At 46.4% G+C, this 139728-nt stretch overlaps 37 non-coding genes across 37 annotated transcripts; all 37 read left to right on the plus strand.

Annotated features, from left to right (window-relative positions):
* Nucleotides 1–25310: 25310 nt before the first annotated feature.
* On the plus strand, nucleotides 25311–25392 carry trnal-aag (transfer RNA leucine (anticodon AAG)). The gene has a single exon. It is a non-coding gene; the product is annotated as a tRNA-Leu (tRNA).
* A 2639-nt stretch (nucleotides 25393–28031) lies between these two features.
* trnal-aag (transfer RNA leucine (anticodon AAG)) lies at nucleotides 28032–28113 on the plus strand. The gene has a single exon. It is a non-coding gene; the product is annotated as a tRNA-Leu (tRNA).
* Nucleotides 28114–33471: 5358 nt separating this feature from the next.
* trnaf-aaa (transfer RNA phenylalanine (anticodon AAA)) lies at nucleotides 33472–33553 on the plus strand. Its single transcript has one exon. It is a non-coding gene; the product is annotated as a tRNA-Phe (tRNA).
* Nucleotides 33554–37177: 3624 nt separating this feature from the next.
* trnav-aac (transfer RNA valine (anticodon AAC)) lies at nucleotides 37178–37250 on the plus strand. Its single transcript has one exon. It is a non-coding gene; the product is annotated as a tRNA-Val (tRNA).
* A 2647-nt stretch (nucleotides 37251–39897) lies between these two features.
* On the plus strand, nucleotides 39898–39970 carry trnav-aac (transfer RNA valine (anticodon AAC)). The gene has a single exon. It is a non-coding gene; the product is annotated as a tRNA-Val (tRNA).
* Nucleotides 39971–41645: 1675 nt separating this feature from the next.
* Nucleotides 41646–41727, plus strand: trnal-aag (transfer RNA leucine (anticodon AAG)). Its single transcript has one exon. It is a non-coding gene; the product is annotated as a tRNA-Leu (tRNA).
* Nucleotides 41728–42630: 903 nt separating this feature from the next.
* trnav-aac (transfer RNA valine (anticodon AAC)) lies at nucleotides 42631–42703 on the plus strand. The gene has a single exon. It is a non-coding gene; the product is annotated as a tRNA-Val (tRNA).
* A 2638-nt stretch (nucleotides 42704–45341) lies between these two features.
* Nucleotides 45342–45414, plus strand: trnav-aac (transfer RNA valine (anticodon AAC)). The gene has a single exon. It is a non-coding gene; the product is annotated as a tRNA-Val (tRNA).
* A 4360-nt stretch (nucleotides 45415–49774) lies between these two features.
* Nucleotides 49775–49856, plus strand: trnal-aag (transfer RNA leucine (anticodon AAG)). Its single transcript has one exon. It is a non-coding gene; the product is annotated as a tRNA-Leu (tRNA).
* Nucleotides 49857–50759: 903 nt separating this feature from the next.
* On the plus strand, nucleotides 50760–50832 carry trnav-aac (transfer RNA valine (anticodon AAC)). Its single transcript has one exon. It is a non-coding gene; the product is annotated as a tRNA-Val (tRNA).
* Nucleotides 50833–53469: 2637 nt separating this feature from the next.
* Nucleotides 53470–53542, plus strand: trnav-aac (transfer RNA valine (anticodon AAC)). The gene has a single exon. It is a non-coding gene; the product is annotated as a tRNA-Val (tRNA).
* Nucleotides 53543–55204: 1662 nt separating this feature from the next.
* On the plus strand, nucleotides 55205–55286 carry trnal-aag (transfer RNA leucine (anticodon AAG)). Its single transcript has one exon. It is a non-coding gene; the product is annotated as a tRNA-Leu (tRNA).
* Nucleotides 55287–56189: 903 nt separating this feature from the next.
* On the plus strand, nucleotides 56190–56262 carry trnav-aac (transfer RNA valine (anticodon AAC)). The gene has a single exon. It is a non-coding gene; the product is annotated as a tRNA-Val (tRNA).
* Nucleotides 56263–57924: 1662 nt separating this feature from the next.
* Nucleotides 57925–58006, plus strand: trnal-aag (transfer RNA leucine (anticodon AAG)). Its single transcript has one exon. It is a non-coding gene; the product is annotated as a tRNA-Leu (tRNA).
* Nucleotides 58007–60644: 2638 nt separating this feature from the next.
* Nucleotides 60645–60726, plus strand: trnal-aag (transfer RNA leucine (anticodon AAG)). The gene has a single exon. It is a non-coding gene; the product is annotated as a tRNA-Leu (tRNA).
* A 914-nt stretch (nucleotides 60727–61640) lies between these two features.
* trnav-aac (transfer RNA valine (anticodon AAC)) lies at nucleotides 61641–61713 on the plus strand. Its single transcript has one exon. It is a non-coding gene; the product is annotated as a tRNA-Val (tRNA).
* Nucleotides 61714–64371: 2658 nt separating this feature from the next.
* On the plus strand, nucleotides 64372–64444 carry trnav-aac (transfer RNA valine (anticodon AAC)). Its single transcript has one exon. It is a non-coding gene; the product is annotated as a tRNA-Val (tRNA).
* A 2658-nt stretch (nucleotides 64445–67102) lies between these two features.
* Nucleotides 67103–67175, plus strand: trnav-aac (transfer RNA valine (anticodon AAC)). The gene has a single exon. It is a non-coding gene; the product is annotated as a tRNA-Val (tRNA).
* A 2658-nt stretch (nucleotides 67176–69833) lies between these two features.
* Nucleotides 69834–69906, plus strand: trnav-aac (transfer RNA valine (anticodon AAC)). The gene has a single exon. It is a non-coding gene; the product is annotated as a tRNA-Val (tRNA).
* A 2658-nt stretch (nucleotides 69907–72564) lies between these two features.
* Nucleotides 72565–72637, plus strand: trnav-aac (transfer RNA valine (anticodon AAC)). Its single transcript has one exon. It is a non-coding gene; the product is annotated as a tRNA-Val (tRNA).
* Nucleotides 72638–75276: 2639 nt separating this feature from the next.
* trnav-aac (transfer RNA valine (anticodon AAC)) lies at nucleotides 75277–75349 on the plus strand. The gene has a single exon. It is a non-coding gene; the product is annotated as a tRNA-Val (tRNA).
* Nucleotides 75350–78007: 2658 nt separating this feature from the next.
* On the plus strand, nucleotides 78008–78080 carry trnav-aac (transfer RNA valine (anticodon AAC)). The gene has a single exon. It is a non-coding gene; the product is annotated as a tRNA-Val (tRNA).
* Nucleotides 78081–79742: 1662 nt separating this feature from the next.
* On the plus strand, nucleotides 79743–79824 carry trnal-aag (transfer RNA leucine (anticodon AAG)). Its single transcript has one exon. It is a non-coding gene; the product is annotated as a tRNA-Leu (tRNA).
* A 914-nt stretch (nucleotides 79825–80738) lies between these two features.
* trnav-aac (transfer RNA valine (anticodon AAC)) lies at nucleotides 80739–80811 on the plus strand. Its single transcript has one exon. It is a non-coding gene; the product is annotated as a tRNA-Val (tRNA).
* A 1662-nt stretch (nucleotides 80812–82473) lies between these two features.
* On the plus strand, nucleotides 82474–82555 carry trnal-aag (transfer RNA leucine (anticodon AAG)). The gene has a single exon. It is a non-coding gene; the product is annotated as a tRNA-Leu (tRNA).
* Nucleotides 82556–83469: 914 nt separating this feature from the next.
* trnav-aac (transfer RNA valine (anticodon AAC)) lies at nucleotides 83470–83542 on the plus strand. The gene has a single exon. It is a non-coding gene; the product is annotated as a tRNA-Val (tRNA).
* A 2658-nt stretch (nucleotides 83543–86200) lies between these two features.
* trnav-aac (transfer RNA valine (anticodon AAC)) lies at nucleotides 86201–86273 on the plus strand. Its single transcript has one exon. It is a non-coding gene; the product is annotated as a tRNA-Val (tRNA).
* Nucleotides 86274–88912: 2639 nt separating this feature from the next.
* On the plus strand, nucleotides 88913–88985 carry trnav-aac (transfer RNA valine (anticodon AAC)). Its single transcript has one exon. It is a non-coding gene; the product is annotated as a tRNA-Val (tRNA).
* Nucleotides 88986–91643: 2658 nt separating this feature from the next.
* Nucleotides 91644–91716, plus strand: trnav-aac (transfer RNA valine (anticodon AAC)). Its single transcript has one exon. It is a non-coding gene; the product is annotated as a tRNA-Val (tRNA).
* Nucleotides 91717–94374: 2658 nt separating this feature from the next.
* Nucleotides 94375–94447, plus strand: trnav-aac (transfer RNA valine (anticodon AAC)). Its single transcript has one exon. It is a non-coding gene; the product is annotated as a tRNA-Val (tRNA).
* A 2639-nt stretch (nucleotides 94448–97086) lies between these two features.
* trnav-aac (transfer RNA valine (anticodon AAC)) lies at nucleotides 97087–97159 on the plus strand. The gene has a single exon. It is a non-coding gene; the product is annotated as a tRNA-Val (tRNA).
* A 2658-nt stretch (nucleotides 97160–99817) lies between these two features.
* Nucleotides 99818–99890, plus strand: trnav-aac (transfer RNA valine (anticodon AAC)). Its single transcript has one exon. It is a non-coding gene; the product is annotated as a tRNA-Val (tRNA).
* A 2639-nt stretch (nucleotides 99891–102529) lies between these two features.
* Nucleotides 102530–102602, plus strand: trnav-aac (transfer RNA valine (anticodon AAC)). The gene has a single exon. It is a non-coding gene; the product is annotated as a tRNA-Val (tRNA).
* Nucleotides 102603–105260: 2658 nt separating this feature from the next.
* Nucleotides 105261–105333, plus strand: trnav-aac (transfer RNA valine (anticodon AAC)). The gene has a single exon. It is a non-coding gene; the product is annotated as a tRNA-Val (tRNA).
* Nucleotides 105334–106995: 1662 nt separating this feature from the next.
* On the plus strand, nucleotides 106996–107077 carry trnal-aag (transfer RNA leucine (anticodon AAG)). Its single transcript has one exon. It is a non-coding gene; the product is annotated as a tRNA-Leu (tRNA).
* Nucleotides 107078–107991: 914 nt separating this feature from the next.
* On the plus strand, nucleotides 107992–108064 carry trnav-aac (transfer RNA valine (anticodon AAC)). The gene has a single exon. It is a non-coding gene; the product is annotated as a tRNA-Val (tRNA).
* A 29763-nt stretch (nucleotides 108065–137827) lies between these two features.
* trnav-aac (transfer RNA valine (anticodon AAC)) lies at nucleotides 137828–137900 on the plus strand. Its single transcript has one exon. It is a non-coding gene; the product is annotated as a tRNA-Val (tRNA).
* Nucleotides 137901–139728: the final 1828 nt, after the last annotated feature.

The following is a 139728-nucleotide window of genomic DNA, read 5'->3' on the forward strand; positions in this document are numbered from 1 at the left end:
GAAAATGCATTTGGTTTTCCAGTTTTGTTTGTGTTCCGTGATAAATGCTTTCTGTTTTGCGATTCGCTCAATACATTACGAATTAACAGGGTTTCTGAGGTCACTTCCAGCTGCAAAAATCCTCAACTGAGAATCTGGGAAACTTTCACGGAGTATGGTCAGTCGGAGCAAAAGTAAGGATGTCGTTCGTTTCTGCAGTGTTTCACAATACTACCTTTCCCGTGAGCAGTCGAACAGACTAAATGATTTTGCCACAGACTGCGACGGTAAGCTCCGCAAAAACGTAATTCTTTAAAGCAGGTGTGAGCAACACAACGTTATTGGGGTACACCGCGTGGAAACAGATACTTCGGTGTATCATGTTCATGCTTAGCACATAGCCAAATTTAAACAAGTCCCCAATCAACAACGAGCTCATGGAAACAGAAAGGTGAAAGGTAGAATGGCTTCAGGTTTCAGTGCTGGATGCCACTGAGCCCCAGCAGGGACGGCAGAGGCCTGTTTCTGTAGTGTAGTGGTCATCACGTTCGCCTCACACGCGAAAGATCCCCAGATCGAAACGGGGCAGAAACTGCTTTGTTCTTTAACTGCAGAATTTTGCATGGACAAGAACGGAGCTTACTTGCTTGCTTTCCCATCTGCAAACCTGCCTTCGAGTTTGCTCAAACAAATCTGCTCTCGTCGTGAAATGCAATGCAGTTCCGTTTACTAACAGTGCAAAGCATTGTAAAGTTTTTCTCCAACCTGGTTCTGATCATAGGCCATTCTGTTTGAGAGTGTAGTTACCCCCTTCTGATCCTTCCACGAAAAGCATTTCCGCATTTGCATTCCTTGCGCAGGCGGCCCGGTTCAAAGACAGGGAAGAAGCCGATGCGCTGGTGTCACAATGCACCACGGATTCCTGAGCTAAGTCGTCTCTGAAGGACCTCATTTGGAAGGTGTCTGTCGTTATTCAACGTGCGAGAATTGGCACCAGAGATCCTGAATCATGTTTTGGAGCAGTTCGCACGTTAGTGGCTCATTCAATCAGCAACAGCAATGAAAGAAATTACACTCTCAGAGGAACCTCTGGACCTGTGCTTTCATAGCGTCGCTAGTATTAAGGTGCGCCCCGAGATCTAAGCCACGTTGGAACTGAAACGGAGGAATCGACAGAGAGACTACAGAATGACATCGCATCCATTTGGTTTTCTTTAAATCACTGACGAGCAGGAAAATGTAAACGGGAGGGCGACTGGGGAAGTGTGGCAGTTGCAGCTCTGGTGAAACTCCTTCTTTGTGATTCACTCAGCAACCAGACACGTGAAGGTGACTCAGGCGTGAGAGCTCTTCACATCGTGAACAAAAAGCAATCAAGGGCAGTTAGCACCTCTTCCGGAGTGGGGGTGGGGTGAGGTAATTACCTTTTGACTTGTGTTACTATGTTCAGAAAGTGCCTTTTAGATTGAGGCGAAAAGAAACTGCATTTCTAAAAAGCACCATGGAATTTGTTAAACTTTATTGAGTCGCTTCTCATCGATTCCCACACAGGTTTCCAACTCAGCTGGTATCCATGAGGCTCATGTCCAGGTGTGAACATCTCTGCAGCAAATTGCACGGTGAAGGTAAAAGGCAAGGAAAGTGGCATCTCGAACCGGCCCCGAGGTCAGACCTTCCTCACGATGCAATCTGTCGTTCTCGGCTTGGAATGCGACCTCCGGTTTTAGGGTGGAACTTTCTTTGGGAACCTTATTCTGCAAAACAGACACAGTGACTGAAACTATGCTGCACGGTATGATTTGGGACACGGCCTGCTCAGCTTTGTGCATTTTCCCTGTAGTCCGGTGTGTTTCATGTTCCGTGTAAACGTGAAAGTTGTCCTGTTTCGAGCAATGGGTGAAATCATTTAGCAAAGCAAGAATCCGAATTGCAGTCATGTCAAGCAGCTGATGGTAATTTGACCCAATCATAACCGATCATATATTCTCACGCACTCACAGATACATTTGTAGCTGAATCCAGTCTGAGAAGATAGACTCAGCTTACCAGTGAGTTTTGTCTGGATTGATGGGCTGTCATTATCTGCTGAGAAATTGATATTGTAGACGGGCACATCCGAGCAGCTGTGCGAGTCGGAGAGGGATCATCGAACACTTTTCACGTGAGTTTGCATCTGTTGTTATGCAGGAGCACAATTGGAAGTGCAAGAAAATGACCAGCTGGCGTGTTGGTCGTGTGGCCGAGCGGTCTAAGGCGCTGGATTCGGTTTTATGGCCAATGAAAAAATCGTTCCAATCTATTTCGATGTCACATGTTATTGAATTTCTCCCACTTTCTTCATTTCCGTCCTGGAGACATCGGAAGGGAAAGGTAATCTAATCGAGACTGCGATTGGTGAAATTCACTTTTTATGGCCCATTCTTATTATGTTCTTTCTTTGTCGCTTTGCAGCATTGTCTGGGAAGTGGTGCTGCACTCAGGCTCCAGTATGTTTGAAAGCGTAGTTTGGAATTGCCCTGTTGTTAGTTGAGTGATTACTTTATGGCTCATGCCCCCGGACTGTCTCACATTTAGCATTCCTGCTCGCTGTGTCTGAAAATGCATTTGGTTTTCCAGTTTTGTTTGTGTTCCGTGATAAATGCTTTCTGTTTTGCGATTCGCTCAATACATTACGAATTAACAGGGTTTCTGAGGTAACTTCCAGCTGCAAAAATCCTCAACTGAGAATCTGGGAAACTTTCACGGAGTATGGTCAGTCGGAGCAAAAGTAAGGATGTCGTTCGTTTCTGCAGTGTTTCACAATACTACCTTTCCCGTGAGCAGTCGAACAGACTAAATGATTTTGCCACAGACTGCGACGGTAAGCTCCGCAAAAACGTAATTCTTTAAAGCAGGTGTGAGCAACACAACGTTATTGGGGTACACCACGTGGAAACAGATACTTCGGTGTATCACGTCCATGCTCAGCACATAGCCAAATTTAAACAAGTCCCCAGTCAACAACGAGCTCATGGAAACAGAAAGGTGAAAGGTAGAATGGCTTCAGGTTTCAGTGCTGGATGCCACTGAGCCCCAGCAGGGATGGCAGAGGCCAGTTTCTGTAGTGTAGTGGTCATCACGTTCGCCTCACACGCGAAAGGTCCCCAGATCGAAACGGGGCAGAAACTGCTTTGTTCTTTAACTGCAGACTTTTGCATGGACAAGAACGGAGCCTACTTGCTTGCTTTCCCATCTGCAAACCTGCCTTCGAGTTTGCTCAAACAAATCTGCTCTCGTCGTGAAATGCAATGCAGTTCCGTTTACTAACAGTGCAAAGCATTGTAAAGTTTTTCTCCAACCTGGTTCTGATCATAGGCCATTCTGTTTGAGAGTGTCGTTACCCCCTTCTGATCCCTCCACGAAAAGCATTTCCGCATTTGCATTCCTTGCGCAGGCGGCCCGGTTCAAAGACAGGGAAGAAGCCGATGCGCTGGTGTCACAATGCACCACGGATTCCTGAGCTAAGTCGTCTCTGAAGGACCTCATTTGGAAGGTGTCTGTCGTTATTCAACGTGCGAGAATTGGCACCAGAGATCCTGAATCATGTTTTGGAGCAGTTCGCACGTTAGTGGCTCATTCAATCAGCAACAGCAATGAAAGAAATTACACTCTCAGAGGAACCTCTGGACCTGTGCTTTCATAGCGTCGCTAGTATTAAGGTGCGCCCCGAGATCTAAGCCACGTTGGAACTGAAACGGAGGAATCGACAGAGAGACTACAGAATGACATCGCATCCATTTGGTTTTCTTTAAATCACTGACGAGCAGGAAAATGTAAACGGGAGGGCGACTGGGGAAGTGTGGCAGTTGCAGCTCTGGTGAAACTCCTTCTTTGTGATTCACTCAGCAACCAGACACGTGAAGGTGACTCAGGCGTGAGAGCTCTTCACATCGTGAACAAAAAGCAATCAAGGGCAGTTAGCACCTCTTCCGGAGTGGGGGTGGGGTGAGGTAATTAACTTTTGACTTGTGTTACTATGTTCAGAAAGTGCCTTTTAGATTGAGGCGAAAAGAAACTGCATTTCTAAAAAGCACCATGGAATTTGTTAAACTTTATTGAGTCGCTTCTCATCGATTCCCACACAGGTTTCCAACTCAGCTGGTATCCATGAGGCTCATGTCCAGGTGTGAACATCTCTGCAGCAAATTGCACGGTGAAGGTAAAAGGCAAGGAAAGTGGCATCTCGAACCGGCCCCGAGGTCAGACCTTCCTCACGATGCAATCTGTCGTTCTCGGCTTGGAATGCGACCTCCGGTTTTAGGGTGGAACTTTCTTTGGGAACCTTATTCTGCAAAACAGACACAGTGACTGAAACTATGCTGCACGGTATGATTTGGGACACGGCCTGCTCAGCTTTGTGCATTTTCCCTGTAGTCCGGTGTGTTTCATGTTCCGTGTAAACGTGAAAGTTGTCCTGTTTCGAGCAATGGGTGAAATCATTTAGCAAAGCAAGAATCCGAATTGCTGTCATGTCAAGCAGCTGATGGTAATTTGACCCAATGATAACCGATCATATATTCTCACGCACTCACAGATACATTTGTAGCTGAATCCAGTCTGAGAAGATAGACTCAGCTTACCAGTGAGTTTTGTCTGGATTGATGGGCTGTCATTATCTGCTGAGAAATTGATATTGTAGACGGGCACATCCGAGCAGCTGTGCGAGTCGGAGAGGGATCATCGAACCCTTTTCACGTGAGTTTGCATCTGTTGTTATGCAGGAGCACAATTGGAAGTGGAAGAAAATGACCAGCCGGCGTGCTGGTCGTGTGGCCGAGCGGTCTAGGCCGCTGGATTTAGGCTCCAGTCGCGACAGAGGCGTGGGTTCGAGTCCCACCGCTGCCATTTCCTCTGAATAGCTCCATCGGCACAGCTTGCTAAAATGCTGTTTCGATCCCTGCTGCAGTTCTGTTTAAAATAGAAGAAAAATGGTTTTGTTTCCCTGGGAATTGACTGCGGTGTGGGAAAGTGGCGAATTTTCCCAAGTGCCAGTGCTGTCGTGATCGTGTTCGCCTCCCGCGCGGAAAATCGCAAGCATCTCTGCTGTTGCTTTCTGTTCCAGCCAAGTTCAGCTTTTACTGGAACCGAATGGAGACTGTTATTTCATCGCTGTTGCGAAACAGAGTCCTACGGTGACTCGACTCGCCGACATTCGGTTTTATGGCCAATGAAAAAATCGTTCCAATCTATTTCGATGTCACATGTTATTGAATTTCTCCCACTTTCTTCATTTCCGTCCTGGAGACATCGGAAGGGAAAGGTAATCTAATCGAGACTGCGATTGGTGAAATTCACTTTTTATGGCCCATTCTTATTATGTTCTTTCTTTGTCACTTTGCAGCATTGTCTGGGCAGTGGTGCTGCACTCAGGCTCCAGTATGTTTGAAAGCGTAGTTTGGAATTGCCCTGTTGTTAGTTGAGTGATTACTTTATGGCTCATGCCCCCGGACTGTCTCACATTTAGCATTCCTGCTCGCTGTGTCTGAAAATGCATTTGGTTTTCCAGTTTTGTTTGTGTTCCGTGATAAATGCTTTCTGTTTTGCGATTCGCTCAATACATTACGAATTAACAGGGTTTCTGAGGTCACTTCCAGCTGCAAAAATCCTCAACTGAGAATCTGGGAAACTTTCACGGAGTATGGTCAGTCGGAGCAAAAGAAAGGATGTCGTTCGTTTCTGCAGTGTTTCACAATACTACCTTTCCCGTGAGCAGTCGAACTGACTAAATGATTTTGCCACAGACTGCGACGGTAAGCTCCGCAAAAACGTAATTCTTTAAAGCAGGTGTGAGCAACACAACGTTATTGGGGTCACCGCGTGGAAACAGATACTTCGGTGTATCATGTTCATGCTCAGCACATAGCCAAATTTAAACAAGTCCCCAGTCAACAACGAGCTCATGGAAACAGAAAGGTGAAAGGTAGAATGGCTTCAGGTTTCAGTGCTGGATGCCACTGAGCCCCAGCAGGGACGGCAGAGGTCTGTTTCTGTAGTGTAGTGGTCATCACGTTCGCCTCACACGCGAAAGGTCCCCAGATCGAAACGGGGCAGAAACTGCTTTGTTCTTTAACTGCAGACTTTTGCATGGACAAGAACGGAGCTTACTTGCTTGTTTTCCCATCTGCAAACCTGCCTTCGAGTTTGCTCAAACAAATCTGCTCTCGTCGTGAAATGCAATGCAGTTCCGTTTACTAACAGTGCAAAGCATTGTAAAGTTTTTCTCCAACCTGGTTCTGATCATAGGCCATTCTGTTTGAGAGTGTCGTTACCCCCTTCTGATCCCTCCACGAAAAGCATTTCCGCATTTGCATTCCTTGCGCAGGCGGCCCGGTTCAAAGACAGGGAAGAAGCCGATGCGCTGGTGTCACAATGCACCACGGATTCCTGAGCTAAGTCGTCTCTGAAGGACCTCATTTGGAAGGTGTCTGTCGTTATTCAACGTGCGAGAATTGGCACCAGAGATCCTGAATCATGTTTTGGAGCAGTTCGCACGTTAGTGGCTCATTCAATCAGCAACAGCAATGAAAGAAATTACACTCTCAGAGGAACCTCTGGACCTGTGCTTTCATAGCGTCGCTAGTATTAAGGTGCGCCCCGAGATCTAAGCCACGTTGGAACTGAAACGGAGGAATCGACAGAGAGACTACAGAATGACATCGCATCCATTTGGTTTTCTTTAAATCACTGACGAGCAGGAAAATGTAAACGGGAGGGCGACTGGGGAAGTGTGGCAGTTGCAGCTCTGGTGAAACTCCTTCTTTGTGATTCACTCAGCAACCAGACACGTGAAGGTGACTCAGGCGTGAGAGCTCTTCACATCGTGAACAAAAAGCAATCAAGGGCAGTTAGCACCTCTTCCGGAGTGGGGGTGGGGTGAGGTAATTAACTTTTGACTTGTGTTACTATGTTCAGAAAGTGCCTTTTAGATTGAGGCGAAAAGAAACTGCATTTCTAAAAAGCACCATGGAATTTGTTAAACTTTATTGAGTCGCTTCTCATCGATTCCCACACAGGTTTCCAACTCAGCTGGTATCCATGAGGCTCATGTCCAGGTGTGAACATCTCTGCAGCAAATTGCACGGTGAAGGTAAAAGGCAAGGAAAGTGGCATCTCGAACCGGCCCCGAGGTCAGACCTTCCTCACGATGCAATCTGTCGTTCTCGGCTTGGAATGCGACCTCCGGTTTTAGGGTGGAACTTTCTTTGGGAACCTTATTCTGCAAAACAGACACAGTGACTGAAACTATGCTGCACGGTATGATTTGGGACACGGCCTGCTCAGCTTTGTGCATTTTCCCTGTAGTCCGGTGTGTTTCATGTTCCGTGTAAACGTGAAAGTTGTCCTGTTTCGAGCAATGGGTGAAATCATTTAGCAAAGCAAGAATCCGAATTGCTGTCATGTCAAGCAGCTGATGGTAATTTGACCCAATGATAACCGATCATATATTCTCACGCACTCACAGATACATTTGTAGCTGAATCCAGTCTGAGAAGATAGACTCAGCTTACCAGTGAGTTTTGTCTGGATTGATGGGCTGTCATTATCTGCTGAGAAATTGATATTGTAGACGGGCACATCCGAGCAGCTGTGCGAGTCGGAGAGGGATCATCGAACCCTTTTCACGTGAGTTTGCATCTGTTGTTATGCAGGAGCACAATTGGAAGTGGAAGAAAATGACCAGCCGGCGTGCTGGTCGTGTGGCCGAGCGGTCTAGGCCGCTGGATTTAGGCTCCAGTCGCGACAGAGGCGTGGGTTCGAGTCCCACCGCTGCCATTTCCTCTGAATAGCTCCATCGGCACAGCTTGCTAAAATGCTGTTTCGATCCCTGCTGCAGTTCTGTTTAAAATAGAAGAAAAATGGTTTTGTTTCCCTGGGAATTGACTGCGGTGTGGGAAAGTGGCGAATTTTCCCAAGTGCCAGTGCTGTCGTGATCGTGTTCGCCTCCCGCGCGGAAAATCGCAAGCATCTCTGCTGTTGCTTTCTGTTCCAGCCAAGTTCAGCTTTTACTGGAACCGAATGGAGACTGTTATTTCATCGCTGTTGCGAAACAGAGTCCTACGGTGACTCGACTCGCCGACATTCGGTTTTATGGCCAATGAAAAAATCGTTCCAATCTATTTCGATGTCACATGTTATTGAATTTCTCCCACTTTCTTCATTTCCGTCCTGGAGACATCGGAAGGGAAAGGTAATCTAATCGAGACTGCGATTGGTGAAATTCACTTTTTATGGCCCATTCTTATTATGTTCTTTCTTTGTCACTTTGCAGCATTGTCTGGGCAGTGGTGCTGCACTCAGGCTCCAGTATGTTTGAAAGCGTAGTTTGGAATTGCCCTGTTGTTAGTTGAGTGATTACTTTATGGCTCATGCCCCCGGACTGTCTCACATTTAGCATTCCTGCTCGCTGTGTCTGAAAATGCATTTGGTTTTCCAGTTTTGTTTGTGTTCCGTGATAAATGCTTTCTGTTTTGCGATTCGCTCAATACATTACGAATTAACAGGGTTTCTGAGGTAACTTCCAGCTGCAAAAATCCTCAACTGAGAATCTGGGAAACTTTCACGGAGTATGGTCAGTCGGAGCAAAAGAAAGGATGTCGTTCGTTTCTGCAGTGTTTCACAATACTACCTTTCCCGTGAGCAGTCGAACTGACTAAATGATTTTGCCACAGACTGCGACGGTAAGCTCCGCAAAAACGTAATTCTTTAAAGCAGGTGTGAGCAACACAACGTTATTGGGGTACACCGCGTGGAAACAGATACTTCGGTGTATCATGTTCATGCTCAGCACATAGCCAAATTTAAACAAGTCCCCAGTCAACAACGAGCTCATGGAAACAGAAAGGTGAAAGGTAGAATGGCTTCAGGTTTCAGTGCTGGATGCCACTGAGCCCCAGCAGGGACGGCAGAGGTCTGTTTCTGTAGTGTAGTGGTCATCACGTTCGCCTCACACGCGAAAGGTCCCCAGATCGAAACGGGGCAGAAACTGCTTTGTTCTTTAACTGCAGACTTTTGCATGGACAAGAACGGAGCTTACTTGCTTGTTTTCCCATCTGCAAACCTGCCTTCGAGTTTGCTCAAACAAATCTGCTCTCGTCGTGAAATGCAATGCAGTTCCGTTTACTAACAGTGCAAAGCATTGTAAAGTTTTTCTCCAACCTGGTTCTGATCATAGGCCATTCTGTTTGAGAGTGTAGTTACCCCCTTCTGATCCTTCCACGAAAAGCATTTCCGCATTTGCATTGCTTGCGCAGGCGGCCCGGTTCAAAGACAGGGAAGAAGCCGATGCGCTGGTGTCACAATGCACCACGGATTCCTGAGCTAAGTCGTCTCTGAAGGACCTCATTTGGAAGGTGTCTGTCGTTATTCAACGTGCGAGAACTGGCACCAGAGATCCTGAATCATGTTTTGGAGCAGTTCGCACGTTAGTGGCTCATTCAATCAGCAACAGCAATGAAAGAAATTACACTCTCAGAGGAACCTCTGGACCTGTGCTTTCATAGCGTCGCTAGTATTAAGGTGCGCCCCGAGATCTAAGCCACGTTGGAACTGAAACGGAGGAATCGACAGAGAGACTACAGAATGACATCGCATCCATTTGGTTTTCTTTAAATCACTGACGAGCAGGAAAATGTAAACGGGAGGGCGACTGGGGAAGTGTGGCAGTTGCAGCTCTGGTGAAACTCCTTCTTTGTGATTCACTCAGCAACCAGACACGTGAAGGTGACTCAGGCGTGAGAGCTCTTCACATCGTGAACAAAAAGCAATCAAGGGCAGTTAGCACCTCTTCCGGAGTGGGGGTGGGGTGAGGTAATTACCTTTTGACTTGTGTTACTATGTTCAGAAAGTGCCTTTTAGATTGAGGCGAAAAGAAACTGCATTTCTAAAAAGCACCATGGAATTTGTTAAACTTTATTGAGTCGCTTCTCATCGATTCCCACACAGGTTTCCAACTCAGCTGGTATCCATGAGGCTCATGTCCAGGTGTGAACATCTCTGCAGCAAATTGCACGGTGAAGGTAAAAGGCAAGGAAAGTGGCATCTCGAAGCGGCCCCGAGGTCAGACCTTCCTCACGATGCAATCTGTCGTTCTCGGCTTGGAATGCGACCTCCGGTTTTAGGGTGGAACTTTCTTTGGGAACCTTATTCTGCAAAACAGACACAGTGACTGAAACTATGCTGCACGGTATGATTTGGGACACGGCCTGCTCAGCTTTGTGCATTTTCCCTGTAGTCCGGTGTGTTTCATGTTCCGTGTAAACGTGAAAGTTGTCCTGTTTCGAGCAATGGGTGAAATCATTTAGCAAAGCAAGAATCCGAATTGCAGTCATGTCAAGCAGCTGATGGTAATTTGACCCAATCATAACCGATCATATATTCTCACGCACTCACAGATACATTTGTAGCTGAATCCAGTCTGAGAAGATAGACTCAGCTTACCAGTGAGTTTTGTCTGGATTGATGGGCTGTCATTATCTGCTGAGAAATTGATATTGTAGACGGGCACATCCGAGCAGCTGTGCGAGTCGGAGAGGGATCATCGAACCCTTTTCACGTGAGTTTGCATCTGTTGTTATGCAGGAGCACAATTGGAAGTGGAAGAAAATGACCAGCCGGCGTGCTGGTCGTGTGGCCGAGCGGTCTAAGCCGCTGGATTAAGGCTCCAGTCTCGACAGAGGCGTGGGTTCGAGTCCCACCGCTGCCATTTCCTCTGAATAGCTCCATCGGCACAGCTTGCTAAAATGCTGTTTCGATCCCTGCTGCAGTTCTGTTTAAAACAGAAGAAAAATGGTTTTGTTTCCCTGGGAATTGACTGCGGTGTGGGAAAGTGGCGAATTTTCCCAAGTGCCAGTGCTGTCGTGATCGTGTTCGCCTCCCGCGCGGAAAATCGCAAGCATCTCTGCTGTTGCTTTCTGTTCCAGGCAAGTTGAGCTTTTACTGGAACCGAATGGAGACTGTTATTTCATCGCTGTTGCGAAACAGAGTCCTACGGTGACTCGACTCGCCGACATTCGGTTTTATGGCCAATGAAAAAATCGTTCCAATCTATTTCGATGTCACATGTTATTGAATTTCTCCCACTTTCTTCATTTCCGTCCTGGAGACATCGGAAGGGAAAGGTAATGTAATCGAGACTGCGATTGGTGAAATTCACTTTTTATGGCCCATTCTTATTATGTTCTTTCTTTGTCGCTTTGCAGCATTGTCTGGGAAGTGGTGCTGCACTCAGGCTCCAGTATGTTTGAAAGCGTAGTTTGGAATTGCCCTGTTGTTAGTTGAGTGATTACTTTATGGCTCATGCCCCCGGACTGTCTCACATTTAGCATTCCTGCTCGCTGTGTCTGAAAATGCATTTGGTTTTCCAGTTTTGTTTGTGTTCCGTGATAAATGCTTTCTGTTTTGCGATTCGCTCAATACATTACGAATTAACAGGGTTTCTGAGGTAACTTCCAGCTGCAAAAATCCTCAACTGAGAATCTGGGAAACTTTCACGGAGTATGGTCAGTCGGAGCAAAAGTAAGGATGTCCTTCGTTTCTGCAGTGTTTCACAATACTACCTTTCCCGTGAGCAGTCGAACTGACTAAATGATTTTGCCACAGACTGCGACGGTAAGCTCCGCAAAAACGTAATTCTTTAAAGCAGGTGTGAGCAACACAACGTTATTGGGGTACACCGCGTGGAAACAGATACTTCGGTGTATCATGTTCATGCTCAGCACATAGCCAAATTTAAACAAGTCCCCAGTCAACAACGAGCTCATGGAAACAGAAAGGTGAAAGGTAGAATGGCTTCAGGTTTCAGTGCTGGATGCCACTGAGCCCCAGCAGGGACGGCAGAGGTCTGTTTCTGTAGTGTAGTGGTCATCACGTTCGCCTCACACGCGAAAGGTCCCCAGATCAAAACGGGGCAGAAACTGCTTTGTTCTTTAACTGCAGACTTTTGCATGGACAAGAACGGAGCTTACTTGCTTGTTTTCCCATCTGCAAACCTGCCTTCGAGTTTGCTCAAACAAATCTGCTCTCGTCGTGAAATGCAATGCAGTTCCGTTTACTAACAGTGCAAAGCATTGTAAAGTTTTTCTCCAACCTGGTTCTGATCATAGGCCATTCTGTTTGAGAGTGTAGTTACCCCCTTCTGATCCTTCCACGAAAAGCATTTCCGCATTTGCATTGCTTGCGCAGGCGGCCCGGTTCAAAGACAGGGAAGAAGCCGATGCGCTGGTGTCACAATGCACCACGGATTCCTGAGCTAAGTCGTCTCTGAAGGACCTCATTTGGAAGGTGTCTGTCGTTATTCAACGTGCGAGAATTGGCACCAGAGATCCTGAATCATGTTTTGGAGCAGTTCGCACGTTAGTGGCTCATTCAATCAGCAACAGCAATGAAAGAAATTACACTCTCAGAGGAACCTCTGGACCTGTGCTTTCACAGCGTCGCTAGTATTAAGGTGCGCCCCGAGATCTAAGCCACGTTGGAACTGAAACGGAGGAATCGACAGAGAGACTACAGAATGACATCGCATCCATTTGGTTTTCTTTAAATCACTGACGAGCAGGAAAATGTAAACGGGAGGGCGACTGGGGAAGTGTGGCAGTTGCAGCTCTGGTGAAACTCCTTCTTTGTGATTCACTCAGCAACCAGACACGTGAAGGTGACTCAGGCGTGAGAGCTCTTCACATCGTGAACAAAAAGCAATCAAGGGCAGTTAGCACCTCTTCCGGAGTGGGGGTGGGGTGAGGTAATTACCTTTTGACTTGTGTTACTATGTTCAGAAAGTGCCTTTTAGATTGAGGCGAAAAGAAACTGCATTTCTAAAAAGCACCATGGAATTTGTTAAACTTTATTGAGTCGCTTCTCATCGATTCCCACACAGGTTTCCAACTCAGCTGGTATCCATGAGGCTCATGTCCAGGTGTGAACATCTCTGCAGCAAATTGCACGGTGAAGGTAAAAGGCAAGGAAAGTGGCATCTCGAACCGGCCCCGAGGTCAGACCTTCCTCACGATGCAATCTGTCGTTCTCGGCTTGGAATGCGACCTCCGGTTTTAGGGTGGAACTTTCTTTGGGAACCTTATTCTGCAAAACAGACACAGTGACTGAAACTATGCTGCACGGTATGATTTGGGACACGGCCTGCTCAGCTTTGTGCATTTTACCTGTAGTCCGGTGTGTTTCATGTTCCGTGTAAACGTGAAAGTTGTCCTGTTTCGAGCAATGGGTGAAATCATTTAGCAAAGCAAGAATCCGAATTGCAGTCATGTCAAGCAGCTGATGGTAATTTGACCCAATCATAACCGATCATATATTCTCACGCACTCACAGATACATTTGTAGCTGAATCCAGTCTGAGAAGATAGACTCAGCTTACCAGTGAGTTTTGTCTGGATTGATGGGCTGTCATTATCTGCTGAGAAATTGATATTGTAGACGGGCACATCCGAGCAGCTGTGCGAGTCGGAGAGGGATCATCGAACCCTTTTCACGTGAGTTTGCATCTGTTGTTATGCAGGAGCACAATTGGAAGTGGAAGAAAATGACCAGCCGGCGTGCTGGTCGTGTGGCCGAGCGGTCTAAGCCGCTGGATTAAGGCTCCAGTCTCGACAGAGGCGTGGGTTCGAGTACCACCGCTGCCATTTCCTCTGAATAGCTCCATCGGCACAGCTTGCTAAAATGCTGTTTCGATCCCTGCTGCAGTTCTGTTTAAAACAGAAGAAAAATGGTTTTGTTTCCCTGGGAATTGACTGCGGTGTGGGAAAGTGGCGAATTTTCCCAAGTGCCAGTGCTGTCGTGATCGTGTTCGCCTCCCGCGCGGAAAATCGCAAGCATCTCTGCTGTTGCTTTCTGTTCCAGGCAAGTTGAGCTTTTACTGGAACCGAATGGAGACTGTTATTTCATCGCTGTTGCGAAACAGAGTCCTACGGTGACTCGACTCGCCGACATTCGGTTTTATGGCCAATGAAAAAATCGTTCCAATCTATTTCGATGTCACATGTTATTGAATTTCTCCCACTTTCTTCATTTCCGTCCTGGAGACATCGGAAGGGAAAGGTAATGTAATCGAGACTGCGATTGGTGAAATTCACTTTTTATGGCCCATTCTTATTATGTTCTTTCTTTGTCGCTTTGCAGCATTGTCTGGGAAGTGGTGCTGCACTCAGGCTCCAGTATGTTTGAAAGCGTAGTTTGGAATTGCCCTGTTGTTAGTTGAGTGATTACTTTATGGCTCATGCCCCCGGACTGTCTCACATTTAGCATTCCTGCTCGCTGTGTCTGAAAATGCATTTGGTTTTCCAGTTTTGTTTGTGTTCCGTGATAAATGCTTTCTGTTTTGCGATTCGCTCAATACATTACGAATTAACAGGGTTTCTGAGGTAACTTCCAGCTGCAAAAATCCTCAACTGAGAATCTGGGAAACTTTCACGGAGTATGGTCAGTCGGAGCAAAAGTAAGGATGTCCTTCGTTTCTGCAGTGTTTCACAATACTACCTTTCCCGTGAGCAGTCGAACTGACTAAATGATTTTGCCACAGACTGCGACGGTAAGCTCCGCAAAAACGTAATTCTTTAAAGCAGGTGTGAGCAACACAACGTTATTGGGGTACACCGCGTGGAAACAGATACTTCGGTGTATCATGTTCATGCTCAGCACATAGCCAAATTTAAACAAGTCCCCAGTCAACAACGAGCTCATGGAAACAGAAAGGTGAAAGGTAGAATGGCTTCAGGTTTCAGTGCTGGATGCCACTGAGCCCCAGCAGGGACGGCAAAGGTCTGTTTCTGTAGTGTAGTGGTCATCACGTTCGCCTCACACGCGAAAGGTCCCCAGATCAAAACGGGGCAGAAACTGCTTTGTTCTTTAACTGCAGACTTTTGCATGGACAAGAACGGAGCTTACTTGCTTGTTTTCCCATCTGCAAACCTGCCTTCGAGTTTGCTCAAACAAATCTGCTCTCGTCGTGAAATGCAATGCAGTTCCGTTTACTAACAGTGCAAAGCATTGTAAAGTTTTTCTCCAACCTGGTTCTGATCATAGGCCATTCTGTTTGAGAGTGTAGTTACCCCCTTCTGATCCTTCCACGAAAAGCATTTCCGCATTTGCATTGCTTGCGCAGGCGGCCCGGTTCAAAGACAGGGAAGAAGCCGATGCGCTGGTGTCACAATGCACCACGGATTCCTGAGCTAAGTCGTCTCTGAAGGACCTCATTTGGAAGGTGTCTGTCGTTATTCAACGTGCGAGAATTGGCACCAGAGATCCTGAATCATGTTTTGGAGCAGTTCGCACGTTAGTGGCTCATTCAATCAGCAACAGCAATGAAAGAAATTACACTCTCAGAGGAACCTCTGGACCTGTGCTTTCACAGCGTCGCTAGTATTAAGGTGCGCCCCGAGATCTAAGCCACGTTGGAACTGAAACGGAGGAATCGACAGAGAGACTACAGAATGACATCGCATCCATTTGGTTTTCTTTAAATCACTGACGAGCAGGAAAATGTAAACGGGAGGGCGACTGGGGAAGTGTGGCAGTTGCAGCTCTGGTGAAACTCCTTCTTTGTGATTCACTCAGCAACCAGACACGTGAAGGTGACTCAGGCGTGAGAGCTCTTCACATCGTGAACAAAAAGCAATCAAGGGCAGTTAGCACCTCTTCCGGAGTGGGGGTGGGGTGAGGTAATTACCTTTTGACTTGTGTTACTATGTTCAGAAAGTGCCTTTTAGATTGAGGCGAAAAGAAACTGCATTTCTAAAAAGCACCATGGAATTTGTTAAACTTTATTGAGTCGCTTCTCATCGATTCCCACACAGGTTTCCAACTCAGCTGGTATCCATGAGGCTCATGTCCAGGTGTGAACATCTCTGCAGCAAATTGCACGGTGAAGGTAAAAGGCAAGGAAAGTGGCATCTCGAACCGGCCCCGAGGTCAGACCTTCCTCACGATGCAATCTGTCGTTCTCGGCTTGGAATGCGACCTCCGGTTTTAGGGTGGAACTTTCTTTGGGAACCTTATTCTGCAAAACAGACACAGTGACTGAAACTATGCTGCACGGTATGATTTGGGACACGGCCTGCTCAGCTTTGTGCATTTTACCTGTAGTCCGGTGTGTTTCATGTTCCGTGTAAACGTGAAAGTTGTCCTGTTTCGAGCAATGGGTGAAATCATTTAGCAAAGCAAGAATCCGAATTGCAGTCATGTCAAGCAGCTGATGGTAATTTGACCCAATCATAACCGATCATATATTCTCACGCACTCACAGATACATTTGTAGCTGAATCCAGTCTGAGAAGATAGACTCAGCTTACCAGTGAGTTTTGTCTGGATTGATGGGCTGTCATTATCTGCTGAGAAATTGATATTGTAGACGGGCACATCCGAGCAGCTGTGCGAGTCGGAGAGGGATCATCGAACCCTTTTCACGTGAGTTTGCATCTGTTGTTATGCAGGAGCACAATTGGAAGTGGAAGAAAATGACCAGCCGGCGTGCTGGTCGTGTGGCCGAGCGGTCTAAGCCGCTGGATTAAGGCTCCAGTCTCGACAGAGGCGTGGGTTCGAGTCCCACCGCTGCCATTTCCTCTGAATAGCTCCATCGGCACAGCTTGCTAAAATGCTGTTTCGATCCCTGCTGCAGTTCTGTTTAAAACAGAAGAAAAATGGTTTTGTTTCCCTGGGAATTGACTGCGGTGTGGGAAAGTGGCGAATTTTCCCAAGTGCCAGTGCTGTCGTGATCGTGTTCGCCTCCCGCGCGGAAAATCGCAAGCATCTCTGCTGTTGCTTTCTGTTCCAGGCAAGTTGAGCTTTTACTGGAACCGAATGGAGACTGTTATTTCATCGCTGTTGCGAAACAGAGTCCTACGGTGACTCGACTCGCCGACATTCGGTTTTATGGCCAATGAAAAAATCGTTCCAATCTATTTCGATGTCACATGTTATTGAATTTCTCCCACTTTCTTCATTTCCGTCCTGGAGACATCGGAAGGGAAAGGTAATGTAATCGAGACTGCGATTGGTGAAATTCACTTTTTATGGCCCATTCTTATTATGTTCTTTCTTTGTCGCTTTGCAGCATTGTCTGGGAAGTGGTGCTGCACTCAGGCTCCAGTATGTTTGAAAGCGTAGTTTGGAATTGCCCTGTTGTTAGTTGAGTGATTACTTTATGGCTCATGCCCCCGGACTGTCTCACATTTAGCATTCCTGCTCGCTGTGTCTGAAAATGCATTTGGTTTTCCAGTTTTGTTTGTGTTCCGTGATAAATGCTTTCTGTTTTGCGATTCGCTCAATACATTACGAATTAACAGGGTTTCTGAGGTAACTTCCAGCTGCAAAAATCCTCAACTGAGAATCTGGGAAACTTTCACGGAGTATGGTCAGTCGGAGCAAAAGTAAGGATGTCCTTCGTTTCTGCAGTGTTTCACAATACTACCTTTCCCGTGAGCAGTCGAACTGACTAAATGATTTTGCCACAGACTGCGACGGTAAGCTCCGCAAAAACGTAATTCTTTAAAGCAGGTGTGAGCAACACAACGTTATTGGGGTACACCGCGTGGAAACAGATACTTCGGTGTATCATGTTCATGCTCAGCACATAGCCAAATTTAAACAAGTCCCCAGTCAACAACGAGCTCATGGAAACAGAAAGGTGAAAGGTAGAATGGCTTCAGGTTTCAGTGCTGGATGCCACTGAGCCCCAGCAGGGACGGCAGAGGTCTGTTTCTGTAGTGTAGTGGTCATCACGTTCGCCTCACACGCGAAAGGTCCCCAGATCAAAACGGGGCAGAAACTGCTTTGTTCTTTAACTGCAGACTTTTGCATGGACAAGAACGGAGCTTACTTGCTTGTTTTCCCATCTGCAAACCTGCCTTCGAGTTTGCTCAAACAAATCTGCTCTCGTCGTGAAATGCAATGCAGTTCCGTTTACTAACAGTGCAAAGCATTGTAAAGTTTTTCTCCAACCTGGTTCTGATCATAGGCCATTCTGTTTGAGAGTGTAGTTACCCCCTTCTGATCCTTCCACGAAAAGCATTTCCGCATTTGCATTGCTTGCGCAGGCGGCCCGGTTCAAAGACAGGGAAGAAGCCGATGCGCTGGTGTCACAATGCACCACGGATTCCTGAGCTAAGTCGTCTCTGAAGGACCTCATTTGGAAGGTGTCTGTCGTTATTCAACGTGCGAGAATTGGCACCAGAGATCCTGAATCATGTTTTGGAGCAGTTCGCACGTTAGTGGCTCATTCAATCAGCAACAGCAATGAAAGAAATTACACTCTCAGAGGAACCTCTGGACCTGTGCTTTCACAGCGTCGCTAGTATTAAGGTGCGCCCCGAGATCTAAGCCACGTTGGAACTGAAACGGAGGAATCGACAGAGAGACTACAGAATGACATCGCATCCATTTGGTTTTCTTTAAATCACTGACGAGCAGGAAAATGTAAACGGGAGGGCGACTGGGGAAGTGTGGCAGTTGCAGCTCTGGTGAAACTCCTTCTTTGTGATTCACTCAGCAACCAGACACGTGAAGGTGACTCAGGCGTGAGAGCTCTTCACATCGTGAACAAAAAGCAATCAAGGGCAGTTAGCACCTCTTCCGGAGTGGGGGTGGGGTGAGGTAATTACCTTTTGACTTGTGTTACTATGTTCAGAAAGTGCCTTTTAGATTGAGGCGAAAAGAAACTGCATTTCTAAAAAGCACCATGGAATTTGTTAAACTTTATTGAGTCGCTTCTCATCGATTCCCACACAGGTTTCCAACTCAGCTGGTATCCATGAGGCTCATGTCCAGGTGTGAACATCTCTGCAGCAAATTGCACGGTGAAGGTAAAAGGCAAGGAAAGTGGCATCTCGAACCGGCCCCGAGGTCAGACCTTCCTCACGATGCAATCTGTCGTTCTCGGCTTGGAATGCGACCTCCGGTTTTAGGGTGGAACTTTCTTTGGGAACCTTATTCTGCAAAACAGACACAGTGACTGAAACTATGCTGCACGGTATGATTTGGGACACGGCCTGCTCAGCTTTGTGCATTTTACCTGTAGTCCGGTGTGTTTCATGTTCCGTGTAAACGTGAAAGTTGTCCTGTTTCGAGCAATGGGTGAAATCATTTAGCAAAGCAAGAATCCGAATTGCAGTCATGTCAAGCAGCTGATGGTAATTTGACCCAATCATAACCGATCATATATTCTCACGCACTCACAGATACATTTGTAGCTGAATCCAGTCTGAGAAGATAGACTCAGCTTACCAGTGAGTTTTGTCTGGATTGATGGGCTGTCATTATCTGCTGAGAAATTGATATTGTAGACGGGCACATCCGAGCAGCTGTGCGAGTCGGAGAGGGATCATCGAACCCTTTTCACGTGAGTTTGCATCTGTTGTTATGCAGGAGCACAATTGGAAGTGGAAGAAAATGACCAGCCGGCGTGCTGGTCGTGTGGCCGAGCGGTCTAAGCCGCTGGATTAAGGCTCCAGTCTCGACAGAGGCGTGGGTTCGAGTACCACCGCTGCCATTTCCTCTGAATAGCTCCATCGGCACAGCTTGCTAAAATGCTGTTTCGATCCCTGCTGCAGTTCTGTTTAAAACAGAAGAAAAATGGTTTTGTTTCCCTGGGAATTGACTGCGGTGTGGGAAAGTGGCGAATTTTCCCAAAAGCCAGTGCTGTCGTGATCGTGTTCGCCTCCCGCGCGGAAAATCGCAAGCATCTCTGCTGTTGCTTTCTGTTCCAGGCAAGTTGAGCTTTTACTGGAACCGAATGGAGACTGTTATTTCATCGCTGTTGCGAAACAGAGTCCTACGGTGACTCGACTCGCCGACATTCGGTTTTATGGCCAATGAAAAAATCGTTCCAATCTATTTCGATGTCACATGTTATTGAATTTCTCCCACTTTCTTCATTTCCGTCCTGGAGACATCGGAAGGGAAAGGTAATCTAATCGAGACTGCGATTGGTGAAATTCACTTTTTATGGCCCATTCTTATTATGTTCTTTCTTTGTCGCTTTGCAGCATTGTCTGGGAAGTGGTGCTGCACTCAGGCTCCAGTATGTTTGAAAGCGTAGTTTGGAATTGCCCTGTTGTTAGTTGAGTGATTACTTTATGGCTCATGCCCCCGGACTGTCTCACATTTAGCATTCCTGCTCGCTGTGTCTGAAAATGCATTTGGTTTTCCAGTTTTGTTTGTGTTCCGTGATAAATGCTTTCTGTTTTGCGATTCGCTCAATACATTACGAATTAACAGGGTTTCTGAGGTAACTTCCAGCTGCAAAAATCCTCAACTGAGAATCTGGGAAACTTTCACGGAGTATGGTCAGTCGGAGCAAAAGTAAGGATGTCCTTCGTTTCTGCAGTGTTTCACAATACTACCTTTCCCGTGAGCAGTCGAACTGACTAAATGATTTTGCCACAGACTGCGACGGTAAGCTCCGCAAAAACGTAATTCTTGAAAGCAGGTGTGAGCAACACAACGTTATTGGGGTACACCGCGTGGAAACAGATACTTCGGTGTATCATGTTCATGCTCAGCACATAGCCAAATTTAAACAAGTCCCCAATCAACAACGAGCTCATGGAAACAGAAAGGTGAAAGGTAGAATGGCTTCAGGTTTCAGTGCTGGATGCCACTGAGCCCCAGCAGGAACGGCAGAGGCCTGTTTCTGTAGTGTAGTGGTCATCACGTTCGCCTCACACGCGAACGGTCCCCAGATCGAAACGGGGCAGAAACTGCTTTGTTCTTTAACTGCAGACTTTTGCATGGACAAGAACGGAGCTTACTTGCTTGCTTTCCCATCTGCAAACCTGCCTTCGAGTTTGCTCAAACAAATCTGCTCTCGTCGTGAAATGCAATGCAGTTCCGTTTACTAACAGTGCAAAGCATTGTAAAGTTTTTCTCCAACCTGGTTCTGATCATAGGCCATTCTGTTTGAGAGTGTAGTTACCCCCTTCTGATCCTTCCACGAAAAGCATTTCCGCATTTGCATTCCTTGCGCAGGCGGCCCGGTTCAAAGACAGGGAAGAAGCCGATGCGCTGGTGTCACAATGCACCACGGATTCCTGAGCTAAGTCGTCTCTGAAGGACCTCATTTGGAAGGTGTCTGTCGTTATTCAACGTGCGAGAATTGGCACCAGAGATCCTGAATCATGTTTTGGAGCAGTTCGCACGTTAGTGGCTCATTCAATCAGCAGCAGCAATGAAAGAAATTACACTCTCAGAGGAACCTCTGGACCTGTGCTTTCATAGCGTCGCTAGTATTAAGGTGCGCCCCGAGATCTAAGCCACGTTGGAACTGAAACGGAGGAATCGACAGAGAGACTACAGAATGACATCGCATCCATTTGGTTTTCTTTAAATCACTGACGAGCAGGAAAATGTAAACGGGAGGGCGACTGGGGAAGTGTGGCAGTTGCAGCTCTGGTGAAACTCCTTCTTTGTGATTCACTCAGCAACCAGACACGTGAAGGTGACTCAGGCGTGAGAGCTCTTCACATCGTGAACAAAAAGCAATCAAGGGCAGTTAGCACCTCTTCCGGAGTGGGGGTGGGGTGAGGTAATTACCTTTTGACTTGTGTTACTATGTTCAGAAAGTGCCTTTTAGATTGAGGCGAAAAGAAACTGCATTTCTAAAAAGCACCATGGAATTTGTTAAACTTTATTGAGTCGCTTCTCATCGATTCCCACACAGGTTTCCAACTCAGCTGGTATCCATGAGGCTCATGTCCAGGTGTGAACATCTCTGCAGCAAATTGCACGGTGAAGGTAAAAGGCAAGGAAAGTGGCATCTCGAACCGGCCCCGAGGTCAGACCTTCCTCACGATGCAATCTGTCGTTCTCGGCTTGGAATGCGACCTCCGGTTTTAGGGTGGAACTTTCTTTGGGAACCTTATTCTGCAAAACAGACACAGTGACTGAAACTATGCTGCACGGTATGATTTGGGACACGGCCTGCTCAGCTTTGTGCATTTTACCTGTAGTCCGGTGTGTTTCATGTTCCGTGTAAACGTGAAAGTTGTCCTGTTTCGAGCAATGGGTGAAATCATTTAGCAAAGCAAGAATCCGAATTGCAGTCATGTCAAGCAGCTGATTGTAATTTGACCCAATCATAACCGATCATATATTCTCACGCACTCACAGATACATTTGTAGCTGAATCCAGTCTGAGAAGATAGACTCAGCTTACCAGTGAGTTTTGTCTGGATTGATGGGCTGTCATTATCTGCTGAGAAATTGATATTGCAGACGGGCACATCCGAGCAGCTGTGCGAGTCGGAGAGGGATCATCGAACCCTTTTCACGTGAGTTTGCATCTGTTGTTATGCAGGAGCACAATTGGAAGTGGAAGAAAATGACCAGCCGGCGTGCTGGTCGTGTGGCCGAGCGGTCTAAGCCGCTGGATTAAGGCTCCAGTCTCGACAGAGGCGTGGGTTCGAGTCCCACCGCTGCCATTTCCTCTGAATAGCTCCATCGGCACAGCTTGCTAAAATGCTGTTTCGATCCCTGCTGCAGTTCTGTTTAAAACAGAAGAAAAGTGGTTTTGTTTCCCTGGGAATTGACTGCGGTGTGGGAAAGTGGCGAATTTTCCCAAGTGCCAGTGCTGTCGTGATCGTGTTCGCCTCCCGCGCGGAAAATCGCAAGCATCTCTGCTGTTGCTTTCTGTTCCAGGCAAGTTGAGCTTTTACTGGAACCGAATGGAGACTGTTATTTCATCGCTGTTGCGAAACAGAGTCCTACGGTGACTCGACTCGCCGACATTCGGTTGTATGGCCAATGAAAAAATCGTTCCAATCTATTTCGATGTCACAAGTTATTGAATTTCTCCCACTTTCTTCATTTCCGTCCTGGAGACATCGGAAGGGAAAGGTAATCTAATCGAGACTGCGATTGGTGAAATTCACTTTTTATGGCCCATTCTTATTATGTTCTTTCTTTGTCGCTTTGCAGCATTGTCTGGGAAGTGGTGCTGCACTCAGGCTCCAGTATGTTTGAAAGCGTAGTTTGGAATTGCCCTGTTGTTAGTTGAGTGATTACTTTATGGCTCATGCCCCCGGACTGTCTCACATTTAGCATTCCTGCTCGCTGTGTCTGAAAATGCATTTGGTTTTCCAGTTTTGTTTGTGTTCCGTGATAAATGCTTTCTGTTTTGCGATTCGCTCAATACATTACGAATTAACAGGGTTTCTGAGGTAACTTCCAGCTGCAAAAATCCTCAACTGAGAATCTGGGAAACTTTCACGGAGTATGGTCAGTCGGAGCAAAAGTAAGGATGTCCTTCGTTTCTGCAGTGTTTCACAATACTACCTTTCCCGTGAGCAGTCGAACTGACTAAATGATTTTGCCACAGACTGCGACGGTAAGCTCCGCAAAAACGTAATTCTTGAAAGCAGGTGTGAGCAACACAACGTTATTGGGGTACACCGCGTGGAAACAGATACTTCGGTGTATCATGTTCATGCTCAGCACATAGCCAAATTTAAACAAGTCCCCAATCAACAACGAGCTCATGGAAACAGAAAGGTGAAAGGTAGAATGGCTTCAGGTTTCAGTGCTGGATGCCACTGAGCCCCAGCAAGAACGGCAGAGGCCTGTTTCTGTAGTGTAGTGGTCATCACGTTCGCCTCACACGCGAACGGTCCCCAGATCGAAACGGGGCAGAAACTGCTTTGTTCTTTAACTGCAGACTTTTGCATGGACAAGAACGGAGCTTACTTGCTTGCTTTCCCATCTGCAAACCTGCCTTCGAGTTTGCTCAAACAAATCTGCTCTCGTCGTGAAATGCAATGCAGTTCCGTTTACTAACAGTGCAAGGCATTGTAAAGTTTTTCTCCAACCTGGTTCTGATCATATGCCATTTTGTTTGAGAGTGTAGTTACCCCCTTCTGATCCTTCCACGAAAAGCATTACCGCATTTGCATTCCTTGCGCAGGCGGCCCGGTTCAAAGACAGGGAAGAAGCCGAATCGCTGGTGTCACAATGCACCACGGATTCCTGAGCTAATCTGTCTGTCAAATGTATCCCAAAGTCGTCTCTGAAAGACCTCATTTGGAAGGTGTCTGTCGTTATTCAACGTGCGAGAATTGGCACCAGAGATCCTGAATCATGTTCTGGAGCAGTTCGCACGTTAGTGGCTCATTCAATCAGCAACAGCAATGAAAGAAATTACACTCTCAGAGGAACCTCTGGACCTGTGCTTTCATAGCGTCGCTAGTATTAAGGTGCGCCCCGAGATCTAAGCCACGTTGGATCTGAAACGGAGGAATCGACAGAGATACTACAGAATGACATCGCATCCGTTTGGTTTTCTTTGGTTTTCACTGACGAGCAGGAAAATGTAAACGGAAGGGCGACTGGGGAAGTGTGGCAGTTGCAGCTCTGGTGAAACTCCTTCTTTGTGATTCACTCAGCAACCAGAGACGTGAAGGTGACTCAGGCGTGTGAGGTCTTCACATCGTGAACAAAAAGCAATCAAGGGCAGTTAGCACCTCTTCCGGAGTGGGGGTGGGGTGAGGTAATTACCTTTTGACTTCTGTTCCTATGTTCAGAAACTGCCTTTTAGATTGAGGTGAAAAGAAACTGCATTTCTAAAAAGCACCATGGAATTTGTTAAACTTTATTGAGTCGCTTCTCATCGATTCTCACACAGGTTTCCAACTCAGTTGGTATCCATGAGGCTCATGTCCAGGTGTGAACATCTCTGCAGCAAATTGCACGGTGAAGGTAAAAGGCAAGGAAAGTGGCATCTCGAAGCGGCCCCGAGGTCAGACCTTCCTCACGATGCAATCTGTCGTTCTCGGATTGGAATGCGACCTCCGGTTTTAGGGTGGAACTTTCTTTGGGAACCTTATTCTGCAAAACAGACACAGTGACTGAAACTATGCTGCACGGTATGATTTGGGACACGGCCTGCTCAGCTTTGTGCATTTTCCCTGTAGTCCGGTGTGTTTCATGTTCCGTGTAAACGTGAAAGTTGTCCTGTTTCGAGCAATGCGTGAAATCATTTAGCAAAGCAAGAATACGAATTGCAGGAATGTCAAGCAGCTGATGGTAATTTGACCCAATCATAACCGATCATATATTCTCACGCACTCACAGATACATTTGTAGCTGAATCCAGTCTGAGAAGATAGACTCAGCTTACCAGTGACTTTTGTCTGGATTGATGGGCTTTCATTATCTGCTGAGAAATTGATATTGCAGACGGGCACATCCGAGCAGCTGTTCGAGTCGGAGAGGGATCATAGAACCCTTTTCACGTGAGTTTGCATCTGTTGTTATGCAGGAGCACAATTGGAATTGCAAGAAAATGACAAGTTGGGCGTGTTGGTAGTGTGGCCGAGCGGTCTAAGGCGCTGGATTAAGGCTCCAGTCTCGACAGAGGCGTGGGTTCGAATCCCACCGCTGCCATTTCCTCTGAACAGCTCCATCAGCACAGCTTGTTGAAATGCTGTTTCGATCCCTGCTGCATTTCTGTTTAAAATGGATTTGCTTCCCGGTGTGTGAAAGTGGCGAATTTTCCAAAGTGTCTGCGCGCGGAAAATCGCTAGCATCTCTGCTGTTGTTTTCTGTTCCAGCCAAGTTCAGCTTTTACTGGAACCGAATGGAGACTGTTATTTCATCGCTGTTGCGAAACAGAGTTCTACGGTGACTCGACTCGCCGACATTCGGTTTTCTGGCCAATGAGAAAATCGTTCCAATCTATTCCGATGTCATACGTTATTGAATTTCTCCCACTTTCTTCATTTCCGTCCTGGAGACATCGGAAGGGAAAGGTAATCTAATCGAGACTGCGATTGGTGAAATTCACTTTTTATGGCCCATTCTTATTATGTTCTTTCTTTGTCACTTTGCAGCATTGTCTGGGAAGTGGTGGTGCACTCAGGCTCCAGTATGTTTGAAAGCGTAGTTTGGAATTGCCCTGTTGTTAGTTGCGTGATTACTTTATGGCTCATGCCCCCGGACTGTCTCACATTTAGCATTCATGCTCGGTGTGTCTGAAAATGCATTTGGTTTTCCAGTTTTGTTTGTGTTCCGTGTTAAATGCTTTCTGTTTTGCGATTCGCTCAATACATTACGAATTAACAGGGTTTCCGAGGTAACTTCCAGCTGCAGAAATCCTCAACTGAGAATCTGGGAAACTTTCACGGAGTATGGTCAGTCGGAGCAAAAGTAAGGATGTCGTTCGTTTCTGCAGTGTTTCACAATACTACCTTTCCTGTGAGCAGTCGAACAGACGAAATGTGAAAGGAAGAATGGCTTCAACATTCAGTGCTGGATGCCACTGAGCCCCAGCAGGGACGGCAGCGGCCTGTTTCTGTAGTGTAGTGGTCAACACGTTCGCCTAACACGCGAAAGGTCGCCAGTTCGAAACTGGGCAGAAACTGCTTTTGTTCTTTAACTGCGGACTTTTGCATGGACAAGAACGGAGCTTACTAGCTTGCTTTCCCATCTGCAAACCTGCCTTCCAGTTTGCTTCAACAAATCTGCTCTCGTAGTGAAATGCAATGCAGTTCCATTTACTAACAGTGCAAGGCATTGTAAAGTTTTTCTCCAACCTGGTTCTGATCATATGCCATTTTGTTTGAGAGTGTAGTTACCCCCTTCTGATCCTTCCACGAAAAGCATTACCGCATTTGCATTCCTTGCGCAGGCGGCCCGGTTCAAAGACAGGGAAGAAGCCGAATCGCTGGTGTCACAATGCACCACGGATTCCTGAGCTAATCTGTCTGTCAAATGTATCCCAAAGTCGTCTCTGAAAGACCTCATTTGGAAGGTGTCTGTCGTTATTCAACGTGCGAGAATTGGCACCAGAGATCCTGAATCATGTTCTGGAGCAGTTCGCACGTTAGTGGCTCATTCAATCAGCAACAGCAATGAAAGAAATTACACTCTCAGAGGAACCTCTGGACCTGTGCTTTCATAGCGTCGCTAGTATTAAGGTGCGCCCCGAGATCTAAGCCACGTTGGATCTGAAACGGAGGAATCGACAGAGAGACTACAGAATGACATCGCATCCGTTTGGTTTTCTTTGGTTTTCACTGACGAGCAGGAAAATGTAAACGGAAGGGCGACTGGGGAAGTGTGGCAGTTGCAGCTCTGGTGAAACTCCTTCTTTGTGATTCACTGAGCAACCAGAGACGTGAAGGTGACTCAGGCGTGTGAGCTCTTCACATCGTGAACAAAAAGCAATCAAGGGCAGATAGCACCTCTTCCGGAGTGGGGGTGGGGTGAGGTAATTACCTTTTGACTTCTGTTCCTATGTTCAGAAACTGCCTTTTAGATTGAGGTGAAAAGAAACTGCATTTCTAAAAAGCACCATGGAATTTGTTAAACTTTATTGAGTCGCTTCTCATCGATTCTCACACAGGTTTCCAACTCAGTTGGTATCCATGAGGCTCATGTCCAGGTGTGAACATCTCTGCAGCAAATTGCACGGTGAAGGTAAAAGGCAAGGAAAGTGGCATCTCGAAGCGGCCCCGAGGTCAGACCTTCCTCACGATGCAATCTGTCGTTCTCGGATTGGAATGCGACCTCCGGTTTTAGGGTGGAACTTTCTTTGGGAACCTTATTCTGCAAAACAGACACAGTGACTGAAACTATGCTGCACGGTATGATTTGGGACACGGCCTGCTCAGCTTTGTGCATTTTCCCTGTAGTCCGGTGTGTTTCATGTTCCGTGTAAACGTGAAAGTTGTCCTGTTTCGAGCAATGCGTGAAATCATTTAGCAAAGCAAGAATACGAATTGCAGGAATGTCAAGCAGCTGATGGTAATTTGACCCAATCATAACCGATCATATATTCTCACGCACTCACAGATACATTTGTAGCTGAATCCAGTCTGAGAAGATAGACTCAGCTTACCAGTGACTTTTGTCTGGATTGATGGGCTTTCATTATCTGCTGAGAAATTGATATTGCAGACGGGCACATCCGAGCAGCTGTTCGAGTCGGAGAGGGATCATAGAACCCTTTTCACGTGAGTTTGCATCTGTTGTTATGCAGGAGCACAATTGGAATTGCAAGAAAATGACAAGTTGGGCGTGTTGGTAGTGTGGCCGAGCGGTCTAAGGCGCTGGATTAAGGCTCCAGTCTCGACAGAGGCGTGGGTTCGAATCCCACCGCTGCCATTTCCTCTGAACAGCTCCATCAGCACAGCTTGTTGAAATGCTGTTTCGATCCCTGCTGCATTTCTGTTTAAAATGGATTTGCTTCCCGGTGTGTGAAAGTGGCGAATTTTCCAAAGTGTCTGCGCGCGGAAAATCGCTAGCATCTCTGCTGTTGTTTTCTGTTCCAGCCAAGTTCAGCTTTTACTGGAACCGAATGGAGACTGTTATTTCATCGCTGTTGCGAAACAGAGTTCTACGGTGACTCGACTCGCCGACATTCGGTTTTCTGGCCAATGAGAAAATCGTTCCAATCTATTCCGATGTCATACGTTATTGAATTTCTCCCACTTTCTTCATTTCCGTCCTGGAGACATCGGAAGGGAAAGGTAATCTAATCGAGACTGCGATTGGTGAAATTCACTTTTTATGGCCCATTCTTATTATGTTCTTTCTTTGTCACTTTGCAGCATTGTCTGGGAAGTGGTGGTGCACTCAGGCTCCAGTATGTTTGAAAGCGTAGTTTGGAATTGCCCTGTTGTTAGTTGCGTGATTACTTTATGGCTCATGCCCCCGGACTGTCTCACATTTAGCATTCATGCTCGGTGTGTCTGAAAATGCATTTGGTTTTCCAGTTTTGTTTGTGTTCCGTGTTAAATGCTTTCTGTTTTGCGATTCGCTCAATACATTACGAATTAACAGGGTTTCCGAGGTAACTTCCAGCTGCAGAAATCCTCAACTGAGAATCTGGGAAACTTTCACGGAGTATGGTCAGTCGGAGCAAAAGTAAGGATGTCGTTCGTTTCTGCAGTGTTTCACAATACTACCTTTCCTGTGAGCAGTCGAACAGACGAAATGTGAAAGGAAGAATGGCTTCAACATTCAGTGCTGGATGCCACTGAGCCCCAGCAGGGACGGCAGCGGCCTGTTTCTGTAGTGTAGTGGTCAACACGTTCGCCTAACACGCGAAAGGTCGCCAGTTCGAAACTGGGCAGAAACTGCTTTTGTTCTTTAACTGCGGACTTTTGCATGGACAAGAACGGAGCTTACTAGCTTGCTTTCCCATCTGCAAACCTGCCTTCCAGTTTGCTTCAACAAATCTGCTCTCGTAGTGAAATGCAATGCAGTTCCATTTACTAACAGTGCAAGGCATTGTAAAGTTTTTCTCCAACCTGGTTCTGATCATATGCCATTTTGTTTGAGAGTGTAGTTACCCCCTTCTGATCCTTCCACGAAAAGCATTACCGCATTTGCATTCCTTGCGCAGGCGGCCCGGTTCAAAGACAGGGAAGAAGCCGAATCGCTGGTGTCACAATGCACCACGGATTCCTGAGCTAATCTGTCTGTCAAATGTATCCCAAAGTCGTCTCTGAAAGACCTCATTTGGAAGGTGTCTGTCGTTATTCAACGTGCGAGAATTGGCACCAGAGATCCTGAATCATGTTCTGGAGCAGTTCGCACGTTAGTGGCTCATTCAATCAGCAACAGCAATGAAAGAAATTACACTCTCAGAGGAACCTCTGGACCTGTGCTTTCATAGCGTCGCTAGTATTAAGGTGCGCCCCGAGATCTAAGCCACGTTGGATCTGAAACGGAGGAATCGACAGAGAGACTACAGAATGACATCGCATCCGTTTGGTTTTCTTTGGTTTTCACTGACGAGCAGGAAAATGTAAACGGAAGGGCGACTGGGGAAGTGTGGCAGTTGCAGCTCTGGTGAAACTCCTTCTTTGTGATTCACTGAGCAACCAGAGACGTGAAGGTGACTCAGGCGTGTGAGCTCTTCACATCGTGAACAAAAAGCAATCAAGGGCAGATAGCACCTCTTCCGGAGTGGGGGTGGGGTGAGGTAATTACCTTTTGACTTCTGTTCCTATGTTCAGAAACTGCCTTTTAGATTGAGGTGAAAAGAAACTGCATTTCTAAAAAGCACCATGGAATTTGTTAAACTTTATTGAGTCGCTTCTCATCGATTCTCACACAGGTTTCCAACTCAGTTGGTATCCATGAGGCTCATGTCCAGGTGTGAACATCTCTGCAGCAAATTGCACGGTGAAGGTAAAAGGCAAGGAAAGTGGCATCTCGAAGCGGCCCCGAGGTCAGACCTTCCTCACGATGCAATCTGTCGTTCTCGGATTGGAATGCGACCTCCGGTTTTAGGGTGGAACTTTCTTTGGGAACCTTATTCTGCAAAACAGACACAGTGACTGAAACTATGCTGCACGGTATGATTTGGGACACGGCCTGCTCAGCTTTGTGCATTTTCCCTGTAGTCCGGTGTGTTTCATGTTCCGTGTAAACGTGAAAGTTGTCCTGTTTCGAGCAATGCGTGAAATCATTTAGCAAAGCAAGAATACGAATTGCAGGAATGTCAAGCAGCTGATGGTAATTTGACCCAATCATAACCGATCATATATTCTCACGCACTCACAGTTACATTTGTAGCTGAATCCAGTCTGAGAAGATAGACTCAGCTTACCAGTGATTTTTGTCTGGATTAATGGGCTTTCATTATCTGCTGAGAAATTGATATTGCAGACGGGCACATCCGAGCAGCTGTTCGAGTCGGAGAGGGATCAAAGAACCCTTTTCACGTGAGTTTGCATCTGTTGTTATGCAGGAGCACAATTGGAATTGCAAGAAAATGACAAGTTGGGCGTGTTGGTAGTGTGGCCGAGCGGTCTAAGTCGCTGGATTAAGGCTCCAGTCTCGACAGAGGCGTGGGTTCGAATCCCACCGCTGCCATTTCCTCTGAACAGCTCCATCAGCACAGCTTGTTGAAATGCTGTTTCGATCCCTGCTGCATTTCTGTTTAAAATGGATTTGTTTCCCGGTGTGTGAAAGTGGCGAATTTTCCAAAGTGTCTGCGCGCGGAAAATCGCTAGCATCTCTGCTGTTGCTTTCTGTTCCAGCCAAGTTCAGCTTTTACTGGAACCGAATGGAGACTGTTATTTCATCGCTGTTGCGAAACAGAGTCCTACGGTGACTCGACTCGCCGACATTCGGTTTTCTGGCCAATGAGAAAATCGTTCCAATCTATTCCGATGTCATACGTTATTGAATTTCTCCCACTTTCTTCATTTCCGTCCTGGAGACATCGGAAGGGAAAGGTAATCTAATCGAGACTGCGATTGGTGAAATTCACTTTTTATGGCCCATTCTTATTATGTTCTTTCTTTGTCACTTTGCAGCATTGTCTGGGAAGTGGTGGTGCACTCAGGCTCCAGTATGTTTGAAAGCGTAGTATGGAATTGCCCTGTTGTTAGTTGAGTGATTACTTTATGGCTCATGCCCCCGGACTGTCTCACATTTAGCATTCATGCTCGGTGTGTCTGAAAATGCATTTGGTTTTCCAGTTTTGTTTGTGTTCCGTGTTAAATGCTTTCTGTTTTGCGATTCGCTCAATACATTACGAATTAACAGGGTTTCCGAGGTAACTTCCAGCTGCAGAAATCCTCAACTGAGAATCTGGGAAACTTTCACGGAGTATGGTCAGTCGGAGCAAAAGTAAGGATGTCGTTCGTTTCTGCAGTGTTTCACAATACTACCTTTCCTGTGAGCAGTCGAACAGACGAAATGTGAAAGGAAGAATGGCTTCAACATTCAGTGCTGGATGCCACTGAGCCCCAGCAGGGACGGCAGCGGCCTGTTTCTGTAGTGTAGTGGTCATCACGTTCGCCTAACACGCGAAAGGTCGCCAGTTTGAAACTGGGCAGAAACTGCTTTTGTTCTTGAACTGCGGACTTTTGCATGGACAAGAACGGAGTTTACTTGCTTGCTTTCCCATCTGCAAACCTGCCTTCCAGTTTGCTTCAACAAATCTGCTCTCGTAGTGAAATGCAATGCAGTTCCATTTACTAACAGTGCAAGGCATTGTAAAGTTTTTCTCCAACCTGGTTCTGATCATATGCCATTTTGTTTGAGAGTGTAGTTACCCCCTTCTGATCCTTCCACGAAAAGCATTACCGCATTTGCATTCCTTGCGCAGGCGGCCCGGTTCAAAGACAGGGAAGAAGCCGAATCGCTGGTGTCACAATGCACCACGGATTCCTGAGCTAATCTGTCAGTCAAATGTATCCCAAAGTCGTCTCTGAAAGACCTCATTTGGAAGGTGTCTGTCGTTATTCAACGTGCGAGAATTGGCACCAGAGATCCTGAATCATGTTTTGGAGCAGTTCGCACGTTAGTGGCTCATTCAATCAGCAACAGCAATGAAAGAAATTACACTCTCAGAGGAACCTCTGGACCTGTGCTTTCATAGCGTCGCTAGTATTAAGGTGCGCCCCGAGATCTAAGCCACGTTGGATCTGAAACGGAGGAATCGACAGAGAGACTACAGAATGACATCGCATCCGTTTGGTTTTCTTTAAATCACTGACGAGCAGGAAAATGTAAACGGGAGGGCGACTGGGGAAGTGTGGCAGTTGCAGCTCTGGTGAAACTCCTTCTTTGTGATTCACTCAGCAACCAGAGACGTGAAGGTGACTCAGGCGTGTGAGCTCTTCACATCGTGAACAAAAAGGAATCAAGGGCAGTTAGCACCTCTTCCGGAGTGGGGGTGGGGTGAGGTAATTACCTTTTGACTTCTGTTCCTATGTTCAGAAACTGCCTTTTAGATTGAGGTGAAAAGAAACTGCATTTCTAAAAAGCACCATGGAATTTGTTAAACTTTATTGAGTCGCTTCTCATCGATTCTCACACAGGTTTCCAACTCAGTTGGTATCCATGAGGCTCATGTCCAGGTGTGAACATCTCTGCAGCAAATTGCACGGTGAAGGTAAAAGGCAAGGAAAGTGGCATCTCGAAGCGGCCCCGAGGTCAGACCTTCCTCACGATGCAATCTGTCGTTCTCGGATTGGAATGCGACCTCCGGTTTTAGGGTGGAACTTTCTTTGGGAACCTTATTCTGCAAAACAGACACAGTGACTGAAACTATGCTGCACGGTATGATTTGGGACACGGCCTGCTCAGCTTTGTGCATTTTCCCTGTAGTCCGGTGTGTTTCATGTTCCGTGTAAACGTGAAAGTTGTCCTGTTTCGAGCAATGCGTGAAATCATTTAGCAAAGCAAGAATACGAATTGCAGGAATGTCAAGCAGCTGATGGTAATTTGACCCAATCATAACCGATCATATATTCTCACGCACTCACAGATACATTTGTAGCTGAATCCAGTCTGAGAAGATAGACTCAGCTTACCAGTGATTTTTGTCTGGATTGATGGGCTTTCATTATCTGCTGAGAAATTGATATTGCAGACGGGCACATCCGAGCAGCTGTTCGAGTCGGAGAGGGATCAAAGAACCCTTTTCACGTGAGTTTGCATCTGTTGTTATGCAGGAGCACAATTGGAATTGCAAGAAAATGACAAATTGGGCGTGTTGGTAGTGTGGCCGAGCGGTCTAAGTCGCTGGATTAAAGCTCCAGCCTCGACAGAGGCGTGGGTTCGAATCCCACCGCTGCCATTTCCTCTGAACAGCTCCATCAGCACAGCTTGTTGAAATGCTGTTTCGATCCCTGCTGCATTTCTGTTTAAAATGGATTTGCTTCCCGGTGTGTGAAAGTGGCGAATTTTCCAAAGTGTCTGCGCGCGGAAAATCGCTAGCATCTCTGCTGTTGCTTTCTGTTCCAGCCAAGTTCAGCTTTTACTGGAACCGAATGGAGACTGTTATTTCATCGCTGTTGCGAAACAGAGTCCTACGGTGACTCGACTCGCCGACATTCGGTTTTCTGGCCAATGAGAAAATCGTTCCAATCTATTCCGATGTCATACGTTATTGAATTTCTCCCACTTTCTTCATTTCCGTCCTGGAGACATCGGAAGGGAAAGGTAATCTAATCGAGACTGCGATTGGTGAAATTCACTTTTTATGGCCCATTCTTATTATGTTCTTTCTTTGTCACTTTGCAGCATTGTCTGGGAAGTGGTGGTGCACTCAGGCTCCAGTATGTTTGAAAGCGTAGTTTGGAATTGCCCTGTTGTTAGTTGAGTGATTACTTTATGGCTCATGCCCCCGGACTGTCTCACATTTAGCATTCATGCTCGGTGTGTCTGAAAATGCATTTGGTTTTCCAGTTTTGTTTGTGTTCCGTGTTAAATGCTTTCTGTTTTGCGATTCGCTCAATACATTACGAATTAACAGGGTTTCCGAGGTAACTTCCAGCTGCAGAAATCCTCAACTGAGAATCTGGGAAACTTTCACGGAGTATGGTCAGTCGGAGCAAAAGTAAGGATGTCGTTCGTTTCTGCAGTGTTTCACAATACTACCTTTCCTGTGAGCAGTCGAACAGACGAAATGTGAAAGGAAGAATGGCTTCAACATTCAGTGCTGGATGCCACTGAGCCCCAGCAGGGACGGCAGCGGCCTGTTTCTGTAGTGTAGTGGTCATCACGTTCGCCTAACACGCGAAAGGTCGCCAGTTCGAAACTGGGCAGAAACTGCTTTTGTTCTTGAACTGCGGACTTTTGCATGGACAAGAACGGAGCTTACTTGCTTGCTTTCCCATCTGCAAACCTGCCTTCCAGTTTGCTTCAACAAATCTGCTCTCGTAGTGAAATGCAATGCAGTTCCATTTACTAACAGTGCAAGGCATTGTAAAGTTTTTCTCCAACCTGGTTCTGATCATATGCCATTTTGTTTGAGAGTGTAGTTACCCCCTTCTGATCCTTCCACGAAAAGCATTACCGCATTTGCATTCCTTGCGCAGGCGGCCCGGTTCAAAGACAGGGAAGAAGCCGAATCGCTGGTGTCACAATGCACCACGGATTCCTGAGCTAATCTGTCAGTCAAATGTATCCCAAAGTCGTCTCTGAAAGACCTCATTTGGAAGGTGTCTGTCGTTATTCAACGTGCGAGAATTGGCACCAGAGATCCTGAATCATGTTTTGGAGCAGTTCGCACGTTAGTGGCTCATTCAATCAGCAACAGCAATGAAAGAAATTACACTCTCAGAGGAACCTCTGGACCTGTGCTTTCATAGCGTCGCTAGTATTAAGGTGCGCCCCGAGATCTAAGCCACGTTGGATCTGAAACGGAGGAATCGACAGAGAGACTACAGAATGACATCGCATCCGTTTGGTTTTCTTTGGTTTTCACTGACGAGCAGGAAAATGTAAACGGGAGGGCGACTGGGGAAGTGTGGCAGTTGCAGCTCTGGTGAAACTCCTTCTTTGTGATTCACTCAGCAACCAGAGACGTGAAGGTGACTCAGGCGTGTGAGCTCTTCACATCGTGAACAAAAAGCAATCAAGGGCAGTTAGCACCTCTTCCGGAGTGGGGGTGGGGTGAGGTAATTACCTTTTGACTTCTATTACTATGTTCAGAAACTGCCTTTTAGATTGAGGTGAAAAGAAACTGCATTTCTAAAAAGCACCATGGAATTTGTTAAACTTTATTGAGTCGCTTCTCATCGATTCTCACACAGGTTTCCAACTCAGTTGGTATCCATGAGGCTCATGTCCAGGTGTGAACATCTCTGCAGCAAATTGCACGGTGAAGGTAAAAGGCAAGGAAAGTGGCATCTCGAAGCGGCCCCGAGGTCAGACCTTCCTCACGATGCAATCTGTCGTTCTCGGATTGGAATGCGACCTCCGGTTTTAGGGTGGAACTTTCTTTGGGAACCTTATTCTGCAAAACAGACACAGTGACTGAAACTATGCTGCACGGTATGATTTGGGACACGGCCTGCTCAGCTTTGTGCATTTTCCCTGTAGTCCGGTGTGTTTCATGTTCCGTGTAAACGTGAAAGTTGTCCTGTTTCGAGCAATGCGTGAAATCATTTAGCAAAGCAAGAATACGAATTGCAGGAATGTCAAGCAGCTGATGGTAATTTGACCCAATCATAACCGATCATATATTCTCACGCACTCACAGATACATTTGTAGCTGAATCCAGTCTGAGAAGATAGACTCGGCTTACCAGTGATTTTTGTCTGGATTGATGGGCTTTCATTATCTGCTGAGAAATTGATATTGCAGACGATCAATTCGGAGCAGCTGTTCGAGTCGGAGAGGGATCATAGAACCCTTTTCACGTGAGTTTGCATCTGTTGTTATGCAGGAGCACAATTGGAATTGCAAGAAAATGACAAGTTGGGCGTGTTGGTACTGTGGCCGAGCGGTCTAAGGCGCTGGATTAAGGCTCCAGTCTCAACAGAGGCGTGGGTTCGAATCCCACCGCTGCCATTTCCTCTGAACAGCTCCATCAGCACAGCTTGTTGAAACGCTGTTTCGATCCCTGCTGCGTTTCTGTTTAAAATGGATTTGCTTCCCGGTGTGTGAAAGTGGCGAATTTTCCGAAGTGTCTGCGCGCGGAAAATCGCTAGCGTCTCTGCTGTTGCTTTCTGTTCCAGCCAAGTTCAGCTTTTACTGGAACCGAATGGAGACTGTTATTTCATCGCTGTTGCGAAAAAGAGTCCTACGGTGACTCGACTCACCGACATTCGGTTTTCTGGCCAATGGGAAAATCGTTCCAATCGATTCCAATGTCATACGTTATTGAATTTCTCCCACTTTCTTCATTTCCGTCCTGGAGACATCGGAAGGGAAAGGTAATCTAATCGAGACTGCGATTGGTGAAATTCACTTTTTATGGCCCATTCTTATTATGTTCTTTCTTTGTCACTTTGCAGCATTGTCTGGGAAGTGGTGGTGCACTCAGGCTCCAGTATGTTTGAAAGCGTAGTTTGGAATTGCCCTGTTGTTAGTTGAGTGATTACTTTATGGCTCATGCCCCCGGACTGTCTCACATTTAGCATTCATGCTCGGTGTGTCTGAAAATGCATTTGGTTTTCCAGTTTTGTTTGTGTTCCGTGTTAAATGCTTTCTGTTTTGCGATTCGCTCAATACATTACGAATTAACAGGGTTTCCGAGGTAACTTCCAGCTGCAGAAATCCTCAACTGAGAATCTGGGAAACTTTCACGGAGTATGGTCAGTCGGAGCAAAAGTAAGGATGTCGTTCGTTTCTGCAGTGTTTCACAATACTACCTTTCCCGTGAGCAGTCGAACAGACGAAATGTGAAAGGAAGAATGGCTTCAACATTCAGTGCTGGATGCCACTGAGCCCCAGCAGGGACGGCAGAGGCCTGTTTCTGTAGTGTAGTGGTCATCACGTTCGCCTAACACGCGAAAGGTCCCCAGTTCGAAACTGGGCAGAAACTGCTTTGTTCTTTAACTGCGGACTTTTGCATGGACAAGAACGGAGCTTACTTGCTTGCTTTCCCATCTGCAAACCTGCCTTCGAGTTTGCTTCAACAAATCTGCTCTCGTAGTGAAATGCAATGCAGTTCCATTTACTAACAGTGCAAGGCATTGTAAAGTTTTTCTCCAACCTGGCTCTGATCATATGCCATTTTGTTTGAGAGTGTAGTTACCCCCTTCTGATCCTTCCACGAAAAGCATTACCGCATTTGCATTCCTTGCGCAGGCGGCCCGGTTCAAAGACAGGGAAGAAGCCGAATCGCTGGTGTCACAATGCACCACGGATTCCTGAGCTAATCTGTCTGTCAAATGTATCCCAAAGTCGTCTCTGAAAGACCTCATTTGGAAGGTGTCTGTCGTTATACAACGTGCGAGAATTGGCACCAGAGATCCTGAATCATGTTTTGGAGCAGTTCGCACGTTAGTGGCTCATTCAATCAGCAACAGCAATGAAAGAAATTACACTCTCAGAGGAACCTCTGGACCTGTGCTTTCATGGCGTCGCTAGTATTAAGGTGCGCCCCGAGATCTAAGCCACGTTGGAACTGAAACGGAGGAAGCGACAGAGAGACTACAGAATGACATCGCATCCGTTTGGTTTTCTTTGGTTTTCACTGACGAGCAGGAAAATGTAAACGGGAGGGCGACTGGGGAAGTGTGGCAGTTGCAGCTCTGGTGAAACTCCTTCTTTGTGATTCACTCAGCAACCAGAGACGTGAAGGTGACTCAGGCGTGTGAGCTCTTCACATCGTGAACAAAAAGCAATCAAGGGCAGTTAGCACCTCTTCCGGAGTGGGGGTGGGGTGAGGTAATTACCTTTTGACTTCTGTTCCTATGTTCAGAAACTGCCTTTTAGATTGAGGTGAAAAGAAACTGCATTTCTAAAAAGCACCATGGAATTTGTTAAACTTTATTGAGTCGCTTCTCATCGATTCTCACACAGGTTTCCAACTCAGTTGGTATAAATGAGGCTCATGTCCAGGTGTGAACATCTCTGCAGCAAATTGCACGGTGAAGGTAAAAGGCAAGGAAAGTGGCATCTCGAAGCGGCCCCGAGGTCAGACCTTCCTCACGATGCAATCTGTCGTTCTCGGATTGGAATGCGACCTCCGGTTTTAGGGTGGAACTTTCTTTGGGAACCTTATTCTGCAAAACAGACACAGTGACTGAAACTATGCTGCACGGTATGATTTGGGACACGGCCTGCTCAGCTTTGTGCATTTTCCCTGTAGTCCGGTGTGTTTCATGTTCCGTGTAAACGTGAAAGTTGTCCTGTTTCGAGCAATGCGTGAAATCATTTAGCAAAGCAAGAATACGAATTGCAGGAATGTCAAGCAGCTGATGGTAATTTGACCCAATCATAACCGATCATATATTCTCACGCACTCACAGATACATTTGTAGCTGAATCCAGTCTGAGAAGATAGACTCAGCTTACCAGTGATTTTTGTCTGGATTGATGGGCTTTCATTATCTGCTGAGAAATTGATATTGCAGACGGGCACATCCGAACAGCTGTTCGAGTCGGAGAGGGATCATAGAACCCTTTTCACGTGAGTTTGCATCTGTTGTTATGCAGGAGCACAATTGGAATTGCAAGAAAATGACCTGTTGGGCGTGTTGGTAGTGTGGCCGCGTGGTCTAAGGCGCTGGATTAAGGCTCCAGTCGGGACAGAGGCGTGGGTTCGAATCCCACCGCTGCCATTTCCTCTGAACAGCTCCATCAGCACAGCTTGTTGAAACGCTGTTTCGATCCCTGCTGCATTTCTGTTTAAAATGGATTTGCTTCCCGGTGTGTGAAAGTGGCGAATTTTCCAAAGTGTCTGCGCGCGGAAAATCGCTAGCATCTCTGCTGTTGCTTTCTGTTCCAGCCAAGTTCAGCTTTTACTGGAACCGAATGGAGACTGTTATTTCATCGATGTTGCGAAACAGAGTCCTACGGTGACTCGACTCGCCGACATTCGGTTTTCTGGCCAATGGGAAAATCGTTCCAATCGATTCCAATGTCATCCGTTATTGAATTTCTCCCACTTTCTTCATTTCCGTCCTGGAGACATCGGAAGGGAAAGGTAATCTAATCGAGACTGCGATTGGTGAAATTCACTTTTTATGGCCCATTCTTATTATGTTCTTTCTTTGTCACTTTGCAGCATTGTCTGGGAAGTGGTGGTGCACTCAGGCTCCAGTATGTTTGAAAGCGTAGTTCGGAATTGCCCTGTTGTTAGTTGAGTGATTACTTTATGGCTCATGCCCCTGGACTGTCTCACATTTAGCATTCATGCTCGCTGTGTCTGAAAATGCATTTGGTTTTCCAGTTTTGTTTGTGTTCCGTGTTAAATGCTTTCTGTTTTGCGATTCGCTCAATACATTACGAATTAACAGGGTTTCCGAGGTAACTTCCAGCTGCAGAAATCCTCAACTGAGAATCTGGGAAACTTTCACGGAGTATGGTCAGTCGGAGCAAAAGTAAGGATGTCGTTCGTTTCTGCAGTGTTTCACAATACTACCTTTCCCGTGAGCAGTCGAACAGACGAAATGTGAAAGGAAGAATGGCTTCAACATTCAGTGCTGGATGCCACTGAGCCCCAGCAGAGACGGCAGAGGCCTGTTTCTGTAGTGTAGTGGTCATCACGTTCGCCTAACACGCGAAAGGTCCCCAGTTCGAAACTGGGCAGAAACTGCTTTGTTCTTTAACTGCGGACTTTTGCATGGACAAGAACGGAGCTTACTTGCTTGCTTTCCCATCTGCAAACCTGCCTTCCAGTTTGCTTCAACAAATCTGCTCTCGTAGTGAAATGCAATGCAGTTCCATTTACTAACAGTGCAAGGCATTGTAAAGTTTTTCTCCAACCTGGTTCTGATCATATGCCATTTTGTTTGAGAGTGCAGTTACCCCCTTCTGATCCTTCCACGAAAAGCATTACCGCATTTGCATTCCTTGCGCAGGCGGCCCGGTTCAAAGACAGGGAAGAAGCCGAATCGCTGGTGTCACAATGCACCACGGATTCCTGAGCTAATCTGTCTGTCAAATGTATCCCAAAGTCGTCTCTGAAAGACCTCATTTGGAAGGTGTCTGTCGTTATACAACGTGCGAGAATTGGCACCAGAGATCCTGAATCATGTTTTGGAGCAGTTCGCACGTTAGTGGCTCATTCAATCAGCAACAGCAATGAAAGAAATTACACTCTCAGAGGAACCTCTGGACCTGTGCTTTCATGGCGTCGCTAGTATTAAGGTGCGCCCCGAGATCTAAGCCACGTTGGAACTGAAACGGAGGAAGCGACAGAGAGACTACAGAATGACATCGCATCCGTTTGGTTTTCTTTGGTTTTCACTGACGAGCAGGAAAATGTAAACGGGAGGGCGACTGGGGAAGTGTGGCAGTTGCAGCTCTGGTGAAACTCCTTCTTTGTGATTCACTCAGCAACCAGAGACGTGAAGGTGACTCAGGCGTGTGACTCAGGCGTGTGAGCTCTTCACATCGTGAACAAAAAGCAATCAAGGGCAGTTAGCACCTCTTCCGGAGTGGGGGTGGGGTGAGGTAATTACCTTTTGACTTCTGTTCCTATGTTCAGAAACTGCCTTTTAGATTGAGGTGAAAAGAAACTGCATTTCTAAAAAGCACCATGGAATTTGTTAAACTTTATTGAGTCGCTTCTCATCGATTCTCACACAGGTTTCCAACTCAGTTGGTATCCATGAGGCTCATGTCCAGGTGTGAACATCTCTGCAGGAAATTGCACGGTGAAGGTAAAAGGCAAGGAAAGTGGCATCTCGAAGCGGCCCCGAGTTCAGACCTTCCTCACGATGCAATCTGTCGTTCTCGGATTGGAATGCGACCTCCGGTTTTAGGGTGGAACTTTCTTTGGGAACCTTATTCTGCAAAACAGACACAGTGACTGAAACTATGCTGCACGGTATGATTTGGGACACGGCCTGCTCAGCTTTGTGCATTTTCCCTGTAGTCCGGTGTGTTTCATGTTCCGTGTAAACGTGAAAGTTGTCCTGTTTCGAGCAATGCGTGAAATCATTTAGCAAAGCAAGAATACGAATTGCAGGAATGTCAAGCAGCTGATGGTAATTTGACCCAATCATAACCGATCATATATTCTCACGCACTCACAGATACATTTGTAGCTGAATCCAGTCTGAGAAGATAGACTCAGCTTACCAGTGTTTTTTGTCTGGATTGATGGGCTTTCGTTATCTGCTGAGAAATTGATATTGCAGACGGGCACATCCGAGCAGCTGTTCGAGTCGGAGAGGGATCAAAGAACCCTTTTCACGTGAGTTTGCATCTGTTGTTATGCAGGAGCACAATTGGAATTGCAAGAAAATGACAAGTTGGGCGTGTTGGTAGTGTGGCCGAGCGGTCTAAGGCGCTGGATTAAGGCTCCAGTCTCGACAGAGGCGTGGGTTCGAATCCCACCGCTGCCATTTCCTCTGAACAGCTCCATCAGCACAGCTTGTTGAAACGCTGTTTCGATCCCTGCTGCATTTCTGTTTAAAATGGATTTGCTTCCCGGTGTGTGAAGGTGGCGAATTTTCCAAAGTGTCTGCGCGCGGAAAATCGCTAGCATCTCTGCTGTTGCTTTCTGTTCCAGCCAAGTTCAGCTTTTACTGGAACCGAATGGAGACTGTTATTTCATCGCTGTTGCGAAACAGAGACCTACGGTGACTCGACTCGCCGACATTCGGTTTTCTGGCCAATGGGAAAATCGTTCCAATCGATTCCAATGTCATACGTTATTGAATTTCTCCCACTTTCTTCATTTCCGTCCTGGAGACATCGGAAGGGAAAGGTAATCTAATCGAGACTGCGATTGGTGAAATTCACTTTTTATGGCCCATTCTTATTATGTTCTTTCTTTGTCACTTTGCAGCATTGTCTGGGAAGTGGTGGTGCACTCAGGCTCCAGTATGTTTGAAAGCGTAGTTTGGAATTGCCCTGTTGTTAGTTGAGTGATTACTTTATGGCTCATGCCCCCGGACTGTCTCACATTTAGCATTCATGCTCGCTGTGTCTGAAAATGCATTTGGTTTTCCAGTTTTGTTTGTGTTCCGTGTTAAATGCTTTCTGTTTTGCGATTCGCTCAATACATTACGAATTAACAGGGTTTCCGAGGTAACTTCCAGCTGCAGAAATCCTCAACTGAGAATCTGGGAAACTTTCACGGAGTATGGTCAGTCGGAGCAAAAGTAAGGATGTCGTTCGTTTCTGCAGTGTTTCACAATACTACCTTTCCCGTGAGCAGTCGAACAGACGAAATGTGAAAGGAAGAATGGCTTCAACATTCAGTGCTGGATGCCACTGAGCCCCAGCAGCGACAGCAGAGAACTGTTTCTGTAGTGTAGTGGTCATCACGTTCGCCTAACACGCGAAAGGTCCCCAGTTCGAAACTGGGCAGAAACTGCTTTGTTCTTTAACTGCGGACTTTTGCATGGACAAGAACGGAGCTTACTTGCTTGCTTTCCCATCTGCAAACCTGCCTTCGAGTTTGCTTCAAGAAATCTGCTCTCGGAGTGAAATGCAATGCAGTTCCATTTACTAACAGTGCAAGGCATTGTAAAGTTTTTCTCCAACCTGGCTCTGATCATATGCCATTTTGTTTGAGAGTGTAGTTACCCCCTTCTGATCCTTCCACGAAAAGCATTACCGCATTTGCATTCCTTGCGCAGGCGGCCCGGTTCAAAGACAGGGAAGAAGCCGAATCGCTGGTGTCACAATACACCACGGATTCCTGAGCTAATCTGTCTGTCAAATGTATCCCAAAGTCGTCTCTGAAAGACCTCATTTGGAAGGTGTCTGTCGTTATTCAACGTGCGAGAATTGGCACCAGAGATCCTGAATCATGTTTTGGAGCAGTTCGCACGTTAGTGGCTCATTCAATCAGCAACAGCAATGAAAGAAATTACACTCTCAGAGGAACCTCTGGACCTGTGCTTTCATAGCGTCGCTTGTATTAAGGTGCGCCCCGAGATCTAAGCCACGTTGGAACTGAAACGGAGGAATCGACAGAGAGACTACAGAATGACATCGCATCCGTTTGGTTTTCTTTGGTTTTCACTGACGAGCAGGAAAATGTAAACGGGAGGGCGACTGGGGAAGTGTGGCAGTTGCAGCTCTGGTGAAACTCCTTCTTTGTGATTCACTCAGCAACCAGAGACGTGAAGGTGACTCAGGCGTGTGAGCTCTTCACATCGTGAACAAAAAGCAATCAAGGGCAGTTAGCACCTCTTCCGGAGTGGGGGTGGGGTGAGGTAATTACCTTTTGACTTCTGTTCCTATGTTCAGAAACTGCCTTTTCGATTGAGGTGAAAAGAAACTGCATTTCTAAAAAGCACCATGGAATTTGTTAAACTTTATTGAGTCGCTTCTCATCGATTCTCACACAGGTTTCCAACTCAGTTGGTATCCATGAGGCTCATGTCCAGGTGTGAACATCTCTGCAGCAAATTGCACGGTGAAGGTAAAAGGCAAGGAAAGTGACATCTCGAACCGGCCCCGAGGTCAGACCTTCCTCACGATGCAATCTGTCGTTCTCGGATTGGAATGCGACCTCCGGTTTTAGGGTGGAACTTTCTTTGGGAACCTTATTCTGCAAAACAGACACAGTGACTGAAACTATGCTGCACGGTATGATTTGGGACACGGCCTGCTCAGCTTTGTGCATTTTCCCTGAGTCCGGTGTGTTTCATGTTACGTGTAAACGTGAAAGTTGTCCTGTTTCGAGCAATGCGTGAAATCATTTAGCAAAGCAAGAATACGAATTGCAGGAATGTCAAGCAGCTGATGGTAATTTGACCCAATCATAACCGATCATATATTCTCACGCACTCACAGATACATTTGTAGCTGAATCCAGTCTGAGAAGATAGACTCGGCTTACCAGTGATTTTTGTCTGGATTGATGGGCTTTCATTATCTGCTGAGAAATTGATATTGCAGACGGGCAATTCCGAGCAGCTGTTCGAGTCGGAGAGGGATCATAGAACCCTTTTCACGTGAGTTTGCATCTGTTGTTATGCAGGAGCACAATTGGAATTGCAAGAAAATGACAAGTTGGGCGTGTTGGTAGTGTGGCCGAGCGGTCTAAGGCGCTGGATTAAGGCTCCAGTCTCGACAGAGTCGAATCCCAACGCTGCCATTTCCTCTGAACAGCTCCATCAGCACAGCTTGTTGAAACGCTGTTTCGATCCCTGCTGCATTTCTGTTTAAAATGGATTTGCTTCCCGGTGTGTGAAGGTGGCGAATTTTCCAAAGTGTCTGCGCGCGGAAAATCGCTAGCATCTCTGCTGTTGCTTTCTGTTCCAGCCAAGTTCAGCTTTTACTGGAACCGAATGGAGACTGTTATTTCATCGCTGTTGCGAAACAGAGACCTACGGTGACTCGACTCGCCGACATTCGGTTTTCTGGCCAATGGGAAAATCGTTCCAATCGATTCCAATGTCATACGTTATTGAATTTCTCCCACTTTCTTCATTTCCGTCCTGGAGACATCGGAAGGGAAAGGTAATCTAATCGAGACTGCGATTGGTGAAATTCACTTTTTATGGCCCATTCTTATTATGTTCTTTCTTTGTCACTTTGCAGCATTGTCTGGGAAGTGGTGGTGCACTCAGGCTCCAGTATGTTTGAAAGCGTAGTTTGGAATTGCCCTGTTGTTAGTTGAGTGATTACTTTATGGCTCATGCCCCCGGACTGTCTCACATTTAGCATTCATGCTCGCTGTGTCTGAAAATGCATTTGGTTTTCCAGTTTTGTTTGTGTTCCGTGTTAAATGCTTTCTGTTTTGCGATTCGCTCAATACATTACGAATTAACAGGGTTTCCGAGGTAACTTCCAGCTGCAGAAATCCTCAACTGAGAATCTGGGAAACTTTCACGGAGTATGGTCAGTCGGAGCAAAAGTAAGGATGTCGTTCGTTTCTGCAGTGTTTCACAATACTACCTTTCCCGTGAGCAGTCGAACAGACGAAATGTGAAAGGAAGAATGGCTTCAACATTCAGTGCTGGATGCCACTGAGCCCCAGCAGCGACAGCAGAGAACTGTTTCTGTAGTGTAGTGGTCATCACGTTCGCCTAACACGCGAAAGGTCCCCAGTTCGAAACTGGGCAGAAACTGCTTTGTTCTTTAACTGCGGACTTTTGCATGGACAAGAACGGAGCTTACTTGCTTGCTTTCCCATCTGCAAACCTGCCTTCGAGTTTGCTTCAAGAAATCTGCTCTCGGAGTGAAATGCAATGCAGTTCCATTTACTAACAGTGCAAGGCATTGTAAAGTTTTTCTCCAACCTGGCTCTGATCATATGCCATTTTGTTTGAGAGTGTAGTTACCCCCTTCTGATCCTTCCACGAAAAGCATTACCGCATTTGCATTCCTTGCGCAGGCGGCCCGGTTCAAAGACAGGGAAGAAGCCGAATCGCTGGTGTCACAATACACCACGGATTCCTGAGCTAATCTGTCTGTCAAATGTATCCCAAAGTCGTCTCTGAAAGACCTCATTTGGAAGGTGTCTGTCGTTATTCAACGTGCGAGAATTGGCACCAGAGATCCTGAATCATGTTTTGGAGCAGTTCGCACGTTAGTGGCTCATTCAATCAGCAACAGCAATGAAAGAAATTACACTCTCAGAGGAACCTCTGGACCTGTGCTTTCATAGCGTCGCTAGTATTAAGGTGCGCCCCGAGATCTAAGCCACGTTGGAACTGAAACGGAGGAATCGACAGAGAGACTACAGAATGACATCGCATCCGTTTGGTTTTCTTTGGTTTTCACTGACGAGCAGGAAAATGTAAACGGGAGGGCGACTGGGGAAGTGTGGCAGTTGCAGCTCTGGTGAAACTCCTTCTTTGTGATTCACTCAGCAACCAGAGACGTGAAGGTGACTCAGGCGTGTGAGCTCTTCACATCGTGAACAAAAAGCAATCAAGGGCAGTTAGCACCTCTTCCGGAGTGGGGGTGGGGTGAGGTAATTACCTTTTGACTTCTGTTCCTATGTTCAGAAACTGCCTTTTCGATTGAGGTGAAAAGAAACTGCATTTCTAAAAAGCACCATGGAATTTGTTAAACTTTATTGAGTCGCTTCTCATCGATTCTCACACAGGTTTCCAACTCAGTTGGTATCCATGAGGCTCATGTCCAGGTGTGAACATCTCTGCAGCAAATTGCACGGTGAAGGTAAAAGGCAAGGAAAGTGACATCTCGAACCGGCCCCGAGGTCAGACCTTCCTCACGATGCAATCTGTCGTTCTCGGATTGGAATGCGACCTCCGGTTTTAGGGTGGAACTTTCTTTGGGAACCTTATTCTGCAAAACAGACACAGTGACTGAAACTATGCTGCACGGTATGATTTGGGACACGGCCTGCTCAGCTTTGTGCATTTTCCCTGAGTCCGGTGTGTTTCATGTTACGTGTAAACGTGAAAGTTGTCCTGTTTCGAGCAATGCGTGAAATCATTTAGCAAAGCAAGAATACGAATTGCAGGAATGTCAAGCAGCTGATGGTAATTTGACCCAATCATAACCGATCATATATTCTCACGCACTCACAGATACATTTGTAGCTGAATCCAGTCTGAGAAGATAGACTCGGCTTACCAGTGATTTTTGTCTGGATTGATGGGCTTTCATTATCTGCTGAGAAATTGATATTGCAGACGGGCAATTCCGAGCAGCTGTTCGAGTCGGAGAGGGATCATAGAACCCTTTTCACGTGAGTTTGCATCTGTTGTTATGCAGGAGCACAATTGGAATTGCAAGAAAATGACAAGTTGGGCGTGTTGGTAGTGTGGCCGAGCGGTCTAAGGCTCCAGTCTCGACAGAGTCGAATCCCAACGCTGCCATTTCCTCTGAACAGCTCCATCAGCACAGCTTGTTGAAACGCTGTTTCGATCCCTGCTGCATTTCTGTTTAAAATGGATTTGCTTCCCGGTGTGTGAAAGTGGCGAATTTTCCAAAGTGTCCGCGCGCGGAAAATCGCTAGCATCTCTGCTGTTGCTTTCTGTTCCAGCCAAGTTCAGCTTTTACTGGAACCGAATGGAGACTGTTATTTCATCGCTGTTGCGAAACAGAGTCCTACGGTGACTCGACTCGCCGACATTCGGTTTTCTGGCCAATGGGAAAATCGTTCCAATCGATTCCAATGTCATACGTTATTGAATTTCTACCACTTTCTTCATTTCCGTCCTGGAGACATCGGAAGGGAAAGGTAATCTAATCGAGACTGCGATTGGTGAAATTCACTTTTTATGGCCCATTCTTATTATGTTCTTTCTTTGTCACTTTGCAGCATTGTCTGGGAAGTGGTGGTGCACTCAGGCTCCAGTATGTTTGAAAGCGTAGTTTGGAATTGCCCTGTTGTTAGTTGAGTGATTACTTTATGGCTCATGCCCCCGGACTGTCTCACATTTAGCATTCATGCTCGCTGTGTCTGAAAATGCATTTGGTTTTCCAGTTTTGTTTGTGTTCCGTGTTAAATGCTTTCTGTTTTGCGATTCGCTCAATACATTACGAATTAACAGGGTTTCCGAGGTAACTTCCAGCTGCAGAAATCCTCAACTGAGAATCTGGGAAACTTTCACGGAGTATGGTCAGTCGGAGCAAAAGTAAGGATGTCGTTCGTTTCTGCAGTGTTTCACAATACTACCTTTCCCGTGAGCAGTCGAACAGACGAAATGTGAAAGGAAGAATGGCTTCAACATTCAGTGCTGGATGCCACTGAGCCCCAGCAGAGGCGGCAGAGGACTGTTTCTGTAGTGTAGTGGTCATCACGTTCGCTTAACACGCGAAAGGTCCCCAGTTCGAAACTGGGCAGAAACTGCTTTGTTCTTTAACTGCGGACTTTTGCATGGACAAGAACGGAGCTTACTTGCTTGCTTTCCCATCTGCAAACCTGCCTTCCAGTTTGCTTCAAGAAATCTGCTCTCGTAGTGAAATGCAATGCAGTTCCATTTTCTAACAGTGCAAGGCATTGTAAAGTTTTTCTCCAACCTGGCTCTGATCATATGCCATTTTGTTTGAGAGTGTAGTTACCCCCTTCTGATCCTTCCACGAAAAGCATTACCGCATTTGCATTCCTTGCGCAGGCGGCCCGGTTCAAAGACAGGGAAGAAGCCGAATCGCTGGTGTCACAATGCACCACGGATTCCTGAGCTAATCTGTCTGTCAAATGTATCCCAAAGTCGTCTCTGAAAGACCTCATTTGGAAGGTGTCTGTCGTTATTCAACGTGCGAGAATTGGCACCAGAGATCCTGAATCATGTTTTGGAGCAGTTCGCACGTTAGTGGCTCATTCAATCAGCAACAGCAATGAAAGAAATTACACTCTCAGAGGAACCTCTGGACCTGTGCTTTCATAGCGTCGCTAGTATTAAGGTGCGCCCCGAGATCTAAGCCACGTTGGAACTGAAACGGAGGAATCGACAGAGAGACTACAGAATGACATCGCATCCGTTTGGTTTTCTTTGGTTTTCACTGACGAGCAGGAAAATGTAAACGGGAGGGCGACTGGGGAAGTGTGGCAGTTGCAGCTCTGGTGAAACTCCTTCTTTGTGATTCACTCAGCAACCAGAGACGTGAAGGTGACTCAGGCGTGTGAGCTCTTCACATCGTGAACAAAAAGCAATCAAGGGCAGTTAGCACCTCTTCCGGAGTGGGGGTGGGGTGAGGTAATTACCTTTTGACTTCTGTTCCTATGTTCAGAAACTGCCTTTTAGATTGAGGTGAAAAGAAACTGCATTTCTAAAAAGCACCATGGAATTTGTTAAACTTTATTGAGTCGCTTCTCATCGATTCTCACACAGGTTTCCAACTCAGTTGGTATCCATGAGGCTCATGTCCAGGTGTGAACATCTCTGCAGCAAATTGCACGGTGAAGGTAAAAGGCAAGGAAAGTGGCATCTCGAAGCGGCCCCGAGGTCAGACCTTCCTCACGATGCAATCTGTCGTTCTCGGATTGGAATGCGACCTCCGGTTTTAGGGTGGAACTTTCTTTGGGAACCTTATTCTGCAAAACAGACACAGTGACTGAAACTATGCTGCACGGTATGATTTGGGACATGGCCTGCTCAGCTTTGTGCATTTTCCCTGTAGTCCGGTGTGTTTCATGTTCCGTGTAACCGTGAAAGTTGTCCTGTTTCGAGCAATGCGTGAAATCATTTAGCAAAGCAAGAATACGAATTGCAGGAATGTCAAGCAGCTGATGGTAATTTGACCCAATCATAACCGATCATATATTCTCACGCACTCACAGATACATTTGTAGCTGAATCCAGTCTGAGAAGATAGACTCAGCTTACCAGTGATTTTTGTCTGGATTGATGGGCTTTCATTATCTGCTGAGAAATTGATATTGCAGACGGGCACATCCGAGCAGCTGTTCGAGTCGGAGAGGGATCATAGAACCCTTTTCACGTGAGTTTGCATCTGTTGTTATGCAGGAGCACAATTGGAATTGCAAGAAAATGACAAGTTGGGCGTGTTGGTAGTGTGGCCGAGCGGTCTAAGGCGCTGGATTAAGGCTCCAGTCTCGACAGAGGCGTGGGTTCGAATCCCACCGCTGCCATTTCCTCTGAACAGCTCCATCAGCACAGCTTGTTGAAACGCTGTTTCGATCCCTGCTGCATTTCTGTTTAAAATGGATTTGCTTCCCGGTGTGTGAAAGTGGCGAATTTTCCAAAGTGTCTGCGCGCGGAAAATCGCTAGCATCTCTGCTGTTGCTTTCTGTTCCAGCCAAGTTCAGCTTTTACTGGAACCGAATGGAGACTGTTATTTCATCGCTGTTGCGAAACAGAGTCCTACGGTGACTCGACTCGCCGACATTCGGTTTTCTGGCCAATGGGAAAATCGTTCCAATCGATTCCAATGTCATACGTTATTGAATTTCTCCCACTTTCTTCATTTCCGTCCTGGAGACATCGGAAGGGAAAGGTAATCTAATCGAGACTGCGATTGGTGAAATTCACTTTTTATGGCCCATTCTTATTATGTTCTTTCTTTGTCACTTTGCAGCATTGTCTGGGAAGTGGTGGTGCACTCAGGCTCCAGTATGTTTGAAAGCGTAGTTTGGAATTGCCCTGTTGTTAGTTGAGTGATTACTTTATGGCTCATGCCCCCGGACTGTCTCACATTTAGCATTCATGCTCGCTGTGTCTGAAAATGCATTTGGTTTTCCAGTTTTGTTTGTGTTCCGTGTTAAATGCTTTCTGTTTTGCGATTCGCTCAATACATTACGAATTAACAGGGTTTCCGAGGTAACTTCCAGCTGCAGAAATCCTCAACTGAGAATCTGGGAAACTTTCACGGTGTATGGTCAGTCGGAGCAAAAGTAAGGATGTCGTTCGTTTCTGCAGTGTTTCACAATACTACCTTTCCCGTGAGCAGTCGAACAGACGAAATGTGAAAGGAAGAATGGCTTCAACATTCAGTGCTGGATGCCACTGAGCCCCAGCAGAGGCGGCAGAGGACTGTTTCTGTAGTGTAGTGGTCATCACGTTCGCCTAACACGCGAAAGGTCCCCAGTTCGAAACTGGGCAGAAACTGCTTTGTTCTTTAACTGCGGACTTTTGCATGGACAAGAACGGAGCTTACTTGCTTGCTTTCCCATCTGCAAACCTGCCTTCGAGTTTGCTTCAAGAAATCTGCTCTCGTAGTGAAATGCAATGCAGTTCCATTTACTAACAGTGCAAGGCATTGTAAAGTTTTTCTCCAACCTGGCTCTGATCATATGCCATTTTGTTTGAGAGTGTAGTTACCCCCTTCTGATCCTTCCACGAAAAGCATTACCGCATTTGCATTCCTTGCGCAGGCGGCCCGGTTCAAAGACAGGGAAGAAGCCGAATCGCTGGTGTCACAATGCACCACGGATTCCTGAGCTAATCTGTCTGTCAAATGTATCCCAAAGTCGTCTCTGAAAGACCTCATTTGGAAGGTGTCTGTCGTTATTCAACGTGCGAGAATTGGCACCAGAGATCCTGAATCATGTTTTGGAGCAGTTCGCACGTTAGTGGCTCATTCAATCAGCAACAGCAATGAAAGAAATTACACTCTCAGAGGAACCTCTGGACCTGTGCTTTCATAGCGTCGCTAGTATTAAGGTGCGCCCCGAGATCTAAGCCACGTTGGAACTGAAACGGAGGAATCGACAGAGAGACTACAGAATGACATCGCATCCGTTTGGTTTTCTTTGGTTTTCACTGACGAGCAGGAAAATGTAAACGGGAGGGCGACTGGGGAAGTGTGGCAGTTGCAGCTCTGGTGAAACTCCTTCTTTGTGATTCACTCAGCAACCAGAGACGTGAAGGTGACTCAGGCGTGTGAGCTCTTCACATCGTGAACAAAAAGCAATCAAGGGCAGTTAGCACCTCTTCCGGAGTGGGGGTGGAGTGAGGTAATTACCTTTTGACTTCTGTTCCTATGTTCAGAAACTGCCTTTTCGATTGAGGTGAAAAGAAACTGCATTTCTAAAAACACCATGGAATTTGTTAAACTTTATTGAGTCGCTTCTCATCGATTCTCACACAGGTTTCCAACTCAGTTGGTATCCATGAGGCTCATGTCCAGGTGTGAACATCTCTGCAGCAAATTGCACGGTGAAGGTAAAAGGCAAGGAAAGTGGCATCTCGAACCGGCCCCGAGGTCAGACCTTCCTCACGATGCAATCTGTCGTTCTCGGATTGGAATGCGACCTCCGGTTTTAGGGTGGAACTTTCTTTGGGAACCTTATTCTGCAAAACAGACACAGTGACTGAAACTATGCTGCACGGTATGATTTGGGACACGGCCTGCTCAGCTTTGTGCATTTTCCCTGTGTCCGGTGTGTTTCATGTTACGTGTAAACGTGAAAGTTGTCCTGTTTCGAGCAATGCGTGAAATCATTTAGCAAAGCAAGAATACGAATTGCAGGAATGTCAAGCAGCTGATGGTAATTTGACCCAATCATAACCGATCATATATTCTCACGCACTCACAGATACATTTGTAGCTGAATCCAGTCTGAGAAGATAGACTCGGCTTACCAGTGATTTTTGTCTGGATTGATGGGCTTTCATTATCTGCTGAGAAATTGATATTGCAGACGGGCACATCCGAGCAGCTGTTCGAGTCGGAGAGGGATCATAGAACCCTTTTCACGTGAGTTTGCATCTGTTGTTATGCAGGAGCACAATTGGAATTGCAAGAAAATGACAAGTTGGGCGTGTTGGTAGTGTGGCCGAGCGGTCTAAGGCGCTGGATTAAGGCTCCAGTCTCGACAAAGTCGAATCCCACCGCTGCCATTTCCTCTGAACAGCTCCATCAGCACAGCTTGTTGAAACGCTGTTTCGATCCCTGCTGCATTTCTGTTTAAAATGGATTTGCTTCCCGGTGTGTGAAAGTGGCGAATTTTCCAAAGTGTCTGCGCGCGGAAAATCGCTAGCATCTCTGCTGTTGCTTTCTGTTCCAGCCAAGTTCAGCTTTTACTGGAACCGAATGGAGACTGTTATTTCATCGCTGTTGCGAAACAGAGTCCTACGGTGACTCGACTCGCCGACATTCGGTTTTCTGGCCAATGGGAAAATCGTTCCAATCGATTCCAATGTCATACGTTATTGAATTTCTCCCACTTTCTTCATTTCCGTCCTGGAGACATCGGAAGGGAAAGGTAATCTAATCGAGACTGCGATTGGTGAAATTCACTTTTTATGGCCCATTCTTATTATGTTCTTTCTTTGTCACTTTGCAGCATTGTCTGGGAAGTGGTGGTGCACTCAGGCTCCAGTATGTTTGAAAGCGTAGTTTGGAATTGCCCTGTTGTTAGTTGAGTGATTACTTTATGGCTCATGCCCCCGGACTGTCTCACATTTAGCATTCATGCTCGCTGTGTCTGAAAATGCATTTGGTTTTCCAGTTTTGTTTGTGTTCCGTGTTAAATGCTTTCTGTTTTGCGATTCGCTCAATACATTACGAATTAACAGGGTTTCCGAGGTAACTTCCAGCTGCAGAAATCCTCAACTGAGAATCTGGGAAACTTTCACGGAGTATGGTCAGTCGGAGCAAAAGTAAGGATGTCGTTCGTTTCTGCAGTGTTTCACAATACTACCTTTCCCGTGAGCAGTCGAACAGACGAAATGTGAAAGGAAGAATGGCTTCAACATTCAGTGCTGGATGCCACTGAGCCCCAGCAGAGGCGGCAGAGGACTGTTTCTGTAGTGTAGTGGTCATCACGTTCGCCTAACACGCGAAAGGTCCCCAGTTCGAAACTGGGCAGAAACTGCTTTGTTCTTTAACTGCGGACTTTTGCATGGACAAGAACGGAGCTTACTTGCTTGCTTTCCCATCTGCAAACCTGCCTTCCAGTTTGCTTCAAGAAATCTGCTCTCGTAGTGAAATGCAATGCAGTTCCATTTTCTAACAGTGCAAGGCATTGTAAAGTTTTTCTCCAACCTGGCTCTGATCATATGCCATTTTGTTTGAGAGTGTAGTTACCCCCTTCTGATCCTTCCACGAAAAGCATTACCGCATTTGCATTCCTTGCGCAGGCGGCCCGGTTCAAAGACAGGGAAGAAGCCGAATCGCTGGTGTCACAATGCACCACGGATTCCTGAGCTAATCTGTCTGTCAAATGTATCCCAAAGTCGTCTCTGAAAGACCTCATTTGGAAGGTGTCTGTCGTTATTCAACGTGCGAGAATTGGCACCAGAGATCCTGAATCATGTTTTGGAGCAGTTCGCACGTTAGTGGCTCATTCAATCAGCAACAGCAATGAAAGAAATTACACTCTCAGAGGAACCTCTGGACCTGTGCTTTCATAGCGTCGCTAGTATTAAGGTGCGCCCCGAGATCTAAGCCACGTTGGAACTGAAACGGAGGAATCGACAGAGAGACTACAGAATGACATCGCATCCGTTTGGTTTTCTTTGGTTTTCACTGACGAGCAGGAAAATGTAAACGGGAGGGCGACTGGGGAAGTGTGGCAGTTGCAGCTCTGGTGAAACTCCTTCTTTGTGATTCACTCAGCAACCAGAGACGTGAAGGTGACTCAGGCGTGTGAGCTCTTCACATCGTGAACAAAAAGCAATCAAGGGCAGTTAGCACCTCTTCCGGAGTGGGGGTGGGGTGAGGTAATTACCTTTTGACTTCTGTTCCTATGTTCAGAAACTGCCTTTTAGATTGAGGTGAAAAGAAACTGCATTTCTAAAAAGCACCATGGAATTTGTTAAACTTTATTGAGTCGCTTCTCATCGATTCTCACACAGGTTTCCAACTCAGTTGGTATCCATGAGGCTCATGTCCAGGTGTGAACATCTCTGCAGCAAATTGCACGGTGAAGGTAAAAGGCAAGGAAAGTGGCATCTCGAAGCGGCCCCGAGGTCAGACCTTCCTCACGATGCAATCTGTCGTTCTCGGATTGGAATGCGACCTCCGGTTTTAGGGTGGAACTTTCTTTGGGAACCTTATTCTGCAAAACAGACACAGTGACTGAAACTATGCTGCACGGTATGATTTGGGACACGGCCTGCTCAGCTTTGTGCATTTTCCCTGTAGTCCGGTGTGTTTCATGTTCCGTGTAAACGTGAAAGTTGTCCTGTTTCGAGCAATGCGTGAAAACATTCAGCAAAGCAAGAATACGAATTGCAGGAATGTCAAGCAGCTGATGGTAATTTGACCCAATCATAACCGATCATATATTCTCACGCACTCACAGATACATTTGTAGCTGAATCCAGTCTGAGAAGATAGACTCAGCTTACCAGTGATTTTTGTCTGGATTGATGGGCTTTCATTATCTGCTGAGAAATTGATATTGCAGACGGGCACATCCGAGCAGCTGTTCGAGTCGGAGAGGGATCATAGAACCCTTTTCACGTGAGTTTGCATCTGTTGTTATGCAGGAGCACAATTGGAATTGCAAGAAAATGACAAGTTGGGCGTGTTGGTAGTGTGGCCGAGCGGTCTAAGGCGCTGGATTAAGGCTCCAGTCTCGACAGAGGCGTGGGTTCGAATCCCACCGCTGCCATTTCCTCTGAACAGCTCCATCAGCACAGCTTGTTGAAACGCTGTTTCGATCCCTGCTGCATTTCTGTTTAAAATGGATTTGCTTCCCGGTGTGTGAAAGTGGCGAATTTTCCAAAGTGTCTGCGCGCGGAAAATCGCTAGCATCTCTGCTGTTGCTTTCTGTTCCAGCCAAGTTCAGCTTTTACTGGAACCGAATGGAGACTGTTATTTCATCGCTGTTGCGAAACAGAGTCCTACGGTGACTCGACTCGCCGACATTCGGTTTTCTGGCCAATGGGAAAATCGTTCCAATCGATTCCAATGTCATACGTTATTGAATTTCTCCCACTTTCTTCATTTCCGTCCTGGAGACATCGGAAGGGAAAGGTAATCTAATCGAGACTGCGATTGGTGAAATTCACTTTTTATGGCCCATTCTTATTATGTTCTTTCTTTGTCACTTTGCAGCATTGTCTGGGAAGTGGTGGTGCACTCAGGCTCCAGTATGTTTGAAAGCGTAGTTTGGAATTGCCCTGTTGTTAGTTGAGTGATTACTTTATGGCTCATGCCCCCGGACTGTCTCACATTTAGCATTCATGCTCGCTGTGTCTGAAAATGCATTTGGTTTTCCAGTTTTGTTTGTGTTCCGTGTTAAATGCTTTCTGTTTTGCGATTCGCTCAATACATTACGAATTAACAGGGTTTCCGAGGTAACTTCCAGCTGCAGAAATCCTCAACTGAGAATCTGGGAAACTTTCACGGAGTATGGTCAGTCGGAGCAAAAGTAAGGATGTCGTTCGTTTCTGCAGTGTTTCACAATACTACCTTTCCCGTGAGCAGTCGAACAGACGAAATGTGAAAGGAAGAATGGCTTCAACATTCAGTGCTGGATGCCACTGAGCCCCAGCAGAGGCGGCAGAGGACTGTTTCTGTAGTGTAGTGGTCATCACGTTCGCCTAACACGCGAAAGGTCCCCAGTTCGAAACTGGGCAGAAACTGCTTTGTTCTTTAACTGCGGACTTTTGCATGGACAAGAACGGAGCTTACTTGCTTGCTTTCCCATCTGCAAACCTGCCTTCCAGTTTGCTTCAAGAAATCTGCTCTCGTAGTGAAATGCAATGCAGTTCCATTTTCTAACAGTGCAAGGCATTGTAAAGTTTTTCTCCAACCTGGCTCTGATCATATGCCATTTTGTTTGAGAGTGTAGTTACCCCCTTCTGATCCTTCCACGAAAAGCATTACCGCATTTGCATTCCTTGCGCAGGCGGCCCGGTTCAAAGACAGGGAAGAAGCCGAATCGCTGGTGTCACAATGCACCACGGATTCCTGAGCTAATCTGTCTGTCAAATGTATCCCAAAGTCGTCTCTGAAAGACCTCATTTGGAAGGTGTCTGTCGTTATTCAACGTGCGAGAATTGGCACCAGAGATCCTGAATCATGTTTTGGAGCAGTTCGCACGTTAGTGGCTCATTCAATCAGCAACAGCAATGAAAGAAATTACACTCTCAGAGGAACCTCTGGACCTGTGCTTTCATAGCGTCGCTAGTATTAAGGTGCGCCCCGAGATCTAAGCCACGTTGGAACTGAAACGGAGGAATCGACAGAGAGACTACAGAATGACATCGCATCCGTTTGGTTTTCTTTGGTTTTCACTGACGAGCAGGAAAATGTAAACGGGAGGGCGACTGGGGAAGTGTGGCAGTTGCAGCTCTGGTGAAACTCCTTCTTTGTGATTCACTCAGCAACCAGAGACGTGAAGGTGACTCAGGCGTGTGAGCTCTTCACATCGTGAACAAAAAGCAATCAAGGGCAGTTAGCACCTCTTCCGGAGTGGGGGTGGGGTGAGGTAATTACCTTTTGACTTCTGTTCCTATGTTCAGAAACTGCCTTTTAGATTGAGGTGAAAAGAAACTGCATTTCTAAAAAGCACCATGGAATTTGTTAAACTTTATTGAGTCGCTTCTCATCGATTCTCACACAGGTTTCCAACTCAGTTGGTATCCATGAGGCTCATGTCCAGGTGTGAACATCTCTGCAGCAAATTGCACGGTGAAGGTAAAAGGCAAGGAAAGTGGCATCTCGAAGCGGCCCCGAGGTCAGACCTTCCTCACGATGCAATCTGTCGTTCTCGGATTGGAATGCGACCTCCGGTTTTAGGGTGGAACTTTCTTTGGGAACCTTATTCTGCAAAACAGACACAGTGACTGAAACTATGCTGCACGGTATGATTTGGGACACGGCCTGCTCAGCTTTGTGCATTTTCCCTGTAGTCCGGTGTGTTTCATGTTCCGTGTAAACGTGAAAGTTGTCCTGTTTCGAGCAATGCGTGAAATCATTCAGCAAAGCAAGAATACGAATTGCAGGAATGTCAAGCAGCTGATGGTAATTTGACCCAATCATAACCGATCATATATTCTCACGCACTCACAGATACATTTGTAGCTGAATCCAGTCTGAGAAGATAGACTCAGCTTACCAGTGATTTTTGTCTGGATTGATGGGCTTTCATTATCTGCTGAGAAATTGATATTGCAGACGGGCACATCCGAGCAGCTGTTCGAGTCGGAGAGGGATCATAGAACCCTTTTCACGTGAGTTTGCATCTGTTGTTATGCAGGAGCACAATTGGAATTGCAAGAAAATGACACGTTGGGCGTGTTGGTAGTGTGGCCGAGCGGTCTAAGGCGCTGGATTAAGGCTCCAGTCTCGACAGAGGCGTGGGTTCGAATCCCACCGCTGCCATTTCCTCTGAACAGCTCCATCAGCACAGCTTGTTGAAACGCTGTTTCGATCCCTGCTGCATTTCTGTTTAAAATGGATTTGCTTCCCGGTGTGTGAAAGTGGCGAATTTTCCAAAGTGTCTGCGCGCGGAAAATCGCTAGCATCTCTGCTGTTGCTTTCTGTTCCAGCCAAGTTCAGCTTTTACTGGAACCGAATGGAGACTGTTATTTCATCGCTGTTGCGAAACAGAGTCCTACGGTGACTCGACTCGCCGACATTCGGTTTTCTGGCCAATGGGAAAATCGTTCCAATCGATTCCAATGTCATACGTTATTGAATTTCTCCCACTTTCTTCATTTCCGTCCTGGAGACATCGGAAGGGAAAGGTAATCTAATCGAGACTGCGATTGGTGAAATTCACTTTTTATGGCCCATTCTTATTATGTTCTTTCTTTGTCACTTTGCAGCATTGTCTGGGAAGTGGTGGTGCACTCAGGCTCCAGTATGTTTGAAAGCGTAGTTTGGAATTGCCCTGTTGTTAGTTGAGTGATTACTTTATGGCTCATGCCCCCGGACTGTCTCACATTTAGCATTCATGCTCGCTGTGTCTGAAAATGCATTTGGTTTTCCAGTTTTGTTTGTGTTCCGTGTTAAATGCTTTCTGTTTTGCGATTCGCTCAATACATTACGAATTAACAGGGTTTCCGAGGTAACTTCCAGCTGCAGAAATCCTCAACTGAGAATCTGGGAAACTTTCACGGAGTATGGTCAGTCGGAGCAAAAGTAAGGATGTCGTTCGTTTCTGCAGTGTTTCACAATACTACCTTTCCCGTGAGCAGTCGAACAGACGAAATGTGAAAGGAAGAATGGCTTCAACATTCAGTGCTGGATGTCACTGAGCCCCAGCCGTTGCGGCAGAGGACTGTTTCTGTAGTGTAGTGGTCATCACGTTCGCCTAACACGCGAAAGGTCCCCAGTTCGAAACTGGGCAGAATCTGCTTTGTTCTTTAACTGCGGACTTTTGCATGGACAAGAACGGAGCTTACTTGCTTGCTTTCCCATCTGCAAACCTGCCTTCGAGTTTGCTTCAAGAAATCTGCTCTCGTAGTGAAATGCAATGCAGTTCCATTTACTAACAGTGCAAGGCATTGTAAAGTTTTTCTCCAACCTGGCTCTGATCATATGCCATTTTGTTTGAGAGTGTAGTTACCCCCTTCTGATCCTTCCACGAAAAGCATTACCGCATTTGCATTCCTTGCGCAGGCGGCCCGGTTCAAAGACAGGGAAGAAGCCGAATCGCTGGTGTCACAATGCACCACGGATTCCTGAGCTAATCTGTCTGTCAAATGTATCCCAAAGTCGTCTCTGAAAGACCTCATTTGGAAGTTGTCTGTCGTTATTCAACGTGCGAGAATTGGCACCAGAGATCCTGAATCATGTTTTGGAGCAGTTCGCACGTTAGTGGCTCATTCAATCAGCAACAGCAATGAAAGAAATTACACTCTCAGAGGAACCTCTGGACCTGTGCTTTCATAGCGTCGCTAGTATTAAGGTGCGCCCCGAGATCTAAGCCACGTTGGAACTGAAACGGAGGAATCGACAGAGAGACTACAGAATGACATCGCATCCGTTTGGTTTTCTTTGGTTTTCACTGACGAGCAGGAAAATGTAAACGGGAGGGCGACTGGGGAAGTGTGGCAGTTGCAGCTCTGGTGAAACTCCTTCTTTGTGATTCACTCAGCAACCAGAGACGTGAAGGTGACTCAGGCGTGTGAGCTCTTCACATCGTGAACAAAAAGCAATCAAGGGCAGTTAGCACCTCTTCCGGAGTGGGGGTGGGGTGAGGTAATTACCTTTTGACTTCTGTTCCTATGTTCAGAAACTGCCTTTTAGATTGAGGTGAAAAGAAACTGCATTTCTAAAAAGCACCATGGAATTTGTTAAACTTTATTGAGTCGCTTCTCATCGATTCTCACACAGGTTTCCAACTCAGTTGGTATCCATGAGGCTCATGTCCAGGTGTGAACATCTCTGCAGCAAATTGCACGGTGAAGGTAAAAGGCAAGGAAAGTGGCATCTCGAAGCGGCCCCGAGGTCAGACCTTCCTCACGATGCAATCTGTCGTTCTCGGATTGGAAAGCGACCTCCGGTTTTAGGGTGGAACTTTCTTTGGGAACCTTATTCTGCAAAACAGACACAGTGACTGAAACTATGCTGCTCGGTATGATTTGGGACACGGCCTGCTCAGCTTTGTGCATTTTCCCTGTAGTCCGGTGTGTTTCATGTTCCGTGTAAACGTGAAAGTTGTCCTGTTTCGAGCAATGCGTGAAATCATTCAGCAAAGCAAGAATACGAATTGCAGGAATGTCAAGCAGCTGATGGTAATTTGACCCAATCATAACCGATCATATATTCTCACGCACTCACAGATACATTTGTAGCTGAATCCAGTCTGAGAAGATAGACTCAGCTTACCAGTGATTTTTGTCTGGATTGATGGGCTTTCATTATCTGCTGAGAAATTGATATTGCAGACGGGCACATCCGAGCAGCTGTTCGAGTCGGAGAGGGATCATAGAACCCTTTTCACGTGAGTTTGCATCTGTTGTTATGCAGGAGCACAATTGGAATTGCAAGAAAATGACACGTTGGGCGTGTTGGTAGTGTGGCCGAGCGGTCTAAGGCGCTGGATTAAGGCTCCAGTCTCGACAAAGGCGTGGGTTCGAATCCCACCGCTGCCATTTCCTCTGCACCGCCCCATCAGCAGTGCTTGTTGAAACGCTGCTTCGATCCCTGCTGCATTCCTGTTTAAAACAGATGATAAATGGATTTGCTTCCCGGTGTGTGAAAGTGGCGAATTTTCCAAAGTGTCTGCGCGCGGAAAATCGCTAGCATCTCTGCTGTTGCTTTCTGTTCCAGCCAAGTTCAGCTTTTACTGGAACCGAATGGAGACTGTTATTTCATCGCTGTTGCGAAACAGAGTCCTACGGTGACTCGACTCGCCGACATTCGGTTTTCTGGCCAATGGGAAAATCGTTCCAATCGATTCCAATGTCATACGTTATTGAATTTCTCCCACTTTCTTCATTTCCGTCCTGGAGACATCGGAAGGGAAAGGTAATCTAATCGAGACTGCGATTGGTGAAATTCACTTTTTATGGCCCATTCTTATTATGTTCTTTCTTTGTCACTTTGCAGCATTGTCTGGGAAGTGGTGGTGCACTCAGGCTCCAGTATGTTTGAAAGCGTAGTTTGGAATTGCCCTGTTGTTAGTTGAGTGATTACTTTATGGCTCATGCCCCCGGACTGTCTCACATTTAGCATTCATGCTCGCTGTGTCTGAAAATGCATTTGGTTTTCCAGTTTTGTTTGTGTTCCGTGTTAAATGCTTTCTGTTTTGCGATTCGCTCAATACATTACGAATTAACAGGGTTTCCGAGGTAACTTCCAGCTGCAGAAATCCTCAACTGAGAATCTGGGAAACTTTCACGGAGTATGGTCAGTCGGAGCAAAAGTAAGGATGTCGTTCGTTTCTGCAGTGTTTCACAATACTACCTTTCCCGTGAGCAGTCGAACAGACGAAATGTGAAAGGAAGAATGGCTTCAACATTCAGTGCTGGATGCCACTGAGCCCCAGCAGAGGCGGCAGATGCCTGTTTCTGTAGTGTAGTGGTCATCACGTTCGCCTAACACGCGAAAGGTCCCCAGTTCGAAACTGGGCAGAAACTGCTTTGTTCTTTAACTGCGGACTTTTGCATGGACAAGAACGGAGCTTACTTGCTTGCTTTCCCATCTGCAAACCTGCCTTCGAGTTTGCTTCAAGAAATCTGCTCTCGTAGTGAAATGCAATGCAGTTCCATTTAGTAACAGTGCAAGGCATTGTAAAGTTTTTCTCCAACCTGGCTCTGATCATATGCCATTTTGTTTGAGAGTGTAGTTACCCCCTTCTGATCCTTCCACGAAAAGCATTACCGCATTTGCATTCCTTGCGCAGGCGGCCCGGTTCAAAGACAGGGAAGAAGCCGAATCGCTGGTGTCACAATGCACCACGGATTCCTGAGCTAATCTCTCTGTCAAATGTATCCCAAAGTCGTCTCTGAAAGACCTCATTTGGAAGGTGTCTGTCGTTATTCAACGTGCGAGAATTGGCACCAGAGATCCTGAATCATGTTTTGGAGCAGTTCGCACGTTAGTGGCTCATTCAATCAGCAACAGCAATGAAAGAAATTACACTCTCAGAGGAACCTCTGGACCTGTGCTTTCATAGCGTCGCTAGTATTAAGGTGCGCCCCGAGATCTAAGCCACGTTGGAACTGAAACGGAGGAATCGACAGAGAGACTACAGAATGACATCGCATCCGTTTGGTTTTCTTTGGTTTTCACTGACGAGCAGGAAAATGTAAACGGGAGGGCGACTGGGGAAGTGTGGCAGTTGCAGCTCTGGTGAAACTCCTTCTTTGTGATTCACTCAGCAACCAGAGACGTGAAGGTGACTCAGGCGTGTGAGCTCTTCACATCGTGAACAAAAAGCAATCAAGGGCAGTTAGCACCTCTTCCGGAGTGGGGGTGGGGTGAGGTAATTACCTTTTGACTTCTGTTCCTATGTTCAGAAACTGCCTTTTAGATTGAGGTGAAAAGAAACTGCATTTCTAAAAAGCACCATGGAATTTGTTAAACTTTATTGAGTCGCTTCTCATCGATTCTCACACAGGTTTCCAACTCAGTTGGTATCCATGAGGCTCATGTCCAGGTGTGAACATCTCTGCAGTAAATTGCACGGTGTAGGTAAAAGGCAAGGAAAGTGGCATCTCGAACCGGCCCCCAGGTCAGACCTTCCTCACGATGCAATCTGTCGTTCTCGGATTGGAATGCGACCTCCGGTTTTAGGGTGGAACTTTCTTTGGGAACCTTATTCTGCAAAACAGACACAGTGACTGAAACTATGCTGCTCGGTATGATTTGGGACACGGCCTGCTCAGCTTTGTGCATTTTCCCATTAGTCCAGTGTGTTTCATGTTCCGTGTAAACGTGAAAGTTGTCCTGTTTCGAGCAATGCGTGAAATCATTTAGCAAAGCAAGAATACGAATTGCAGGAATGTCAAGCAGCTGATGGTAATTTGACCCAATCATAACCGATCATATATTTTCACGCACTCACAGATACATTTGTAGCTGAATCCAGTCTGAGAAGATAGACTCAGCTTACCAGTGATTTTTGTCTGGATTGATGGGCTTTCATTATCTGCTGAGAAATTGATATTGCAGACGGGCACATCCGAGCAGCTGTTCGAGTCGGAGAGGGATCATAGAACCCTTTTCACGTGAGTTTGCATCTGTTGTTATGCAGGAGCACAATTGGAATTGCAAGAAAATGACGACTTGGGCGTGTTGGTAGTGTGGCCGAGCGGTCTAAGGCGCTGCATTAAGGCTCCAGTCTCGACAAAGGCGTGGGTTCGAATCCCACCGCTGCCATTTCCTCTGCACCGCTCCATCAGCAGTGCTTGTTGAAACGCTGCTTCGATCCCTGCTGCATTCCTGTTTAAAACAGATGATAAATGGATTTGCTTCCCGGTGTGTGAAAGTGGCGAATTTTCCAAAGTGTCTGCGCGCGGAAAATCGCTAGCATCTCTGCTGTTGCTTTCTGTTCCAGCCAAGTTCAGCTTTTACTGGAACCGAATGGAGACTGTTATTTCATCGCTGTTGCGAAACAGAGTCCTACGGTGACTCGACTCGCCGACATTCGGTTTTCTGGCCAATGGGAAAATCGTTCCAATCGATTCCAATGTCATACGTTATTGAATTTCTCCCACTTTCTTCATTTCCGTCCTGGAGACATCGGAAGGGAAAGGTAATCTAATCGAGACTGCGATTGGTGAAATTCACTTTTTATGGCCCATTCTTATTATGTTCTTTCTTTGTCACTTTGCAGCATTGTCTGGGAAGTGGTGGTGCACTCAGGCTCCAGTATGTTTGAAAGCGTAGTTTGGAATTGCCCTGTTGTTAGTTGAGTGATTACTTTATGGCTCATGCCCCCGGACTGTCTCACATTTAGCATTCATGCTCGCTGTGTCTGAAAATGCATTTGGTTTTCCAGTTTTGTTTGTGTTCCGTGTTAAATGCTTTCTGTTTTGCGATTCGCTCAATACATTACGAATTAACAGGGTTTCCGAGGTAACTTCCAGCTGCAGAAATCCTCAACTGAGAATCTGGGAAACTTTCACGGAGTATGGTCAGTCGGAGCAAAAGTAAGGATGTCGTTCGTTTCTGCAGTGTTTCACAATACTACCTTTCCCGTGAGCAGTCGAACAGACGAAATGTGAAAGGAAGAATGGCTTCAACATTCAGTGCTGGATGCCACTGAGCCCCAGCAGAGGCGGCAGAGGCCTGTTTCTGTAGTGTAGTGGTCATCACGTTCGCCTAACACGCGAAAGGTCCCCAGTTCGAAACTGGGCAGAAACTGCTTTGTTCTTTAACTGCGGACTTTTGCATGGACAAGAACGGAGCTTACTTGCTTGCTTTCCCATCTGCAAACCTGCCTTCGAGTTTGCTTCAAGAAATCTGCTCTCGTAGTGAAATGCAATGCAGTTCCATTTACTAACAGTGCAAGGCATTGTAAAGTTTTTCTCCAACCTGGCTCTGATCATATGCCATTTTGTTTGAGAGTGTAGTTACCCCCTTCTGATCCTTCCACGAAAAGCATTACCGCATTTGCATTCCTTGCGCAGGCGGCCCGGTTCAAAGACAGGGAAGAAGCCGAATCGCTGGTGTCACAATGCACCACGGATTCCTGAGCTAATCTCTCTGTCAAATGTATCCCAAAGTCGTCTCTGAAAGACCTCATTTGGAAGGTGTCTGTCGTTATTCAACGTGCGAGAATTGGCACCAGAGATCCTGAATCATGTTTTGGAGCAGTTCGCACGTTAGTGGCTCATTCAATCAGCAACAGCAATGAAAGAAATTACACTCTCAGAGGAACCTCTGGACCTGTGCTTTCATAGCGTCGCTAGTATTAAGGTGCGCCCCGAGATCTAAGCCACGTTGGAACTGAAACGGAGGAATCGATAGAGAGACTACAGAATGACATCGCATCCGTTTGGTTTTCTTTGGTTTTCACTGACGAGCAGGAAAATGTAAACGGGAGGGCGACTGGGGAAGTGTGGCAGTTGCAGCTCTGGTGAAACTCCTTCTTTGTGATTCACTCAGCAACCAGAGACGTGAAGGTGACTCAGGCGTGTGAGCTCTTCACATCGTGAACAAAAAGCAATCAAGGGCAGTTAGCACCTCTTCCGGAGTGGGGGTGGGGTGAGGTAATTACCTTTTGACTTCTGTTCCTATGTTCAGAAACTGCCTTTTAGATTGAGGTGAAAAGAAACTGCATTTCTAAAAAGCACCATGGAATTTGTTAAACTTTATTGAGTCGCTTCTCATCGATTCTCACACAGGTTTCCAACTCAGTTGGTATCCATGAGGCTCATGTCCAGGTGTGAACATCTCTGCAGTAAATTGCACGGTGTAGGTAAAAGGCAAGGAAAGTGGCATCTCGAACCGGCCCCCAGGTCAGACCTTCCTCACGATGCAATCTGTCGTTCTCGGATTGGAATGCGACCTCCGGTTTTAGGGTGGAACTTTCTTTGGGAACCTTATTCTGCAAAACAGACACAGTGACTGAAACTATGCTGCTCGGTATGATTTGGGACACGGCCTGCTCAGCTTTGTGCATTTTCCCATTAGTCCAGTGTGTTTCATGTTCCGTGTAAACGTGAAAGTTGTCCTGTTTCGAGCAATGCGTGAAATCATTTAGCAAAGCAAGAATACGAATTGCAGGAATGTCAAGCAGCTGATGGTAATTTGACCCAATCATAACCGATCATATATTTTCACGCACTCACAGATACATTTGTAGCTGAATCCAGTCTGAGAAGATAGACTCAGCTTACCAGTGATTTTTGTCTGGATTGATGGGCTTTCATTATCTGCTGAGAAATTGATATTGCAGACGGGCACATCCGAGCAGCTGTTCGAGTCGGAGAGGGATCATAGAACCCTTTTCACGTGAGTTTGCATCTGTTGTTATGCAGGAGCACAATTGGAATTGCAAGAAAATGACGACTTGGGCGTGTTGGTAGTGTGGCCGAGCGGTCTAAGGCGCTGCATTAAGGCTCCAGTCTCGACAAAGGCGTGGGTTCGAATCCCACCGCTGCCATTTCCTCTGCACCGCTCCATCAGCAGTGCTTGTTGAAACGCTGCTTCGATCCCTGCTGCATTCCTGTTTAAAACAGATGATAAATGGATTTGCTTCCCGGTGTGTGAAAGTGGCGAATTTTCCAAAGTGTCTGCGCGCGGAAAATCGCTAGCATCTCTGCTGTTGCTTTCTGTTCCAGCCAAGTTCAGCTTTTACTGGAACCGAATGGAGACTGTTATTTCATCGCTGTTGCGAAACAGAGTCCTACGGTGACTCGACTCGCCGACATTCGGTTTTCTGGCCAATGGGAAAATCGTTCCAATCGATTCCAATGTCATACGTTATTGAATTTCTCCCACTTTCTTCATTTCCGTCCTGGAGACATCGGAAGGGAAAGGTAATCTAATCGAGACTGCGATTGGTGAAATTCACTTTTTATGGCCCATTCTTATTATGTTCTTTCTTTGTCACTTTGCAGCATTGTCTGGGAAGTGGTGGTGCACTCAGGCTCCAGTATGTTTGAAAGCGTAGTTTGGAATTGCCCTGTTGTTAGTTGAGTGATTACTTTATGGCTCATGCCCCCGGACTGTCTCACATTTAGCATTCATGCTCGCTGTGTCTGAAAATGCATTTGGTTTTCCAGTTTTGTTTGTGTTCCGTGTTAAATGCTTTCTGTTTTGCGATTCGCTCAATACATTACGAATTAACAGGGTTTCCGAGGTAACTTCCAGCTGCAGAAATCCTCAACTGAGAATCTGGGAAACTTTCACGGAGTATGGTCAGTCGGAGCAAAAGTAAGGATGTCGTTCGTTTCTGCAGTGTTTCACAATACTACCTTTCCCGTGAGCAGTCGAACAGACGAAATGTGAAAGGAAGAATGGCTTCAACATTCAGTGCTGGATGCCACTGAGCCCCAGCAGAGGCGGCAGATGCCTGTTTCTGTAGTGTAGTGGTCATCACGTTCGCCTAACACGCGAAAGGTCCCCAGTTCGAAACTGGGCAGAAACTGCTTTGTTCTTTAACTGCGGACTTTTGCATGGACAAGAACGGAGCTTACTTGCTTGCTTTCCCATCTGCAAACCTGCCTTCGAGTTTGCTTCAAGAAATCTGCTCTCGTAGTGAAATGCAATGCAGTTCCATTTAGTAACAGTGCAAGGCATTGTAAAGTTTTTCTCCAACCTGGCTCTGATCATATGCCATTTTGTTTGAGAGTGTAGTTACCCCCTTCTGATCCTTCCACGAAAAGCATTACCGCATTTGCATTCCTTGCGCAGGCGGCCCGGTTCAAAGACAGGGAAGAAGCCGAATCGCTGGTGTCACAATGCACCACGGATTCCTGAGCTAATCTCTCTGTCAAATGTATCCCAAAGTCGTCTCTGAAAGACCTCATTTGGAAGGTGTCTGTCGTTATTCAACGTGCGAGAATTGGCACCAGAGATCCTGAATCATGTTTTGGAGCAGTTCGCACGTTAGTGGCTCATTCAATCAGCAACAGCAATGAAAGAAATTACACTCTCAGAGGAACCTCTGGACCTGTGCTTTCATAGCGTCGCTAGTATTAAGGTGCGCCCCGAGATCTAAGCCACGTTGGAACTGAAACGGAGGAATCGACAGAGAGACTACAGAATGACATCGCATCCGTTTGGTTTTCTTTGGTTTTCACTGACGAGCAGGAAAATGTAAACGGGAGGGCGACTGGGGAAGTGTGGCAGTTGCAGCTCTGGTGAAACTCCTTCTTTGTGATTCACTCAGCAACCAGAGACGTGAAGGTGACTCAGGCGTGTGAGCTCTTCACATCGTGAACAAAAAGCAATCAAGGGCAGTTAGCACCTCTTCCGGAGTGGGGGTGGGGTGAGGTAATTACCTTTTGACTTCTGTTCCTATGTTCAGAAACTGCCTTTTAGATTGAGGTGAAAAGAAACTGCATTTCTAAAAAGCACCATGGAATTTGTTAAACTTTATTGAGTCGCTTCTCATCGATTCTCACACAGGTTTCCAACTCAGTTGGTATCCATGAGGCTCATGTCCAGGTGTGAACATCTCTGCAGTAAATTGCACGGTGTAGGTAAAAGGCAAGGAAAGTGGCATCTCGAACCGGCCCCCAGGTCAGACCTTCCTCACGATGCAATCTGTCGTTCTCGGATTGGAATGCGACCTCCGGTTTTAGGGTGGAACTTTCTTTGGGAACCTTATTCTGCAAAACAGACACAGTGACTGAAACTATGCTGCTCGGTATGATTTGGGACACGGCCTGCTCAGCTTTGTGCATTTTCCCATTAGTCCAGTGTGTTTCATGTTCCGTGTAAACGTGAAAGTTGTCCTGTTTCGAGCAATGCGTGAAATCATTTAGCAAAGCAAGAATACGAATTGCAGGAATGTCAAGCAGCTGATGGTAATTTGACCCAATCATAACCGATCATATATTTTCACGCACTCACAGATACATTTGTAGCTGAATCCAGTCTGAGAAGATAGACTCAGCTTACCAGTGATTTTTGTCTGGATTGATGGGCTTTCATTATCTGCTGAGAAATTGATATTGCAGACGGGCACATCCGAGCAGCTGTTCGAGTCGGAGAGGGATCATAGAACCCTTTTCACGTGAGTTTGCATCTGTTGTTATGCAGGAGCACAATTGGAATTGCAAGAAAATGACGACTTGGGCGTGTTGGTAGTGTGGCCGAGCGGTCTAAGGCGCTGCATTAAGGCTCCAGTCTCGACAAAGGCGTGGGTTCGAATCCCACCGCTGCCATTTCCTCTGCACCGCTCCATCAGCAGTGCTTGTTGAAACGCTGCTTCGATCCCTGCTGCATTCCTGTTTAAAACAGATGATAAATGGATTTGCTTCCCGGTGTGTGAAAGTGGCGAATTTTCCAAAGTGTCTGCGCGCGGAAAATCGCTAGCATCTCTGCTGTTGCTTTCTGTTCCAGCCAAGTTCAGCTTTTACTGGAACCGAATGGAGACTGTTATTTCATCGCTGTTGCGAAACAGAGTCCTACGGTGACTCGACTCGCCGACATTCGGTTTTCTGGCCAATGGGAAAATCGTTCCAATCGATTCCAATGTCATACGTTATTGAATTTCTCCCACTTTCTTCATTTCCGTCCTGGAGACATCGGAAGGGAAAGGTAATCTAATCGAGACTGCGATTGGTGAAATTCACTTTTTATGGCCCATTCTTATTATGTTCTTTCTTTGTCACTTTGCAGCATTGTCTGGGAAGTGGTGGTGCACTCAGGCTCCAGTATGTTTGAAAGCGTAGTTTGGAATTGCCCTGTTGTTAGTTGAGTGATTACTTTATGGCTCATGCCCCCGGACTGTCTCACATTTAGCATTCATGCTCGCTGTGTCTGAAAATGCATTTGGTTTTCCAGTTTTGTTTGTGTTCCGTGTTAAATGCTTTCTGTTTTGCGATTCGCTCAATACATTACGAATTAACAGGGTTTCCGAGGTAACTTCCAGCTGCAGAAATCCTCAACTGAGAATCTGGGAAACTTTCACGGAGTATGGTCAGTCGGAGCAAAAGTAAGGATGTCGTTCGTTTCTGCAGTGTTTCACAATACTACCTTTCCCGTGAGCAGTCGAACAGACGAAATGTGAAAGGAAGAATGGCTTCAACATTCAGTGCTGGATGCCACTGAGCCCCAGCAGAGGCGGCAGAGGCCTGTTTCTGTAGTGTAGTGGTCATCACGTTCGCCTAACACGCGAAAGGTCCCCAGTTCGAAACTGGGCAGAAACTGCTTTGTTCTTTAACTGCGGACTTTTGCATGGACAAGAACGGAGCTTACTTGCTTGCTTTCCCATCTGCAAACCTGCCTTCGAGTTTGCTTCAAGAAATCTGCTCTCGTAGTGAAATGCAATGCAGTTCCATTTACTAACAGTGCAAGGCATTGTAAAGTTTTTCTCCAACCTGGCTCTGATCATATGCCATTTTGTTTGAGAGTGTAGTTACCCCCTTCTGATCCTTCCACGAAAAGCATTACCGCATTTGCATTCCTTGCGCAGGCGGCCCGGTTCAAAGACAGGGAAGAAGCCGAATCGCTGGTGTCACAATGCACCACGGATTCCTGAGCTAATCTCTCTGTCAAATGTATCCCAAAGTCGTCTCTGAAAGACCTCATTTGGAAGGTGTCTGTCGTTATTCAACGTGCGAGAATTGGCACCAGAGATCCTGAATCATGTTTTGGAGCAGTTCGCACGTTAGTGGCTCATTCAATCAGCAACAGCAATGAAAGAAATTACACTCTCAGAGGAACCTCTGGACCTGTGCTTTCATAGCGTCGCTAGTATTAAGGTGCGCCCCGAGATCTAAGCCACGTTGGAACTGAAACGGAGGAATCGATAGAGAGACTACAGAATGACATCGCATCCGTTTGGTTTTCTTTGGTTTTCACTGACGAGCAGGAAAATGTAAACGGGAGGGCGACTGGGGAAGTGTGGCAGTTGCAGCTCTGGTGAAACTCCTTCTTTGTGATTCACTCAGCAACCAGAGACGTGAAGGTGACTCAGGCGTGTGAGCTCTTCACATCGTGAACAAAAAGCAATCAAGGGCAGTTAGCACCTCTTCCGGAGTGGGGGTGGGGTGAGGTAATTACCTTTTGACTTCTGTTCCTATGTTCAGAAACTGCCTTTTAGATTGAGGTGAAAAGAAACTGCATTTCTAAAAAGCACCATGGAATTTGTTAAACTTTATTGAGTCGCTTCTCATCGATTCTCACACAGGTTTCCAACTCAGTTGGTATCCATGAGGCTCATGTCCAGGTGTGAACATCTCTGCAGTAAATTGCACGGTGTAGGTAAAAGGCAAGGAAAGTGGCATCTCGAACCGGCCCCCAGGTCAGACCTTCCTCACGATGCAATCTGTCGTTCTCGGATTGGAATGCGACCTCCGGTTTTAGGGTGGAACTTTCTTTGGGAACCTTATTCTGCAAAACAGACACAGTGACTGAAACTATGCTGCTCGGTATGATTTGGGACACGGCCTGCTCAGCTTTGTGCATTTTCCCATTAGTCCAGTGTGTTTCATGTTCCGTGTAAACGTGAAAGTTGTCCTGTTTCGAGCAATGCGTGAAATCATTTAGCAAAGCAAGAATACGAATTGCAGGAATGTCAAGCAGCTGATGGTAATTTGACCCAATCATAACCGATCATATATTTTCACGCACTCACAGATACATTTGTAGCTGAATCCAGTCTGAGAAGATAGACTCAGCTTACCAGTGATTTTTGTCTGGATTGATGGGCTTTCATTATCTGCTGAGAAATTGATATTGCAGACGGGCACATCCGAGCAGCTGTTCGAGTCGGAGAGGGATCATAGAACCCTTTTCACGTGAGTTTGCATCTGTTGTTATGCAGGAGCACAATTGGAATTGCAAGAAAATGACGACTTGGGCGTGTTGGTAGTGTGGCCGAGCGGTCTAAGGCGCTGCATTAAGGCTCCAGTCTCGACAAAGGCGTGGGTTCGAATCCCACCGCTGCCATTTCCTCTGCACCGCTCCATCAGCAGTGCTTGTTGAAACGCTGCTTCGATCCCTGCTGCATTCCTGTTTAAAACAGATGATAAATGGATTTGCTTCCCGGTGTGTGAAAGTGGCGAATTTTCCAAAGTGTCTGCGCGCGGAAAATCGCTAGCATCTCTGCTGTTGCTTTCTGTTCCAGCCAAGTTCAGCTTTTACTGGAACCGAATGGAGACTGTTATTTCATCGCTGTTGCGAAACAGAGTCCTACGGTGACTCGACTCGCCGACATTCGGTTTTCTGGCCAATGGGAAAATCGTTCCAATCGATTCCAATGTCATACGTTATTGAATTTCTCCCACTTTCTTCATTTCCGTCCTGGAGACATCGGAAGGGAAAGGTAATCTAATCGAGACTGCGATTGGTGAAATTCACTTTTTATGGCCCATTCTTATTATGTTCTTTCTTTGTCACTTTGCAGCATTGTCTGGGAAGTGGTGGTGCACTCAGGCTCCAGTATGTTTGAAAGCGTAGTTTGGAATTGCCCTGTTGTTAGTTGAGTGATTACTTTATGGCTCATGCCCCCGGACTGTCTCACATTTAGCATTCATGCTCGCTGTGTCTGAAAATGCATTTGGTTTTCCAGTTTTGTTTGTGTTCCGTGTTAAATGCTTTCTGTTTTGCGATTCGCTCAATACATTACGAATTAACAGGGTTTCCGAGGTAACTTCCAGCTGCAGAAATCCTCAACTGAGAATCTGGGAAACTTTCACGGAGTATGGTCAGTCGGAGCAAAAGTAAGGATGTCGTTCGTTTCTGCAGTGTTTCACAATACTACCTTTCCCGTGAGCAGTCGAACAGACGAAATGTGAAAGGAAGAATGGCTTCAACATTCAGTGCTGGATGCCACTGAGCCCCAGCAGAGGCGGCAGAGGCCTGTTTCTGTAGTGTAGTGGTCATCACGTTCGCCTAACACGCGAAAGGTCCCCAGTTCGAAACTGGGCAGAAACTGCTTTGTTCTTTAACTGCGGACTTTTGCATGGACAAGAACGGAGCTTACTTGCTTGCTTTCCCATCTGCAAACCTGCCTTCGAGTTTGCTTCAAGAAATCTGCTCTCGTAGTGAAATGCAATGCAGTTCCATTTACTAACAGTGCAAGGCATTGTAAAGTTTTTCTCCAACCTGGCTCTGATCATATGCCATTTTGTTTGAGAGTGTAGTTACCCCCTTCTGATCCTTCCACGAAAAGCATTACCGCATTTGCATTCCTTGCGCAGGCGGCCCGGTTCAAAGACAGGGAAGAAGCCGAATCGCTGGTGTCACAATGCACCACGGATTCCTGAGCTAATCTGTCTGTCAAATGTATCCCAAAGTCGTCTCTGAAAGACCTCATTTGGAAGGTGTCTGTCGTTATTCAACGTGCGAGAATTGGCACCAGAGATCCTGAATCATGTTTTGGAGCAGTTCGCACGTTAGTGGCTCATTCAATCAGCAACAGCAATGAAAGAAATTACACTCTCAGAGGAACCTCTGGACCTGTGCTTTCATAGCGTCGCTAGTATTAAGGTGCGCCCCGAGATCTAAGCCACGTTGGAACTGAAACGGAGGAATCGACAGAGAGACTACAGAATGACATCGCATCCGTTTGGTTTTCTTTGGTTTTCACTGACGAGCAGGAAAATGTAAACGGGAGGGCGACTGGGGAAGTGTGGCAGTTGCAGCTCTGGTGAAACTCCTTCTTTGTGATTCACTCAGCAACCAGAGACGTGAAGGTGACTCAGGCGTGTGAGCTCTTCACATCGTGAACAAAAAGCAATCAAGGGCAGTTAGCACCTCTTCCGGAGTGGGGGTGGGGTGAGGTAATTACCTTTTGACTTCTGTTCCTATGTTCAGAAACTGCCTTTTAGATTGAGGTGAAAAGAAACTGCATTTCTAAAAAGCACCATGGAATTTGTTAAACTTTATTGAGTCGCTTCTCATCGATTCTCACACAGGTTTCCAACTCAGTTGGTATCCATGAGGCTCATGTCCAGGTGTGAACATCTCTGCAGCAAATTGCACGGTGAAGGTAAAAGGCAAGGAAAGTGGCATCTCGAACCGGCCCCCAGGTCAGACCTTCCTCACGATGCAATCTGTCGTTCTCGGATTGGAATGCGACCTCCGGTTTTAGGGTGGAACTTTCTTTGGGAACCTTATTCTGCAAAACAGACACAGTGACTGAAACTATGCTGCTCGGTATGATTTGGGACACGGCCTGCTCAGCTTTGTGCATTTTCCCATTAGTCCAGTGTGTTTCATGTTCCGTGTAAACGTGAAAGTTGTCCTGTTTCGAGCAATGCGTGAAATCATTTAGCAAAGCAAGAATACGAATTGCAGGAATGTCAAGCAGCTGATGGTAATTTGACCCAATCATAACCGATCATATATTCTCACGCACTCACAGATACATTTGTAGCTGAATCCAGTCTGAGAAGATAGACTCAGCTTACCAGTGATTTTTGTCTGGATTGATGGGCTTTCATTATCTGCTGAGAAATTGATATTGCAGACGGGCACATCCGAGCAGCTGTTCGAGTCGGAGAGGGATCATAGAACCCTTTTCACGTGAGTTTGCATCTGTTGTTATGCAGGAGCACAATTGGAATTGCAAGAAAATGACGACTTGGGCGTGTTGGTAGTGTGGCCGAGCGGTCTAAGGCGCTGGATTAAGGCTCCAGTCTCGACAGAGTCGAATCCCACCGCTGCCATTTCCTCTGAACAGCTCCATCAGCACAGCTTGTTGAAACGCTGTTTCGATCCCTGCTGCATTTCTGTTTAAAATGGATTTGCTTCCCGGTGTGTGAAAGTGGCGAATTTTCCAAAGTGTCTGCGCGCGGAAAATCGCTAGCATCTCTGCTGTTGCTTTCTGTTCCAGCCAAGTTCAGCTTTTACTGGAACCGAATGGAGACTGTTATTTCATCGCTGTTGCGAAACAGAGTCCTACGGTGACTCGACTCGCCGACATTCGGTTTTCTGGCCAATGGGAAAATCGTTCCAATCGATTCCAATGTCATACGTTATTGAATTTCTCCCACTTTCTTCATTTCCGTCCTGGAGACATCGGAAGGGAAAGGTAATCTAATCGAGACTGCGATTGGTGAAATTCACTTTTTATGGCCCATTCTTATTATGTTCTTTCTTTGTCACTTTGCAGCATTGTCTGGGAAGTGGTGGTGCACTCAGGCTCCAGTATGTTTGAAAGCGTAGTTTGGAATTGCCCTGTTGTTAGTTGAGTGATTACTTTATGGCTCATGCCCCCGGACTGTCTCACATTTAGCATTCATGCTCGCTGTGTCTGAAAATGCATTTGGTTTTCCAGTTTTGTTTGTGTTCCGTGTTAAATGCTTTCTGTTTTGCGATTCGCTCAATACATTACGAATTAACAGGGTTTCCGAGGTAACTTCCAGCTGCAGAAATCCTCAACTGAGAATCTGGGAAACTTTCACGGAGTATGGTCAGTCGGAGCAAAAGTAAGGATGTCGTTCGTTTCTGCAGTGTTTCACAATACTACCTTTCCCGTGAGCAGTCGAACAGACGAAATGTGAAAGGAAGAATGGCTTCAACATTCAGTGCTGGATGCCACTGAGCCCCAGCAGAGTCGGCAGAGGCCTGTTTCTGTAGTGTAGTGGTCATCACGTTCGCCTAACACGCGAAAGGTCCCCAGTTCGAAACTGGGCAGAAACTGCTTTGTTCTTTAACTGCGGACTTTTGCATGGACAAGAACGGAGCTTACTTGCTTGCTTTCCCATCTGCAAACCTGCCTTCGAGTTTGCTTCAAGAAATCTGCTCTCGTAGTGAAATGCAATGCAGTTCCATTTAGTAACAGTGCAAGGCATTGTAAAGTTTTTCTCCAACCTGGCTCTGATCATATGCCATTTTGTTTGAGAGTGTAGTTACCCCCTTCTGATCCTTCCACGAAAAGCATTACCGCATTTGCATTCCTTGCGCAGGCGGCCCGGTTCAAAGACAGGGAAGAAGCCGAATCGCTGGTGTCACAATGCACCACGGATTCCTGAGCTAATCTGTCTGTCAAATGTATCCCAAAGTCGTCTCTGAAAGACCTCATTTGGAAGGTGTCTGTCGTTATTCAACGTGCGAGAATTGGCACCAGAGATCCTGAATCATGTTTTGGAGCAGTTCGCACGTTAGTGGCTCATTCAATCAGCAACAGCAATGAAAGAAATTACACTCTCAGAGGAACCTCTGGACCTGTGCTTTCATAGCGTCGCTAGTATTAAGGTGCGCCCCGAGATCTAAGCCACGTTGGAACTGAAACGGAGGAATCGACAGAGAGACTACAGAATGACATCGCATCCGTTTGGTTTTCTTTGGTTTTCACTGACGAGCAGGAAAATGTAAACGGGAGGGCGACTGGGGAAGTGTGGCAGTTGCAGCTCTGGTGAAACTCCTTCTTTGTGATTCACTCAGCAACCAGAGACGTGAAGGTGACTCAGGCGTGTGAGCTCTTCACATCGTGAACAAAAAGCAATCAAGGGCAGTTAGCACCTCTTCCGGAGTGGGGGTGGGGTGAGGTAATTAGCTTTTGACTTCTGTTCCTATGTTCAGAAACTGCCTTTTAGATTGAGGTGAAAAGAAACTGCATTTCTAAAAAGCACCATGGAATTTGTTAAACTTTATTGAGTCGCTTCTCATCGATTCTCACACAGGTTTCCAACTCAGTTGGTATCCATGAGGCTCATGTCCAGGTGTGAACATCTCTGCAGTAAATTGCACGGTGTAGGTAAAAGGCAAGGAAAGTGGCATCTCGAACCGGCCCCCAGGTCAGACCTTCCTCACGATGCAATCTGTCGTTCTCGGATTGGAATGCGACCTCCGGTTTTAGGGTGGAACTTTCTTTGGGAACCTTATTCTGCAAAACAGACACAGTGACTGAAACTATGCTGCTCGGTATGATTTGGGACACGGCCTGCTCAGCTTTGTGCATTTTCCCATTAGTCCAGTGTGTTTCATGTTCCGTGTAAACGTGAAAGTTGTCCTGTTTCGAGCAATGCGTGAAATCATTTAGCAAAGCAAGAATACGAATTGCAGGAATGTCAAGCAGCTGATGGTAATTTGACCCAATCATAACCGATCATATATTTTCACGCACTCACAGATACATTTGTAGCTGAATCCAGTCTGAGAAGATAGACTCAGCTTACCAGTGATTTTTGTCTGGATTGATGGGCTTTCATTATCTGCTGAGAAATTGATATTGCAGACGGGCACATCCGAGCAGCTGTTCGAGTCGGAGAGGGATCATAGAACCCTTTTCACGTGAGTTTGCATCTGTTGTTATGCAGGAGCACAATTGGAATTGCAAGAAAATGACGACTTGGGCGTGTTGGTAGTGTGGCCGAGCGGTCTAAGGCGCTGCATTAAGGCTCCAGTCTCGACAAAGGCGTGGGTTCGAATCCCACCGCTGCCATTTCCTCTGCACCGCTCCATCAGCAGTGCTTGTTGAAACGCTGCTTCGATCCCTGCTGCATTCCTGTTTAAAACAGATGATAAATGGATTTGCTTCCCGGTGTGTGAAAGTGGCGAATTTACCCAAGTGTCTGCGCGCGGAAAATCGCTAGCATCTCTGCTGTTGCTTTCTGTTCCAGCCAAGTTCAGCTTTTACTGGAACCGAATGGAGACTGTTATTTCATCGCTGTTGCGAAACAGAGTCCTACGGTGACTCGACTCGCCGACATTCGGTTTTCTGGCCAATGGGAAAATCGTTCCAATCGATTCCAATGTCATACGTTATTGAATTTCTACCACTTTCTTCATTTCTGTCCTGGAGACATCGGAAGGGAAAGGTAATCTAATCGAGACTGCGATTGGTGAAATTCACTTTTTATGGCCCATTCTTATTATGTTCTTTCTTTGTCACTTTGCAGCATTGTCTGGGAAGTGGTGGTGCACTCAGGCTCCAGTATGTTTGAAAGCGTAGTTTGGAATTGCCCTGTTGTTAGTTGAGTGATTACTTTATGGCTCATGCCCCCGGACTGTCTCACATTTAGCATTCATGCTCGCTGTGTCTGAAAATGCATTTGGTTTTCCAGTTTTGTTTGTGTTCCGTGTTAAATGCTTTCTGTTTTGCGATTCGCTCAATACATTACGAATTAACAGGGTTTCCGAGGTAACTTCCAGCTGCAGAAATCCTCAACTGAGAATCTGGGAAACTTTCACGGAGTATGGTCAGTCGGAGCAAAAGTAAGGATGTCGTTCGTTTCTGCAGTGTTTCACAATACTACCTTTCCCGTGAGCAGTCGAACAGACGAAATGTGAAAGCAAGAATGGCTTCAACATTCAGTGCTGGATGCCACTGAGCCCCAGCAGAGGCGGCAGAGGCCTGTTTCTGTAGTGTAGTGGTCATCACGTTCGCCTAACACGCGAAAGGTCCCCAGTTCGAAACTGGGCAGAAACTGCTTTGTTCTTTAACTGCGGACTTTTGCATGGACAAGAACGGAGCTTACTTGCTTGCTTTCCCATCTGCAATCCTGCCTTCGAGTTTGCTTCAAGAAATCTGCTCTCGTAGTGAAATGCAATGCAGTTCCATTTAGTAACAGTGCAAGGCATTGTAAAGTTTTTCTCCAACCTGGCTCTGATCATATGCCATTTTGTTTGAGAGTGTAGTTACCCCCTTCTGATCCTTCCACGAAAAGCATTACCGCATTTGCATTCCTTGCGCAGGCGGCCCGGTTCAAAGACAGGGAAGAAGCCGAATCGCTGGTGTCACAATGCACCACGGATTCCTGAGCTAATCTGTCTGTCAAATGTATCCCAAAGTCGTCTCTGAAAGACCTCATTTGGAAGGTGTCTGTCGTTATTCAACGTGCGAGAATTGGCACCAGAGATCCTGAATCATGTTTTGGAGCAGTTCGCACGTTAGTGGCTCATTCAATCAGCAACAGCAATGAAAGAAATTACACTCTCAGAGGAACCTCTGGACCTGTGCTTTCATAGCGTCGCTAGTATTAAGGTGCGCCCCGAGATCTAAGCCACGTTGGAACTGAAACGGAGGAATCGACAGAGAGACTACAGAATGACATCGCATCCGTTTGGTTTTCTTTGGTTTTCACTGACGAGCAGGAAAATGTAAACGGGAGGGCGACTGGGGAAGTGTGGCAGTTGCAGCTCTGGTGAAACTCCTTCTTTGTGATTCACTCAGCAACCAGAGACGTGAAGGTGACTCAGGCGTGTGAGCTCTTCACATCGTGAACAAAAAGCAATCAAGGGCAGTTAGCACCTCTTCCGGAGTGGGGGTGGGGTGAGGTAATTACCTTTTGACTTCTGTTCCTATGTTCAGAAACTGCCTTTTAGATTGAGGTGAAAAGAAACTGCATTTCTAAAAAGCACCATGGAATTTGTTAAACTTTATTGAGTCGCTTCTCATCGATTCTCACACAGGTTTCCAACTCAGTTGGTATCCATGAGGCTCATGTCCAGGTGTGAACATCTCTGCAGCAAATTGCACGGTGAAGGTAAAAGGCAAGGAAAGTGGCATCTCGAACCGGCCCCCAGGTCAGACCTTCCTCACGATGCAATCTGTCGTTCTCGGATTGGAATGCGACCTCCGGTTTTAGGGTGGAACTTTCTTTGGGAACCTTATTCTGCAAAACAGACACAGTGACTGAAACTATGCTGCTCGGTATGATTTGGGACACGGCCTGCTCAGCTTTGTGCATTTTCCCATTAGTCCAGTGTGTTTCATGTTCCGTGTAAACGTGAAAGTTGTCCTGTTTCGAGCAATGCGTGAAATCATTTAGCAAAGCAAGAATACGAATTGCAGGAATGTCAAGCAGCTGATGGTAATTTGACCCAATCATAACCGATCATATATTCTCACGCACTCACAGATACATTTGTAGCTGAATCCAGTCTGAGAAGATAGACTCAGCTTACCAGTGATTTTTGTCTGGATTGATGGGCTTTCATTATCTGCTGAGAAATTGATATTGCAGACGGGCACATCCGAGCAGCTGTTCGAGTCGGAGAGGGATCATAGAACCCTTTTCACGTGAGTTTGCATCTGTTGTTATGCAGGAGCACAATTGGAATTGCAAGAAAATGACGACTTGGGCGTGCTGGTAGTGTGGCCGAGCGGTCTAAGGCGCTGGATTAAGGCTCCAGTCTCGGCAAAGGCGTGGGTTCGAATCCCACCGCTGCCATTTCCTCTGCACCGCTCCATCAGCAGTGCTTGTTGAAACGCTGCTTCGATCCCTGCTGCACTCCTGTTTAAAACAGATGATAAATGGATTTGCTTCCCGGTGTGTGAAAGTGGCGAATTTTCCCAAGTGTCTGCGCGCGGAAAATCGCTAGCATCTCTGCTGTTGCTTTCTGTTCCAGCCAAGTTCAGCTTTTACTGGAACCGAATGGAGACTGTTATTTCATCGCTGTTGCGAAACAGAGTCCTACGGTGACTCGACTCGCCGACATTCGGTTTTCTGGCCAATGGGAAAATCGTTCCAATCGATTCCAATGTCATACGTTATTGAATTTCTACCACTTTCTTCATTTCTGTCCTGGAGACATCGGAAGGGAAAGGTAATCTAATCGAGACTGCGATTGGTGAAATTCACTTTTTATGGCCCATTCTTATTATGTTCTTTCTTTGTCACTTTGCAGCATTGTCTGGGAAGTGGTGGTGCACTCAGGCTCCAGTATGTTTGAAAGCGTAGTTTGGAATTGCCCTGTTGTTAGTTGAGTGATTACTTTATGGCTCATGCCCCCGGACTGTCTCACATTTAGCATTCATGCTCGCTGTGTCTGAAAATGCATTTGGTTTTCCAGTTTTGTTTGTGTTCCGTGTTAAATGCTTTCTGTTTTGCGATTCGCTCAATACATTACGAATTAACAGGGTTTCCGAGGTAACTTCCAGCTGCAGAAATCCTCAACTGAGAATCTGGGAAACTTTCACGGAGTATGGTCAGTCGGAGCAAAAGTAAGGATGTCGTTCGTTTCTGCAGTGTTTCACAATACTACCTTTCCCGTGAGCAGTCGAACAGACGAAATGTGAAAGGAAGAATGGCTTCAACATTCAGTGCTGGATGCCACTGAGCCCCAGCAGAGGCGGCAGAGGCCTGTTTCTGTAGTGTAGTGGTCATCACGTTCGCCTAACACGCGAAAGGTCCCCAGTTCGAAACTGGGCAGAAACTGCTTTGTTCTTTAACTGCGGACTTTTGCATGGACAAGAACGGAGCTTACTTGCTTGCTTTCCCATCTGCAAACCTGCCTTCGAGTTTGCTTCAAGAAATCTGCTCTCGTAGTGAAATGCAATGCAGTTCCATTTACTAACAGTGCAAGGCATTGTAAAGTTTTTCTCCAACCTGGCTCTGATCATATGCCATTTTGTTTGAGAGTGTAGTTACCCCCTTCTGATCCTTCCACGAAAAGCATTACCGCATTTGCATTCCTTGCGCAGGCGGCCCGGTTCAAAGACAGGGAAGAAGCCGAATCGCTGGTGTCACAATGCACCACGGATTCCTGAGCTAATCTCTCTGTCAAATGTATCCCAAAGTCGTCTCTGAAAGACCTCATTTGGAAGGTGTCTGTCGTTATTCAACGTGCGAGAATTGGCACCAGAGATCCTGAATCATGTTTTGGAGCAGTTCGCACGTTAGTGGCTCATTCAATCAGCAACAGCAATGAAAGAAATTACACTCTCAGAGGAACCTCTGGACCTGTGCTTTCATAGCGTCGCTAGTATTAAGGTGCGCCCCGAGATCTAAGCCACGTTGGAACTGAAACGGAGGAATCGACAGAGAGACTACAGAATGACATCGCATCCGTTTGGTTTTCTTTGGTTTTCACTGACGAGCAGGAAAATGTAAACGGGAGGGCGACTGGGGAAGTGTGGCAGTTGCAGCTCTGGTGAAACTCCTTCTTTGTGATTCACTCAGCAACCAGAGACGTGAAGGTGACTCAGGCGTGTGAGCTCTTCACATCGTGAACAAAAAGCAATCAAGGGCAGTTAGCACCTCTTCCGGAGTGGGGGTGGGGTGAGGTAATTACCTTTTGACTTCTGTTCCTATGTTCAGAAACTGCCTTTTAGATTGAGGTGAAAAGAAACTGCATTTCTAAAAAGCACCATGGAATTTGTTAAACTTTATTGAGTCGCTTCTCATCGATTCTCACACAGGTTTCCAACTCAGTTGGTATCCATGAGGCTCATGTCCAGGTGTGAACATCTCTGCAGCAAATTGCACGGTGAAGGTAAAAGGCAAGGAAAGTGGCATCTCGAACCGGCCCCCAGGTCAGACCTTCCTCACGATGCAATCTGTCGTTCTCGGATTGGAATGCGACCTCCGGTTTTAGGGTGGAACTTTCTTTGGGAACCTTATTCTGCAAAACAGACACAGTGACTGAAACTATGCTGCTCGGTATGATTTGGGACACGGCCTGCTCAGCTTTGTGCATTTTCCCATTAGTCCAGTGTGTTTCATGTTCCGTGTAAACGTGAAAGTTGTCCTGTTTCGAGCAATGCGTGAAATCATTTAGCAAAGCAAGAATACGAATTGCAGGAATGTCAAGCAGCTGATGGTAATTTGACCCAATCATAACCGATCATATATTCTCACGCACTCACAGATACATTTGTAGCTGAATCCAGTCTGAGAAGATAGACTCAGCTTACCAGTGATTTTTGTCTGGATTGATGGGCTTTCACTATCTGCTGAGAAATTGATATTGCAGACGGGCACATCCGAGCAGCTGTTCGAGTCGGAGAGGGATCATAGAACCCTTTTCACGTGAGTTTGCATCTGTTGTTATGCAGGAGCACAATTGGAATTGCAAGAAAATGACAACTTGGGCGTGTTGGTAGTGTGGCCGAGCGGTCTAAGGCGCTGGATTAAGGCTCCAGTCTCGGCAAAGGCGTGGGTTCGAATCCCACCGCTGCCATTTCCTCTGCACCGCTCCATCAGCAGTGCTTGTTGAAACGCTGCTTCGATCCCTGCTGCACTCCTGTTTAAAACAGATGATAAATGGATTTGCTTCCCGGTGTGTGAAAGTGGCGAATTTTCCCAAGTGTCTGCGCGCGGAAAATCGCTAGCATCTCTGCTGTTGCTTTCTGTTCCAGCCAAGCTCAGCTTTTACTGGAACCGAATGGAGACTGTTATTTCATCGCTGTTGCGAAACAGAGTCCTACGGTGACTCGACTCGCCGACATTCGGTTTTCTGGCCAATGGGAAAATCGTTCCAATCGATTCCAATGTCATACGTTATTGAATTTCTCCCACTTTCTTCATTTCCGTCCTGGAGACATCGGAAGGGAAAGGTAATCTAATCGAGACTGCGATTGGTGAAATTCACTTTTTATGGCCCATTCTTATTATGTTCTTTCTTTGTCACTTTGCAGCATTGTCTGGGAAGTGGTGGTGCACTCAGGCTCCAGTATGTTTGAAAGCGTAGTTTGGAATTGCCCTGTTGTTAGTTGAGTGATTACTTTATGGCTCATGCCCCCGGACTGTCTCACATTTAGCATTCATGCTCGCTGTGTCTGAAAATGCATTTGGTTTTCCAGTTTTGTTTGTGTTCCATGTTAAATGCTTTCTGTTTTGCGATTCGCTCAATACATTACGAATTAACAGGGTTTCCGAGGTAACTTCCAGCTGCAGAAATCCTCAACTGACAATCTGGGAAACTTTCACGGAGTATGGTCAGTCGGAGCAAAAGTAAGGATGTCGTTCGTTTCTGCAGTGTTTCACAATACTACCTTTCCCGTGAGCAGTCGAACAGACGAAATGTGAAAGGAAGAATGGCTTCAACATTCAGTGCTGGATGCCACTGAGCCCCAGCAGAGGCGGCAGAGGCCTGTTTCTGTAGTGTAGTGGTCATCACGTTCGCCTAACACGCGAAAGGTCCCCAGTTCGAAACTGGGCAGAAACTGCTTTGTTCTTTAACTGCGGACTTTTGCATGGACAAGAACGGAGCTTACTTGCTTGCTTTCCCATCTGCAAACCTGCCTTCGAGTTTGCTTCAAGAAATCTGCTCTCGTCGTGAAATGCAATGCAGTTCCATTTACTAACAGTGCAAGGCATTGTAAAGTTTTTCTCCAACCTGGCTCTGATCATATGCCATTTTGTTTGAGAGTGTAGTTACCCCCTTCTGATCCTTCCACGAAAAGCATTACCGCATTTGCATTCCTTGCGCAGGCGGCCCGGTTCAAAGACAGGGAAGAAGCCGAATCGCTGGTGTCACAATGCACCACGGATTCCTGAGCTAATCTCTCTGTCAAATGTATCCCAAAGTCGTCTCTGAAAGACCTCATTTGGAAGGTGTCTGTCGTTATTCAACGTGCGAGAATTGGCACCAGAGATCCTGAATCATGTTTTGGAGCAGTTCGCACGTTAGTGGCTCATTCAATCAGCAACAGCAATGAAAGAAATTACACTCTCAGAGGAACCTCTGGACCTGTGCTTTCATAGCGTCGCTAGTATTAAGGTGCGCCCCGAGATCTAAGCCACGTTGGAACTGAAACGGAGGAATCGACAGAGAGACTACAGAATGACATCGCATCCGTTTGGTTTTCTTTGGTTTTCACTGACGAGCAGGAAAATGTAAACGGGAGGGCGACTGGGGAAGTGTGGCAGTTGCAGCTCTGGTGAAACTCCTTCTTTGTGATTCACTCAGCAACCAGAGACGTGAAGGTGACTCAGGCGTGTGAGCTCTTCACATCGTGAACAAAAAGCAATCAAGGGCAGTTAGCACCTCTTCCGGAGTGGGGGTGGGGTGAGGTAATTACCTTTTGACTTCTGTTCCTATGTTCAGAAACTGCCTTTTAGATTGAGGTGAAAAGAAACTGCATTTCTAAAAAGCACCATGGAATTTGTTAAACTTTATTGAGTCGCTTCTCATCGATTCTCACACAGGTTTCCAACTCAGTTGGTATCCATGAGGCTCATGTCCAGGTGTGAACATCTCTGCAGTAAATTGCACGGTGTAGGTAAAAGGCAAGGAAAGTGGCATCTCGAACCGGCCCCCAGGTCAGACCTTCCTCACGATGCAATCTGTCGTTCTCGGATTGGAATGCGACCTCCGGTTTTAGGGTGGAACTTTCTTTGGGAACCTTATTCTGCAAAACAGACACAGTGACTGAAACTATGCTGCTCGGTATGATTTGGGACACGGCCTGCTCAGCTTTGTGCATTTTCCCATTAGTCCAGTGTGTTTCATGTTCCGTGTAAACGTGAAAGTTGTCCTGTTTCGAGCAATGCGTGAAATCATTTAGCAAAGCAAGAATACGAATTGCAGGAATGTCAAGCAGCTGATGGTAATTTGACCCAATCATAACCGATCATATATTTTCACGCACTCACAGATACATTTGTAGCTGAATCCAGTCTGAGAAGATAGACTCAGCTTACCAGTGATTTTTGTCTGGATTGATGGGCTTTCATTATCTGCTGAGAAATTGATATTGCAGACGGGCACATCCGAGCAGCTGTTCGAGTCGGAGAGGGATCATAGAACCCTTTTCACGTGAGTTTGCATCTGTTGTTATGCAGGAGCACAATTGGAATTGCAAGAAAATGACGACTTGGGCGTGTTGGTAGTGTGGCCGAGCGGTCTAAGGCGCTGCATTAAGGCTCCAGTCTCGACAAAGGCGTGGGTTCGAATCCCACCGCTGCCATTTCCTCTGCACCGCTCCATCAGCAGTGCTTGTTGAAACGCTGCTTCGATCCCTGCTGCATTCCTGTTTAAAACAGATGATAAATGGATTTGCTTCCCGGTGTGTGAAAGTGGCGAATTTTCCAAAGTGTCTGCGCGCGGAAAATCGCTAGCATCTCTGCTGTTGCTTTCTGTTCCAGCCAAGTTCAGCTTTTACTGGAACCGAATGGAGACTGTTATTTCATCGCTGTTGCGAAACAGAGTCCTACGGTGACTCGACTCGCCGACATTCGGTTTTCTGGCCAATGGGAAAATCGTTCCAATCGATTCCAATGTCATACGTTATTGAATTTCTCCCACTTTCTTCATTTCCGTCCTGGAGACATCGGAAGGGAAAGGTAATCTAATCGAGACTGCGATTGGTGAAATTCACTTTTTATGGCCCATTCTTATTATGTTCTTTCTTTGTCACTTTGCAGCATTGTCTGGGAAGTGGTGGTGCACTCAGGCTCCAGTATGTTTGAAAGCGTAGTTTGGAATTGCCCTGTTGTTAGTTGAGTGATTACTTTATGGCTCATGCCCCCGGACTGTCTCACATTTAGCATTCATGCTCGCTGTGTCTGAAAATGCATTTGGTTTTCCAGTTTTGTTTGTGTTCCGTGTTAAATGCTTTCTGTTTTGCGATTCGCTCAATACATTACGAATTAACAGGGTTTCCGAGGTAACTTCCAGCTGCAGAAATCCTCAACTGAGAATCTGGGAAACTTTCACGGAGTATGGTCAGTCGGAGCAAAAGTAAGGATGTCGTTCGTTTCTGCAGTGTTTCACAATACTACCTTTCCCGTGAGCAGTCGAACAGACGAAATGTGAAAGGAAGAATGGCTTCAACATTCAGTGCTGGATGCCACTGAGCCCCAGCAGAGGCGGCAGAGGCCTGTTTCTGTAGTGTAGTGGTCATCACGTTCGCCTAACACGCGAAAGGTCCCCAGTTCGAAACTGGGCAGAAACTGCTTTGTTCTTTAACTGCGGACTTTTGCATGGACAAGAACGGAGCTTACTTGCTTGCTTTCCCATCTGCAAACCTGCCTTCGAGTTTGCTTCAAGAAATCTGCTCTCGTAGTGAAATGCAATGCAGTTCCATTTACTAACAGTGCAAGGCATTGTAAAGTTTTTCTCCAACCTGGCTCTGATCATATGCCATTTTGTTTGAGAGTGTAGTTACCCCCTTCTGATCCTTCCACGAAAAGCATTACCGCATTTGCATTCCTTGCGCAGGCGGCCCGGTTCAAAGACAGGGAAGAAGCCGAATCGCTGGTGTCACAATGCACCACGGATTCCTGAGCTAATCTGTCTGTCAAATGTATCCCAAAGTCGTCTCTGAAAGACCTCATTTGGAAGGTGTCTGTCGTTATTCAACGTGCGAGAATTGGCACCAGAGATCCTGAATCATGTTTTGGAGCAGTTCGCACGTTAGTGGCTCATTCAATCAGCAACAGCAATGAAAGAAATTACACTCTCAGAGGAACCTCTGGACCTGTGCTTTCATAGCGTCGCTAGTATTAAGGTGCGCCCCGAGATCTAAGCCACGTTGGAACTGAAACGGAGGAATCGACAGAGAGACTACAGAATGACATCGCATCCGTTTGGTTTTCTTTGGTTTTCACTGACGAGCAGGAAAATGTAAACGGGAGGGCGACTGGGGAAGTGTGGCAGTTGCAGCTCTGGTGAAACTCCTTCTTTGTGATTCACTCAGCAACCAGAGACGTGAAGGTGACTCAGGCGTGTGAGCTCTTCACATCGTGAACAAAAAGCAATCAAGGGCAGTTAGCACCTCTTCCGGAGTGGGGGTGGGGTGAGGTAATTACCTTTTGACTTCTGTTCCTATGTTCAGAAACTGCCTTTTAGATTGAGGTGAAAAGAAACTGCATTTCTAAAAAGCACCATGGAATTTGTTAAACTTTATTGAGTCGCTTCTCATCGATTCTCACACAGGTTTCCAACTCAGTTGGTATCCATGAGGCTCATGTCCAGGTGTGAACATCTCTGCAGCAAATTGCACGGTGAAGGTAAAAGGCAAGGAAAGTGGCATCTCGAACCGGCCCCCAGGTCAGACCTTCCTCACGATGCAATCTGTCGTTCTCGGATTGGAATGCGACCTCCGGTTTTAGGGTGGAACTTTCTTTGGGAACCTTATTCTGCAAAACAGACACAGTGACTGAAACTATGCTGCTCGGTATGATTTGGGACACGGCCTGCTCAGCTTTGTGCATTTTCCCATTAGTCCAGTGTGTTTCATGTTCCGTGTAAACGTGAAAGTTGTCCTGTTTCGAGCAATGCGTGAAATCATTTAGCAAAGCAAGAATACGAATTGCAGGAATGTCAAGCAGCTGATGGTAATTTGACCCAATCATAACCGATCATATATTCTCACGCACTCACAGATACATTTGTAGCTGAATCCAGTCTGAGAAGATAGACTCAGCTTACCAGTGATTTTTGTCTGGATTGATGGGCTTTCATTATCTGCTGAGAAATTGATATTGCAGACGGGCACATCCGAGCAGCTGTTCGAGTCGGAGAGGGATCATAGAACCCTTTTCACGTGAGTTTGCATCTGTTGTTATGCAGGAGCACAATTGGAATTGCAAGAAAATGACGACTTGGGCGTGTTGGTAGTGTGGCCGAGCGGTCTAAGGCGCTGGATTAAGGCTCCAGTCTCGACAGAGTCGAATCCCACCGCTGCCATTTCCTCTGAACAGCTCCATCAGCACAGCTTGTTGAAACGCTGTTTCGATCCCTGCTGCATTTCTGTTTAAAATGGATTTGCTTCCCGGTGTGTGAAAGTGGCGAATTTTCCAAAGTGTCTGCGCGCGGAAAATCGCTAGCATCTCTGCTGTTGCTTTCTGTTCCAGCCAAGTTCAGCTTTTACTGGAACCGAATGGAGACTGTTATTTCATCGCTGTTGCGAAACAGAGTCCTACGGTGACTCGACTCGCCGACATTCGGTTTTCTGGCCAATGGGAAAATCGTTCCAATCGATTCCAATGTCATACGTTATTGAATTTCTCCCACTTTCTTCATTTCCGTCCTGGAGACATCGGAAGGGAAAGGTAATCTAATCGAGACTGCGATTGGTGAAATTCACTTTTTATGGCCCATTCTTATTATGTTCTTTCTTTGTCACTTTGCAGCATTGTCTGGGAAGTGGTGGTGCACTCAGGCTCCAGTATGTTTGAAAGCGTAGTTTGGAATTGCCCTGTTGTTAGTTGAGTGATTACTTTATGGCTCATGCCCCCGGACTGTCTCACATTTAGCATTCATGCTCGCTGTGTCTGAAAATGCATTTGGTTTTCCAGTTTTGTTTGTGTTCCGTGTTAAATGCTTTCTGTTTTGCGATTCGCTCAATACATTACGAATTAACAGGGTTTCCGAGGTAACTTCCAGCTGCAGAAATCCTCAACTGAGAATCTGGGAAACTTTCACGGAGTATGGTCAGTCGGAGCAAAAGTAAGGATGTCGTTCGTTTCTGCAGTGTTTCACAATACTACCTTTCCCGTGAGCAGTCGAACAGACGAAATGTGAAAGGAAGAATGGCTTCAACATTCAGTGCTGGATGCCACTGAGCCCCAGCAGAGGCGGCAGAGGCCTGTTTCTGTAGTGTAGTGGTCATCACGTTCGCCTAACACGCGAAAGGTCCCCAGTTCGAAACTGGGCAGAAACTGCTTTGTTCTTTAACTGCGGACTTTTGCATGGACAAGAACGGAGCTTACTTGCTTGCTTTCCCATCTGCAAACCTGCCTTCGAGTTTGCTTCAAGAAATCTGCTCTCGTAGTGAAATGCAATGCAGTTCCATTTACTAACAGTGCAAGGCATTGTAAAGTTTTTCTCCAACCTGGCTCTGATCATATGCCATTTTGTTTGAGAGTGTAGTTACCCCCTTCTGATCCTTCCACGAAAAGCATTACCGCATTTGCATTCCTTGCGCAGGCGGCCCGGTTCAAAGACAGGGAAGAAGCCGAATCGCTGGTGTCACAATGCACCACGGATTCCTGAGCTAATCTCTCTGTCAAATGTATCCCAAAGTCGTCTCTGAAAGACCTCATTTGGAAGGTGTCTGTCGTTATTCAACGTGCGAGAATTGGCACCAGAGATCCTGAATCATGTTTTGGAGCAGTTCGCACGTTAGTGGCTCATTCAATCAGCAACAGCAATGAAAGAAATTACACTCTCAGAGGAACCTCTGGACCTGTGCTTTCATAGCGTCGCTAGTATTAAGGTGCGCCCCGAGATCTAAGCCACGTTGGAACTGAAACGGAGGAATCGACAGAGAGACTACAGAATGACATCGCATCCGTTTGGTTTTCTTTGGTTTTCACTGACGAGCAGGAAAATGTAAACGGGAGGGCGACTGGGGAAGTGTGGCAGTTGCAGCTCTGGTGAAACTCCTTCTTTGTGATTCACTCAGCAACCAGAGACGTGAAGGTGACTCAGGCGTGTGAGCTCTTCACATCGTGAACAAAAAGCAATCAAGGGCAGTTAGCACCTCTTCCGGAGTGGGGGTGGGGTGAGGTAATTAGCTTTTGACTTCTGTTCCTATGTTCAGAAACTGCCTTTTAGATTGAGGTGAAAAGAAACTGCATTTCTAAAAAGCACCATGGAATTTGTTAAACTTTATTGAGTCGCTTCTCATCGATTCTCACACAGGTTTCCAACTCAGTTGGTATCCATGAGGCTCATGTCCAGGTGTGAACATCTCTGCAGTAAATTGCACGGTGTAGGTAAAAGGCAAGGAAAGTGGCATCTCGAACCGGCCCCCAGGTCAGACCTTCCTCACGATGCAATCTGTCGTTCTCGGATTGGAATGCGACCTCCGGTTTTAGGGTGGAACTTTCTTTGGGAACCTTATTCTGCAAAACAGACACAGTGACTGAAACTATGCTGCTCGGTATGATTTGGGACACGGCCTGCTCAGCTTTGTGCATTTTCCCATTAGTCCAGTGTGTTTCATGTTCCGTGTAAACGTGAAAGTTGTCCTGTTTCGAGCAATGCGTGAAATCATTTAGCAAAGCAAGAATACGAATTGCAGGAATGTCAAGCAGCTGATGGTAATTTGACCCAATCATAACCGATCATATATTTTCACGCACTCACAGATACATTTGTAGCTGAATCCAGTCTGAGAAGATAGACTCAGCTTACCAGTGATTTTTGTCTGGATTGATGGGCTTTCATTATCTGCTGAGAAATTGATATTGCAGACGGGCACATCCGAGCAGCTGTTCGAGTCGGAGAGGGATCATAGAACCCTTTTCACGTGAGTTTGCATCTGTTGTTATGCAGGAGCACAATTGGAATTGCAAGAAAATGACGACTTGGGCGTGTTGGTAGTGTGGCCGAGCGGTCTAAGGCGCTGCATTAAGGCTCCAGTCTCGACAAAGGCGTGGGTTCGAATCCCACCGCTGCCATTTCCTCTGCACCGCTCCATCAGCAGTGCTTGTTGAAACGCTGCTTCGATCCCTGCTGCATTCCTGTTTAAAACAGATGATAAATGGATTTGCTTCCCGGTGTGTGAAAGTGGCGAATTTTCCCAAGTGTCTGCGCGCGGAAAATCGCTAGCATCTCTGCTGTTGCTTTCTGTTCCAGCCAAGTTCAGCTTTTACTGGAACCGAATGGAGACTGTTATTTCATCGCTGTTGCGAAACAGAGTCCTACGGTGACTCGACTCGCCGACATTCGGTTTTCTGGCCAATGGGAAAATCGTTCCAATCGATTCCAATGTCATACGTTATTGAATTTCTACCACTTTCTTCATTTCTGTCCTGGAGACATCGGAAGGGAAAGGTAATCTAATCGAGACTGCGATTGGTGAAATTCACTTTTTATGGCCCATTCTTATTATGTTCTTTCTTTGTCACTTTGCAGCATTGTCTGGGAAGTGGTGGTGCACTCAGGCTCCAGTATGTTTGAAAGCGTAGTTTGGAATTGCCCTGTTGTTAGTTGAGTGATTACTTTATGGCTCATGCCCCCGGACTGTCTCACATTTAGCATTCATGCTCGCTGTGTCTGAAAATGCATTTGGTTTTCCAGTTTTGTTTGTGTTCCGTGTTAAATGCTTTCTGTTTTGCGATTCGCTCAATACATTACGAATTAACAGGGTTTCCGAGGTAACTTCCAGCTGCAGAAATCCTCAACTGACAATCTGGGAAACTTTCACGGAGTATGGTCAGTCGGAGCAAAAGTAAGGATGTCGTTCGTTTCTGCAGTGTTTCACAATACTACCTTTCCCGTGAGCAGTCGAACAGACGAAATGTGAAAGGAAGAATGGCTTCAACATTCAGTGCTGGATGCCACTGAGCCCCAGCAGAGGCGGCAGAGGCCTGTTTCTGTAGTGTAGTGGTCATCACGTTCGCCTAACACGCGAAAGGTCCCCAGTTCGAAACTGGGCAGAAACTGCTTTGTTCTTTAACTGCGGACTTTTGCATGGACAAGAACGGAGCTTACTTGCTTGCTTTCCCATCTGCAAACCTGCCTTCGAGTTTGCTTCAAGAAATCTGCTCTCGTCGTGAAATGCAATGCAGTTCCATTTACTAACAGTGCAAGGCATTGTAAAGTTTTTCTCCAACCTGGCTCTGATCATATGCCATTTTGTTTGAGAGTGTAGTTACCCCCTTCTGATCCTTCCACGAAAAGCATTACCGCATTTGCATTCCTTGCGCAGGCGGCCCGGTTCAAAGACAGGGAAGAAGCCGAATCGCTGGTGTCACAATGCACCACGGATTCCTGAGCTAATCTCTCTGTCAAATGTATCCCAAAGTCGTCTCTGAAAGACCTCATTTGGAAGGTGTCTGTCGTTATTCAACGTGCGAGAATTGGCACCAGAGATCCTGAATCATGTTTTGGAGCAGTTCGCACGTTAGTGGCTCATTCAATCAGCAACAGCAATGAAAGAAATTACACTCTCAGAGGAACCTCTGGACCTGTGCTTTCATAGCGTCGCTAGTATTAAGGTGCGCCCCGAGATCTAAGCCACGTTGGAACTGAAACGGAGGAATCGACAGAGAGACTACAGAATGACATCGCATCCGTTTGGTTTTCTTTGGTTTTCACTGACGAGCAGGAAAATGTAAACGGGAGGGCGACTGGGGAAGTGTGGCAGTTGCAGCTCTGGTGAAACTCCTTCTTTGTGATTCACTCAGCAACCAGAGACGTGAAGGTGACTCAGGCGTGTGAGCTCTTCACATCGTGAACAAAAAGCAATCAAGGGCAGTTAGCACCTCTTCCGGAGTGGGGGTGGGGTGAGGTAATTAGCTTTTGACTTCTGTTCCTATGTTCAGAAACTGCCTTTTAGATTGAGGTGAAAAGAAACTGCATTTCTAAAAAGCACCATGGAATTTGTTAAACTTTATTGAGTCGCTTCTCATCGATTCTCACACAGGTTTCCAACTCAGTTGGTATCCATGAGGCTCATGTCCAGGTGTGAACATCTCTGCAGTAAATTGCACGGTGTAGGTAAAAGGCAAGGAAAGTGGCATCTCGAACCGGCCCCCAGGTCAGACCTTCCTCACGATGCAATCTGTCGTTCTCGGATTGGAATGCGACCTCCGGTTTTAGGGTGGAACTTTCTTTGGGAACCTTATTCTGCAAAACAGACACAGTGACTGAAACTATGCTGCTCGGTATGATTTGGGACACGGCCTGCTCAGCTTTGTGCATTTTCCCATTAGTCCAGTGTGTTTCATGTTCCGTGTAAACGTGAAAGTTGTCCTGTTTCGAGCAATGCGTGAAATCATTTAGCAAAGCAAGAATACGAATTGCAGGAATGTCAAGCAGCTGATGGTAATTTGACCCAATCATAACCGATCATATATTTTCACGCACTCACAGATACATTTGTAGCTGAATCCAGTCTGAGAAGATAGACTCAGCTTACCAGTGATTTTTGTCTGGATTGATGGGCTTTCATTATCTGCTGAGAAATTGATATTGCAGACGGGCACATCCGAGCAGCTGTTCGAGTCGGAGAGGGATCATAGAACCCTTTTCACGTGAGTTTGCATCTGTTGTTATGCAGGAGCACAATTGGAATTGCAAGAAAATGACGACTTGGGCGTGTTGGTAGTGTGGCCGAGCGGTCTAAGGCGCTGCATTAAGGCTCCAGTCTCGACAAAGGCGTGGGTTCGAATCCCACCGCTGCCATTTCCTCTGCACCGCTCCATCAGCAGTGCTTGTTGAAACGCTGCTTCGATCCCTGCTGCATTCCTGTTTAAAACAGATGATAAATGGATTTGCTTCCCGGTGTGTGAAAGTGGCGAATTTTCCAAAGTGTCTGCGCGCGGAAAATCGCTAGCATCTCTGCTGTTGCTTTCTGTTCCAGCCAAGTTCAGCTTTTACTGGAACCGAATGGAGACTGTTATTTCATCGCTGTTGCGAAACAGAGTCCTACGGTGACTCGACTCGCCGACATTCGGTTTTCTGGCCAATGGGAAAATCGTTCCAATCGATTCCAATGTCATACGTTATTGAATTTCTCCCACTTTCTTCATTTCCGTCCTGGAGACATCGGAAGGGAAAGGTAATCTAATCGAGACTGCGATTGGTGAAATTCACTTTTTATGGCCCATTCTTATTATGTTCTTTCTTTGTCACTTTGCAGCATTGTCTGGGAAGTGGTGGTGCACTCAGGCTCCAGTATGTTTGAAAGCGTAGTTTGGAATTGCCCTGTTGTTAGTTGAGTGATTACTTTATGGCTCATGCCCCCGGACTGTCTCACATTTAGCATTCATGCTCGCTGTGTCTGAAAATGCATTTGGTTTTCCAGTTTTGTTTGTGTTCCGTGTTAAATGCTTTCTGTTTTGCGATTCGCTCAATACATTACGAATTAACAGGGTTTCCGAGGTAACTTCCAGCTGCAGAAATCCTCAACTGAGAATCTGGGAAACTTTCACGGAGTATGGTCAGTCGGAGCAAAAGTAAGGATGTCGTTCGTTTCTGCAGTGTTTCACAATACTACCTTTCCCGTGAGCAGTCGAACAGACGAAATGTGAAAGGAAGAATGGCTTCAACATTCAGTGCTGGATGCCACTGAGCCCCAGCAGAGGCGGCAGAGGCCTGTTTCTGTAGTGTAGTGGTCATCACGTTCGCCTAACACGCGAAAGGTCCCCAGTTCGAAACTGGGCAGAAACTGCTTTGTTCTTTAACTGCGGACTTTTGCATGGACAAGAACGGAGCTTACTTGCTTGCTTTCCCATCTGCAAACCTGCCTTCGAGTTTGCTTCAAGAAATCTGCTCTCGTAGTGAAATGCAATGCAGTTCCATTTACTAACAGTGCAAGGCATTGTAAAGTTTTTCTCCAACCTGGCTCTGATCATATGCCATTTTGTTTGAGAGTGTAGTTACCCCCTTCTGATCCTTCCACGAAAAGCATTACCGCATTTGCATTCCTTGCGCAGGCGGCCCGGTTCAAAGACAGGGAAGAAGCCGAATCGCTGGTGTCACAATGCACCACGGATTCCTGAGCTAATCTGTCTGTCAAATGTATCCCAAAGTCGTCTCTGAAAGACCTCATTTGGAAGGTGTCTGTCGTTATTCAACGTGCGAGAATTGGCACCAGAGATCCTGAATCATGTTTTGGAGCAGTTCGCACGTTAGTGGCTCATTCAATCAGCAACAGCAATGAAAGAAATTACACTCTCAGAGGAACCTCTGGACCTGTGCTTTCATAGCGTCGCTAGTATTAAGGTGCGCCCCGAGATCTAAGCCACGTTGGAACTGAAACGGAGGAATCGACAGAGAGACTACAGAATGACATCGCATCCGTTTGGTTTTCTTTGGTTTTCACTGACGAGCAGGAAAATGTAAACGGGAGGGCGACTGGGGAAGTGTGGCAGTTGCAGCTCTGGTGAAACTCCTTCTTTGTGATTCACTCAGCAACCAGAGACGTGAAGGTGACTCAGGCGTGTGAGCTCTTCACATCGTGAACAAAAAGCAATCAAGGGCAGTTAGCACCTCTTCCGGAGTGGGGGTGGGGTGAGGTAATTACCTTTTGACTTCTGTTCCTATGTTCAGAAACTGCCTTTTAGATTGAGGTGAAAAGAAACTGCATTTCTAAAAAGCACCATGGAATTTGTTAAACTTTATTGAGTCGCTTCTCATCGATTCTCACACAGGTTTCCAACTCAGTTGGTATCCATGAGGCTCATGTCCAGGTGTGAACATCTCTGCAGCAAATTGCACGGTGAAGGTAAAAGGCAAGGAAAGTGGCATCTCGAACCGGCCCCCAGGTCAGACCTTCCTCACGATGCAATCTGTCGTTCTCGGATTGGAATGCGACCTCCGGTTTTAGGGTGGAACTTTCTTTGGGAACCTTATTCTGCAAAACAGACACAGTGACTGAAACTATGCTGCTCGGTATGATTTGGGACACGGCCTGCTCAGCTTTGTGCATTTTCCCATTAGTCCAGTGTGTTTCATGTTCCGTGTAAACGTGAAAGTTGTCCTGTTTCGAGCAATGCGTGAAATCATTTAGCAAAGCAAGAATACGAATTGCAGGAATGTCAAGCAGCTGATGGTAATTTGACCCAATCATAACCGATCATATATTCTCACGCACTCACAGATACATTTGTAGCTGAATCCAGTCTGAGAAGATAGACTCAGCTTACCAGTGATTTTTGTCTGGATTGATGGGCTTTCATTATCTGCTGAGAAATTGATATTGCAGACGGGCACATCCGAGCAGCTGTTCGAGTCGGAGAGGGATCATAGAACCCTTTTCACGTGAGTTTGCATCTGTTGTTATGCAGGAGCACAATTGGAATTGCAAGAAAATGACGACTTGGGCGTGTTGGTAGTGTGGCCGAGCGGTCTAAGGCGCTGGATTAAGGCTCCAGTCTCGACAGAGTCGAATCCCACCGCTGCCATTTCCTCTGAACAGCTCCATCAGCACAGCTTGTTGAAACGCTGTTTCGATCCCTGCTGCATTTCTGTTTAAAATGGATTTGCTTCCCGGTGTGTGAAAGTGGCGAATTTTCCAAAGTGTCTGCGCGCGGAAAATCGCTAGCATCTCTGCTGTTGCTTTCTGTTCCAGCCAAGTTCAGCTTTTACTGGAACCGAATGGAGACTGTTATTTCATCGCTGTTGCGAAACAGAGTCCTACGGTGACTCGACTCGCCGACATTCGGTTTTCTGGCCAATGGGAAAATCGTTCCAATCGATTCCAATGTCATACGTTATTGAATTTCTCCCACTTTCTTCATTTCCGTCCTGGAGACATCGGAAGGGAAAGGTAATCTAATCGAGACTGCGATTGGTGAAATTCACTTTTTATGGCCCATTCTTATTATGTTCTTTCTTTGTCACTTTGCAGCATTGTCTGGGAAGTGGTGGTGCACTCAGGCTCCAGTATGTTTGAAAGCGTAGTTTGGAATTGCCCTGTTGTTAGTTGAGTGATTACTTTATGGCTCATGCCCCCGGACTGTCTCACATTTAGCATTCATGCTCGCTGTGTCTGAAAATGCATTTGGTTTTCCAGTTTTGTTTGTGTTCCGTGTTAAATGCTTTCTGTTTTGCGATTCGCTCAATACATTACGAATTAACAGGGTTTCCGAGGTAACTTCCAGCTGCAGAAATCCTCAACTGAGAATCTGGGAAACTTTCACGGAGTATGGTCAGTCGGAGCAAAAGTAAGGATGTCGTTCGTTTCTGCAGTGTTTCACAATACTACCTTTCCCGTGAGCAGTCGAACAGACGAAATGTGAAAGGAAGAATGGCTTCAACATTCAGTGCTGGATGCCACTGAGCCCCAGCAGAGGCGGCAGAGGCCTGTTTCTGTAGTGTAGTGGTCATCACGTTCGCCTAACACGCGAAAGGTCCCCAGTTCGAAACTGGGCAGAAACTGCTTTGTTCTTTAACTGCGGACTTTTGCATGGACAAGAACGGAGCTTACTTGCTTGCTTTCCCATCTGCAAACCTGCCTTCGAGTTTGCTTCAAGAAATCTGCTCTCGTAGTGAAATGCAATGCAGTTCCATTTACTAACAGTGCAAGGCATTGTAAAGTTTTTCTCCAACCTGGCTCTGATCATATGCCATTTTGTTTGAGAGTGTAGTTACCCCCTTCTGATCCTTCCACGAAAAGCATTACCGCATTTGCATTCCTTGCGCAGGCGGCCCGGTTCAAAGACAGGGAAGAAGCCGAATCGCTGGTGTCACAATGCACCACGGATTCCTGAGCTAATCTCTCTGTCAAATGTATCCCAAAGTCGTCTCTGAAAGACCTCATTTGGAAGGTGTCTGTCGTTATTCAACGTGCGAGAATTGGCACCAGAGATCCTGAATCATGTTTTGGAGCAGTTCGCACGTTAGTGGCTCATTCAATCAGCAACAGCAATGAAAGAAATTACACTCTCAGAGGAACCTCTGGACCTGTGCTTTCATAGCGTCGCTAGTATTAAGGTGCGCCCCGAGATCTAAGCCACGTTGGAACTGAAACGGAGGAATCGACAGAGAGACTACAGAATGACATCGCATCCGTTTGGTTTTCTTTGGTTTTCACTGACGAGCAGGAAAATGTAAACGGGAGGGCGACTGGGGAAGTGTGGCAGTTGCAGCTCTGGTGAAACTCCTTCTTTGTGATTCACTCAGCAACCAGAGACGTGAAGGTGACTCAGGCGTGTGAGCTCTTCACATCGTGAACAAAAAGCAATCAAGGGCAGTTAGCACCTCTTCCGGAGTGGGGGTGGGGTGAGGTAATTAGCTTTTGACTTCTGTTCCTATGTTCAGAAACTGCCTTTTAGATTGAGGTGAAAAGAAACTGCATTTCTAAAAAGCACCATGGAATTTGTTAAACTTTATTGAGTCGCTTCTCATCGATTCTCACACAGGTTTCCAACTCAGTTGGTATCCATGAGGCTCATGTCCAGGTGTGAACATCTCTGCAGTAAATTGCACGGTGTAGGTAAAAGGCAAGGAAAGTGGCATCTCGAACCGGCCCCCAGGTCAGACCTTCCTCACGATGCAATCTGTCGTTCTCGGATTGGAATGCGACCTCCGGTTTTAGGGTGGAACTTTCTTTGGGAACCTTATTCTGCAAAACAGACACAGTGACTGAAACTATGCTGCTCGGTATGATTTGGGACACGGCCTGCTCAGCTTTGTGCATTTTCCCATTAGTCCAGTGTGTTTCATGTTCCGTGTAAACGTGAAAGTTGTCCTGTTTCGAGCAATGCGTGAAATCATTTAGCAAAGCAAGAATACGAATTGCAGGAATGTCAAGCAGCTGATGGTAATTTGACCCAATCATAACCGATCATATATTTTCACGCACTCACAGATACATTTGTAGCTGAATCCAGTCTGAGAAGATAGACTCAGCTTACCAGTGATTTTTGTCTGGATTGATGGGCTTTCATTATCTGCTGAGAAATTGATATTGCAGACGGGCACATCCGAGCAGCTGTTCGAGTCGGAGAGGGATCATAGAACCCTTTTCACGTGAGTTTGCATCTGTTGTTATGCAGGAGCACAATTGGAATTGCAAGAAAATGACGACTTGGGCGTGTTGGTAGTGTGGCCGAGCGGTCTAAGGCGCTGCATTAAGGCTCCAGTCTCGACAAAGGCGTGGGTTCGAATCCCACCGCTGCCATTTCCTCTGCACCGCTCCATCAGCAGTGCTTGTTGAAACGCTGCTTCGATCCCTGCTGCATTCCTGTTTAAAACAGATGATAAATGGATTTGCTTCCCGGTGTGTGAAAGTGGCGAATTTTCCAAAGTGTCTGCGCGCGGAAAATCGCTAGCATCTCTGCTGTTGCTTTCTGTTCCAGCCAAGTTCAGCTTTTACTGGAACCGAATGGAGACTGTTATTTCATCGCTGTTGCGAAACAGAGTCCTACGGTGACTCGACTCGCCGACATTCGGTTTTCTGGCCAATGGGAAAATCGTTCCAATCGATTCCAATGTCATACGTTATTGAATTTCTCCCACTTTCTTCATTTCCGTCCTGGAGACATCGGAAGGGAAAGGTAATCTAATCGAGACTGCGATTGGTGAAATTCACTTTTTATGGCCCATTCTTATTATGTTCTTTCTTTGTCACTTTGCAGCATTGTCTGGGAAGTGGTGGTGCACTCAGGCTCCAGTATGTTTGAAAGCGTAGTTTGGAATTGCCCTGTTGTTAGTTGAGTGATTACTTTATGGCTCATGCCCCCGGACTGTCTCACATTTAGCATTCATGCTCGCTGTGTCTGAAAATGCATTTGGTTTTCCAGTTTTGTTTGTGTTCCGTGTTAAATGCTTTCTGTTTTGCGATTCGCTCAATACATTACGAATTAACAGGGTTTCCGAGGTAACTTCCAGCTGCAGAAATCCTCAACTGAGAATCTGGGAAACTTTCACGGAGTATGGTCAGTCGGAGCAAAAGTAAGGATGTCGTTCGTTTCTGCAGTGTTTCACAATACTACCTTTCCCGTGAGCAGTCGAACAGACGAAATGTGAAAGGAAGAATGGCTTCAACATTCAGTGCTGGATGCCACTGAGCCCCAGCAGAGGCGGCAGAGGCCTGTTTCTGTAGTGTAGTGGTCATCACGTTCGCCTAACACGCGAAAGGTCCCCAGTTCGAAACTGGGCAGAAACTGCTTTGTTCTTTAACTGCGGACTTTTGCATGGACAAGAACGGAGCTTACTTGCTTGCTTTCCCATCTGCAAACCTGCCTTCGAGTTTGCTTCAAGAAATCTGCTCTCGTAGTGAAATGCAATGCAGTTCCATTTACTAACAGTGCAAGGCATTGTAAAGTTTTTCTCCAACCTGGCTCTGATCATATGCCATTTTGTTTGAGAGTGTAGTTACCCCCTTCTGATCCTTCCACGAAAAGCATTACCGCATTTGCATTCCTTGCGCAGGCGGCCCGGTTCAAAGACAGGGAAGAAGCCGAATCGCTGGTGTCACAATGCACCACGGATTCCTGAGCTAATCTGTCTGTCAAATGTATCCCAAAGTCGTCTCTGAAAGACCTCATTTGGAAGGTGTCTGTCGTTATTCAACGTGCGAGAATTGGCACCAGAGATCCTGAATCATGTTTTGGAGCAGTTCGCACGTTAGTGGCTCATTCAATCAGCAACAGCAATGAAAGAAATTACACTCTCAGAGGAACCTCTGGACCTGTGCTTTCATAGCGTCGCTAGTATTAAGGTGCGCCCCGAGATCTAAGCCACGTTGGAACTGAAACGGAGGAATCGACAGAGAGACTACAGAATGACATCGCATCCGTTTGGTTTTCTTTGGTTTTCACTGACGAGCAGGAAAATGTAAACGGGAGGGCGACTGGGGAAGTGTGGCAGTTGCAGCTCTGGTGAAACTCCTTCTTTGTGATTCACTCAGCAACCAGAGACGTGAAGGTGACTCAGGCGTGTGAGCTCTTCACATCGTGAACAAAAAGCAATCAAGGGCAGTTAGCACCTCTTCCGGAGTGGGGGTGGGGTGAGGTAATTACCTTTTGACTTCTGTTCCTATGTTCAGAAACTGCCTTTTAGATTGAGGTGAAAAGAAACTGCATTTCTAAAAAGCACCATGGAATTTGTTAAACTTTATTGAGTCGCTTCTCATCGATTCTCACACAGGTTTCCAACTCAGTTGGTATCCATGAGGCTCATGTCCAGGTGTGAACATCTCTGCAGCAAATTGCACGGTGAAGGTAAAAGGCAAGGAAAGTGGCATCTCGAACCGGCCCCCAGGTCAGACCTTCCTCACGATGCAATCTGTCGTTCTCGGATTGGAATGCGACCTCCGGTTTTAGGGTGGAACTTTCTTTGGGAACCTTATTCTGCAAAACAGACACAGTGACTGAAACTATGCTGCTCGGTATGATTTGGGACACGGCCTGCTCAGCTTTGTGCATTTTCCCATTAGTCCAGTGTGTTTCATGTTCCGTGTAAACGTGAAAGTTGTCCTGTTTCGAGCAATGCGTGAAATCATTTAGCAAAGCAAGAATACGAATTGCAGGAATGTCAAGCAGCTGATGGTAATTTGACCCAATCATAACCGATCATATATTCTCACGCACTCACAGATACATTTGTAGCTGAATCCAGTCTGAGAAGATAGACTCAGCTTACCAGTGATTTTTGTCTGGATTGATGGGCTTTCATTATCTGCTGAGAAATTGATATTGCAGACGGGCACATCCGAGCAGCTGTTCGAGTCGGAGAGGGATCATAGAACCCTTTTCACGTGAGTTTGCATCTGTTGTTATGCAGGAGCACAATTGGAATTGCAAGAAAATGACGACTTGGGCGTGTTGGTAGTGTGGCCGAGCGGTCTAAGGCGCTGGATTAAGGCTCCAGTCTCGACAGAGTCGAATCCCACCGCTGCCATTTCCTCTGAACAGCTCCATCAGCACAGCTTGTTGAAACGCTGTTTCGATCCCTGCTGCATTTCTGTTTAAAATGGATTTGCTTCCCGGTGTGTGAAAGTGGCGAATTTTCCAAAGTGTCTGCGCGCGGAAAATCGCTAGCATCTCTGCTGTTGCTTTCTGTTCCAGCCAAGTTCAGCTTTTACTGGAACCGAATGGAGACTGTTATTTCATCGCTGTTGCGAAACAGAGTCCTACGGTGACTCGACTCGCCGACATTCGGTTTTCTGGCCAATGGGAAAATCGTTCCAATCGATTCCAATGTCATACGTTATTGAATTTCTCCCACTTTCTTCATTTCCGTCCTGGAGACATCGGAAGGGAAAGGTAATCTAATCGAGACTGCGATTGGTGAAATTCACTTTTTATGGCCCATTCTTATTATGTTCTTTCTTTGTCACTTTGCAGCATTGTCTGGGAAGTGGTGGTGCACTCAGGCTCCAGTATGTTTGAAAGCGTAGTTTGGAATTGCCCTGTTGTTAGTTGAGTGATTACTTTATGGCTCATGCCCCCGGACTGTCTCACATTTAGCATTCATGCTCGCTGTGTCTGAAAATGCATTTGGTTTTCCAGTTTTGTTTGTGTTCCGTGTTAAATGCTTTCTGTTTTGCGATTCGCTCAATACATTACGAATTAACAGGGTTTCCGAGGTAACTTCCAGCTGCAGAAATCCTCAACTGAGAATCTGGGAAACTTTCACGGAGTATGGTCAGTCGGAGCAAAAGTAAGGATGTCGTTCGTTTCTGCAGTGTTTCACAATACTACCTTTCCCGTGAGCAGTCGAACAGACGAAATGTGAAAGGAAGAATGGCTTCAACATTCAGTGCTGGATGCCACTGAGCCCCAGCAGAGGCGGCAGAGGCCTGTTTCTGTAGTGTAGTGGTCATCACGTTCGCCTAACACGCGAAAGGTCCCCAGTTCGAAACTGGGCAGAAACTGCTTTGTTCTTTAACTGCGGACTTTTGCATGGACAAGAACGGAGCTTACTTGCTTGCTTTCCCATCTGCAAACCTGCCTTCGAGTTTGCTTCAAGAAATCTGCTCTCGTAGTGAAATGCAATGCAGTTCCATTTAGTAACAGTGCAAGGCATTGTAAAGTTTTTCTCCAACCTGGCTCTGATCATATGCCATTTTGTTTGAGAGTGTAGTTACCCCCTTCTGATCCTTCCACGAAAAGCATTACCGCATTTGCATTCCTTGCGCAGGCGGCCCGGTTCAAAGACAGGGAAGAAGCCGAATCGCTGGTGTCACAATGCACCACGGATTCCTGAGCTAATCTGTCTGTCAAATGTATCCCAAAGTCGTCTCTGAAAGACCTCATTTGGAAGGTGTCTGTCGTTATTCAACGTGCGAGAATTGGCACCAGAGATCCTGAATCATGTTTTGGAGCAGTTCGCACGTTAGTGGCTCATTCAATCAGCAACAGCAATGAAAGAAATTACACTCTCAGAGGAACCTCTGGACCTGTGCTTTCATAGCGTCGCTAGTATTAAGGTGCGCCCCGAGATCTAAGCCACGTTGGAACTGAAACGGAGGAATCGACAGAGAGACTACAGAATGACATCGCATCCGTTTGGTTTTCTTTGGTTTTCACTGACGAGCAGGAAAATGTAAACGGGAGGGCGACTGGGGAAGTGTGGCAGTTGCAGCTCTGGTGAAACTCCTTCTTTGTGATTCACTCAGCAACCAGAGACGTGAAGGTGACTCAGGCGTGTGAGCTCTTCACATCGTGAACAAAAAGCAATCAAGGGCAGTTAGCACCTCTTCCGGAGTGGGGGTGGGGTGAGGTAATTAGCTTTTGACTTCTGTTCCTATGTTCAGAAACTGCCTTTTAGATTGAGGTGAAAAGAAACTGCATTTCTAAAAAGCACCATGGAATTTGTTAAACTTTATTGAGTCGCTTCTCATCGATTCTCACACAGGTTTCCAACTCAGTTGGTATCCATGAGGCTCATGTCCAGGTGTGAACATCTCTGCAGTAAATTGCACGGTGTAGGTAAAAGGCAAGGAAAGTGGCATCTCGAACCGGCCCCCAGGTCAGACCTTCCTCACGATGCAATCTGTCGTTCTCGGATTGGAATGCGACCTCCGGTTTTAGGGTGGAACTTTCTTTGGGAACCTTATTCTGCAAAACAGACACAGTGACTGAAACTATGCTGCTCGGTATGATTTGGGACACGGCCTGCTCAGCTTTGTGCATTTTCCCATTAGTCCAGTGTGTTTCATGTTCCGTGTAAACGTGAAAGTTGTCCTGTTTCGAGCAATGCGTGAAATCATTTAGCAAAGCAAGAATACGAATTGCAGGAATGTCAAGCAGCTGATGGTAATTTGACCCAATCATAACCGATCATATATTTTCACGCACTCACAGATACATTTGTAGCTGAATCCAGTCTGAGAAGATAGACTCAGCTTACCAGTGATTTTTGTCTGGATTGATGGGCTTTCATTATCTGCTGAGAAATTGATATTGCAGACGGGCACATCCGAGCAGCTGTTCGAGTCGGAGAGGGATCATAGAACCCTTTTCACGTGAGTTTGCATCTGTTGTTATGCAGGAGCACAATTGGAATTGCAAGAAAATGACGACTTGGGCGTGTTGGTAGTGTGGCCGAGCGGTCTAAGGCGCTGCATTAAGGCTCCAGTCTCGACAAAGGCGTGGGTTCGAATCCCACCGCTGCCATTTCCTCTGCACCGCTCCATCAGCAGTGCTTGTTGAAACGCTGCTTCGATCCCTGCTGCATTCCTGTTTAAAACAGATGATAAATGGATTTGCTTCCCGGTGTGTGAAAGTGGCGAATTTTCCCAAGTGTCTGCGCGCGGAAAATCGCTAGCATCTCTGCTGTTGCTTTCTGTTCCAGCCAAGTTCAGCTTTTACTGGAACCGAATGGAGACTGTTATTTCATCGCTGTTGCGAAACAGAGTCCTACGGTGACTCGACTCGCCGACATTCGGTTTTCTGGCCAATGGGAAAATCGTTCCAATCGATTCCAATGTCATACGTTATTGAATTTCTACCACTTTCTTCATTTCTGTCCTGGAGACATCGGAAGGGAAAGGTAATCTAATCGAGACTGCGATTGGTGAAATTCACTTTTTATGGCCCATTCTTATTATGTTCTTTCTTTGTCACTTTGCAGCATTGTCTGGGAAGTGGTGGTGCACTCAGGCTCCAGTATGTTTGAAAGCGTAGTTTGGAATTGCCCTGTTGTTAGTTGAGTGATTACTTTATGGCTCATGCCCCCGGACTGTCTCACATTTAGCATTCATGCTCGCTGTGTCTGAAAATGCATTTGGTTTTCCAGTTTTGTTTGTGTTCCGTGTTAAATGCTTTCTGTTTTGCGATTCGCTCAATACATTACGAATTAACAGGGTTTCCGAGGTAACTTCCAGCTGCAGAAATCCTCAACTGAGAATCTGGGAAACTTTCACGGAGTATGGTCAGTCGGAGCAAAAGTAAGGATGTCGTTCGTTTCTGCAGTGTTTCACAATACTACCTTTCCCGTGAGCAGTCGAACAGACGAAATGTGAAAGGAAGAATGGCTTCAACATTCAGTGCTGGATGCCACTGAGCCCCAGCAGAGGCGGCAGAGGCCTGTTTCTGTAGTGTAGTGGTCATCACGTTCGCCTAACACGCGAAAGGTCCCCAGTTCGAAACTGGGCAGAAACTGCTTTGTTCTTTAACTGCGGACTTTTGCATGGACAAGAACGGAGCTTACTTGCTTGCTTTCCCATCTGCAAACCTGCCTTCGAGTTTGCTTCAAGAAATCTGCTCTCGTCGTGAAATGCAATGCAGTTCCATTTACTAACAGTGCAAGGCATTGTAAAGTTTTTCTCCAACCTGGCTCTGATCATATGCCATTTTGTTTGAGAGTGTAGTTACCCCCTTCTGATCCTTCCACGAAAAGCATTACCGCATTTGCATTCCTTGCGCAGGCGGCCCGGTTCAAAGACAGGGAAGAAGCCGAATCGCTGGTGTCACAATGCACCACGGATTCCTGAGCTAATCTCTCTGTCAAATGTATCCCAAAGTCGTCTCTGAAAGACCTCATTTGGAAGGTGTCTGTCGTTATTCAACGTGCGAGAATTGGCACCAGAGATCCTGAATCATGTTTTGGAGCAGTTCGCACGTTAGTGGCTCATTCAATCAGCAACAGCAATGAAAGAAATTACACTCTCAGAGGAACCTCTGGACCTGTGCTTTCATAGCGTCGCTAGTATTAAGGTGCGCCCCGAGATCTAAGCCACGTTGGAACTGAAACGGAGGAATCGACAGAGAGACTACAGAATGACATCGCATCCGTTTGGTTTTCTTTGGTTTTCACTGACGAGCAGGAAAATGTAAACGGGAGGGCGACTGGGGAAGTGTGGCAGTTGCAGCTCTGGTGAAACTCCTTCTTTGTGATTCACTCAGCAACCAGAGACGTGAAGGTGACTCAGGCGTGTGAGCTCTTCACATCGTGAACAAAAAGCAATCAAGGGCAGTTAGCACCTCTTCCGGAGTGGGGGTGGGGTGAGGTAATTACCTTTTGACTTCTGTTCCTATGTTCAGAAACTGCCTTTTAGATTGAGGTGAAAAGAAACTGCATTTCTAAAAAGCACCATGGAATTTGTTAAACTTTATTGAGTCGCTTCTCATCGATTCTCACACAGGTTTCCAACTCAGTTGGTATCCATGAGGCTCATGTCCAGGTGTGAACATCTCTGCAGCAAATTGCACGGTGAAGGTAAAAGGCAAGGAAAGTGGCATCTCGAACCGGCCCCCAGGTCAGACCTTCCTCACGATGCAATCTGTCGTTCTCGGATTGGAATGCGACCTCCGGTTTTAGGGTGGAACTTTCTTTGGGAACCTTATTCTGCAAAACAGACACAGTGACTGAAACTATGCTGCTCGGTATGATTTGTAACACGGCCTGCTCAGCTTTGTGCATTTTCCCATTAGTCCAGTGTGTTTCATGTTCCGTGTAAACGTGAAAGTTGTCCTGTTTCGAGCAATGCGTGAAATCATTTAGCAAAGCAAGAATACGAATTGCAGGAATGTCAAGCAGCTGATGGTAATTTGACCCAATCATAACCGATCATATATTCTCACGCACTCACAGATACATTTGTAGCTGAATCCAGTCTGAGAAGATAGACTCAGCTTACCAGTGATTTTTGTCTGGATTGATGGGCTTTCATTATCTGCTGAGAAATTGATATTGCAGACGGGCACATCCGAGCAGCTGTTCGAGTCGGAGAGGGATCATCGAACCCTTTTCACGTGAGTTTGCATCTGTTGTTATGCAGGAGCACAATTGGAATTGCAAGAAAATGACAACTTGGGCGTGTTGGTAGTGTGGCCGAGCGGTCTAAGGCGCTGGATTAAGGCTCCAGTCTCGGCAAAGGCGTGGGTTCGAATCCCACCGCTGCCATTTCCTCTGCACCGCTCCATCAGCAGTGCTTGTTGAAACGCTGCTTCGATCCCTGCTGCACTCCTGTTTAAAACAGATGATAAATGGATTTGCTTCCCGGTGTGTGAAAGTGGCGAATTTTCCAAAGTGTCTGCGCGCGGAAAATCGCTAGCATCTCTGCTGTTGCTTTCTGTTCCAGCCAAGTTCAGCTTTTACTGGAACCGAATGGAGACTGTTATTTCATCGCTGTTGCGAAACAGAGTCCTACGGTGACTCGACTCGCCGACATTCGGTTTTCTGGCCAATGGGAAAATCGTTCCAATCGATTCCAATGTCATACGTTATTGAATTTCTCCCACTTTCTTCATTTCCGTCCTGGAGACATCGGAAGGGAAAGGTAATCTAATCGAGACTGCGATTGGTGAAATTCACTTTTTATGGCCCATTCTTATTATGTTCTTTCTTTGTCACTTTGCAGCATTGTCTGGGAAGTGGTGGTGCACTCAGGCTCCAGTATGTTTGAAAGCGTAGTTTGGAATTGCCCTGTTGTTAGTTGAGTGATTACTTTATGGCTCATGCCCCCGGACTGTCTCACATTTAGCATTCATGCTCGCTGTGTCTGAAAATGCATTTGGTTTTCCAGTTTTGTTTGTGTTCCGTGTTAAATGCTTTCTGTTTTGCGATTCGCTCAATACATTACGAATTAACAGGGTTTCCGAGGTAACTTCCAGCTGCAGAAATCCTCAACTGAGAATCTGGGAAACTTTCACGGAGTATGGTCAGTCGGAGCAAAAGTAAGGATGTCGTTCGTTTCTGCAGTGTTTCACAATACTACCTTTCCCGTGAGCAGTCGAACAGACGAAATGTGAAAGGAAGAATGGCTTCAACATTCAGTGCTGGATGCCACTGAGCCCCAGCAGAGGCGGCAGAGGCCTGTTTCTGTAGTGTAGTGGTCATCACGTTCGCCTAACACGCGAAAGGTCCCCAGTTCGAAACTGGGCAGAAACTGCTTTGTTCTTTAACTGCGGACTTTTGCATGGACAAGAACGGAGCTTACTTGCTTGCTTTCCCATCTGCAAACCTGCCTTCGAGTTTGCTTCAAGAAATCTGCTCTCGTAGTGAAATGCAATGCAGTTCCATTTACTAACAGTGCAAGGCATTGTAAAGTTTTTCTCCAACCTGGCTCTGATCATATGCCATTTTGTTTGAGAGTGTAGTTACCCCCTTCTGATCCTTCCACGAAAAGCATTACCGCATTTGCATTCCTTGCGCAGGCGGCCCGGTTCAAAGACAGGGAAGAAGCCGAATCGCTGGTGTCACAATGCACCACGGATTCCTGAGCTAATCTCTCTGTCAAATGTATCCCAAAGTCGTCTCTGAAAGACCTCATTTGGAAGGTGTCTGTCGTTATTCAACGTGCGAGAATTGGCACCAGAGATCCTGAATCATGTTTTGGAGCAGTTCGCACGTTAGTGGCTCATTCAATCAGCATCAGCAATGAAAGAAATTACACTCTCAGAGGAACCTCTGGACCTGTGCTTTCATAGCGTCGCTAGTATTAAGGTGCGCCCCGAGATCTAAGCCACGTTGGAACTGAAACGGAGGAATCGACAGAGAGACTACAGAATGACATCGCATCCGTTTGGTTTTCTTTGGTTTTCACTGACGAGCAGGAAAATGTAAACGGGAGGGCGACTGGGGAAGTGTGGCAGTTGCAGCTCTGGTGAAACTCCTTCTTTGTGATTCACTCAGCAACCAGAGACGTGAAGGTGACTCAGGCGTGTGAGCTCTTCACATCGTGAACAAAAAGCAATCAAGGGCAGTTAGCACCTCTTCCGGAGTGGGGGTGGGGTGAGGTAATTACCTTTTGACTTCTGTTCCTATGTTCAGAAACTGCCTTTTAGATTGAGGTGAAAAGAAACTGCATTTCTAAAAAGCACCATGGAATTTGTTAAACTTTATTGAGTCGCTTCTCATCGATTCTCACACAGGTTTCCAACTCAGTTGGTATCCATGAGGCTCATGTCCAGGTGTGAACATCTCTGCAGCAAATTGCACGGTGTAGGTAAAAGGCAAGGAAAGTGGCATCTCGAACCGGCCCCCAGGTCAGACCTTCCTCACGATGCAATCTGTCGTTCTCGGATTGGAATGCGACCTCCGGTTTTAGGGTGGAACTTTCTTTGGGAACCTTATTCTGCAAAACAGACACAGTGACTGAAACTATGCTGCTCGGTATGATTTGGGACACGGCCTGCTCAGCTTTGTGCATTTTCCCATTAGTCCAGTGTGTTTCATGTTCCGTGTAAACGTGAAAGTTGTCCTGTTTCGAGCAATGCGTGAAATCATTTAGCAAAGCAAGAATACGAATTGCAGGAATGTCAAGCAGCTGATGGTAATTTGACCCAATCATAACCGATCATATATTTTCACGCACTCACAGATACATTTGTAGCTGAATCCAGTCTGAGAAGATAGACTCAGCTTACCAGTGATTTTTGTCTGGATTGATGGGCTTTCATTATCTGCTGAGAAATTGATATTGCAGACGGGCACATCCGAGCAGCTGTTCGAGTCGGAGAGGGATCATAGAACCCTTTTCACGTGAGTTTGCATCTGTTGTTATGCAGGAGCACAATTGGAATTGCAAGAAAATGGCGACTTGGGCGTGTTGGTAGTGTGGCCGAGCGGTCTAAGGCGCTGCATTAAGGCTCCAGTCTCGACAAAGGCGTGGGTTCGAATCCCACCGCTGCCATTTCCTCTGCACCGCTCCATCAGCAGTGCTTGTTGAAACGCTGCTTCGATCCCTGCTGCATTCCTGTTTAAAACAGATGATAAATGGATTTGCTTCCCGGTGTGTGAAAGTGGCGAATTTTCCAAAGTGTCTGCGCGCGGAAAATCGCTAGCATCTCTGCTGTTGCTTTCTGTTCCAGCCAAGTTCAGCTTTTACTGGAACCGAATGGAGACTGTTATTTCATCGCTGTTGCGAAACAGAGTCCTACGGTGACTCGACTCGCCGACATTCGGTTTTCTGGCCAATGGGAAAATCGTTCCAATCGATTCCAATGTCATACGTTATTGAATTTCTCCCACTTTCTTCATTTCCGTCCTGGAGACATCGGAAGGGAAAGGTAATCTAATCGAGACTGCGATTGGTGAAATTCACTTTTTATGGCCCATTCTTATTATGTTCTTTCTTTGTCACTTTGCAGCATTGTCTGGGAAGTGGTGGTGCACTCAGGCTCCAGTATGTTTGAAAGCGTAGTTTGGAATTGCCCTGTTGTTAGTTGAGTGATTACTTTATGGCTCATGCCCCCGGACTGTCTCACATTTAGCATTCATGCTCGCTGTGTCTGAAAATGCATTTGGTTTTCCAGTTTTGTTTGTGTTCCGTGTTAAATGCTTTCTGTTTTGCGATTCGCTCAATACATTACGAATTAACATGGTTTCCGAGGTAACTTCCAGCTGCAGAAATCCTCAACTGAGAATCTGGGAAACTTTCACGGAGTATGGTCAGTCGGAGCAAAAGTAAGGATGTCGTTCGTTTCTGCAGTGTTTCACAATACTACCTTTCCCGTGAGCAGTCGAACAGACGAAATGTGAAAGGAAGAATGGCTTCAACATTCAGTGCTGGATGCCACTGAGCCCCAGCCGCTGCGGCAGAGGACTGTTTCTGTAGTGTAGTGGTCATCACGTTCGCCTAACACGCGAAAGGTCCCCAGTTCGAAACTCGGCCGAAACTGCTTTGTTCTTTAAATGCGGACTTTTGCATGGACAAGAACGGAGCTTACTTGCTTGCTTTCCCATCTGCAAACCTGCCTTCGAGTTTGCTTCAAGAAATCTGCTCTCGTAGTGAAATGCAATGCAGTTCCATTTACTAACAGTGCAAGGCATTGTAAAGTTTTTCTCCAACCTGGCTCTGATCATATGCCATTTTGTTTGAGAGTGTAGTTACCCCCTTCTGATCCTTCCACGAAAAGCATTACCGCATTTGCATTCCTTGCGCAGGCGGCCCGGTTCAAAGACAGGGAAGAAGCCGAATCGCTGGTGTCACAATGCACCACGGATTCCTGAGCTAATCTCTCTGTCAAATGTATCCCAAAGTCGTCTCTGAAAGACCTCATTTGGAAGGTGTCTGTCGTTATTCAACGTGCGAGAATTGGCACCAGAGATCCTGAATCATGTTTTGGAGCAGTTCGCACGTTAGTGGCTCATTCAATCAGCAACAGCAATGAAAGAAATTACACTCTCAGAGGAACCTCTGGACCTGTGCTTTCATAGCGTCGCTAGTATTAAGGTGCGCCCCGAGATCTAAGCCACGTTGGAACTGAAACGGAGGAATCGACAGAGAGACTACAGAATGACATCGCATCCGTTTGGTTTTCTTTGGTTTTCACTGACGAGCAGGAAAATGTAAACGGGAGGGCGACTGGGGAAGTGTGGCAGTTGCAGCTCTGGTGAAACTCCTTCTTTGTGATTCACTCAGCAACCAGAGACATGAAGGTGACTCAGGCGTGTGAGCTCTTCACATCGTGAACAAAAAGCAATCAAGGGCAGTTAGCACCTCTTCCGGAGTGGGGGTGGGGTGAGGTTTTGACTTTTTACCTTTTGACTTCTGTTCCTATGTTCAGAAACTGCCTTTTAGATTGAGGTGAAAAGAAACTGCATTTCTAAAAAGCACCATGGAATTTGTTAAACTTTATTGAGTCGCTTCTCATCGATTCTCACACAGGTTTCCAACTCAGTTGGTATCCATGAGGCTCATGTCCAGGTGTGAACATCTCTGCAGCAAATTGCACGGTGAAGGTAAAAGGCAAGGAAAGTGGCATCTCGAACCGGCCCCGAGGTCAGACCTCCCTCACGATGCAATCTGTCGTTCTCGGATTGGAATGCGACCTCCGGTTTTAGGGTGGAACTTTCTTTGGGAAACTTATTCTGCAAAACAGACACAGTGACTGAAACTATGCTGCTCGGTATGATTTGGGACACGGCCTGCTCAGCTTTGTGCATTTTCCCTGTAGTCCGGTGTGTTTCATGTTCCGTGTAAACGTGAAAGTTGTCCTGTTTCGAGCAATGCGTGAAATCATTTAGCAAAGCAAGAATACGAATTGCAGGAATGTCAAGCAGCTGATGGTAATTTGACCCAATCATAACCGATCATATATTCTCACGCACTCACAGATACATTTGTAGCTGAATCCAGTCTGAGAAGATCGACTCAGCTTACCAGTGATTTTTGTCTGGATTGATGGGCTTTCATTATCTGCTGAGAAATTGATATTGCAGACGGGCACATCCGAGCAGCTGTTCGAGTCGGAGAGGGATCATAGAACCCTTTTCACGTGAGTTTGCATCTGTTGTTACGCAGGAGCACAATTGGAATTGCAAGAAAAAGACAAGTTGGGCGTGTTGGTTGTGTGGCCGAGCGGTCTAAGCCGCTGGATTAAGGCTTCAGTGTCGATAGAGGCGTGGGTTCGAATCCCACCGCTACCATTTCCTCTGAACAGCTCCATCAGCACAGCTTGTTGAAATGCTGTTTCGATCCCTGCTGCATTTCTGCTTAAAACAGATGAAAAATGGATTTGCTTCCCGGTGTGTGAAAGTGGCGAATTTTCCCAAGTGTCTGCGCGCGGAAAATCGCTAGCATTTCTGCTGTTGCTTTCTGTTCCAGCCAAGTTCAGCTTTTACTGGAACCGAATGGAGACTGTTATTTCATCGCTGTTGCGAAACAGAGTCCTACGGTGTCTCGACTCGCCGACATTCGGTTTTCTGGCCAATGAGAAAATCGTTCCAATCTATTCCAATGTCATACGTTATTGAATTTCTCCCACTTTCTTCATTTCCGTCCTGGAGACATCGGAAGGGAAAGGTAATCTAATCGAGACTGCGATTGGTGAAATTCACTTTTTATGGCCCATTCTTATTATGTTCTTTCTTTGTCACTTTGCAGCATTGTCTGGGAAGTGGTGGTGCACTCAGGCTCCAGTATGTTTGAAAGCGTAGTTTGGAATTGCCCTGTTGTTAGTTGAGTGATTACTTTATGGCTCATGCCCCCGGACTGTCTCACATTTAGCATTCATGCTCGCTGTGCCTGAAAATGCATTTGGTTTTCCAGTTTTGTTTGTGTTCCGTGTTAAATGCTTTCTGTTTTGCGATTCGCTCAATACATTACGAATTAACAGGGTTTCCGAGGTAACTTCCAGCTGCAGAAATCCTCAACTGACAATCTGGGAAACTTTCACGGAGTATGGTCAGTCGGAGCAAAAGTAAGGATGTCGTTCGTTTCTGCAGTGTTTCACAATACTACCTTTCCCGTGAGCAGTCGAACAGACGAAATGTGAAAGGAAGAATGGCTTCAACATTCAGTGCTGGATGCCACTGAGCCCGAGCAACGGCGGCAGTGGATTGTTTCTGTAGTGTAGTGGTCATCACGTTCGCCTAACTCGCGAAAGGTCCCCAGTTCGAAACTGGGCAGAAACTGCTTTGTTCCTTAACTGCGGACTTTTGCATGGACAAGAACGGAGCTTACTTGCTTGCTTTCCCATCTGCAAACCTGCCTTCCAGTTTGCTTCAAGAAATCTGCTCTCGTCGTGAAATGCAATGCAGTTCCATTTACTAACAGTGCAAGGCATTGTAAAGTTTTTCTCCAACATGGTTCTGATCATATGCCATTTTGTTTGAGAGTGTAGTTACCCCCTTCTGATCCTTCCACGAAAAGCAATACCGCATTTGCATTCCTTGCGCAGGCGGCCCGGTTCAAAGACAGGGAAGAAGCCGAATCGCTGGTGTCACAATGCACCACGGATTCCTGAGCTAATCTCTCTGTCAAATGTATCCCAAAGTCGTCTCTGAAAGACCTCATTTGGAAGGTGTCTGTCGTTATTCAACGTGCGAGAATTGGCACCAGAGATCCTGAATCATGTTTTGGAGCAGTTCGCACGTTAGTGGCTCATTCAATCAGCAACAGCAATGAAAGAAATTACACTCTCAGAGGAACCTCTGGACCTGTGCTTTCATAGCGTCGCTAGTATTAAGGTGCGCCCCGAGATCTAAGCCACGTTGGAACTGAAACGGAGGAATCGACAGAGAGACTACAGAATGACATCGCATCCGTTTGGTTTTCTTTGGTTTTCACTGACGAGCAGGAAAATGTAAACGGGAGGGCGACTGGGGAAGTGTGGCAGTTGCAGCTCTGGTGAAACTCCTTCTTTGTGATTCACTCAGCAACCAGAGACGTGAAGGTGACTCAGGCGTGTGAGCTCTTCACATCGTGAACAAAAAGCAATCAAGGGCAGTTAGCACCTCTTCCGGAGTGGGGGTGGGGTGAGGTAATTACCTTTTGACTTCTGTTCCTATGTTCAGAAACTGCCTTTTAGATTGAGGTGAAAAGAAACTGCATTTCTAAAAAGCACCATGGAATTTGTTAAACTTTATTGAGTCGCTTCTCATCGATTCTCACACAGGTTTCCAACTCAGTTGGTATCCATGAGGCTCATGTCCAGGTGTGAACATCTCTGCAGCAAATTGCACGGTGAAGGTAAAAGGCAAGGAAAGTGGCATCTCGAACCGGCCCCGAGGTCAGACCTCCCTCACGATGCAATCTGTCGTTCTCGGATTGGAATGCGACCTCCGGTTTTAGGGTGGAACTTTCTTTGGGAACCTTACTCTGCAAAACAGACACAGTGACTGAAACTATGCTGCTCGGTATGATTTGGGACACGGCCTGCTCAGCTTTGTGCATTTTCCCTGTAGTCCGGTGTGTTTCATGTTCCGTGTAAACGTGAAATTTGTCCTGTTTCGAGCAATGCGTGAAATCATTTAGCAAAGCAAGAATACGAATTGCAGGAATGTCAAGCAGCTGATGGTAATTTGACCCAATCATAACCGATCATATATTCTCGCGCACTCACAGATACATTTGTAGCTGAATCCAGTCTGAGAAGATAGACTCAGCTTACCAGTGATTTTTGTCTGGATTGATGGGCTTTCATTATCTGCTGAGAAATTGATATTGCAGACGGGCACATCCGAGCAGCTGTTCGAGTCGGAGAGGGATCATAGAACCCTTTTCACGTGAGTTTGCATCTGTTGTTATGCAGGAGCACAATTGGAATTTCAAGAAAATGACAAGTTGGGCGTGTTGGTAGTGTGGCCGAGCGGTCTAAGGCGCTGGATTAAGGCTCCAGTCTCGACAGAGGCGTGTGTCCAAATCCCACCGCTGCCATTTTCTCTGCACAGCTTGTTGAAACGCTGTTTCGATCCCTGCTGCATTTCTGTTTAAAATGGATTTGCTTCCCGGTGTGTGAAAGTGGCGAATTTTCCAAAGTGTCTGCGCGCGGAAAATCGCTAGCATCTCTGCTGTTGCTTTCTGTTCCAGCCAAGTTCAGCTTTTACTGGAACCGAATGGAGACTGTTATTTCATCGCTGTTGCGAAACAGAGTCCTACGGTGACTCGACTCGCCGACATTCGGTTTTCTGGCCAATGGGAAAATCGTTCCAATCGATTCCAATGTCATACGTTATTGAATTTCTCCCACTTTCTTCATTTCCGTCCTGGAGACATCGGAAGGCAAAGGTAATCTAATCGAGACTGCGATTGGTGAAATTCACTTTTTATGGCCCATTCTTATTATGTTCTTTCTTTGTCACTTTGCAGCATTGTCTGGGAAGTGGTGGTGCACTCAGGCTCCAGTATGTTTGAAAGCGTAGTTTGGAATTGCCCTGTTGTTAGTTGAGTGATTACTTTATGGCTCATGCCCCCGGACTGTCTCACATTTAGCATTCATGCTCGCTGTGTCTGAAAATGCATTTGGTTTTCCAGTTTTGTTTGTGTTCCGTGTTAAATGCTTTCTGTTTTGCGATTCGCTCAATACATTACGAATTAACAGGGTTTCCGAGGTAACTTCCAGCTGCAGAAATCCTCAACTGAGAATCTGGGAAACTTTCACGGAGTATGGTCAGTCGGAGCAAAAGTAAGGATGTCGTTCGTTTCTGCAGTGTTTCACAATACTACCTTTCCCGTGAGCAGTCGAACAGACGAAATGTGAAAGGAAGAATGGCTTCAACATTCAGTGCTGGATGCCACTGAGCCCCAGCCGCTGCGGCAGAGGACTGTTTCTGTAGTGTAGTGGTCATCACGTTCGCCTAACACGCGAAAGGTCCCCAGTTCGAAACTCGGCCGAAACTGCTTTGTTCTTTAAATGCGGACTTTTGCATGGACAAGAACGGAGCTTACTTGCTTGCTTTCCCATCTGCAAACCTGCCTTCCAGTTTGCTTCAAGAAATCTGCTCTCGTAGTGAAATGCAATGCAGTTCCATTTACTAACAGTGCAAGGCATTGTAAAGTTTTTCTCCAACCTGGCTCTGATCATATGCCATTTTGTTTGAGAGTGTAGTTACCCCCTTCTGATCCTTCCACGAAAAGCATTACCGCATTTGCATTCCTTGCGCAGGCGGCCCGGTTCAAAGACAGGGAAGAAGCCGAATCGCTGGTGTCACAATGCACCACGGATTCCTGAGCTAATCTCTCTGTCAAATGTATCCCAAAGTCGTCTCTGAAAGACCTCATTTGGAAGGTGTCTGTCGTTATTCAACGTGCGAGAATTGGCACCAGAGATCCTGAATCATGTTTTGGAGCAGTTCGCACGTTAGTGGCTCATTCAATCAGCAACAGCAATGAAAGAAATTACACTCTCAGAGGAACCTCTGGACCTGTGCTTTCATAGCGTCGCTAGTATTAAGGTGCGCCCCGAGATCTAAGCCACGTTGGAACTGAAACGGAGGAATCGACAGAGAGACTACAGAATGACATCGCATCCGTTTGGTTTTCTTTGGTTTTCACTGACGAGCAGGAAAATGTAAACGGGAGGGCGACTGGGGAAGTGTGGCAGTTGCAGCTCTGGTGAAACTCCTTCTTTGTGATTCACTCAGCAACCAGAGACATGAAGGTGACTCAGGCGTGTGAGCTCTTCACATCGTGAACAAAAAGCAATCAAGGGCAGTTAGCACCTCTTCCGGAGTGGGGGTGGGGTGAGGTTTTGACTTTTTACCTTTTGACTTCTGTTCCTATGTTCAGAAACTGCCTTTTAGATTGAGGTGAAAAGAAACTGCATTTCTAAAAAGCACCATGGAATTTGTTAAACTTTATTGAGTCGCTTCTCATCGATTCTCACACAGGTTTCCAACTCAGTTGGTATCCATGAGGCTCATGTCCAGGTGTGAACATCTCTGCAGCAAATTGCACGGTGAAGGTAAAAGGCAAGGAAAGTGGCATCTCGAACCGGCCCCGAGGTCAGACCTCCCTCACGATGCAATCTGTCGTTCTCGGATTGGAATGCGACCTCCGGTTTTAGGGTGGAACTTTCTTTGGGAAACTTATTCTGCAAAACAGACACAGTGACTGAAACTATGCTGCTCGGTATGATTTGGGACACGGCCTGCTCAGCTTTGTGCATTTTCCCTGTAGTCCGGTGTGTTTCATGTTCCGTGTAAACGTGAAAGTTGTCCTGTTTCGAGCAATGCGTGAAATCATTTAGCAAAGCAAGAATACGAATTGCAGGAATGTCAAGCAGCTGATGGTAATTTGACCCAATCATAACCGATCATATATTCTCACGCACTCACAGATACATTTGTAGCTGAATCCAGTCTGAGAAGATAGACTCAGCTTACCAGTGATTTTTGTCTGGATTGATGGGCTTTCATTATCTGCTGAGAAATTGATATTGCAGACGGGCACATCCGAGCAGCTGTTCGAGTCGGAGAGGGATCATAGAACCCTTTTCACGTGAGTTTGCATCTGTTGTTATGCAGGAGCACAATTGGAATTGCAAGAAAATGACGACTTGGGCGTGTTGGTAGTGTGGCCGAGCGGTCTAAGGCGCTGGATTAAGGCTCCAGTCTCGACAGAGGCGTGGGTCCGAATCCCACCGCTGCCATTTTCTCTGCACAGCTTGTTGAAACGCTGTTTCGATCCCTGCTGCATTTCTGTTTAAAATGGATTTGCTTCCCGGTGTGTGAAAGTGGCGAATTTTCCAAAGTGTCTGCGCGCGGAAAATCGCTAGCATCTCTGCTGTTGCTTTCTGTTCCAGCCAAGTTCAGCTTTTACTGGAACCGAATGGAGACTGTTATTTCATCGCTGTTGCGAAACAGAGTCCTACGGTGACTCGACTCGCCGACATTCGGTTTTCTGGCCAATGGGAAAATCGTTCCAATCGATTCCAATGTCATACGTTATTGAATTTCTCCCACTTTCTTCATTTCCGTCCTGGAGACATCGGAAGGGAAAGGTAATCTAATCGAGACTGCGATTGGTGAAATTCACTTTTTATGGCCCATTCTTATTATGTTCTTTCTTTGTCACTTTGCAGCATTGTCTGGGAAGTGGTGGTGCACTCAGGCTCCAGTATGTTTGAAAGCGTAGTTTGGAATTGCCCTGTTGTTAGTTGAGTGATTACTTTATGGCTCATGCCCCCGGACTGTCTCACATTTAGCATTCATGCTCGCTGTGTCTGAAAATGCATTTGGTTTTCCAGTTTTGTTTGTGTTCCGTGTTAAATGCTTTCTGTTTTGCGATTCGCTCAATACATTACGAATTAACAGGGTTTCCGAGGTAACTTCCAGCTGCAGAAATCCTCAACTGAGAATCTGGGAAACTTTCACGGAGTATGGTCAGTCGGAGCAAAAGTAAGGATGTCGTTCGTTTCTGCAGTGTTTCACAATACTACCTTTCCCGTGAGCAGTCGAACAGACGAAATGTGAAAGGAAGAATGGCTTCAACATTCAGTGCTGGATGCCACTGAGCCCCAGCAGAGGCGGCAGAGGCCTGTTTCTGTAGTGTAGTGGTCATCACGTTCGCCTAACACGCGAAAGGTCGCCTGTTCGAAACTGGGCAGAAACTGCTTTGTTCTTTAACTGCGGACTTTTGCATGGACAAGAACGGAGCTTACTTGCTTGCTTTCCCATCTGCAAACCTGCCTTCGAGTTTGCATCAAGAAATCTGCTCTCGTCGTGAAATGCAATGCAGTTCCATTTACTAACAGTGCAAGGCATTGTAAAGTTTTTCTCCAACCTGGCTCTGATCATATGCCATTTTGTTTGAGAGTGTAGTTACCCCCTTCTGATCCTTCCACGAAAAGCATTACCGCATTTGCATTCCTTGCGCAGGCGGCCCGGTTCAAAGACAGGGAAGAAGCCGAATCGCTGGTGTCACAATGCACCACGGATTCCTGAGCTAATCTGTCTGTCAAATGTATCCCAAAGTCGTCTCTGAAAGACCTCATTTGGAAGGTGTCTGTCGTTATTCAACGTGCGAGAATTGGCACCAGAGATCCTGAATCATGTTTTGGAGCAGTTCGCACGTTAGTGGCTCATTCAATCAGCAACAGCAATGAAAGAAATTACACTCTCAGAGGAACCTCTGGACCTGTGCTTTCATAGCGTCGCTAGTATTAAGGTGCGCCCCGAGATCTAAGCCACGTTGGAACTGAAACGGAGGAATCGACAGAGAGACTACAGAATGACATCGCATCCGTTTGGTTTTCTTTGGTTTTCACTGACGAGCAGGAAAATGTAAACGGGAGGGCGACTGGGGAAGTGTGGCAGTTGCAGCTCTGGTGAAACTCCTTCTTTGTGATTCACTCAGCAACCAGAGACGTGAAGGTGACTCAGGCGTGTGAGCTCTTCACATCGTGAACAAAAAGCAATCAAGGGCAGTTAGCACCTCTTCCGGAGTGGGGGTGGGGTGAGGTAATTACCTTTTGACTTCTGTTCCTATGTTCAGAAACTGCCTTTTAGATTGAGGTGAAAAGAAACTGCATTTCTAAAAAGCACCATGGAATTTGTTAAACTTTATTGAGTCGCTTCTCATCGATTCTCACACAGGTTTCCAACTCAGTTGGTATCCATGAGGCTCATGTCCAGGTGTGAACATCTCTGCAGCAAATTGCACGGTGAAGGTAAAAGGCAAGGAAAGTGGCATCTCGAACCGGCCCCGAGGTCAGACCTCCCTCACGATGCAATCTGTCGTTCTCGGATTGGAATGCGACCTCCGGTTTTAGGGTGGAACTTTCTTTGGGAACCTTACTCTGCAAAACAGACACAGTGACTGAAACTATGCTGCTCGGTATGATTTGGGACACGGCCTGCTCAGCTTTGTGCATTTTCCCTGTAGTCCGGTGTGTTTCATGTTCCGTGTAAACGTGAAAGTTGTCCTGTTTCGAGCAATGCGTGAAATCATTTAGCAAAGCAAGAATACGAATTGCAGGAATGTCAAGCAGCTGATGGTAATTTGACCCAATCATAACCGATCATATATTCTCGCGCACTCACAGATACATTTGTAGCTGAATCCAGTCTGAGAAGATAGACTCAGCTTACCAGTGATTTTTGTCTGGATTGATGGGCTTTCATTATCTGCTGAGAAATTGATATTGCAGACGGGCACATCCGAGCAGCTGTTCGAGTCGGAGAGGGATCATAGAACCCTTTTCACGTGAGTTTGCATCTGTTGTTATGCAGGAGCACAATTGGAATTGCAAGAAAATGACAACTTGGGCGTGTTGGTAGTGTGGCCGAGCGGTCTAAGGCGCTGGATTAAGGCTCCAGTCTCGACAGAGGCGTGGGTCCGAATCCCACCGCTGCCGTTTTCTCTGCACAGCTTGTTGAAACGCTGTTTCGATCCCTGCTGCATTTCTGTTTAAAATGGATTTGCTTCCCGGTGTGTGAAAGTGGCGAATTTTCCAAAGTGTCTGCGCGCGGAAAATCGCTAGCATCTCTGCTGTTGCTTTCTGTTCCAGCCAAGTTCAGCTTTTACTGGAACCGAATGGAGACTGTTATTTCATCGCTGTTGCGAAACAGAGTCCTACGGTGACTCGACTCGCCGACATTCGGTTTTCTGGCCAATGGGAAAATCGTTCCAATCGATTCCAATGTCATACGTTATTGAATTTCTCCCACTTTCTTCATTTCCGTCCTGGAGACATCGGAAGGGAAAGGTAATCTAATCGAGACTGCGATTGGTGAAATTCACTTTTTATGGCCCATTCTTATTATGTTCTTTCTTTGTCACTTTGCAGCATTGTCTGGGAAGTGGTGGTGCACTCAGGCTCCAGTATGTTTGAAAGCGTAGTTTGGAATTGCCCTGTTGTTAGTTGAGTGATTACTTTATGGCTCATGCCCCCGGACTGTCTCACATTTAGCATTCATGCTCGCTGTGTCTGAAAATGCATTTGGTTTTCCAGTTTTGTTTGTGTTCCGTGTTAAATGCTTTCTGTTTTGCGATTCGCTCAATACATTACGAATTAACAGGGTTTCCGAGGTAACTTCCAGCTGCAGAAATCCTCAACTGAGAATCTGGGAAACTTTCACGGAGTATGGTCAGTCGGAGCAAAAGTAAGGATGTCGTTCGTTTCTGCAGTGTTTCACAATACTACCTTTCCCGTGAGCAGTCGAACAGACGAAATGTGAAAGGAAGAATGGCTTCAACATTCAGTGCTGGATGCCACTGAGCCCCAGCAGAGGCGGCAGAGGCCTGTTTCTGTAGTGTAGTGGTCATCACGTTCGCCTAACACGCGAAAGGTCGCCTGTTCGAAACTGGGCAGAAACTGCTTTGTTCTTTAACTGCGGACTTTTGCATGGACAAGAACGGAGCTGACTTGCTTGCTTTCCCATCTGCAAACCTGCCTTCGAGTTTGCATCAAGAAATCTGCTCTCGTCGTGAAATGCAATGCAGTTCCATTTACTAACAGTGCAAGGCATTGTAAAGTTTTTCTCCAACCTGGCTCTGATCATATGCCATTTTGTTTGAGAGTGTAGTTACCCCCTTCTGATCCTTCCACGAAAAGCATTACCGCATTTGCATTCCTTGCGCAGGCGGCCCGGTTCAAAGACAGGGAAGAAGCCGAATCGCTGGTGTCACAATGCACCACGGATTCCTGAGCTAATCTCTCTGTCAAATGTATCCCAAAGTCGTCTCTGAAAGACCTCATTTGGAAGGTGTCTGTCGTTATTCAACGTGCGAGAATTGGCACCAGAGATCCTGAATCATGTTTTGGAGCAGTTCGCACGTTAGTGGCTCATTCAATCAGCAACAGCAATGAAAGAAATTACACTCTCAGAGGAACCTCTGGACCTGTGCTTTCATAGCGTCGCTAGTATTAAGGTGCGCCCCGAGATCTAAGCCACGTTGGAACTGAAACGGAGGAATCGACAGAGAGACTACAGAATGACATCGCATCCGTTTGGTTTTCTTTGGTTTTCACTGACGAGCAGGAAAATGTAAACGGGAGGGCGACTGGGGAAGTGTGGCAGTTGCAGCTCTGGTGAAACTCCTTCTTTGTGATTCACTCAGCAACCAGAGACGTGAAGGTGACTCAGGCGTGTGAGCTCTTCACATCGTGAACAAAAAGCAATCAAGGGCAGTTAGCACCTCTTCCGGAGTGGGGGTGGGGTGAGGTAATTACCTTTTGACTTCTGTTCCTATGTTCAGAAACTGCCTTTTAGATTGAGGTGAAAAGAAACTGCATTTCTAAAAAGCACCATGGAATTTGTTAAACTTTATTGAGTCGCTTCTCATCGATTCTCACACAGGTTTCCAACTCAGTTGGTATCCATGAGGCTCATGTCCAGGTGTGAACATCTCTGCAGCAAATTGCACGGTGAAGGTAAAAGGCAAGGAAAGTGGCATCTCGAACCGGCCCCGAGGTCAGACCTCCCTCACGATGCAATCTGTCGTTCTCGGATTGGAATGCGACCTCCGGTTTTAGGGTGGAACTTTCTTTGGGAACCTTACTCTGCAAAACAGACACAGTGACTGAAACTATGCTGCTCGGTATGATTTGGGACACGGCCTGCTCAGCTTTGTGCATTTTCCCTGTAGTCCGGTGTGTTTCATGTTCCGTGTAAACGTGAAAGTTGTCCTGTTTCGAGCAATGCGTGAAATCATTTAGCAAAGCAAGAATACGAATTGCAGGAATGTCAAGCAGCTGATGGTAATTTGACCCAATCATAACCGATCATATATTCTCGCGCACTCACAGATACATTTGTAGCTGAATCCAGTCTGAGAAGATAGACTCAGCTTACCAGTGATTTTTGTCTGGATTGATGGGCTTTCATTATCTGCTGAGAAATTGATATTGCAGACGGGCACATCCGAGCAGCTGTTCGAGTCGGAGAGGGATCATAGAACCCTTTTCACGTGAGTTTGCATCTGTTGTTATGCAGGAGCACAATTGGAATTGCAAGAAAATGACAACTTGGGCGTGTTGGTAGTGTGGCCGAGCGGTCTAAGGCGCTGGATTAAGGCTCCAGTCTCGACAGAGGCGTGGGTCCGAATCCCACCGCTGCCGTTTTCTCTGCACAGCTTGTTGAAACGCTGTTTCGATCCCTGCTGCATTTCTGTTTAAAATGGATTTGCTTCCCGGTGTGTGAAAGTGGCGAATTTTCCAAAGTGTCTGCGCGCGGAAAATCGCTAGCATCTCTGCTGTTGCTTTCTGTTCCAGCCAAGTTCAGCTTTTACTGGAACCGAATGGAGACTGTTATTTCATCGCTGTTGCGAAACAGAGTCCTACGGTGACTCGACTCGCCGACATTCGGTTTTCTGGCCAATGGGAAAATCGTTCCAATCGATTCCAATGTCATACGTTATTGAATTTCTCCCACTTTCTTCATTTCCGTCCTGGAGACATCGGAAGGGAAAGGTAATCTAATCGAGACTGCGATTGGTGAAATTCACTTTTTATGGCCCATTCTTATTATGTTCTTTCTTTGTCACTTTGCAGCATTGTCTGGGAAGTGGTGGTGCACTCAGGCTCCAGTATGTTTGAAAGCGTAGTTTGGAATTGCCCTGTTGTTAGTTGAGTGATTACTTTATGGCTCATGCCCCCGGACTGTCTCACATTTAGCATTCATGCTCGCTGTGTCTGAAAATGCATTTGGTTTTCCAGTTTTGTTTGTGTTCCGTGTTAAATGCTTTCTGTTTTGCGATTCGCTCAATACATTACGAATTAACAGGGTTTCCGAGGTAACTTCCAGCTGCAGAAATCCTCAACTGAGAATCTGGGAAACTTTCACGGAGTATGGTCAGTCGGAGCAAAAGTAAGGATGTCGTTCGTTTCTGCAGTGTTTCACAATACTACCTTTCCCGTGAGCAGTCGAACAGACGAAATGTGAAAGGAAGAATGGCTTCAACATTCAGTGCTGGATGCCACTGAGCCCCAGCCGCTGCGGCAGAGGACTGTTTCTGTAGTGTAGTGGTCATCACGTTCGCCTAACACGCGAAAGGTCCCCAGTTCGAAACTCGGCCGAAACTGCTTTGTTCTTTAAATGCGGACTTTTGCATGGACAAGAACGGAGCTTACTTGCTTGCTTTCCCATCTGCAAACCTGCCTTCCAGTTTGCTTCAAGAAATCTGCTCTCGTAGTGAAATGCAATGCAGTTCCATTTACTAACAGTGCAAGGCATTGTAAAGTTTTTCTCCAACCTGGCTCTGATCATATGCCATTTTGTTTGAGAGTGTAGTTACCCCCTTCTGATCCTTCCACGAAAAGCATTACCGCATTTGCATTCCTTGCGCAGGCGGCCCGGTTCAAAGACAGGGAAGAAGCCGAATCGCTGGTGTCACAATGCACCACGGATTCCTGAGCTAATCTCTCTGTCAAATGTATCCCAAAGTCGTCTCTGAAAGACCTCATTTGGAAGGTGTCTGTCGTTATTCAACGTGCGAGAATTGGCACCAGAGATCCTGAATCATGTTTTGGAGCAGTTCGCACGTTAGTGGCTCATTCAATCAGCAACAGCAATGAAAGAAATTACACTCTCAGAGGAACCTCTGGACCTGTGCTTTCATAGCGTCGCTAGTATTAAGGTGCGCCCCGAGATCTAAGCCACGTTGGAACTGAAACGGAGGAATCGACAGAGAGACTACAGAATGACATCGCATCCGTTTGGTTTTCTTTGGTTTTCACTGACGAGCAGGAAAATGTAAACGGGAGGGCGACTGGGGAAGTGTGGCAGTTGCAGCTCTGGTGAAACTCCTTCTTTGTGATTCACTCAGCAACCAGAGACATGAAGGTGACTCAGGCGTGTGAGCTCTTCACATCGTGAACAAAAAGCAATCAAGGGCAGTTAGCACCTCTTCCGGAGTGGGGGTGGGGTGAGGTTTTGACTTTTTACCTTTTGACTTCTGTTCCTATGTTCAGAAACTGCCTTTTAGATTGAGGTGAAAAGAAACTGCATTTCTAAAAAGCACCATGGAATTTGTTAAACTTTATTGAGTCGCTTCTCATCGATTCTCACACAGGTTTCCAACTCAGTTGGTATCCATGAGGCTCATGTCCAGGTGTGAACATCTCTGCAGCAAATTGCACGGTGAAGGTAAAAGGCAAGGAAAGTGGCATCTCGAACCGGCCCCGAGGTCAGACCTCCCTCACGATGCAATCTGTCGTTCTCGGATTGGAATGCGACCTCCGGTTTTAGGGTGGAACTTCCTTTGGGAAACTTATTCTGCAAAACAGACACAGTGACTGAAACTATGCTGCTCGGTATGATTTGGGACACGGCCTGCTCAGCTTTGTGCATTTTCCCTGTAGTCCGGTGTGTTTCATGTTCCGTGTAAACGTGAAAGTTGTCCTGTTTCGAGCAATGCGTGAAATCATTTAGCAAAGCAAGAATACGAATTGCAGGAATGTCAAGCAGCTGATGGTAATTTGACCCAATCATAACCGATCATATATTCTCACGCACTCACAGATACATTTGTAGCTGAATCCAGTCTGAGAAGATCGACTCAGCTTACCAGTGATTTTTGTCTGGATTGATGGGCTTTCATTATCTGCTGAGAAATTGATATTGCAGACGGGCACATCCGAGCAGCTGTTCGAGTCGGAGAGGGATCATAGAACCCTTTTCACGTGAGTTTGCATCTGTTGTTATGCAGGAGCACAATTGGAATTGCAAGAAAATGACAACTTGGGCGTGTTGGTAGTGTGGCCGAGCGGTCTAAGGCGCTGGATTAAGGCTCCAGTCTCGACAGAGGCGTGGGTCCGAATCCCACCGCTGCCGTTTTCTCTGAACAGCTCCATCAGCACAGCTTGTTGAAACGCTGTTTCGATCCCTGCTGCATTTCTGTTTAAAATGGATTTGCTTCCCGGTGTGTGAAAGTGGCGAATTTTCCAAAGTGTCTGCGCGCGGAAAATCGCTAGCATCTCTGCTGTTGCTTTCTGTTCCAGCCAAGTTCAGCTTTTACTGGAACCGAATGGAGACTGTTATTTCATCGCTGTTGCGAAACAGAGTCCTACGGTGACTCGACTCGCCGACATTCGGTTTTCTGGCCAATGGGAAAATCGTTCCAATCGATTCCAATGTCATACGTTATTGAATTTCTCCCACTTTCTTCATTTCCGTCCTGGAGACATCGGAAGGGAAAGGTAATCTAATCGAGACTGCGATTGGTGAAATTCACTTTTTATGGCCCATTCTTATTATGTTCTTTCTTTGTCACTTTGCAGCATTGTCTGGGAAGTGGTGGTGCACTCAGGCTCCAGTATGTTTGAAAGCGTAGTTTGGAATTGCCCTGTTGTTAGTTGAGTGATTACTTTATGGCTCATGCCCCCGGACTGTCTCACATTTAGCATTCATGCTCGCTGTGTCTGAAAATGCATTTGGTTTTCCAGTTTTGTTTGTGTTCCGTGTTAAATGCTTTCTGTTTTGCGATTCGCTCAATACATTACGAATTAACAGGGTTTCCGAGGTAACTTCCAGCTGCAGAAATCCTCAACTGAGAATCTGGGAAACTTTCACGGAGTATGGTCAGTCGGAGCAAAAGTAAGGATGTCGTTCGTTTCTGCAGTGTTTCACAATACTACCTTTCCCGTGAGCAGTCGAACAGACGAAATGTGAAAGGAAGAATGGCTTCAACATTCAGTGCTGGATGCCACTGAGCCCCAGCCGCTGCGGCAGAGGACTGTTTCTGTAGTGTAGTGGTCATCACGTTCGCCTAACACGCGAAAGGTCCCCAGTTCGAAACTCGGCCGAAACTGCTTTGTTCTTTAAATGCGGACTTTTGCATGGACAAGAACGGAGCTTACTTGCTTGCTTTCCCATCTGCAAACCTGCCTTCCAGTTTGCTTCAAGAAATCTGCTCTCGTAGTGAAATGCAATGCAGTTCCATTTACTAACAGTGCAAGGCATTGTAAAGTTTTTCTCCAACCTGGCTCTGATCATATGCCATTTTGTTTGAGAGTGTAGTTACCCCCTTCTGATCCTTCCACGAAAAGCATTACCGCATTTGCATTCCTTGCGCAGGCGGCCCGGTTCAAAGACAGGGAAGAAGCCGAATCGCTGGTGTCACAATGCACCACGGATTCCTGAGCTAATCTCTCTGTCAAATGTATCCCAAAGTCGTCTCTGAAAGACCTCATTTGGAAGGTGTCTGTCGTTATTCAACGTGCGAGAATTGGCACCAGAGATCCTGAATCATGTTTTGGAGCAGTTCGCACGTTAGTGGCTCATTCAATCAGCAACAGCAATGAAAGAAATTACACTCTCAGAGGAACCTCTGGACCTGTGCTTTCATAGCGTCGCTAGTATTAAGGTGCGCCCCGAGATCTAAGCCACGTTGGAACTGAAACGGAGGAATCGACAGAGAGACTACAGAATGACATCGCATCCGTTTGGTTTTCTTTGGTTTTCACTGACGAGCAGGAAAATGTAAACGGGAGGGCGACTGGGGAAGTGTGGCAGTTGCAGCTCTGGTGAAACTCCTTCTTTGTGATTCACTCAGCAACCAGAGACATGAAGGTGACTCAGGCGTGTGAGCTCTTCACATCGTGAACAAAAAGCAATCAAGGGCAGTTAGCACCTCTTCCGGAGTGGGGGTGGGGTGAGGTTTTGACTTTTTACCTTTTGACTTCTGTTCCTATGTTCAGAAACTGCCTTTTAGATTGAGGTGAAAAGAAACTGCATTTCTAAAAAGCACCATGGAATTTGTTAAACTTTATTGAGTCGCTTCTCATCGATTCTCACACAGGTTTCCAACTCAGTTGGTATCCATGAGGCTCATGTCCAGGTGTGAACATCTCTGCAGCAAATTGCACGGTGAAGGTAAAAGGCAAGGAAAGTGGCATCTCGAACCGGCCCCGAGGTCAGACCTCCCTCACGATGCAATCTGTCGTTCTCGGATTGGAATGCGACCTCCGGTTTTAGGGTGGAACTTTCTTTGGGAAACTTATTCTGCAAAACAGACACAGTGACTGAAACTATGCTGCTCGGTATGATTTGGGACACGGCCTGCTCAGCTTTGTGCATTTTCCCTGTAGTCCGGTGTGTTTCATGTTCCGTGTAAACGTGAAAGTTGTCCTGTTTCGAGCAATGCGTGAAATCATTTAGCAAAGCAAGAATACGAATTGCAGGAATGTCAAGCAGCTGATGGTAATTTGACCCAATCATAACCGATCATATATTCTCACGCACTCACAGATACATTTGTAGCTGAATCCAGTCTGAGAAGATAGACTCAGCTTACCAGTGATTTTTGTCTGGATTGATGGGCTTTCATTATCTGCTGAGAAATTGATATTGCAGACGGGCACATCCGAGCAGCTGTTCGAGTCGGAGAGGGATCATAGAACCCTTTTCACGTGAGTTTGCATCTGTTGTTATGCAGGAGCACAATTGGAATTGCAAGAAAATGACAAGTTGGGCGTGTTGGTAGTGTGGCCGAGCGGTCTAAGGCGCTGGATTAAGGCTCCAGTCTCGACAGAGGCGTGGGTCCGAATCCCACCGCTGCCATTTTCTCTGCACAGCTTGTTGAAACGCTGTTTCAATCCCTGCTGCATTTCTGTTTAAAATGGATTTGCTTCCCGGTGTGTGAAAGTGGCGAATTTTCCAAAGTGTCTGCGCGCGGAAAATCGCTAGCATCTCTGCTGTTGCTTTCTGTTCCAGCCAAGTTCAGCTTTTACTGGAACCGAATGGAGACTGTTATTTCATCGCTGTTGCGAAACAGAGTCCTACGGTGACTCGACTCGCCGACATTCGGTTTTCTGGCCAATGGGAAAATCGTTCCAATCGATTCCAATGTCATACGTTATTGAATTTCTCCCACTTTCTTCATTTCCGTCCTGGAGACATCGGAAGGGAAAGGTAATCTAATCGAGACTGCGATTGGTGAAATTCACTTTTTATGGCCCATTCTTATTATGTTCTTTCTTTGTCACTTTGCAGCATTGTCTGGGAAGTGGTGGTGCACTCAGGCTCCAGTATGTTTGAAAGCGTAGTTTGGAATTGCCCTGTTGTTAGTTGAGTGATTACTTTATGGCTCATGCCCCCGGACTGTCTCACATTTAGCATTCATGCTCGCTGTGTCTGAAAATGCATTTGGTTTTCCAGTTTTGTTTGTGTTCCGTGTTAAATGCTTTCTGTTTTGCGATTCGCTCAATACATTACGAATTAACAGGGTTTCCGAGGTAACTTCCAGCTGCAGAAATCCTCAACTGAGAATCTGGGAAACTTTCACGGAGTATGGTCAGTCGGAGCAAAAGTAAGGATGTCGTTCGTTTCTGCAGTGTTTCACAATACTACCTTTCCCGTGAGCAGTCGAACAGACGAAATGTGAAAGGAAGAATGGCTTCAACATTCAGTGCTGGATGCCACTGAGCCCCAGCAGAGGCGGCAGAGGCCTGTTTCTGTAGTGTAGTGGTCATCACGTTCGCCTAACACGCGAAAGGTCGCCTGTTCGAAACTGGGCAGAAACTGCTTTGTTCTTTAACTGCGGACTTTTGCATGGACAAGAACGGAGCTTACTTGCTTGCTTTCCCATCTGCAAACCTGCCTTCGAGTTTGCATCAAGAAATCTGCTCTCGTCGTGAAATGCAATGCAGTTCCATTTACTAACAGTGCAAGGCATTGTAAAGTTTTTCTCCAACCTGGCTCTGATCATATGCCATTTTGTTTGAGAGTGTAGTTACCCCCTTCTGATCCTTCCACGAAAAGCATTACCGCATTTGCATTCCTTGCGCAGGCGGCCCGGTTCAAAGACAGGGAAGAAGCCGAATCGCTGGTGTCACAATGCACCACGGATTCCTGAGCTAATCTCTCTGTCAAATGTATCCCAAAGTCGTCTCTGAAAGACCTCATTTGGAAGGTGTCTGTCGTTATTCAACGTGCGAGAATTGGCACCAGAGATCCTGAATCATGTTTTGGAGCAGTTCGCACGTTAGTGGCTCATTCAATCAGCAACAGCAATGAAAGAAATTACACTCTCAGAGGAACCTCTGGACCTGTGCTTTCATAGCGTCGCTAGTATTAAGGTGCGCCCCGAGATCTAAGCCACGTTGGAACTGAAACGGAGGAATCGACAGAGAGACTACAGAATGACATCGCATCCGTTTGGTTTTCTTTGGTTTTCACTGACGAGCAGGAAAATGTAAACGGGAGGGCGACTGGGGAAGTGTGGCAGTTGCAGCTCTGGTGAAACTCCTTCTTTGTGATTCACTCAGCAACCAGAGACGTGAAGGTGACTCAGGCGTGTGAGCTCTTCACATCGTGAACAAAAAGCAATCAAGGGCAGTTAGCACCTCTTCCGGAGTGGGGGTGGGGTGAGGTAATTACCTTTTGACTTCTGTTCCTATGTTCAGAAACTGCCTTTTAGATTGAGGTGAAAAGAAACTGCATTTCTAAAAAGCACCATGGAATTTGTTAAACTTTATTGAGTCGCTTCTCATCGATTCTCACACAGGTTTCCAACTCAGTTGGTATCCATGAGGCTCATGTCCAGGTGTGAACATCTCTGCAGCAAATTGCACGGTGAAGGTAAAAGGCAAGGAAAGTGGCATCTCGAACCGGCCCCGAGGTCAGACCTCCCTCACGATGCAATCTGTCGTTCTCGGATTGGAATGCGACCTCCGGTTTTAGGGTGGAACTTTCTTTGGGAACCTTACTCTGCAAAACAGACACAGTGACTGAAACTATGCTGCTCGGTATGATTTGGGACACGGCCTGCTCAGCTTTGTGCATTTTCCCTGTAGTCCGGTGTGTTTCATGTTCCGTGTAAACGTGAAAGTTGTCCTGTTTCGAGCAATGCGTGAAATCATTTAGCAAAGCAAGAATACGAATTGCAGGAATGTCAAGCAGCTGATGGTAATTTGACCCAATCATAACCGATCATATATTCTCGCGCACTCACAGATACATTTGTAGCTGAATCCAGTCTGAGAAGATAGACTCAGCTTACCAGTGATTTTTGTCTGGATTGATGGGCTTTCATTATCTGCTGAGAAATTGATATTGCAGACGGGCACATCCGAGCAGCTGTTCGAGTCGGAGAGGGATCATAGAACCCTTTTCACGTGAGTTTGCATCTGTTGTTATGCAGGAGCACAATTGGAATTGCAAGAAAATGACAAGTTGGGCGTGTTGGTAGTGTGGCCGAGCGGTCTAAGGCGCTGGATTAAGGCTCCAGTCTCGACAGAGGCGTGTGTCCAAATCCCACCGCTGCCATTTTCTCTGCACAGCTTGTTGAAACGCTGTTTCGATCCCTGCTGCATTTCTGTTTAAAATGGATTTGCTTCCCGGTGTGTGAAAGTGGCGAATTTTCCAAAGTGTCTGCGCGCGGAAAATCGCTAGCATCTCTGCTGTTGCTTTCTGTTCCAGCCAAGTTCAGCTTTTACTGGAACCGAATGGAGACTGTTATTTCATCGCTGTTGCGAAACAGAGTCCTACGGTGTCTCGACTCGCCGACATTCGGTTTTCTGGCCAATGAGAAAATCGTTCCAATCTATTCCAATGTCATACGTTATTGAATTTCTCCCACTTTCTTCATTTCCGTCCTGGAGACATCGGAAGGGAAAGGTAATCTAATCGAGACTGCGATTGGTGAAATTCACTTTTTATGGCCCATTCTTATTATGTTCTTTCTTTGTCACTTTGCAGCATTGTCTGGGAAGTGGTGGTGCACTCAGGCTCCAGTATGTTTGAAAGCGTAGTTTGGAATTGCCCTGTTGTTAGTTGAGTGATTACTTTATGGCTCATGCCCCCGGACTGTCTCACATTTAGCATTCATGCTCGCTGTGCCTGAAAATGCATTTGGTTTTCCAGTTTTGTTTGTGTTCCGTGTTAAATGCTTTCTGTTTTGCGATTCGCTCAATACATTACGAATTAACAGGGTTTCCGAGGTAACTTCCAGCTGCAGAAATCCTCAACTGACAATCTGGGAAACTTTCACGGAGTATGGTCAGTCGGAGCAAAAGTAAGGATGTCGTTCGTTTCTGCAGTGTTTCACAATACTACCTTTCCCGTGAGCAGTCGAACAGACGAAATGTGAAAGGAAGAATGGCTTCAACATTCAGTGCTGGATGCCACTGAGCCCCAGCCGCTGCGGCAGAGGACTGTTTCTGTAGTGTAGTGGTCATCACGTTCGCCTAACACGCGAAAGGTCCCCAGTTCGAAACTCGGCCGAAACTGCTTTGTTCCTTAACTGCGGACTTTTGCATGGACAAGAACGGAGCTTACTTGCTTGCTTTCCCATCTGCAAACCTGCCTTCCAGTTTGCTTCAAGAAATCTGCTCTCGTCGTGAAATGCAATGCAGTTCCATTTACTAACAGTGCAAGGCATTGTAAAGTTTTTCTCCAACCTGGCTCTGATCATATGCCATTTTGTTTGAGAGTGTAGTTACCCCCTTCTGATCCTTCCACGAAAAGCATTACCGCATTTGCATTCCTTGCGCAGGCGGCCCGGTTCAAAGACAGGGAAGAAGCCGAATCGCTGGTGTCACAATGCACCACGGATTCCTGAGCTAATCTCTCTGTCAAATGTATCCCAAAGTCGTCTCTGAAAGACCTCATTTGGAAGGTGTCTGTCGTTATTCAACGTGCGAGAATTGGCACCAGAGATCCTGAATCATGTTTTGGAGCAGTTCGCACGTTAGTGGCTCATTCAATCAGCAACAGCAATGAAAGAAATTACACTCTCAGAGGAACCTCTGGACCTGTGCTTTCATAGCGTCGCTAGTATTAAGGTGCGCCCCGAGATCTAAGCCACGTTGGAACTGAAACGGAGGAATCGACAGAGAGACTACAGAATGACATCGCATCCGTTTGGTTTTCTTTGGTTTTCACTGACGAGCAGGAAAATGTAAACGGGAGGGCGACTGGGGAAGTGTGGCAGTTGCAGCTCTGGTGAAACTCCTTCTTTGTGATTCACTCAGCAACCAGAGACATGAAGGTGACTCAGGCGTGTGAGCTCTTCACATCGTGAACAAAAAGCAATCAAGGGCAGTTAGCACCTCTTCCGGAGTGGGGGTGGGGTGAGGTTTTGACTTTTTACCTTTTGACTTCTGTTCCTATGTTCAGAAACTGCCTTTTAGATTGAGGTGAAAAGAAACTGCATTTCTAAAAAGCACCATGGAATTTGTTAAACTTTATTGAGTCGCTTCTCATCGATTCTCACACAGGTTTCCAACTCAGTTGGTATCCATGAGGCTCATGTCCAGGTGTGAACATCTCTGCAGCAAATTGCACGGTGAAGGTAAAAGGCAAGGAAAGTGGCATCTCGAACCGGCCCCGAGGTCAGACCTCCCTCACGATGCAATCTGTCGTTCTCGGATTGGAATGCGACCTCCGGTTTTAGGGTGGAACTTTCTTTGGGAACCTTACTCTGCAAAACAGACACAGTGACTGAAACTATGCTGCTCGGTATGATTTGGGACACGGCCTGCTCAGCTTTGTGCATTTTCCCTGTAGTCCGGTGTGTTTCATGTTCCGTGTAAACGTGAAAGTTGTCCTGTTTCGAGCAATGCGTGAAATCATTTAGCAAAGCAAGAATACGAATTGCAGGAATGTCAAGCAGCTGATGGTAATTTGACCCAATCATAACCGATCATATATTCTCGCGCACTCACAGATACATTTGTAGCTGAATCCAGTCTGAGAAGATAGACTCAGCTTACCAGTGATTTTTGTCTGGATTGATGGGCTTTCATTATCTGCTGAGAAATTGATATTGCAGACGGGCACATCCGAGCAGCTGTTCGAGTCGGAGAGGGATCATAGAACCCTTTTCACGTGAGTTTGCATCTGTTGTTATGCAGGAGCACAATTGGAATTGCAAGAAAATGACAAGTTGGGCGTGTTGGTAGTGTGGCCGAGCGGTCTAAGGCGCTGGATTAAGGCTCCAGTCTCGACAGAGGCGTGTGTCCAAATCCCACCGCTGCCATTTTCTCTGCACAGCTTGTTGAAACGCTGTTTCGATCCCTGCTGCATTTCTGTTTAAAATGGATTTGCTTCCCGGTGTGTGAAAGTGGCGAATTTTCCAAAGTGTCTGCGCGCGGAAAATCGCTAGCATCTCTGCTGTTGCTTTCTGTTCCAGCCAAGTTCAGCTTTTACTGGAACCGAATGGAGACTGTTATTTCATCGCTGTTGCGAAACAGAGTCCTACGGTGACTCGACTCGCCGACATTCGGTTTTCTGGCCAATGGGAAAATCGTTCCAATCGATTCCAATGTCATACGTTATTGAATTTCTCCCACTTTCTTCATTTCCGTCCTGGAGACATCGGAAGGGAAAGGTAATCTAATCGAGACTGCGATTGGTGAAATTCACTTTTTATGGCCCATTCTTATTATGTTCTTTCTTTGTCACTTTGCAGCATTGTCTGGGAAGTGGTGGTGCACTCAGGCTCCAGTATGTTTGAAAGCGTAGTTTGGAATTGCCCTGTTGTTAGTTGAGTGATTACTTTATGGCTCATGCCCCCGGACTGTCTCACATTTAGCATTCATGCTCGCTGTGTCTGAAAATGCATTTGGTTTTCCAGTTTTGTTTGTGTTCCGTGTTAAATGCTTTCTGTTTTGCGATTCGCTCAATACATTACGAATTAACAGGGTTTCCGAGGTAACTTCCAGCTGCAGAAATCCTCAACTGAGAATCTGGGAAACTTTCACGGAGTATGGTCAGTCGGAGCAAAAGTAAGGATGTCGTTCGTTTCTGCAGTGTTTCACAATACTACCTTTCCCGTGAGCAGTCGAACAGACGAAATGTGAAAGGAAGAATGGCTTCAACATTCAGTGCTGGATGCCACTGAGCCCCAGCAGAGGCGGCAGAGGCCTGTTTCTGTAGTGTAGTGGTCATCACGTTCGCCTAACACGCGAAAGGTCGCCTGTTCGAAACTGGGCAGAAACTGCTTTGTTCTTTAACTGCGGACTTTTGCATGGACAAGAACGGAGCTTACTTGCTTGCTTTCCCATCTGCAAACCTGCCTTCGAGTTTGCATCAAGAAATCTGCTCTCGTCGTGAAATGCAATGCAGTTCCATTTACTAACAGTGCAAGGCATTGTAAAGTTTTTCTCCAACCTGGCTCTGATCATATGCCATTTTGTTTGAGAGTGTAGTTACCCCCTTCTGATCCTTCCACGAAAAGCATTACCGCATTTGCATTCCTTGCGCAGGCGGCCCGGTTCAAAGACAGGGAAGAAGCCGAATCGCTGGTGTCACAATGCACCACGGATTCCTGAGCTAATCTCTCTGTCAAATGTATCCCAAAGTCGTCTCTGAAAGACCTCATTTGGAAGGTGTCTGTCGTTATTCAACGTGCGAGAATTGGCACCAGAGATCCTGAATCATGTTTTGGAGCAGTTCGCACGTTAGTGGCTCATTCAATCAGCAACAGCAATGAAAGAAATTACACTCTCAGAGGAACCTCTGGACCTGTGCTTTCATAGCGTCGCTAGTATTAAGGTGCGCCCCGAGATCTAAGCCACGTTGGAACTGAAACGGAGGAATCGACAGAGAGACTACAGAATGACATCGCATCCGTTTGGTTTTCTTTGGTTTTCACTGACGAGCAGGAAAATGTAAACGGGAGGGCGACTGGGGAAGTGTGGCAGTTGCAGCTCTGGTGAAACTCCTTCTTTGTGATTCACTCAGCAACCAGAGACGTGAAGGTGACTCAGGCGTGTGAGCTCTTCCGGAGTGGGGGTGGGGTGAGGTAATTACCTTTTGACTTCTGTTCCTATGTTCAGAAACTGCCTTTTAGATTGAGGTGAAAAGAAACTGCATTTCTAAAAAGCACCATGGAATTTGTTAAACTTTATTGAGTCGCTTCTCATCGATTCTCACACAGGTTTCCAACTCAGTTGGTATCCATGAGGCTCATGTCCAGGTGTGAACATCTCTGCAGCAAATTGCACGGTGAAGGTAAAAGGCAAGGAAAGTGGCATCTCGAACCGGCCCCGAGGTCAGACCTCCCTCACGATGCAATCTGTCGTTCTCGGATTGGAATGCGACCTCCGGTTTTAGGGTGGAACTTCCTTTGGGAAACTTATTCTGCAAAACAGACACAGTGACTGAAACTATGCTGCTCGGTATGATTTGGGACACGGCCTGCTCAGCTTTGTGCATTTTCCCTGTAGTCCGGTGTGTTTCATGTTCCGTGTAAACGTGAAAGTTGTCCTGTTTCGAGCAATGCGTGAAATCATTTAGCAAAGCAAGAATACGAATTGCAGGAATGTCAAGCAGCTGATGGTAATTTGACCCAATCATAACCGATCATATATTCTCACGCACTCACAGATACATTTGTAGCTGAATCCAGTCTGAGAAGATCGACTCAGCTTACCAGTGATTTTTGTCTGGATTGATGGGCTTTCATTATCTGCTGAGAAATTGATATTGCAGACGGGCACATCCGAGCAGCTGTTCGAGTCGGAGAGGGATCATAGAACCCTTTTCACGTGAGTTTGCATCTGTTGTTATGCAGGAGCACAATTGGAATTGCAAGAAAATGACAACTTGGGCGTGTTGGTAGTGTGGCCGAGCGGTCTAAGGCGCTGGATTAAGGCTCCAGTCTCGACAGAGGCGTGGGTCGGAATCCCACCGCTGCCGTTTTCTCTGAACAGCTCCATCAGCACAGCTTGTTGAAACGCTGTTTCGATCCCTGCTGCATTTCTGTTTAAAATGGATTTGCTTCCCGGTGTGTGAAAGTGGCGAATTTTCCAAAGTGTCTGCGCGCGGAAAATCGCTAGCATCTCTGCTGTTGCTTTCTGTTCCAGCCAAGTTCAGCTTTTACTGGAACCGAATGGAGACTGTTATTTCATCGCTGTTGCGAAACAGAGTCCTACGGTGACTCGACACGCCGACATTCGGTTTTCTGGCCAATGAGAAAATCGTTCCAATCTATTCCAATGTCATACGTTATTGAATTTCTCCCACTTTCTTCATTTCCGTCCTGGAGACATCGGAAGGGAAAGGTAATCTAATCGAGACTGCGATTGGTGAAATTCACTTTTTATGGCCCATTCTTATTATGTTCTTTCTTTGTCACTTTGCAGCATTGTCTGGGAAGTGGTGGTGCACTCAGGCTCCAGTTTGTTTGAAAGCGTAGTTTGGAATTGTCCTGTTGGTAGTTGAGTGATTACTTTATGGCTCATGCTCCCGGACTGTCTCACATTTAGCATTCATGCTCGCTGTGTCTGAAAATGCATTTGGTTTTCCAGTTTTGTTTGTGTTCCGTGTTAAATGCTTTCTGTTTTGCGATTCGCTCAATACATTACGAATTAACAGTGTTTCCGAGGTAACTTCCAGCTGCAGAAATCCTCAACTGAGAATTGGGGAAACTTTCACGGAGTATGGTCAGTCGGAGCAAAAGTAAGGATGTCGTTCGTTTCTGCAGTGTTTCACAATACTACCTTTCCCGTGAGCAGTCGAACAGACGAAATGTGAAAGGAAGAATGGCTTCAACATTCAGTGCTGGATGCCACTGAACCCCAGCAGAGGCGGCAGAGGACTGTTTCTGTAGTGTAGTGGTCATCACGTTCGCCTAACACGCGAAAGGTCCCCAGTTCGAAACTGGGCAGAAACTGCTTTGTTCTTTAACTGCGGACTTTTGCATGGACAAGAACGGAGCTTACTTGCTTGCTTTCCCATCTGCAAACCTGCCTTCCAGTTTGCTTCAAGAAATCTGCTCTCGTAGTGAAATGCAATGCAGTTCCATTTACTAACAGTGCAAGGCATTGTAAAGTTTTTCTCCAACATGGTTCTGATCATATGCCATTTTGTTTGAGAGTGTAGTTACCCCCTTCTGATCCTTCCACGAAAAGCATTACCGCATTTGCATTCCTTGCGCAGGCGGCCCGGTTCAAAGACAGGGAAGAAGCCGAATCGCTGGTGTCACAATGCACCACGGATTCCTGAGCTAATCTGTCTGTCAAATGTATCCCAAAGTCGTCTCTGAAAGACCTCATTTGGAAGGTGTCTGTCGTTATTCAACGTGCGAGAATTGGCACCAGAGATCCTGAATCATGTTTTGGAGCAGTTCGCCCGTTAGTGGCTCATTCAATCAGCAACAGCAATGAAAGAAATTACACTCTCAGAGGAACCTCTGGACCTGTGCTTTCATAGCGTCGCTAGTATTAAGGTGCGCCCCGAGATCTAAGCCACGTTGGAACTGAAACGGAGGAATCGACAGAGAGACTACAGAATGACATCGCATCCGTTTGGTTTTCTTTGGTTTTCACTGACGAGCAGGAAAATGTAAACGGGAGGGCGACTGGGGAAGTGTGGCAGTTGCAGCTCTGGTGAAACTCCTTCTTTGTGATTCACTCAGCAACCAGAGACGTGAAGGTGACTCAGGCGTGTGAGCTCTTCACATCGTGAACAAACAGCAATCAAGGGCAGTTAGCACCTCTTTCGGAGTGGGGGTGGGGTGAGGTAATTACCTTTTGAGTTCTGTTCCTATGTTCAGAAACTGCCTTTTAGATTGAGGTGAAAAGAAACTGCATTTCTAAAAAGCACCATGGAATTTGTTAAACTTTATTGAGTCGCTTCTCATCGATTCTCACAGAGGTTTCCAACTCAGTTGGTATCCATGAGGCTCATGTCCAGGTGTGAACATCTCTGCAGCAAATTGCACGGTGAAGGTAAAAGGCAAGGAAAGTGGCATCTCGAACCGGCCCCGAGGTCAGACCTTCCTCACGATGCAATCTGTCGTTCTCGGATTGGAATGCGACCTCCGGTTTTAGGGTGGAACTTTCTTTGGGAACCTTATTCTGCAAAACAGACACAGTGACTGAAACTATGCTGCTCGGTATGATTTGGGACACGGCCTGCTCAGCTTTGTGCATTTTCCCTGTAGTCCGGTGTGTTTCATGTTCCGTGTAAACGTGAAAGTTGTCCTGTTTCGAGCAATGGGTGAAATCATTTCGCAAAGCAAGAATCCAAATTGCTGTCATGTCAAGCAGCTGATGGTAATTTGACCCAATCATAACCGATCATATATTCTCACGCACTCACAGATACATTTGTAGCTGAATCCAGTCTGAGAAGATAGACTCAGCTTACCAGTGATTTTTGTCTGGATTGATGGGCTTTCATTATCTGCTGAGAAATTGATATTGCAGACGGGCACATCCGAGCAGCTGTTCGAGTCGGAGAGGGATCATAGAACCCTTTTCACGTGAGTTTGCATCTGTTGTTACGCAGGAGCACAATTGGAATTGCAAGAAAAAGACAAGCTGGGCGTGTTGGTTGTGTGGCCGAGCGGACTAAGCCGCTGGATTAAGGCTTCAGTCTCGATAGAGGCGTGGGTTCGAATCCCACCGCTACCATTTCCTCTGAACAGCTCCATCAGCACAGCTTGTTGAAATGCTGTTTCGATCCCTGCTGCATTTCTGCTTAAAACAGATGAAAAA

This window comes from Chiloscyllium punctatum, chromosome 13 (genome assembly GCF_047496795.1).
Source record: "Chiloscyllium punctatum isolate Juve2018m chromosome 13, sChiPun1.3, whole genome shotgun sequence".
In the NCBI taxonomy this organism is placed as follows: domain Eukaryota; kingdom Metazoa; phylum Chordata; class Chondrichthyes; order Orectolobiformes; family Hemiscylliidae; genus Chiloscyllium; species Chiloscyllium punctatum.